This window comes from Lathamus discolor, chromosome 4, assembly GCF_037157495.1.
Source record: "Lathamus discolor isolate bLatDis1 chromosome 4, bLatDis1.hap1, whole genome shotgun sequence".
NCBI lineage: Eukaryota > Metazoa > Chordata > Aves > Psittaciformes > Psittacidae > Lathamus > Lathamus discolor.
In genome coordinates this window covers 113,998,512-114,142,690 of record NC_088887.1, presented here as the reverse complement: position 1 = coordinate 114,142,690, position 144,179 = coordinate 113,998,512, and the positions used below count along the sequence as shown (strand labels likewise).

Sequence of the window (144,179 nt, the reverse complement as noted above, 5' to 3'; positions counted from 1 at the left end):
ATCACAGAATCACAGAATCCCAAGGGTTGGAAGGGACCTAAAAAGATCATCTAGTCCAACCCCCCTGCAAGAGCAGGGTAACCTACAGTACATCACACAGGAACTTGTCCAGGCGGGCCTTGAATATCTCCAGTGTAGGAGACTCCACAACCCCCCTGGGCAACCTGTTCCAGTGCTCTGTCACTCTTACAGTAAAGAAGTTCTTCCTGATGTTAACGTGGAACTTCCTATGTTCCAGTTTACACCCATTGCCCCTTGTCCTATCACTGGATATCACTGAAAAAAGCCTAGCTCCATCATCCTGACACCTACCCTTCACATATTTGTAAACATTGATGAGGTCACCCCTCAGTCTCCTCTTCTCCAAGCTAAAGAGACCCAGCTCCCTCAGCCTCTCCTCATAAGGGAGATGTTCCACTCCCTTAATCATCTTTGTGGCTCTGCGCTGGACTCCTTCAAGCAATTCCCTGTCCTTCTTGAACAGAGGGGCCCAGAACTGGACGCAATATTCCAGATGCGGCCTCACCAAGGCTGAGTAGAGGGGGAGGAGAACCTCTCTTGACCTACTAACCACTCCCTTTCTAATGCACCCTAAGATGCCATTTGCCTTCTTGGCCACAAGAGCACATTGCTGGCTCATGGTCATCCTCCTATCCACCAGGACCCCCAGGTCCCTTTCCCCTTCACTACTTTCCAGCAGGTCACCCCCCAACCTGTACTGGTACATGGGGTTGTTCTTCCCCAGATGCAAGACTCTACACTTGCCCTTGTTAAATTTCATCAAGTTTCTCCCCGCCCAACTCTCCAGCCTGTCCAGGTCTCGCTGAATGGCAGCACAGTCCTCTGGTGTGTCAGCCACTCCTCCCAGTTTTGTGTCATCAGCAAACTTGCTGAGGGTGCACTCAGTTCCCTCATCCAGGTCATTGATGAAAATATTAAACAGCACCGGTCCCAGCACCGACCCCTGAGGAACTCCACTAGTCACAGACCTCCAGCTAGATTCTGCGCCATTGACCACAACTCTCTGTCTTCTTCCTTTCAACCAGTTCTCGATCCACCTCACTACTTGATCATCAAGCCCACACTTCCTTAACTTATCTATGAGGATGCTGTGGGAGACAGTATCAAATGCCTTACTGAAATCAAGAAAAACTACATCTACCGCTCTACCATCATCCCTCCACCTAGTCACTTCCTCATAGAAGGCTATAAGGTTGGTCATACATGACTTCCCCCTCATAAAACCATGTTGGCTGTTCTTAATGACCCCCTCATCCTTGATATGCCTAGTGATGGAGTCAAGAATAAGTTGTTCCATCATCTTTCCAGGGATGGAGGTAAGGCTGACCGGTCTATAATTACCCGGGTCCTCCTTCTTGCCCTTCTTATAGATTGGTGTGACCTTTGCCATCCGCCAATCCTCAGGCACCTCGCCCGTTTCCCACGACTTACCAAAGATGATGGAAAGTGGCCTAGCAATGACCTCCGCCAGCTCCCTCAGCACCCGTGGGTGCATTCCATCCGGACCCATCGATTTACAGATGTCCAGTTTGCATAGCTGATCCCTAACCCAATCCTCATCTACCAAAGCAAACTCCTCCTTTGTCCTGACTCCTTCTGGGGCTATAGAGATCCGGGGCCCTCGGGAAGAGTCTGCAGGAGTAAAGACAGAGGCAAAGAAGGCATTCAGCACCTCTGCCTTCTTTATATCCTCTGTCTCCAGGGTACCCACTTCGTTCAGCAGTGGGCCTATATTGCCTCTTGTTTTAGTTTTATTTGCTATGTATTTGAAGAAGCCCTTTCTATTGTCTTTAACCCGACTAGCAAGATTGAGTTCCAAGGAGGCCTTAGCTGTCCTAATTGCCTCCCTACATCCTCTAACAACTGTCCTATATTCCTCCCAAGCGGCCAGCCCCTCCTTCCATAATCCATAGATTCTCCTTTTCCACTTGAGTTTGCCCAGCAGCTCCTTGTTTAACCACGCCGATCTCCTAGATCCCTTACTTGACTTCCTACTCATTGGGACGCTCCGATCCTGAGCTTGGAAGAAGCGGTCCTTGAATGCTAACCAACTATCTTGAGCCCCTTTACCGCCTAGTACACTTTCCCATGAGACTTCCCTTAGCAGTTGACTGAAGAGGCCAAAGTTGGCCCTTCGGAAATCCAGAACTGTGGCTTTGCTAGGTATTCTATTCCTCCCACACAGGATCCTAAACTCCACCATCTCATGGTCACTGCAGCCAAGGCTGCCATTGACCGTCACCACTTCGACCAAACCCTCCTTGTTGGCGAGTACTAAATCTAGCAGCGCTGCTCCCCTAGTTGGTACGTCCACCATTTGCATTAAGAAATTATCATCAATGCACTCGAGGAACCTCCTAGACTGTGAATGACTGGCTGTGTGAGTCTTCCAGCAAATATCGGGGTAATTAAAGTCCCCCACGACGACTAAGGCATGTAGTCGCGAGGCTACTTCCAGTTGCCTGTAGAAAGCCTCATCAACTCCTTCGTCCTGATCAGGAGGTCTGTAATAGACCCCCACAACTGTATCACCCGTGCCAGTCAGCCCCTTGATTCGTACCCACAGACATTCCACTTGCTCCTCATCCGACCCCGGACAGAACTCAATACATTCTAGTTGCTCTCTCACGTAAAGAGCAACTCCACCACCTCGCTTCGCTGACCTATCTTTCCTAAAAAGGACATAGCCATCCATGACCACATTCCAGTCATGTGAACTGTCCCACCACGTCTCTGTAATCGCCACTAGATCATAACCTTTAGCCCGCACACAGACTTCTAACTCCTCCTGTTTATTCCCCATGCTGCGTGCATTGGTGTACAGGCATTTCAGGGAGCCAGTCCTAGTACCCTTTTTCCCCTGCGGGACAGGGTCTAAAAAGCTATCCTTTCCCACAAGTGAAACAAGAGATTGATCGTCCTCCTTAGCCCGCCATCCTTCAATCCCTAGCATGTTCCTCTTGGGCTTGTCCCCAACAGGCCCAGTTAAATCCCCTCCCCCCTTCATAACTAGTTTAAAGCCCTGTCAATAAGCCCTGCTAACTCCTGCCCCAAAACCCTTTTTCTTCTCTGGGACTGGTGTATCCCGCCTGTCACCAGCAAACCAGGTGTCCCATACAGCAGCCCGTGACTGAAAAACCCAAACCCCTGCCTTTGGCACCAGTCACGTAGCCATGCATTAACCTGCAGAGTCTTCTTATATATCCCTTCACCCTCGCTTGCAACAGGTATGGAGGCAAACACCACTTGCGCTCCAGACCCTTTAACCAGCCGTCCCAGGGCCCTGTAGTCTCTCTTCATTGCCCTTACGTTCCTCGTAATAATTTCGTCACTGCCAACCTGAAAAACCAGCAGTGGGTAGTAGTCAGACGGCTGCACCAGTTCAGAGAGCTTCTTTTTAACATCTCTAATCCGAGCCCCAGGCAGGCAGCAGACCTCCCTGTGTGGTGGATCCGGTCGACAAATGGGCCCTTCTGTTCCCCTCAGAAGGGAGTCACCCACCACAATTACTCTTCTTTTCTTCTTGGTTGGAGAAGTTCTGAGGCATGGGGGTGAGTGACTAGCCCTGGGTGACTCACTAGATAGATTTGCCTCACCATCTCCATTCACCCGGCCCTGAATTTCCAAGACCTCGTACCTGTTATTCAAGGGCAACTGGGAGGGAGGAAGGGATTGTGAGGGTTTTCGCTTACCTCTCCGAGGAGGAACCTCCCTCCATCCATCCTTGTCCATTAAGCTCTCTCCTTCTGTCTGATGGTAGGAGGGAAGGGGATCCATATCTTGTTGAACCACTTCCCTCTGCCCTTGCCTTAGGGTGTGGTTCCACCAATCTATTTCACTTTCACACTCTCTAATGGCTCTCGACCTTTCTACCTCCTCCCTCAGTTCAGCCACCTGCCTGAGCAGGTCATTTATTTGCTCACAGCGAACACAAGCAGTGTCACTGGCTCCCTCCAATACAAGTGCCAGGCTCAGGCATTCGCTGCAGCCAGAGACCTGCACAGCTGCATGTCTGCAGGAAGGCTCAGTCTGGATACCCACATTAGTACTCACTACAGCTTTCGATCGTGTTGTAACCATGATCTATCTGGTCAATCAATCCGTCTACGTCCCTCAGCATTCCTTCCCCCTCCTGTACTCCAGGCGAGTCCTCTCGATGAGGCGGATGGAACGCTTCCCTGCCCGCTCCCCTGCCCGCGCGAACTGCCGCGCAAACTGCCTCGACCCTCTGCCTCGACGCTCTCTGTTTGCCGGCTCTGTTCGCCGCGCTCCCTGGGAAGGTTTTTTAGCCACTCCCAGCTGGTGCCACTCCTCCTGGCTCCGCCCCCTGTGAGTCAGCCCCTCGCGGGAGCTGAGCTTCCAAGTCCTGGGCAAGTCCTGTTGAGGACTTGAGGCTCCCTCCTCAGTGGCTCTTGTCGCTCTGAGGTGAGGCTCCTGGACGCTGATCTCTCCCCTCTCCGCTCCGGTGTTGCAGGCGTCCTCTCTCAAGCTACTCACCTCAGCAACTGATCGAGAATGGCCCTTGATGGCCGGTTTGAATCTGACACCGAGCCTCCTCTGGTGAGTTCAGAAGCCAGCAAGTGTTGAGGCATGAACAGGAGGAAAGAGAATAGCTCCAAATTGTCCTGAAACACAAAGGCCTGAACACTGACAATGATGAAAGTCAGCAAAAAAGCTTATTCACTTATTACGTACATCATCTGACATATTCAAATTACATTGAAGCACAGTCATCTTAAAGTTAGTGTAGCTGTGATGTCAATTCTTGACTATGCCATTTTTACAGTCTGAGATGATAGACCTGGTTTATCTCAGATTATGATGGTGTATCTGTAGTCCTTTTATCTGTGGAGAAGTGACTCAGTGATTTGCAAATTTATGAGACATCAAAATAAATGCATGCATCAGCTACGGGCAGTTATTTCAAAGACCTTTGCTGTGCAGAGTGAATAGGAATAGGATGGTTGTGCTTAAACTCAGTGTTGGGTTAACGTCAAAGATTTTTCAAGCATCTTCAAGAGATGCTGATAAATATCACCAGGGTAAATGATGAATAAATATTTTCTCTTTTGTTGGAGTCTTTCTTTCCTTTAATGTAAATGAAATTGTGGTACTTCTCTGTTCCAACTGAAACTATTCGAGAGACAGGAAAAAAAACTAACCCAAACCCAACCAACCAACCAACCAAACAGAAAAACCCAACAAAGTTTCTCCTTCCAAATCTTTATAAGACTGTTTCATTTGTAAAAATTCTTTAACTACTTAAAAGTTTTAAAAAAATAATTCAGAGGTAAGGTATGTCTCCCAGAACTCAATTCACCATGAATCCTGTGTTATAGATGCAGTTAATTATCTGTGCAGTACCATCTATTTAGCAGTCATTTACAAATTAGGTTTATATCCCCTAAAGGTCATTAGGCTAACAAATCTGATAGCTACATAAAATGCAGTGGAAAGACAAAAGTACCTGTTAGTAGCCAGGAGCTGATGAATCAAGACTGATATTAAGGTTTTACCAAAAAAATATAATGCTGGTGTTCTTTCCAAAAATAAGGGAGCCATTGCCTTTTCATCACCTTTTGAGGTGATAATCAGATAAACAGTGAATTCTTCAGTCTTCTCTTGTGAGAGGTCAGTGACACATCTCTGGAAACCATATTTTGCCAGAAGAAGGGGGAACATGAGGATGGAAGCTGTGTGCAATGTCTCACATAGCAAGACCACTCTGGATGCAGCCTGAGGTGTGTCACCTCAAAGGGCAGAGCTTTTCTGAGCCCAGCAGGCTCACTGTGGTATGACACCAAAAGGAGCATGGTGGCCACACAGATCTGTGAGGCACAGGAGGAAGGCTTGAAAGATCTTGTGAAAGGCCTGTGTAGTAGTGCCATGTCTTGTGTATGAAGAAACCCACAAATTCTTCCTGGGAATCAGTCAGCCAGCCCTTGGGAATGAATTCACAATGCAGTTACAGTTATGGAATTACACAAATGTAATAGCAGTATGTAAGTAATGTACAGTTAAAGGATTGCAGGGCTCAAATGAAAAGACTGCTTTCAAAATTATGTGCTTTCCATTGATAAGGCAGTTGGAGAGGCAGTTGGGAAAGAGATGAGGAATAGGTCTTAGGTTCCTGTGGAAACTGAGGGACTTATGTCAGAATGCCAGGACTGAACTCTGTAATGCACCAAGGTACTCAACTCTCTGGGTACCCTGACTTTGCACTTACAACCATCTTTACTTTCATAATATAGCAGCTTATAGTAATATAATTAAAAATAACATAATAAACTAATGAGTTATAGTGGCAGCTCAGTTTTCTGAGGCCATATAAATTAATTGCTTTCTCATCCTTCTCTGACCTTGCTTGGGTAAGTAGGTGGGATGAATTCATTTGACATTTACTCTTTGCCAACTTTGTTTCCTGAACATCCTCTGCAAAGCAGCAGATTAATTCTTCAGGGTTAAAGTGTGATGTAGACAATACAGTGACACAAGAGACGAAGAGAATAAGAAAACCTTTCACCACACACTTTACTATCTACCAAAAAATTAGCCATAAGACCCAGCAAAACTTCTTCGTGCCAGCCTTGATTTGATGGCAAAGGGGGTGGCAGCTGATTTCAGTTTTGTCCCTGAAGTATCGTGACTTAACAAGTGGGTACATTCAATAGCACATTGCGGCTTTCCTCCCCGTGGCTTACTTTGGGGTGGGGATGGGTGGCAAGGAGAGAAGTGCCTTTGAAAGATTGCGCAGTTATGCACAGATCATTGCTCAGCACTTTCCCTAACTTCTGAACAAACACTGTTCACATGAGCATGACTTGAACACAAATCGAAATAAATAAAAAAAAAATCAGAAAAGAGGATTAATAGAAACCACTGTAACAGAAATAGCAATTTGATGCCATCATTTTCTCTTTCTGATATTGCTTGGGAGAGGAATGGTAAAAGGTAATAAACTATTAACAGTACAGAGGGGAAAAAACAACGCCCACTCTGTCTGATGTTTTGCCATGAGGATCTGCTGGCTACCAGCACAAAGCTTTTCAGGTCACAGTGTTCCATATTTTCCTTGTGAAATGTACTGTGCGCTTCGGTCACTTGAATAAATCTGTGTATGCAGTTTCTTAATAAATTTTTTATTTTATTGCCTAGTAAAAGGGACTTTAAAGACTATGCAGCTCTGTAACTGAAGATTCTAGGCATAAAGAGAGAACAGTTTTATAGGAGCACAAGGGACGTGGTATTTGTTATGAGAGTAGAGCATACCCACATCATAATTTCTGCACAGCAGATGTGGAACAAAGCAATGAAGAGAAATGTTTGGAGACAGTCCTCAACTAGACCTGGCTCAGTGCTGAAGGCGTAGGAACAAAACCACGTAAAAGGACCATTTCCCAAGTCTTTCTGTGTGGGAGGTCAGCCTCCCTCCAGCCCCCTGCTCACACTGTCACCTACATTTAACCACCCCTCTCCTGCAGCATGGATTGTGCTCAGGGCTCTCAGCAGCCTTGCTGGGGCAACACAGGCACCTCCCTGGCCAACAACAGCTCCAAATAGCTCCTCTCAGCCTCCATTTTGGCAAACTGAGCTGAGCAGCAGGGGGCCTATAGGGATGCTGGGGAGGGTCTCTTCGTCAGGGACTGTAGTGACAGGACAAGGGGTAACGGGTTAAAACTTAAACAGGGGAAGTTTAGATTGGATATAAGGAGGAAATTCTTTCCTGTTAGGGTGGTGAGGCACTGAAACGGGTTGCCCAGGGAGGTTGTGAGTGCTCCATCCCTGGCAGTGTTCAAGGCCAGGTTGGATGAAGCCTTGTGTGGGATGGTTTAGTGTGAGGTGTCCCTGCCCATGGCAGGGGGGTTGGAACTAGATGATCTTGAGGTCCTTTCCAACCCTAACTATTCTATGATTCTATGATTCTATGAAAGCTGTGCCCTTTCCCACCCCGCAAGGTACGCAACTTCACACTCTGGCTCCAGCAGGGAGACAATGTGCATCTATGGGAAACCCTCAGTGAGAAAATGATGCCAGGCCTTAAATAATACTATTTCAGAGGTGTAAGGTGCTTGCTCAAGTGACATTAATGCTCTACACCATGCTTTTATAAATAATTCAAACAATACTCCCTCATTGTGTCGCACCAATCTGAAGCCTTCCCACAGAGGGTAGTGGGTTTCTCAACACCTCCCGCCACTGGGCAGGAGCTTCATTCTGGCCTTGGCCTTCCCAAGACAAATGCTTCACAAAGGATATATTTAATCATAGCCTCAGAGTGTGTGAACTACAGAGCTCATGTAATATATTATTTTTAAAAATGGATCAAAGACAGCCCATACTGATTCTCTTCAGTTATAGGCCTTCAGATAAGTATTTTTAAACTTCTGCAGTTTGGTTGAGGCTGGATAACTATGAAGAGTGGTTGATCAGTGAAGTATGCCTCAAGTAATCTTGTGTCACTGGATTTTCGTAAATTAAATTATACTACACAGGCTTGTGTCTACTGTAGAGGAGGAGAATCAGTGCTGTTTCCTTTTCAGAAAATGGTTTGGTATTGATTTTTTTTTTCCCTAATATCACACTGTGCCATCTTGTGTTTAATTAAACAGATATGGACACATGTACTTTGGGAAGGGATAGATTCGTGCCTGTGATCATACATGAACGTATTTCGTATCAAATCACACTTTGTTAGTTTTTGTTTCTCAAAACTTTCCTGATCCAGTCAGCTTTGAGCAACCTGGTCCAGTAGAAGGTGCCCCTGCCCATGGCAGGGGGCTGGAACTAGATGATTTTTAAGGTCCCTTCCAACACAAACCATTCTGTGATTCTATGCTCTGGAGGAATCCTGGCTGATTTACTCTCATGGGCTAAAAGATCACAAGTTATAGTCTCACAGTGAATTAAATAAAATACTTGAAGTAGGAAAATTTCAGCTAGATCTCACTTTGAGGATTTTTATTATGTCAGTCAGCAGTTCAAAGGAAATATTGGAAAGAAGAAGACTGTTATCATCTCCCCTGAATCAAAATCAACTAGTCTGGTAATGTTATCCAATGTCAAGATGATATAGTTCCACAAACACAGCCTCTAATCTGGGTCAGAGCACAGATTAGGAAACTAATGAGAACTAACCGAAGCAGAGACTTTATTGACTAGGGTATCAAACAGAAATGTAAGATTAAGGAGGACTAATGATGAAATTCTTGAAGGAGCTCTTTTAGAATTTTTTTATAAATGTCCTGACTGATCTGTCAAAATATGGGAAGATAAATATATAAAGTAGTATCTTGAGTACAAGAAGAAAGTTTCCCAGCAGAAAAATACATAATTTGACATGGAAAAGTTAACCATGCAAAAATTCACTGGATACTGGAAGCATATTGATTGGAACAGGAAGGACTTAAGAACACTACACAGTCACATTTTACTAATTCATTAATGCGCGTTGATGGCATAGAAAGCAAAGGGTATTCTAGTGCATATTAAAGAGTAGAAATAACAGTTGAAATGTGTGTGCCAGTGTACGAGGCACTGCAGTTATCTGGGATGAAAACTGAATTTTCATCATGACTGGAAAGCATTATGAAGCTGATCTAGGGAACAGAGACTCTCTCATAGATCAAAAACTAGAAGGGATTAATTTTTTAACACAATTAAACAAAGGGAACTTTATTTATTGAGGGAATTGCTTTTACAAGTACAGCTTTGGGAAAACAGAAGCTAAATGACAGCACTGGCACATGAACACACAGGTATAAATTCACCATAAAGAGCTATAGTCTTCAAAATAAAATAATATTTCTGATTATAAGACCAGCGAGGATCTGGAATAATCTGCCACTTGGAGTAGTGGAGACCAGGCACAGCTACAGGTTGGGCAGAGAAGAGATTCAGAGCAGCCCTGCGGAGAAGGACTTGGGGGTGCTGGTCGATGAGAAAATGAACATGAGCCAGCTGCAGTGTGCGCTCGCAGCCCAGAAAGCCAACCGCATCCTGGGCTGCATCAAAAGGAGCATGACCAGCAGGTTGAAGGAGGTGATCCTGCCCCTCTACTCTGCTCTTGTGAGACCTCACCTGGAGTATTGTGTGCAGTTCTGGTGTCCTCAACAGAAAAAGGACATGGAACTGCTGGAACAAGTCCAGAGGAGGGCCACGAGGATGATCAGGGGACTGGAGCACCTCCCGTATGAAGACAGGCTGAGGAAGTTGGGGCTGTTCAGCCTGGAGAAGAGAAGGCTGCGTGGAGACCTCAGAGCAGCCTCCCAGTCAGTATCTGAAGGAGGCCTAGAAGGATGCCGGGGAGGGACTCTTCATCAGGGACTGTAGTGACAGGACATGGGGTAACGGGTTAAAACTTAAACAGGGGAAGTTTAGATTGGATATAAGGAGGAAATTCTTTCCTGTTAGGGTGGTGAGACACTGGAATGGGTTGCCCAGGGAGGTTGTGAGTGCTCCATGCTGGCGGTGTTCAAGGCCAGGTTGGACGAAGCCTTGGGTGAGATGGTTTAGTGTGAGGTGTCCCTGCCCATGCAAGGGAGTTGGAACTAGATGATCTTAAGGTCCTTTCCAACCCTAACTATTCTACGATTCTATGATTCTATGAATATACACACCTAACCATTTTAATGCTATTTTAATAGATACTGCCCACTGTCATTATCAGTAAGTGAAAGTACCTAATCTAGAATGCTATACAACCGCTTCTTCCCAGGATCAGAGTAAGATTAACCACTGAGTGTTTCTACTGTTTGTTTATTTTTTACATTACTCATTATTGCCTTTTTCTGACAAACACTTGCATTAGGACTTCTTCTGTCCCTTGCATATTTGAAAACTGGGCTTAGGTTGTACTCAGCCCTGCCAGCACATTTTTATACGCGATGCCTTGTTCCCCTTATTAATTTCTAATTTAGAACAATCATGACATTTATTGTGTCATTGTATTTTATGGACTGGATTCTCCTTTTACTTCGCACTTGGCTAAATAGAATCCCCAAACATCTGTTTTTGTGATCCAGTTAACTTCCTAATAAAATAGACTAGTAAAAGTCTAAGAGTGGGACAATCTGAGGGTGTGCAGAAGGAGGAACAAGCAGCTAGAGGCTAGAGCTTCTTTTGCTAACTCTTCAGGTGGCATGCTGTAAAGCCATTTGTGGGTATTAGTTGATTTTACCAAGAGTTTTCTCTGCTTCTGTGCCAAGGAGATGAATAAAGATAACAAACTGTCTCACCTTTGCCTGTCACTTCACAGCAAATCATAATGCCTGCCCAAGCACTCAGAAAATTAACATAATGATCCCAAGCCACAATAACTGCTTCCAAACTGTGCTTAGGGTGAAAGTCACTGCTTCTGTTACAGGGCTGACTGAGTACTGGCAGCTTCAACATCTCCTTGGGGTTATGTCTTTAAAAACTCTCAGGTAGTTCAGCCTGAAACCTTTGACTAGTTTAGAGTCCTCTTTTGAAACTGTTCTCCAAAACCCATGAAACTTGAAATACTGAACATGAAATAAAAGAGTCCTTAGGCATTTTTGGTCAAGGAATCAAATATAACAAGATGCTTTGCCCAGGTGCTGTAAAATGACTTGCCCTCAGTGAGACAAGTAATGTGGCGTTGCTTACGTGACTGATTTGCCAGCAAGACCATATTATTGTCCCTGCCTAGTGAGCCATGTGACATTGATATGGTGAAGGCAAATGTGAGGGACCCTGCAAAAATGTAACCCCTTCAAGTGAATAAACTGTGAAACTTTCAACTTTCCATTTGTTCATCTATATCTCTGGCTTAGACTGCAGCTATAACTTACAGTCAACGATCTGTTTGAAGTGTTAAGCTGTACATCCAGGTAACTTGCCATAGGAAAAGCATTATGCCACTGAGGCCGCATTCCCAGAAGTCATCTTGTGTGAAAGAGATACTAATCAAAGCAATTCCAGCAGTTCCTGAAGGGCAGCAGACTATACTTCATCAAATATTGCTCAAACCAATGTGTGCACACTCTCAGCTGTGTACACAAGGGCAGCTCTTGCAATTTCAGCAGGTAAGGAAATGGCCACCTGCACGTAGTGACAAAGCCAAGGTGTTCTGATAACAACTTAGAATCATAGAATCATAGAATGGTTTGGGTTAGAAAGGACATTAAGATCATCGAGTTCCAACCCCCCTGCCATGGGCAGGGACACCTCACACTAGACCATGTCACCCAAGGCTCTGTCCAACCTGGCCTTCAACACTGCCAGGGATGGAGCATTTAACAGTTCCTTGGCAGCCTGTTCCAGTGCCTCACCACCCTAACAGGAAAGACCTTCTTCTTTATATCTAACCTAAACTTCCCTGTTTAAGTTTTAACCCATTACCCCTTGTCCTGTCACTACAGTCCCTGACGAAGAGTCCATGCCCAGCATCCCTATAGGCCCCCTTCAGGTACTGGAAGGCTGCTATGAGGTCCCCACGCAGCCTTCTCTTCTCCAGGCTGAACAGCCCCAACTTCCTCAGCCTGTCTTCATACGGGAGGTGCTCCAGTCCCCTGATCATCCTCGTGGCCCTCCTCTGGACTTGTTCCAGCAGTTCCATGTCCTTTTTATGTTGAGGACACCGGAACTGCACACAATGCTCCAGGTGAGGTCTCACAAGAGCAGAGTAGAGGGGCAGGATCACCTCCTTCGATCTGCTGGTCACACTCCTTTTGATGCAGCCCAGGATACGGTTGGCTTTCTGGGCTGCAAGCGCACACTGCAGCTGGCTCATGTTCATTTTCTCATCGACCAGCACCCCCAAGTCCTTCTCCGCAGGACTGCTGTGAGAATATTTCCAGTGAACTTCAGTTTGTTAGAGGTGCTCTTTTTTACTTCCAGAGGACATATTATTTGAAGGCTAAGAAAAAATGCTTGAAATCATCACATTATATCACATGAAACCTAAGAAGAAGAATATGGAAATCAAACCAGATTTGTAGCTTATTAAATACCATGTTTCCCGCTTTCCTGTTTTGCTGCCTGACTGTGCCTTTGTGCATCACTGTCAGCCAGAGGATGAGCCTTCTGAGGCATCCATAGGGCACCCACTTTGCCCACTTGGCAGTAACTTCAGAGGCTTTTGCCCAGCAAAAATTTATAGTAGCCAAATAAAATAAGCTAAGGAGCAATGAATAATACTTTTACAAGCAAGTTTTACCCTTAAAAATGTTTGTCTCTTCCACCCATAGGAGAACAATATGATAAGATTTGTGGACTCCCAAAAGTCCTGCAAATGAAAGTTGTGAGGTGCCTAAATTATCCTTATATACACTCACCCTCATTCATCTGCAGTAGTGTGATGGAGACGAGCATTGCTCAACAAAAGACAACAAGACATGGTTTATCAGGATTTATCACATTGAGGCACATGTGACTTATTCAGCTGTATGCTCTTTTTTGCCTTTTCCTGATTTTTTTTTCTGCATGGAAATTGTAAAACTATTTATGCTTTTTTACATCCCTTGATTTGATTGTTTCATAAGTGAACCCAGTACAATAAGATATTAGAACATTTAAGTACTTTAACAATTTGATTTAACTTTAGGTCAAGATGTGTTTCTGTCTTAGGTGAGTAAAGATGTGCCTTATTCTTTAGCTTCTCAGCGATCAAGACCTTTGGTGAGATCAAATCACTTTTTTGTACAGTCTTCCTGATAGCCTGAAGTAAATCATAAAGTATCAGGTAGAAGAAGAGCTGAGTTAGCTTGTTCAAGTCTTACTCCCACTGTAGATTTAAGACTTATAATTCAGACCCTCAGCTCTCCACCCACTGGCATTGAGATAAGCAGACAGAAGGCACATTTTCTAGTAGGCAAATCTCCTGATCACAACTGTCTTTGAGGAAATGTTTATAGCTGGGGGTATTATAGTGTCGTACCTGGGCCCAGACCAGTCAACCTGCAGAGCAGATTGCTTGTCTGTATTTCATTCAGGCCTTTGAAGTGCTCCACAAGAGGTGAGGAACAAAACCAGTGTCATACCATTTTCCAGAGATATTTTTTAGATTTTATTTTTCAGGCTTAACCACTGATACAAGAAGGAATACATGGTTATTCTTGCTTGGCTGCCTGTTGTTCTGATGTCAAAAACCTAGTCACTCGATTGGATCTTCATTTTGCAGCTCTGTGACGTACAAGTTACTTCAAGTTTACCTTTACCTAAAGACGTTCTCAATCTGCAGCTTAATTTTTTGAATCCTATATCACTACTCAAAAGAAAAGAGATTGTCTCAGAAGCAAATACATCGTTTCTGAGCCTAATCCATGCAACCCCTCCCCCCTCCTCCAACATTTTTTCTTTCAATTAAGATCAGCAAAACCCAGTAAGTTTTTTTCTTGGCATTATTCTAAGCCTTTCAAATTGCTAACTGAAGTTTGCAGTCAGGAGAAATATAACGCCTTACAGACCACTTTTGAGATTTCAAGTACCCCACTGCTGGTTTTGTCAGTCTAACTTTCTTACGAGAGCTTCCTAAGTATCTTTCAATGTAGCTGATCTTTATATGTTTTTCTCCAATTTCCAGAAACCATGTCAACCTAACCTAATCAAATGTGAAACCAGATTCTTTGAAACAGTTCTCTTTCTCAGGAATGTGTGATAGAATTTTCAACAGGTATGGTTTCAACATTTTTTGCCCTCAAATAAATTAAAGTGCTTTTTAATATGTACACAGTGCCCTGTGCTGTTGGGTAGGTGGCTATATAATATCTGCCTGTCCACTTTTATATCCATTATTACAGTGACTGAGTTCCTCCCAAGAACTGAAGAATGAATTGTTCCTTAGAACAAACTGTGGTTTAGAAGCAGGAACTTTATTATGGATGTGGGTAAAGAATGGACAAGACAGATTAAGGGCTAACCCTTATCTCCAACGCAGAGATGAGCAACATCTAGGGGTCCTGAATATGTGGTATTCTAGTCTGCAGGTCGGTCAGCCTGGGGAGAATTAGGCACTCATGGAATTGATCCTGAGAAACCTCTGAAGCTACGGAAGATTTAATTTCAGAAGGAGGTGGAAATTAATTGCCCTTGTAGATTTGTGCTCTGATATCTACACTGGGTGAAGCAAACGTAATAGAAATGATTCATTAGAAGACCTTAGAGCAGCCTTTCAATACCTAAAGAGGGTCTACAAGAGAGCTGGAGAGGGACTTTCTACAAGGGCATGTAGTGACAGGACAATGGGGAATGAATTTAAACTGAAAGAGGGCAGATTTTTATTAGATGTAAGGGTGAGGGTGGTGAGGCACTGGAACAGGTTGCCCAGTGAAGCTGTGCTTCCACATCCCTGGCAGTGTTCGAGGCCAGGTTGGACAGGGCTTTGAGCAATCTATTCTAGTGGAAGGGGGTTGGAACCGGAATCTTTCCAACCCAAATCATTCTACAGTTCTATGATTTATCCCAATTACCTGAAATTTTAGATTATACCTAAGGTATAGGAGTAGGAAACATGGTTGAAAGCACTCAGACAGAAGAGGAACCTAAACCAGGTTTCCTACATACCACATACAGATTTACCTTAGCTGTAAAAAGAGCCTTGTTCTTTCACAGTGCTTGCCTGGTTGTTTTACTTACTCTGATTTTCGGTTAAGCATTTCTGCTGTCTATAGTAGCTCATTGGCTGTAGGACTGTATCTCTGCTTGTAGCGCAGTAGGTTTGTACAATCTTAGATATGTGGGATGCTCAGAGACCTAAGATGACTGGGGACTAACCAGTGCTTTGTCAGATCATCTGTAACTCCTACCTGGACTTTGGCCTTTGTTACAGAAACAGAGATATCATATGTCCCTTTTCTGCAGGAACTGAACTGAGTCTTCTTAATGTGATCTGCCTTATCCCTGAACACATTTACTTAATTATCTGTGCCAGTAGAGATCGTGAAAAGGAGAATATAGTTTTCCTTGAACTTGTGATTATCTTTCTCAGTATTAATTGGTGTGAAGTGGTAGACCAAGCTGAGAGTTTTTTCCATTAAAATCTAGGGCAGAAAGCTGAGAATAAGTTAATATTAGTACCTCTATATAAGCCACCTGTTTCTATGTGTCCATAGTCTTCAGCCAAAAGTAGGTTCCCCTAATCATGAAACAAGATGATTTGGGAAATTTTTTAAATTTTTTTAATAACCATTTACTTTTACTAATAACTTTGATACTATGAATTATTTTCAAGTTATTCATACTCTTTTGGTGACATGTTTGCTGGCTTTCAGTAGTCATACCATGCTATCAAAATGAAATTATTTTGTATCTATCTGCTCTAATAAAAAATGACTTCCAAAGTTGTCTTTGCCTCAGTAAACACTTCTGAACATGCCATCTTTGCCATGTCACATGCTCAAGCTAATGTTAGCTATAGAAAGCCATTGTCTTTTCACTTTTCTTCTCCTGGTTAAGGTATCTGCAGACTGCTATACTGGAGATAATCTGTCGATGCTAAAAAATCAGATCAAATTTCCTGGATTAGGACTGTGTAGAAACAAGCATTCAACTGGCCAAGAAGTAACAAGAGCTGGAAGGGCTGAGACTGCTGTTGGTGGACGGATTCCCTAATGTCTTGTAAGACTTCTATCCCAGAGAAATCTGGCAGTGTGCTGCAAGATACTGCTAAACCAGGGCTTGAGAATCTTAAGCACCTGGGGCGATGGTACAAGGATCACTTGTTTAGTATTTCTCCCTAAGAGCTATTCTTTTCATATAAATTCTTTTCTTCACAGGTATCTTTGTTACCATTTTCTACCATTTAAAAGATATTGTTATTTAAAGGAAAAATCTCACATTACATTTTCTAGTTGAGTGAATGCAATGGAAGACAGTATGGTTGTGTTGGGGCTCTTAGATTACTTTGTCTGTATCACAGTACCTTTCTTCAATAAGACAGGGACTACACAATTAACTTCAAAAAGTAACATTTTAAATTGATCACTGTATAACAGAGCATAAGCTAATTGGGCAGCTTTTGAATTATCTTCTTCTTCCAGACAGCCAAGTAGTTTTCACTGATGCCAAAAATGTATTGGGGAAAAAACTCCAAATCCAAGACATATAATTTCACAGCATCTTTAAACTTAGACTTAGGAGAACAACCATAGAGAAAGGTGCTTAATTCTGGAATAGTGACCAAAGAGTGGAGTAGAAAACCAGCAAACCGAAAAATTATAACTGGGCATATGGAAGCACAAATTGGATGTTCAAATCGGATGCTATTTTTTGGCATTTCATAATGCACAGACTTAATATAACATGATGTACTTAATATAACATAATAAACCATAATAACATTAACATAATGCACAGGCGTTGCTATTGCTACACCTATAGCAAGGAAAGCTCTTCTTAAAATATCGCACATAAGCACTGGTCTAAAGTCTCAGTGAGTTTGCATTCACTGGTGTTAAAGATCAAGCATAATAAAACCTAATCATCTCCTGTCAGCAAAACACAGTACTCATTCGTGGCAGAATTACATTTTCTTTGGCTGCACGTGTCTAACTGCTTTTTCTAAGCTTTTTTAAGTCAGCCAAGGTACGAATGAGTCAAGAAACATGGACAGATGGTTGCATCAGCTTTCCTCTTCTGTAAATTATACATCTTTTACATGAGAATAGACATTTACATCTGTGTTCATGACATTTCACTCCCTGGTAGTTCTCAGGTATGTTTCTGAGTAGTAAAGCATGACAGTGCAGTCCCTCACATTACCCAGAAAACTCCAATATTGTATTTCTCTGTAGCTTCATCTGGCATCCGCCACAAACATTTCAGCTGCTTGGTTTGTTTCTAAGAAAATTAAATTAACCCTTGACCTAAAAGATCAATATACTGCTTCACTGGAGGAATTGTTAATCAAGCCCCCTAAACAAATAAGTGATTAATAGATATGGCATGTTATAGCTAGAACTTATTACTGGTAATATCTAAGGAGAATTTAGACATAATCTTACAGCTGAATATTTACCAAAGGGTTTGTTGCAAACATGGAGTCAGTTGAAGTTTAATGGCTTGTAAGTCATAAAAATAAGCAGAGAAAAAAAATGTAGAACATGTAGAATTAACACCTAGCTAGCAGGCAACACCACACAAACCCCACGTCAAATATGACACATGGCTTTATTAGTGGCCCTGCCAAGCCCACCAGCTAAAGCAGAGGTCCACAGAAACCAAGGTCAGCCTCCACACTGGTAGAATAGCCACTTCCCATCAGAATAAGATGAAAGTCCTAGAAGACTTTGGAGACAGTGCTCTACATTACAGCTGGAAAAAGGTAACTATTCAAGCAGCGTGAATCTGTTAAAGAACATCTGTGCAACCAGCTAACAGAAACAGTGAACTATAAAACCTATTTCCTATTCACACCCCAGAATATGAGGGGATGTGAGGAAAAGAGTTCCTTACATCATCAAGAAATTTGTGCAGTGACACTCAGAAAAAGACAAAAAGACAATCCTCACATAGATCATAGTCAGCTGCCAAGTAAGACATCCTCAGATTTGGGTCATAGGGGAATAAACACCAGATTTGCTGTAAAGATTTTTCCTCAACAAATATATCAGTGTGCCAGATTTAGCTTTTCTTGAATTATCTCATACCTTAAATTACCCTTTTATTTTCTGTAATAATACTTGTATAGTCTGGCTAGTAAATGGTCTGGATTTGTAAAAAGCTAACCAGGCTAGAGCTGTAACAACTTAATAGGGCTTCTGGTCTAAATTCAGGGTGTACAGAAGGGCAAAGCAATTGAAAACTATTGTTAGAGACAAGTGTCTTGTGCTAGTTCCCTTCAAGACAAGTTGAATGGAGAGCACAGAGGAATAGTTCATAACATGATGGAATAATGGCTCTAAATACAGCTTCAAAGCAAGGCTAGGTTATACTGCAGAAGATTACAAAATGTATTCAAAGGAAAAAAGCTCAGAGAGAGCTCTGCAGAGATGGAGCAATGCACACAACAGGCTCTGCAGCCCACTGTGAAGTGTTAATCACTTTAGATGGGGCCAGACAGTGGTGCCCATCCTGAAAAATACAGCTGTTACCCTGAAGAAAAGCATATGAGATGGGAGGATACTGTACACAAGACAAATATGTGCACAGCTCACATAACCTCTAGGGAGGAAAATGTTATATTGACATTGATACCACCGTCTACTTTTCATCATTACTTTATTAGCAAACTATCTTGTATCCGTTTTCCCCTATGGTGAAAGAGGCGATTGCTTTTTTTTTATCTGCTTGCTGTACAAGATCATCTGTCCCAGAAACTGCAGGAAGACTGGGAAAGACAATGTATGAAATTAGTTAGCAGCAATTGCTAACCCCAGCCTTATAAGGGAAGAGAGGAGTTCCTCAGTCAGACTGGGCAACAGCATTGTGAGACCTCTCACAAAACCTGATTTATATGCAGCAATCTCTGAGGCTGACAATGTGAGGAACAGCAGGCCCCAGCTGAAGTCAATGGTGTTATATCAAAGAATAGCTTTGCTCAGACTCAGGAAGGTCCTTAGGCAACAACTTCTTAAAAAAGCAGAACATTCAATTACAAATTGCCCTTTCCCAGAGTTGTCAGGAACTGCAGAGCCACTGGAAGGTAGGCTAAATGCAAAATCATGTGTACAAGTTAGAGAAACGATGTGGGGAAATACCTCTAATAGAATATAATTCAATTCAAATGTGAGCAGAAATCTACAGATGTCTGCAGATTCATGCTGGGAAGCAACAGGCTAAATAGGAATTCTGCCAAAAAAAGGGATCCAGAGGTTATGCTAGATCAGGAATGAAAGAAAAGTCACCTGTGACATGCTCTCAAGAGAAAGACCAGCATAAGATGAAAGTGAGCTTGTAAGGGAAAGTCATACTACAGCTTGTTTTGCATTGGCAGGACCTCAGCTGGACAGCTGTGTTTAGTGTGGCACATAAAAAATTTCAGAAGTAAAAGTATCAAATGAGAAGAGTTTAAAAACCATGATTTTCAAGGAAAAGAATAGAAAGAACTGTTGTTTAATCTGAAATGACTGAAATGACAATAGTCTTCAAACACATAGAAGTCTGTGGCAAAGAGGAAGACAATCATCTGTTCTAACTGTCTGTGCTGGAACGGTGTGGCCAGAAAATATATCAAGAAAACTTTACATCACCAAAAAAAAAAAAAAAAAAAAGATAAAGAAAAATCTACCTTTAGGGACAGTAAAGCATGTTTATGAGTTATGGTTGCTGTGGAGCCACCAGCATCTGAGGCTTTAGAAGCAGAGTGAGACAAGAGATCTATAAAGCTGATCCCATCTCAGGATGAGGGGTGGACTTCTGAGTCTAAGGGTTTTTTAAAGACCAGGATGCCTCCTGGCTGATTTTGGGAAGAGAATACTTGCAAGTCTTTTTCTGCCAGAATACAGTATTTTAAGGCAAAGCTGATCAGACACATGGTACGTAACAGATGTGTGGGAGCCTGACCCCATGGGAGCAGTTTTTTTAGTAGATTTTGTTGTTTTACCAGTCACATTCTCACTGAACTCTGCAGGAACTTGGGTGTCCTTATAGATTTCACAAAAAAGGTAATGTTTATATTCATCCAGAGTGGAGCAAGAACTGGTAAAAGATCCTAGAGGAGGTCTGGAACACTAGAAAACAATATTTCACTCTAAACACTCACATTCATGTCTCCTCCTGTAAAGACCAAAGGAAACATATGAACAGAAAACAAATTCCAGGCAGAGAAAACAAACCTCCCTCTTTCTGGCTTATGACTTCTTTGACTAGGGCTTGACAGGGCTTGCTGGTGCAGCTGCCAGCGATTCCCTCATCCTAGCCCCATCAAATAGCTGGAAGCATCAAAATAACAAGAACAGAAAAAACACTGAACAAGCCCTCTTGGCCAGATGGTTGACCTGTAACAGTGTTGCACTTCATTATTTATTCCTATTTTTATGGTTGTTGCTTGTGTTATTCCAGCCCTGTAGTCTTCCACATGTGAGAGACATGAGAGAGCACAAAATAAAACTGTCAATGGTGAATTTATAAGAGACAACACAGGAGTGAAAAACAAGCTATTGTGTCTCTTATACCAACAAGAAACAGGCACAGGAACATTAAGCCTCCAGTTTTCCATGTGAAACCCTGATAGTGCTTTCCAGCTAGTAGGCAAACTCTTGCAGCATGCAGGGGGTCCACTGTGGCAACTTCATATTGAGCTAATTGTGGCATCAAGGTATTTGCAGCTGGCGTGAGATGCATCAGTACCTAAACGTGCAGGGGCTCTAAGTTCAGTTTTACACTTTAGTTTGGAGACTACAATTACCATAGCTGTGGTAGCCAGCATGGTCTGGGATAATCAGGGCACTCAACCATGCTGGTGTCTGCAGCAATCAGTGTGCCTTGAGATGCTGAAGAACTGCAATGTCTTTCCTCCTTGGTCTCTTTTCACTGCAAATATTAGCAGGTCAGCCATCCCTGCTTTTTTTTTTTTTTTTTTCTGATTTGAAAACTTTCTGCATTTGAAACTTTCCATGAAAACCACCGCAGGTAGTTCAATCCATAAATACATTTTTAACCCTCTGCTGGGAAGAGTTAACTCCCCATGTTTTTCCCTGAACACTGATTATCTTGAGGGTCATTTACAGAACTTCTTTGGGCATGGCAAAGTGATGCTATGGATGTCACTGGGAGCTGACTGGGGAAAACTTTTTAAGGCGTTTTAAGAAATCGCAGGATTTGAGTTTCAGGCCAGGAGAAACCTGCTTCTACTTGATTTTCGCAGTTGCAATGTGTCTAGCAGTTCTTTTAAAGCTACATCAAAGTGTAACCTATGAAGTACCAAAACCACATTACCTGTGGCTGGTTTTGAGAAGTTAATGGCAATTTTTCTGACAAGTTCCATCATTTCATATTCCATGGGTTTCAGCCAGTTTTAATAACATCTCCAACAAGACAAAAAAAATATTTTGACTGGAGATTAATTTTGCTCTTGGAATCTGGCCCTTCAGTTGTGATTTATAGTGATGGATTGAAAAAAAAACCACCAAACAAACAACTAGAATTATGTTTTTTATTAGTTTTAACCTTTATAATAGCACCTGACCATGTATGAAGTCTGTGCAGAAGCAGCAGCAGCTCATGTTTAGAAGTGCCAGAATCCTGTGAGCCAAATGTCTTCATGACATTTCAGGTCTAGAAGACACAAACAGACAGGGTACACCTGTCTCAAAGGGGAAAAGGATCTTCACACAGGAGTTAGCAGGGGTCATTGAAAGAGCTTTAAACTAGATTTGGAGGGAGAAAGGGATAAAACAAGGCTTGAAATAGGTGAGCCTGGGAGCAGCACATCATTACTGGGGGGAGAGTATGCTAGTGAAGTACTTTGGTCCCAGTGAAGGTAGGGGATGGAGATCCATCGGGCAGCAAAGATGTGAGGGTTATTGATATGTTAGAAACCACAGAATCACCTGAGAATGGTTATGTAGGAATTAGGACTTCATCCCCCCAAAAAGGTGGTGGGATCAACAGCTAAACTGAAGTCCATCAACACCAGTGCCTGTATCATGGGAAACAAACACGAGGAGTTGGAAGTGATTGTACAGCAGGAAAAATTATGACATAATTGCCATCACAGAAACATGGTGGTATGGCTCGCACAGCTGGAGTGCTGCAATGGATGGCTATAAACTATTCAGAAGGGATAGGCAAGGAGATAGGTGGCATAGCCCTGTATGTTAGAGTGGCTTCATTGTCTAGAGCTTATTGTTGGTGATGATTGCATTGAGTGCTTATGGGTAAGAATTAGAGGGAAGGCCAACAAGGTCTTCCTTATATCACAGTGGGAGTCTGTTACAGACTACCCAACCAGGATGAAGAGGCAGATGAAACATTCTATAAGCAGCTGGGAGAAGTCTCACAATCACTAGCCCTTGTTCTCATGGGGGACTTGAAATTACCAGATGTCTCCTGGAAGTGCAACACAGAAGAGAGGAAAGAGTCCAGGAGGTTCCTGGATCATGTGGAAGAGAACTTCCTGACACAGCTGGTGAGGGAACCAACTAAGGAAGGTGCTGGACCTGCTGTTTGTGAACAGAGAAGGACTTGTGGGTGCTGAGATGGTTGGAGTCCATCTTTGGCAAATCTCCTGAAATCATGGTGGGTTGAAACTAGATGATCTTTAAGTTCCCTTCCAACCAATTCTATTATTCTATGAAATGAGAAGTAAGGAGGGTGGTCAGCACAAGTGCTACCTTGGGCTTCTGGAGGGCAGACTTTTGGCCTTTTTAGGAGTCCCTTGGTAGTCAGTTCTAAAGGAGTTCAAGAAGTCTGGACATTCTTCAAGAAGGAAAATCTAAAGGAACAGGAGCAGGCCATCCTGAGTGCCAAAAGATGAGCTGGCAGGTAAGAACAGTGACTTGGCTGAACAGAGAGTTTTGCTGGAACTCAGGAAAAAAAAAAGGAAAGTTTACGACCCTTGGAAGAAGGGGAAGGCAACTCGGGAGGACTACAAGTGTGCTGTGAGGTTATGCAGGAAGAAAATTACAAGGACCAAAGCCCAGCTAGAATGTAATCTGTCTACAGCTGTAAAAGACAGTAAGAAATATTTCCAGAAATAAATTAGCAACAAAGGAAGACTAAAGAGAATTTTTGCCAATATTTGAATAATGTAGTTAAAAATTTGTTTATAAGAAAGTAAAGGTGCTGAACTTTCTTATACAGAAGCAAAAGGAAATGGGGCTGATCAAGAGGAGAAAACAAAAAAATAATAATCTTCTGATGAAAAGGAGAGATAAGAAACTTTCAGTCTCCAATTTCAGCTGACTTTATCTATTTTCAGGGAAAAGCAGACTGAGCGCTTATACAGCACTGGCAGGTTGTTACACCAGTCTCTTGCCTGTCATTTTGATGCTTTCTGAGGTCAGATTCCAGAAACTTTATTTTAAAGTGCAGTAAGTGATAATGCGAATGAAAGCAATACTATTTTTTATATCCAGTAAATAGGTCCAGAACACAGAGGTTTGGTGTGGGCTTCTGGACTGCTTAGGAGCAGTCCATGGAGGGGCAACTGGAGCTCTTGGGCAAACAGTGCTGGGTGGATTCCTACAGGCATAGACTTCTCTCCTACTGCTCCTGTTTGGAGGTAAGGACATGCAGACCCCTTCCCAACACATAAGGTGTCCTTTTTGTTGCTGGAAATCAGGCAGCCATATAAGCACTAATGACAGTAGAAGCTGGTGGTAGCACCATACCAGGGACTAAACCCCAAGTACAGATTACTATTTCCTTTAAAACTAGAATACCTTTTCTGCAATGAAATACTAACAATGAAAGACTTCTAATGAACCTTACTTTTGCTCATCATAAAGTCCTAGCACCAAATACACACAAGTCAGCTGTCTCTGGGTTAGAAGGGCTACAGCCTTGGTGTTTATAGCTGCAGGGGGGTGATTTAGTGTTTCCTTTATGAGCATTGGTGTTGTGCAGAACATACAGTGACAAGATACTCATGCCTTGATCTATCTGATGTAGATTAAAGAGGGTTATTTGTCAAAACTCAATCAAGCAAACTGGTTTGGTCTTTTTTTTCAGTAGGAGGACATGTCCTTCATCATATATTTGTTCCACACAACCACCTTCACTCAGGACTTGGGAAGCAGTTGTGCAGACCTTTCAGACAACATTATTGCCTATCTGTCCTCCACAAGACCCCAGTAAAAACATTTCCCAACCATAAACAAGGAAATGTATTTACTCTGTTCTACCAAGTCCTCCTTAGATCCCAGATAATTTCACAAATCCTATCTTCAGCTAGATACAGAACTCTGAGGAATGATAACTCACAAAGTTTGCCAAAACCATCTGCTTGGTTGAAGAATTATCACTAAAACTCTAAAAAGTCCTTCTGCCTTTTTGAGCTGCAGTGTACAGATTGCAGGCCTGGCTTTATTGAAAATTACCTATGAAAAAAAAAGTGTTAAAATATAATACAGCAGTAAATGGCTGTGTTTTTTCCAGGTAGCTAGCAGCTTCAGCTTAGCTTCTAGGCATAGAAAACTTGTGGTCAATTTAGTCAACTCAGCCTGCCAAGGCTCATGAGCAAAGAAAGGAAGTGAATAGGCACAAGGACAGGTCACCTGATCACTTCTCTGCAGAATAAACCCCAGAGACGCAAGTAGTTCCGCTTCCATGACCCTGCCAGGACTGGAGTCATGACAGCCCCGAAAGAAGAAACCAGACATCAGACTGATAAACGTAGATAGTGGCTTTCTTTGATGCTTCAAGATGGTGGGAGAGGTAGCTGGAATGTTTTATTTTTAAGGGAAAAAACAAGACAGCCTTTAGACCATTCTGAAATGAGAGGCATTTGGGAGACATGGGTCTAACATGGGATAGCCAAAAAAACAGAGCCGAAGGTTATATTCTTATATGTCTCCGCAGGCTCAATCACTATAAGGCCAGAGCAGCTGAGAACTGAGGTAAGGAGCATCAGCAGCCATGTCTGTGCAGAGCTGGAAGGAACGCTGGCCCTGGAGCTCAGGCGTTCTCTCATTTGGGCAGCACAGATTTCTTGCCTGCATGGGGCAGCAGCCAGGGCTGAGTCCTGTCCCTGAGCTGGGTTTGAACTCCAGGGCTGCTGGGTCAAATTCCCTACTCCATTTTCAGAGTATGCCCAAAGAGGCCATTTACTCAGAGGCATCTATGAGAAACCTCTGGCTTCATCCTTTTTTGAGTCAGGAAAATACAGCACAAACCCCTTTCAAGGCTACAGCACTGGATGGCTTCTGGAATTAATGAATATTTGCATTAATGAAGAAATAATGAATGAAAACAGATGTCATTGTAAATAACTTTTTTTTTTTTTTTTATTTTTTTTACACAAATGTGATTGAATGTAGTACAACACCAGGAACAAGGAAAAGAAAGAATCAAAATATATCTCATTTACCTAGGATCTGTTAAACTGATCCATGGCAATTAAAATACGGAAAATATCCAACTCACAGAATCACAGAATCATAGAATAGCTAGAGTTGGAAAGGACTTTAAGATCATCTAGTTCCAACCCCCCCGCCATGGGCAGGGACAGCTCATACCATACCGTGTCACTCAAGGCTCTGCCCAACCTGGCCTTGAACACTGCCAGGGATGGAGCATTCACAGCTTCCCTGGGCAACCCATTCCAGTGCCTCACCACCCTAACAGGAAAGAATTTCCTCCTTATATCCAATCTAAACTTCCCCTGTTTAAGTTTTAACCCGTTACCCCTTGTCCTGTCACTACTGTCCCTGACGAAGAGTCTCTCCCCAGCATCCTTCTAGGCCTCCTTCAGATACTGACTGTAAGGCTGCTACTAGGTCCCCACGCAGCCTTCTCTTCTCCAGGCTGAACAGCCCCAACTTCCTCAGCCTGTCTTCATACGGGAGGTGCTCCAGTCCCCTGATCATCCTCGTGTCCCTCCTCTGGACTTGTTCCAGCAGTTCCATGTCCTTTTTATGTTGAGGACACCAGAACTGCACACAATGCTCCGGGTGAGGTCTCACAAGAGCAGAGTAGAGGGGCAGGATCACCTCCTTCGACCTGTTGGTCATGCTCCTTTTGATGCAGCCCAGGATACGGTTGGCTTTCTGGGTTGCGAGTGCACACTGAAGCTGGCTTTTGTTAAGTTTCTCAGTGACCAACGCCCCCAAGTCCTTCTCCGCAGGGCCACTCTGAATCTCTTCTCTGCCCAACCTGTAGCTGTGCCTGGGATTGCTCTGACCCAGGTGTAGGACCTTGCACTTGTCATGGTTGAACTTCATAAGGTTGGCATCAGCCCACCTCACAAGCGTGTCAAGGTCCCTCTGGATGGCATCCCTTCCCTCCAGCATATCAACCGGACCGCACAGCTTGGTGTCATCGGCAAACTTGCTGAGGGCTCACTCAATCCCACTGTCAATGTCACCAACAAAGATGTTGAACAAGACCGGTCCCAACACCGATCCCTGAGGGACACCACTCGTTACTGGTCTCCAGGGCTATATACTGTGGAACCTTGCTAAGCAGGTTCCCGAAGAGGCCAAAGTCTGTTCTCCTGAAGTCCAGGGCAGTGAGCTTGCTGCACACTCTTCTCACTGTCCTGAGGATCTCAAATTTGACCATCTCATGATTGCTGCAACCACGGCTGCCCTGCAGCGTCACATTTCCAACCAGCCCTTCCCTGTTGGTGAGCACAAGGTCAAGCATGGCACCTCTCCTTGTTGGCTCCTCTTTTACTTGCAGAAGGAAGTTGTCTTCCACACAATCGAGGAACCTCCTGGATTGCTTGTGCGGGGCTGTACCGTCCCTCCAACAGATGTCAGGGTGGTTGAAGTCCCCCATGAAAACAAGGGCCTGTGAGCGTGAGGCTGTTCCTACCTTTCTACAGACTGCTTCATCCACAGAGTCCTCTTGACCAGGCGGTCTGTAACAGATCCCCACAGTAATGTCCCCCATCGCTGTTCTCCCTTTAACCCTGACCCACAAACTCTCTGTTGACTGCTCACCTGCCCCCAGAGTTCCATACTCTCCAGCCTATCCCTAACATAAAGGTCAACTCCCCCTCCCCGCCTGCCAGGCCTGTCCTTTCTAAAGAGCCTGTAACCTTCCATTCCAACACTCCAGTCACAGGAGCCATCCCACCATGTTTCTGTGATGCCTATTATATCACACCCCAGTAGATGAGCACACATCTCTAATTCCTCTTTTTTGTTCCCCATGCTACGGGCGTTTGAATAGAGGCATCTGAGATGAGCTCCAATTGAAGTCGGCTCGTTGGCTGGAGCAGCTGGAGTATCTCTACATTGCTCCAAGCATTCATTATAGGTGTTGGCAACTGAATGGAAGTGTTGGGATGGAATGATGCTCCCCTCCCCCAGCACATCTATTTTATAGCCTCCTTGACCAGCCTGGCAAGCCTCCTGCCAAAACTGTTCTTCCCCTTAGTTGTCAGACAAAGGTCATTTGACCTGCTGCTGTAAATCTTCATCAGGTTCTCTGCTTCCCTCCCTCTTGTCTTTTCTCAACCTGAACAAGCTTTGACAGACTCACAGCTATCCCAAAATTATAGAAGGGTTTGGGTTCGAGGTGACCCTTAAGAACATCTAGTTCCAACCGCCCTGCCACTAGCAGGGACACCTTCAACTAGAACCAGGTTGCTCCAAGCCCTGTCCAACCTGGCCTTGACCATTTTGAAGGATCGGGCAGCCACATCAAAATCAACATCAAACCCTGATAACGAGGAATTTATTGAAAAAAAAATGATGCAAGGTAGGAAACAAGAGGAAAAGAATTTGTAGACATGTTTCTAGAAAGAGAATAATATGACAATAGGTGAAGCAGATTGAGAACAAACCATTGCTTTCTTGGAGTGTTAGATTTAGGAGTGACACCAGATGTATTCTAAGACTTAAGAGTTTCCATGTTCAGGGATTTAAAACATTTATATTGAGTTATCCTTGAGGTGTGACTTCTTTTATAGGGCTTCATTTTGTTCTAACTATAAAGAACTGATATTGTTAAGACAATTTTCTAGGCAATTTTTAACTCTGCTGTGTCAGATTACAAAGATAATTTTTTCAGCTACATAAGAATGTTGCATTCTGCAGCCTCCAGCCTTCCCAAGTAGGACTGGGCCTGTATTTGCCTGTATTGGTTTGTCTACTTGGTGCTTTTGCTTGGCTGCTTGTTCCTTGATTATTTTCCTTGGCTGGGAAAATGAAATAAACAAACTGGAAAACTGTTGTATTTAGATGAGAGGGAAGTAATTAATCAAACATCTAGAAGACGTGCATAAAATTTAATAGATTTCCCAAACTTAACAAGGGAAAAGCAAAATGTTGACATCTCTGCATATTTCTTACATCCCTCCAGTTACTGGAACACAAACCAGAGTCTTCACAAACATGGCTGGTCCAGGATTCCAAAGAGTTGCTTTGGATAAGTACAGAAAACACTTTCAATCACCAAGGCTTGTAAATACATATAGAAGTATCCACAATACAACCAGAGGGTTACAGAATTACGGAATAACTTAGTTTTGAAGCAAGCTCAACAGATCATCTGGACCATCCTTCTGGTCAAAGTAGATCCAAATCCTGTTAAGGTGGCTCAAGGCTTTTTGTCCAGTCAAATTTTTACAAGCTCTGTGAGCAGCTTGGGCCAGTGTTTGAGCATGCCCAGCCAGAAAATACATTTCCTAATATCTAACCTGGATTTACCTTCTTGCTTCTTGTATTCATTGCGCCTTATTCTCCTTGTGTGCTTAACTGTAAGTCTGAATGTTTTCGAGAGCACTTAACTCTAGCTTTTGGGTGGTTTCACTGCAGTCATACTTTCATTTGATGGTCTGCTTTATAGGAAAAGTTGTATGACCTAGGCACCATAAAAATAAAATAAGGCCGATTGGGGTGTGAATGTGTATGTATAATATATACATCTATATAGTATATACATGTGTCTATATGAATCTGTCTGTAACGTGTAAATTTATCTGTACATATGTGTGTCTGTGTCCGTGTGAGCGTGTTTCCCCAGCACTGCTCGGTGAGATGAGGCCCGACAGGGCCGGATTTAAAAGGGCTGCGCAGTCAGTCCATCACTTGCTTTTAAGCAAAACCAGAGAATTACTGCCCCAGCGTGGTGGATTGTGCTCTTGCAGGTGCCTTGAAAATGCAGGTCTTGAATTCACTGAAGTTTTTCCCAGTTCCATACTTAAAGGTTTGTGCTGTTGATATTAGGTTCAAGCAGCATTTTGGTTTACTTTGTAGTTCAGTTTGCCTGAATCTCAAATAATAGGTTTTCTCTTTAGCTAAGCAGCTCCAACAGTACCATGCTTTTTTTTGTTGTTGTTTTTTAAGAAGTCACACACAAGAAAATATACTGTAAACTAATACAAAGAGAACAAAAGTTGTTTAAAACATTTGTAGGAAGTGATGTCTGTGCTTGTGATTTTCTATGGTTTTCTCAGTCAGCTTGTGCCAGAGAGACCTCATGGAAGCACTAACTCTAATCACACTGCATTTTCCCATATTTTTTCACTCCATTGTAGAAAAAGGGTGATATAGGTCCATGTTACCCAAAGGATGAGCACTGATAGCTGTGTAGCACTGCTGCCCTTAGATAGCTGTCATTGTTGCACCTGCATAACTGATATAAGGCCTTATTGTACACGATTTATAGGATTTATGTGGATCTATCTGTCCTGAGTGAGCTATATGAAGTCAAATGAAAGCACTGTGGGCATTACAACAGTGACCTCAGGCCACGCAAACTTCGTATTCCTATGTCAGGTCTGTATACACTTCAGCTAGGAATACTCTCGAACATACTTTGATGGTACACATGGTCTCTGTCTCCATCTGCGGCTTTTTAGTAACAAACACCTTCGTCCAAATAAACTAGGTGGGGTGCAGGTTTTAGCTTGCTTAAGGCTTGTGTTCACACTTGGCAGGCAGGTTACATGCATATTCCCAAGAAAATAAAGCTCGTGGCTGTAGGAATAGAGAGTGAGCCACCAGACCATCAGGGGGTGATGTATTTTATTTATTCTGATGCCCAACCAGGACATCCATTACATTCACCTGTGCCACAGGCTGAGAGTACAGGTAAAATATGAACCAGGTGATAAGGGTTGAATTTTATAGAGGTACAACCTGGTGAAGGTGATTTATCTATATTAAGTTGTTTAGAGCCACTTGTCGTGCTAAGGATAATCTCTCCCAGCAGAAACTGGGCTTTAAGGGCCTGCTTGTAATAATCAAATCTTTTTACACTGTAAACAAGAAGAAATGAGAATGAGGACAGTGGTTCTGATTTACAGAATTGAGTTTGCTCAGACAAGTGGGTTTTTTGTCTTTTCTCCCTTTCTTATAGCAAGATTTCTAGACAGCTGATGTGCTTAATGCAATTAGCCATGACATTGATAAATGTCTACTGCACAAAGATAAGTAAGTTATATTATAATCGTTACTAAATCAATACATCTATTTCCTAACAGTACTTCTTAATTCAAACCTCTGGTCACTGTATAATGAGTTTATGTTGGCAGGGACAAGGCACTGCTGTGGGACATTATTTTTTTAAGCTCATTGTTACTTAGGAAAAGAGTAGATGAGGGAACATGGAAATGCAGTTGGGAAATAAAATTGTTAAAATATTTGATTTACTGGAAAGAGAATGATTCCTTATGTATTAACATACCCAGTTAAGACATTTACAGGGATGGACTCAGAGGAAGATACTGGTTATTGGGACTCACATAAAACAGTGTTAGTGTATCAAGAGGGAATCAAATTCTCATAAACTGGAGAAAATAAGATTCTAGGCAACATCAAATCCTCTTTTTGATCCAGACAGTAATTGTATGCATTTTGGATAGCACTACAAAAAATGTGATTTTGCAACTCAGCTAAGTTAATGGTGAGTTGTTAATGATTTCTCTGCCTGTTGTTCACTTGTGGACACCCACTACCTTATGGTTTTTGACAAAGAAGGAATTATGCATCTAACTATCCTGAGATGTCTGGTGGACCATACGCTTCAGAAGTTGCCAGAAGCTGTCTTTCAGACAGTCACTACTACTAGAGTTATATTGGAACTGCACCTCCACTTGAAGGCAGGATACACCTCTGAAGCACCATTCAGGCAATAGAAGCCTGAGTTGAGTGGATGCCCGGAAGAAGAAGGTGCTGGTCACTGTTGCTTGATTTCACTGACCTTTATGACAAGGGGTTTACGACAATGGGTGGGACTTGCCTGAGCAGTGGAGAGAAAGAGGCATTTTGAAAGCACATTCTGCTGGCATATTTTAGACATCTAAAATTGTGCCTTAGAATTTTCTATGTGTTTTCAAAGACTAGAAGAAGAGCCTAGATGGCTTGCTGAGTTATCTGCGTTGTGGATATCTAACCCTGAAGAGACAAAATCACCAGACATGTGAAACATTCATGGGTGGTTACAGGCAAACTTCAGACAGTAAAAGTACCTTAGGCTCTTTGGGAGTGACTTCATCTTTATTTCCTCCTGCTCTGATACTGAGAAATCTTTCTTGGTCAGTCCAGGGCTTGGCTTTACCACTGTTGATAGTACTACAGTTAAGAGCCTCCTGTAGGGTAGGCACTTCTCTCTCTGTAGCAGAGAGATGTCTCTGATGATAGTACTACAGTTAACAGCCTCCTGTAGGGTAGGTACTTCTGTGTAGCAGAGAGATGTCTCCGATGAACAGATGTGGCTTTATCAGGCAGTTTAGTTTCCCCAAATAAATTGCAAACCAAAGTGTAAGGTCTGCTTCAGAGGGAAGAAACTCTAAGCATTCATAAATTATGCTGGCAAATTCAGCACAAGGTCACTTCTAGGAGAAATATTTCCATTTGAAAAACAGAACTACCACCTCAGAAGAGATCACACATGTTCTAGCATAGCTGCCCAAAGTAGGCTTACATCTTTTACTACCAACATGGTTTGATAGCAGCCTGATATTGTACCTTATTTTCTGTTTGCCGGAAAGGCTTGCTCATGATATACAGGTTTTTAAATAATTTAATGTGTCAGTGACTTTTCTCCATCCAGAAGTACATCATGAGCCTTAATATACCAGGGGGAGATTGGAACTGAGTAATTGGGCTACAAATAGGACAGGCTTAGTAAGTGTTTTAAATTAACTCTTTAGAACTGCAGTTCTCAAGAATAATCCCATAGCAATGCCTTTTGCTATGAAGACACTCAACCCACAAAATCTTGTGTTTTTTCTGTATTGAAGTGTATTACACCACTAGAATTCTTGCGTATCTTATTAAATCTTTTCTGGAAGCAAGGAAATTCTCCCTTTGAGAAATGATGGAAGTTCTGTCTTTTATAAATTCCTCAAATTACTCATTTGACCATTTTTATATCAGTGTCATTCTCCTCTGGCATAAATGAAGAAGCTAAGGAACAGAGAGTTGAACTGGCTTGACAAAGGTCATGGGAAAACAAATTTATTAGCAGAAATCCATTCACTAGCCAAGAGTCAAATCCATTCACTAGCCTGCAGTCAAAAGGTTTTTGGACTACTTGTCATTTTACTTATGCCCTTTATGACAGAATGTGCAAACCTAACGGAATATACTCCTTATTTATAAAGCACAATGAAATATCAAAGTAATATAAGTTTTCATACATAAAAATGCATACAAATATTGCTATTGATAATTTATCTGTTTAACTGTGCTTTGCATAATATATTTTATTATTGGATCTTTTTCAATTACTTTGATTTGAGATCCATCACTGTTGTGGTTTAAGCTCAGTCATAAATCAGCCACGCAGCCCTCGCTCACTCCACCCCCCATTCCTCCCCCCGCTCCTGGAGGGATGAGGAGGAGAATTGAAAGAATGTAACTCCCACTGGTTGAGATAAGAACAGCCCAGTAACTAAGGTATAACACAAATCACTACTGCTGCCACCAATAATAATAATGATAAGGGAAATAACAAGGGAAGAGAATACACCTGCTCACCACCCACCGACTGATACCCAGGCCGACTGAGCAGTGATCTCGCCCTTCCAGGTAACTCTCAGTTTACATCCTGGGCATGATGTGCTCTGGTATGGAATACCCCTTTGGCTAGTTTGGGTCAGGTGTCCTGTCTCTGCCCCCTCCTGGCTTCCCATCCTCTCTGGCAGAGCAGGAGACTCAGAAAGTCCTAAATCAGACTAAACATTTGAGCAGTAACTAAAAACATCGGTGTTATCAACGCTGTTCCCAGGCCAAAAGTCAAAACCACAGCACTGAACCAGCTACTAAGAAGGATCAAAAATAACTGCTACTGCTGAACCCAGGACAATCACTTAAAGGAGCAAAGAGTAAATTTCAAGGAGCTAAACCACTAAATATTGAAAAGGTTAAAACAAAACCAGATGCTAATAAAATACAGTTGATTGGACACAGAAAGCACTAGAAAACTGTGATCCCTGTGATCCCTACTACACTGTCACATGAAGGATAGTGTCAAGAATATAAAGAGGAACAGGATACTTGTGTTTTGCAACAATGGAAACAAGAGAACAAATGAAATATTTTGAGGTACTCAAGGTCATACACACCAGGGAAGAGCAGTGTATCATGGGATTCCCTGGCCTTCTAAGTGCGCGGAGTTTAATGCACTCTCTTCAGCCTCACCTAACTTCTCTTTTGATATGAGCTCCTGAAGTACAAGTATTTTTCCAAACACAAACTTTTATATTTGAGTTCTATTTTCCACAGGCTGAATTAAAATTTAAGCAGGAACATAAATGCTTGGAAATATTATACACCAGTCATTTTCTAATGAATTAAAAGAAGTGTTAAATACTTACATGAAAAATGAGCAATTTTCAACATAAAGACAATTCTCACTGTTCTGTAAACGAGCACAGTTGCACATTATGTGGCATATTAATTATAATGTTCAGCTACAAATATCAGGCTTGAGGGAAATCTCTGAGTGGCAAATAGAAGATTTCATTGGTCAAAACTGCATTTTGGGACTCAGCAGTTATGAGAACATGTTCTTAGTAAATTACATGATACAGCTGCTTGAAGTACTGCCAAGATCAAACTGTACTTTGTAAATTTTAAAGACATATATATATATGCTCACCAAGATACTAAGACATTGGATATGAACTTCATAAAGCTTCTGGTTTTACAAACAAGAATTTAGTTGCCATGTGCACAGTAAGTACAGTTTTTCTTATGTCTGGGGTAGATGTAGTAAATAGGTATTTTCATTTATATCTACAAATAACTAGACTTAATGAAGAAGGACAAAATGTAATAATGTCCTAGAGTAAAGAAAAGTTGCACTCATCCACAGTTCCTAGGGGATGGTCTGGATTCTTCTTGAGGCAGATTAGATCCTGCATCTCCCAACAACTGGCCTCATTGGTTCGAGCACTTCCAAGTAAATAAGCATTTGGGGTGGGTCATGGCTCCGAAGTGTACTGCAGTGCTCATTCCTGCCAAACTGGGATTTCTCACACTTCATTATATTTTATATAATTGCAACAGCAACAGTTGAAAAGGCTCCTTCAGAGTAATTGGAATGAAATGTTCTCTTCTACTATATACCTTACCTGGGATACTTGCCTACCATGACATGAAACAAAACCATGCCTTTGACCATTTCGATCCACTGAATACAAAGGAAGTCTAGATGACCTCTGATGCAGCAGTCCTTATGGCTAAAACCAGATGAACCTGTAAATCCCACCTCTAAAACTAGGAAGATTCATTGGCTTGGCCTGGAAGTGCTCTAAAATATGGTGAAATACGGAAGATTTTAATCTGGAATATCCAGATCTATATGTGAAGCCCTGTAGCTCTTACTCAGAACCTGCTACTGTAAACCTTGAGTACCTTAAACTTGCACTGCAGTATTCATTTCTAATATCTGCTCTCCTTCATGATGTATGAACTTTTCCCAATAGTTAGGGATACTCAGAAATTATAAAGAAGTTATAAAGGCAATACTTTTTCATACTAGGTCTGGTTTTGATGTGTAAGCTGCTGCTGCAGAAACTGTGAATCGCTGAGCTCAAAAAATAACTATTTAAAGAAACCACTGACTAGGTAGCAAGACTACCTTGCTAATAGCTCACAAAAAAACCGAAAACCAAAACAAAACCAACACTGGAAACACTTCCTCATCAAAGTTATGTCAATCTTGTCTTCCTAGAAACTAGGAGAACTACACAGGATGCAAAATGTCTGTTACCTATTCCAGATGTTCTGAAACATCTAGCATCAGTCACCACTAGTCACAGTGGACAAAATATTTGACCTCAAGTCTAATCACGTATGAAGAAACTTTCGTTCCTTGTATGAAACCTTTTTTTGTACTAGTGTTGCTAGCAAATTATTTCACCATATTTATCTCCCTGCTGTCTTCCAAGCAAGAGCAGATAAAGGTTCCCAATGAAGGACCAACGTGTTCATACAATGCATCACAAAGGTGTTTTGAGTCTGGTACCTTTAATTTTTTTATCAGAATAATATATTTTATATTGTGCTCATTTTAAATACTACATTGCTTGTCACACTACATTTGGCAATAGACCTTTTCAAATATATTTAACAAATTTTTCCATGAGTAATAGCTACATATAAAATATCTTCATTGAATTAAAAAATCCATATGTATTTTCTTCATGAAATACAATATATACATTATGATCTTGTAGCTTTAAGGTAAGTCAAAATGTGGGCTTAAACAAATTCACAGTGTATATTTTACCTCTGTAGTAAAAATTTTCACTTTAAAAGTGCTTGGATCTTAAACTGTGTTTATGTGTTTCCTTATATTGGGTTTATGAGGGTTTTACCATCATCTAACACAGGACCACAGATCCAAATTGTACATTGCAAAGACAAAAAATAAAGATTTTTTAATTGCCCAAAGTGAACTTTAGACTGTCCTTGTTACCTGAAGTTCTGACCAACAGATCTTCCGAAGAGCTTGCCAAAGGTGGGAGATCTGCTTTGAGCAGTATGGCCTCTAACGTGCTCATTCAGTAGAGCCAGAGTAAGTTCTCACGGCTTCAGAAAACCAGGCCCAAAATACTCAACCCGGATCTCAAAGTCAGCGGCCAGTCTTGGCCAAAGGAGATGGGCAGGAACCATGCAGAAGACGAACGGCAGTAAAGTTAGGGTCACGCTGTCTTCCAGCCCAAGATGACCCAGCTGCCTTCATTTTCACACAACATCTGACACAGAACCCAGAGTGCTTCTGCCAAAGACCAGCCAGTTGGGTCATCTCAGAGTCTGCAGTACTGCCTGTAGATTACTGCAGGAAATGCTGCAGGGTATGAGGTAATGCTTTCTCATGATCAAAGGCATTATGACATTGGCTCTTCGGTAGCTCGTAGCTTTTCAGGTCAGCACACTGTGGTTTTTAGTACAAACTGCTCTACTACCTTTGAAAATCTCACTTCCCTTCTCCCTCAGAGGAAGAAGCTTTACAAGTTTCTAAACCCTGAGTTCATAACTCAGCCCATAGGACATGGATTGTTCCACATGCTCCACTTGTGGCTAAACTAATGGGCCAAGCAAAAGGCTGAGCAGTTCCTCCATGACACACCCTCAGGGCAGGCTGAACTCCTCAGCAGCTTCCACTGCTCCCCAGGCAGGACACAGCCCCCCACCTCCACTTGTCTCCACGTGATTTCAAAACCTGTTCTAATGCACTCTTTTTTTTTTTTTTTTCCCCCTGAAAATGCACAGTGATTTCACCAACAATTTTTTAAAAACAGACTATCAGTAAATTTATCTAGAAACTAATCTAAATCCATTAAAAAATAACCTTCAGCCTCAAAGAGAGAAGTGGAAACATTCTGTTACATTCCACAATAAGTAAGTTTCACAAAGCTGATTTAAAAGCAATTACTGACAAGCCATTTTCAGCCTTGCTTCCTAAACATACAAGGCTTTTACGGGAGCATTATAAATCTTAAAGTTCTTGTTACAATTTCTCACAGCCCTTTCACTAATTTTAACCAAGCTTGAAGAGGAACACAGATCCCCAGTGTAATATATGCTTCTAACAGCAACAGCATTGCTGACTGTCAGAAGAGAGAAACCAAATTACTCTATTAACTGAGGAGGAAAAATAGATGAAACTTAGCCAGATCTATCTGGAATGACAGAAACTAGCTGACTGTTCTGCACGGACGTATTCGGTGGCTAGTCACACACCTCTACCAGCCAGGCATGGCATGGGCTACCTCTTCATCAGTTTAACAGAGAGAGATAGAAGAAGTAGTGCAGTGGGTAGGGTGGAAGCATTGGAGGCTTCTGTTGATGACATGGAGGGAAGATTCTTCAGTGAATGATTCTTAGGGAATACAGCAGAAGAGTTAAGCTTTCTTAAAGGAAAAAAGGACAAGGGATGCAAACTCAAAGATATTATTTCATGAACTTTTGCAATAACATGGTTTTGTTTGCTAAAGATAGATCTGAACAAACTTCAAGGATTTAAACAAGTTTAACTGTGGGAAAACATGGTCTCCAATGTATGACATTCCCAGAATTCAGAGAGAGGGCTTGCATCTAATATTTTAGTATCTCCTACCTTAAATAAAACTCTTACTGGCTTTACATCCAAACCCTACCCTGCAGTCTGTGAGTTTTAGTTCAACACATAAAAGCTGAAGAACTTGGAAATTCTGGAGCAGATGAGAACATCAAGGATTAATTATTTTTGATTAAATAATTTTTCTTTAGGCTTCAGCAATAGCTTTTCATAAACTTGGTGTAAAATATTTCTTTCCTAATGTGCTAACTCCCATTGGAACCTAGGTATCTTTCAGGATACTCCAGTGGTGACAAGAATAAGTAGGGAAAAGTGTTAACACAGTGTGTGAGTATTCTGCTATCTACCTCTTGAAGAAAAAGTCCAAATAAATTACTACATTTGTAAGAAAGGCAGATAGCTTTTTTTTTTTTTTTGCTAGTTGGGAATGCGTGAAAAATTAAATAGCTTATTCTGATACAAATATGTAAAAGCCTGGAATTTTCCTCTTTTGCTTCACTAAAATATATGTAAGAACATCTGTAAAAGGAAATTTGCAAAAATAATCAGTTAATGTAGGAAAAGTTAAGATTTATGCTTCTAATCTTTCATGACTGGGCTTATCAAGATTCCACTGGAATTCTAAAGAGGTAAACGGAATATTAAAATTATCTCAAATTGATTATTCCTCAGCAGGTAAAGAATAACAATCTTCACTCAAGTGGTATCTCCTCCCTGCTGTAGACCCAGGGGATTTGCCACTCTTGTTTTTTCAATAAAGAATTGGAATGATTTAATTTCTGAATCTGTTGTAGAAATGTGAGCTAGACTTGAGCAAAACAGAAATATGGCTTTAAGTGAATTGTTAATGTTTTGTCGCATTTCTTCAACATTTAGGTTATCTCTTGCTTTCTTCTTCCTTAGAGTCAATTGACAGTTTTTCCCCAAGTTTCCTTATCAGTTCTGCCAGATCTTCAGAATTTTGAGATTTTTCCTCAAGGAGTTCATACCGAAGACTTGAGATGTCCTGTTTAATTTCCTTCAGTTCACCTGTAACAGACATTAGAAGAGCACACTATTAAGAAACACAGGAAAAAATGAGCATATTCAAATATCTCACAGTTAACAAGAGCCTTCTCTGGATTTCTTTGCTGAAACACGAAAAGCAGATTTCTGCTTCTCATTGGTGAATGGTGACTTAGGCATAGGAATATGAAAATGCAGTTCAGGAATCAAATCTGAAAGCAGAAGTGTGAGAGATCACAAGTTCACAAAACTCAAATGATAAGTTAAATGGAATCTGCTGTTCTGCTGCAGGAGAGATCATAGAATCACGGAATCATTTAGGTTGGAAAAGACTAAAGATCACTTAGTCCAGCTGTTAACTTAGCAGTACAAAGTCCACCACTAAAGCATGTCCCTAAGAGCCACATCTACACATCTTTTAGTATGTCCGGGGTGGTGACTTTACCACATCTCTGGGCAGCCTGTTCCAATGCTTGACAACCCTTTCAGAGAAGAAGTTTTTCCTAACCTACAATATAAACCTCCCCTGGTGCAACTTGGGGCCATTTCCTCTTGTCTATTGCTTGTTACTTGGGAGAAGAGGCTGACACTCACCTCACTACAACCTCCCGTCAGGTAGTTGTAGAGAGCGATAAGAATCAGTAATAAGAACACACAACGGGGAATATGTACAGGAGTGCCATAAATCAACTGCTGCACTAAATGCAGCTTCACCATGCGAAATGCATGGCCGTTATTAGAAATAGCAACACTTTCCACAAGAAGTGGTAAGATCAGTAGTAGTTTTTGATGTGAGAGCAGAGACAGAAAGCTGCATCTCTTCCTTAACTTCATGTTAATTTTACATCTTGAACTTGTCAGGCAGACAGGCAGATTAAGTATTTTGGTAACATTTTTTGAAGTGGCATATGTAACCACTTTAGTTTGCTTTGATTCTCTGGCTAAGGATAAACATACAACTAATCAACTTACCTTCATTGACTTCATCACTTTCCTTATCTATCTGAGCTTTCAGTACATATCTTTTAATGAGACGCTTCATTATTTTCTGCAGAGAAGAAAGTTTTCTTAGTTGGACTTTCTAGTGACATTTCAAAATATGAGCTCCGTTACCTTGTGTTGCATTCAGACATTTCAGCATAGGATTTGCCAGGTTAAAAGGAATATAATGTAAAAATCTCTGATTTCATCTATGGTATATATTTAAACTTTATGAATCTGCACATATATTTACACAAAAGTTAGAAAACTAAACACATCTTACAAATGTTATCATTCACGAAGCTTAACCTAATACTGAAGCCTATCAGAATGATTATCAAAGACCGCTGCAGCTTTGATCTCCATGTAGGTGAAACCATCTAGCCTTTATTGCTACCACAAGATGATAAGCAGTGTTAATTAACTGCTAAGTTAACTTTTCCTAACCTTAGGCTTGGAGAAAATGGGCCCCACAATCCTAAGTGTCATTTAAGCATCTCAGCTGGGAATCATTTAACCAAATACAGTTACTTTCTACTGTAAATATACGTATCTTTAATTCCCTCTGTGGACAGAAAAAGCAAACCTGGGAGCACAGTTCATCTCAGACAACTAAAATGAATCAAACAAATCACACTATTACAATGACTACCCTCTCTGCTAATAACAAGTGGAACCTAGGCCAGAAAATTCCAATGTAAACTTCACCATTCAGGAAAAATGGATTCCGCCCTTGATTCTCCCATTACCTCAAATTACTTGAGTAAGAACAAGGTGTCTAATTACCTCTGAGGATCTGTCTTTCCTGTATTTCTGTAGAATACTTTGGGTTTAGTATTTTCACATGATGCAACCCATGACAACACAATACTTTTTGGTTTTCATTACAAGACACAAAATACACACAGGTTTATATGTCTGGTTTTGTCTCCACAGTAACAGACCTGACCAGAGGTGGTTGTGAGGTGAATCATCTGTGGTTAGTGATTCCAGACCATCACTACAGTCATGCTTGCAGGGTCAGCAGCTGTACTGTTTATTCTAATAATACAAGAATGTTTCAAATACAAAGCTGCACATTCTCACATTTAGGGGTACATTTGTAATCTTAATATCTATCACTGCATAATGAAATTGGCTGTGAAAAAGTCAGGGAGTTTTTAGAAAAGACTTGCGCAGAAACTGCACAATGTAAGAGTGGAGCCGAGCTACCCTGCCCAAAGGGAAAAACCTTTTTATGTCAAAGAACTTATTTTCTACACCCTTTTGCATTCAAATAGTCTTGGCCCAGGCAGGTCTTGCTTCTTCCTTTCCACCAGCTTTGCATTATTACAGGAAGGAAAGGAGAAGCCTCTGCACCAGAATAGCTGAACTTTATGTGGACTGTGCTGGGTCTCTTCATATTTGATTACACTACAGTTATTTGGGAGACAAAGAATAAACAGACTGTACCGACAGCATAAAGGCTGAAAGGTATTTGCAGTGCATGAAGTATTGGTGCATAAAGGTGTGACACAATAACCTAAGCAGCTTCAGCAGATGGAGCAGGAAGATTCTGTGATTCATTTTGTTTTTTTAATTCACACTGTGCAGTCGAGGACTCAACCTGTCTGTAAAATTAAAAACATTTTTCAAGAGCTTTAAGATATTGCACATTAAAGGCAGCATTTAATAAGCTACAAGGGAAGAAAAATATCCTGATTGTACTGCAAATGCCTAAGTAATTGCATTTATTTATTATATATACAAGGCCTGTGGATTTATTTTTGATTCATGTTATTTAACATAAATTCAACACTGTCCTCATGCTGTCGGTCTGCCAGTTCTATACTTGATCTCATTTTAAAATAAACTGTTTTTTTACCTGGTATTGCCTTGGAGGATTGTTTAAACTGTTTAAGTGGATTTCATCTGAGCTTCTTATACTTGATTGTTTCCTTTGACCAAGCTGAAATGGAAACATAATTTACAGTTCAAAATAAATAGAAGCACAATATGGTTAAACTACCGCATGCATATATCATATGACAGAACACTAACTGTCAACTCAATTTGGGAAGTATTCGATTACTGTGGTAAAGTCCTTATGAAAGAAACCCTTTCAGACTTTGATGCAGGAAAGTGAGAACTGGAAGTTTTCTCCCTTTATTCTGCCTCTCACCTACTCCTAAACATGTTCAATGGATCAAAGCAGAGCAGACACCTCCTCACAGCCTTTCCCTCTGTATAGGAGGTGGACCCACTTCAGGAGGAGGGCAACACTGGCGCACCACAGCTTCATAGGCAATGGATGAAGGAGTCAGGCCATAGTGTGAGAGAAGTCAAGGAAAAAGAAGAGGTAGCTGCATTATCCTTTTCCTTTCTTTCATACTTGCCCACGTCTAATGCCACCTACATGACCACAAAATACACAAGGCGTTTGCTTTTCCACTCACTTGCACTAATGACTGAATGTAATCTGTTATTCAGGTCATGCCAGGGACCACAAAATTATCAGCTGACATTTCTGAGTAGCATCTTCTTTACTAAAGATACTGAAAGGGTATCACTCCCTGATGAGACACCAAGGATGCAAATTGCAGGCTTCATTACCGATTTACACCTTTGAGGACTAAAGCATCACAAAATGGTGAACTGAGGCTCCAGCTGAATGACCAGGCTGCAGTAAGAGTGAAAAGCTGTCAAAATGAAATTAATATTACTTTAGATTGATAATGGGTCCAGTTCCATGTGTAGTAGTTTGAAGAATTAAAAAGAAAGTGAAATATAAAACGTGATTGATCTGGATGAGGAATAAGCAGGACTTAGTCTGCAGCTGTGATACTATTCATGATCCTGTTACTTACCAGTTTACATTTAATGTACAAATGCATTTAATTTTATTATTTTTATTATTTATTAATTTTAGGTGTGGTTTTTCATTATGTATTTTAAATGTAATCTGTCATGCCGGTCACTGGTTTCAAATTTATGCTACATTGGCTCACTTCAAAAGTTAATCCAGTGTTTAACTAAAACCTGATTTTCACCAGAAATAGCAAAATCAGTAATACATGGTGAAATCAGTTGTGACAAAGAGCAAGCCTATAAAACTAGACACACTGTAATATTTTTATTTTAATTTATACCCTTCAATATTCTGTATTTTTTGAACAAAATAATTTACTTTTACTTAGCTACCGCACCTTGGAAGTTGGCACATAAATTAGAAGTGAATCACTCCACTAAACCTGCTTATGTGTAGCAGTACCACAGAACATCTGTTGTACTTTGCTGAATGACCACTTGGTGGCAGAGACTGCCAAGATTTCATTATAACCTCATTTTTACACAAAATGTTTACAATGTCTTTAAGCTTCATGCCTATGGCTTTTTCCTCGCCTCAAAATTACTACTAAACTCGGTCTGTCACATTGATGACTGAACTAGAACTCGTTTTTTTAAGTTACTATCTATTGAACATTTTCACATGAATAACAGGAGGGGAAAAAATGCAATTCAAATAAAACTAGGATATAAACCCTAACAAAAATAACTCTCCTCCAGGAGTTGTGTGAAAGAAGCAATGTAGCACACATTGCTCTTAGAAAACACCTTCTTCTTTGAACTTGCTTTCTCTACCATTATTTAAAAATCAGTGCAATCTAAGAGTAATACAAGTGCCGAGAACTTTTTTTTAAATCCCAGTTTTCAGAAGCAGCTGGCAACTTGCAATGCCAGGAAGAAGGGCAGAAGGAAGGGACTCAGAATTTGCTCTCCCATAACCATAGAATCATAGAATCATAGAATAGTTAGGGTTGGAAAGGACCTCAAGATCATCTAGTTCCAACCCCCCTGCCATGGGCAGGGATACCTCACACTAAACCATCCCACACAAGGCTTCATCCAACCTGGCCTTGAACACTGCATTCACAACCTCCCTGGGCAACCCGTTTCAGTGCCTCACCACCCTAACAGGAAAGAATTTCCTCCCTATATCCAATCTAAACTTCCCCTGTTTAAGTTTTAACCCGTTAGAGGTCACTTGTGAAAATTTCAGAAACTTTTATACCAGGTAAGTAAAAGTTAACATTTTTTATTGTTTGAGTGAGGGTTTAAAGTTCTTTCAATAACCAGTTCTTCCTTATTTCTATTCTGAGGTGCTGTGCTTTAAGAAAATGGATTAAATGCATCATCTATCAGCTTTTAGATTAGGAAGATGAACAAGTTCTGCAACACTTAAACCATAAACTTTCTAATTCACAAGGCTGGCTTATCAATCTAGAATAAAACTCCAAGTTTCTTTAAAACACTCCTTTTTCTTCATTTATTTCTCCCCTCTTTTGGTCTGAGTTTCTTGTTCACTTGATTTTTGAAACATCAATTCTAGCCTGAAACAGAAGAGCTCTGCGAGTTTTAACCAACAGCCTGAAAGAAAACATCTTCACAGCCTTTGCTATTGCATGTAGATATGTCTCAAGACATTAGTTTCTGGTGTTCTACACTTTGAACACAGCTATGTAAATCACCTGCTGTCTAGAACTGATGGCATCTGGCTTCATTTTCTGCCAAAGGTAATGAGGGCAGAGCTGGCTTTAGAGGCAGAACTTCTGCCTTTCACATCCGAACTCTTGTCTTTACACTCACCCTGGTGCTCTGCTGCTTTTGCGCTGAGAAGATGCAGGCTCTGTAGGAGAAAGACCCACAGGCTGGGGGTGAATCAGTAAACTCAAGTGTGTTAACATTTCTGGATATTGCAATCCAGCGTCTTCTATCAGTAAACTTTTAGTGTCCTCACAAGTAGGATTTGCACCAGAGCAACTGTCTCCCTCTTTATGCACAGTTTGGCAAATGGAGTGGTCTGGGGACAATAGCTTGAAGCAACCCTACTTTGGGAGGAAAACTACTTGAATAGGGGCAAGCCATTCCAGAATTTGCCTTAGTGCCCAGATAAGCTCCCTGTCACATTTAATTTACTAGCACAGACACAGCCAACAAATCTTGGGTCTGGTATTGCCAGATCTCTTCTTATCTTTGCACAGCTCATTGAGTTTATAGCAGCTCCTTGCAGAAGTAGCTCCTTACTCAGCACTCACAGCAGCATCGACCTGCTCAGCTCACCACAGGATGAGTCCAAAGTCAAAACCCAAAAAGCCTGAGAATGCCTTTGAGAAGATGCCATAAAACAGACTCAACAATAGCAAATCATCAACAGTGGGTCAAAATGTGACTAAAATACACTTTAGTTACTTTTCAGAAATGTGAAAGATGGCAGCATCTGATAGATTCAGATAAAATCGGCCCCACAGCATGTGGTGGTCCAAAACGCAAGCAAAAGTGTAATCCTCAGGTAGTATTAAGTCATCGAATCATAGGGAAAGGCTGAGGAATGAATAGGTGTGGTTCAGCTGCTTTATTTATGGTTTTCAATGTAAAAGCTTTTTTTCTGGGATTTTTTGTTTTTCTTTTTAATTTGATTTACACTTTTATAGCTTCCTTGGCTAGAGAGTAAGCACATTTCACTTAGCATCAGCTATACCGCAATCTGCAGCAACCAGAAAGCATTAATATATGAATTGTTAGGCTTGAATATCATTTTGGAAGGTAATGAAAAAATACAGCTTCTTTCCTTAGGGTGTAAGAATGGGATTTTAAAGAGTATCTGTTTTACAGCCACATAAATTTCATATTAAAAAGTCATTAAAAATAAGCTTCTAACTTACTCAGTGTTTTCAAAGCCACAAATTAAGTGAATTAGGAAAAATTAAAAAGCCCCTTTGATTTGTTGTTTCTTGCCAACACTCAATTTGGAGTTTATATGCAGCTCCTTAAAGTCATGATTTTTCAGTGATGTCTTTATCACTCATGGAAGCTGCGAAATGGATGTGCATCAAGTGGCTTGATGAAAAGTTTTGCAAATGTCAGAGTCATCAAAAACTTCAGCAAATGCAATCTCACATCCATTGAGTGTTAAATACACGAGGACTAAACTTCCCCCCAAAAATTAAGTGAGACCTGTGAAATGCTAGAAAAATAACTAGTAGCACACATGAGACATCTGAGGTTAATCAGAATCTTGACTTCGGCGACAGTGCTTGTAGTATCTGTGTTTGTTTTTATAGATGATTATGAACTTAACCAGAGGCAAAGGCTTGTTATAGGCACAGCATTTTTCCCCCGGATTGCAACCAGTTTCTTATCTTTGCTCTTCAACTGATAACTGTGATGGTAAAAGCACTTGTCACATTGGTGACAGAGCACTAACAGATGCATGTAAATTCTGTACTGGTCCCCAGTCTAATAGTGAATGATTATTGACTACAGACCCAAGAACTCCCTACCTTGAGAAGACCTCTGCTTAGACTACTGCCTATTTTAACAAAGATCCTTCCATATTAAGATTTCCATAAATTACACATTTGTTCTGCCACCATGACGAATCTGTGATTTCTTTTCTGTGTGAATGTCACTATATGTTCAACTTCCTATTCACTGTCAGCTGTCTTGCAAAGCTCTTCTTCCTTAAAGTGTTACAACAGTGCTAGTCTTTACACTTTGAATACCACCTAACAGCATGTGTTATGTCTCATATTCTCCTAAAGAAATTAATTTGACTCATGCCAAGACACTGCAGGAAAACCAGACTGACTACAAACTCTTTAAAAAAGCCCATGAGATACAGCAATCAATCAATTAAAGTCCTTTTACTGCACTTGTGTAAGTAAAACATAACAGAACACTTCACAATAAAAAGCAGCTGCATTCTCAGAGGAAGCAGCAACCAGCTTGTATTGGGTTTGCATGGTTAGGTTTTGGTAGTGGCGGCAGCTATAGGTGCAGCTTCTTTGAGAAGCTGCTAGAAGCTTCCCCATATCACACAGAGCCAACATGAGCTGGTTCCAAGGCAGACTCACCACTGGCCAAGAGTAACATACTTAAGAAGGGGAAAAAGTTCCTGTGCAACAGCAGCCAGCGACAGGAGGGCCGGACTCACACTGGAGAAGTTCATGGAGGACTGCCTCCTGCGGGAGGGACCACACCCTGGAGCAGGGAAAGAGCGTGGGGAGATCTCCCGAGAAGGAAGAAGCTGCAGAGATCATGTGTGATGAACTGACCACAGCTCCCACTGCCCCGTCCCGCTGAGCTGCCCGGGGAGGGAGGAGATAGAGAATTCATCAGTGAGGTTGAGCCCAGGAAGAAGGGAGGGCTGAGGGAAAGTGTTTGTAAGATTTGGTTTTATTTCCCATTACCCAGCTCTGATTTGATGAGTAACACATTAAACTAATTTTCCTAAGTCGATTCTGTTCTGGCCATGATGGTAATTGGTGAGTGATCTCTCCCTGTCCTCATCTCGACCTATGAGTCTTTTGTTACATTCTCTCTCCCCTGTCCAGCTGAGGATGGCAGTCACAGATCAGCTTTGGTGGGTGCCAGACATTCAGCCAGGGTCAACCCATGACAAAGGAGGAATTTATAAACCCTGCCCAGGCATGTGAGGGTAGTGTGAGGAACGACAAAGCTCATCTTAAGCTGACATTTGCAAGGACAGTACAAAGAGCTTATACTGCTAGAATAGCAGAACTAGGCTGAACAAGGAAAAAGTGGGCCGGTTGCTCAGTGAGGCAGGGGATTTACTGACAGTGGATTCAGCAAGCGCTCAGGGACTTGACGCGTTCTTTGCCTCAGGCTTCACGAACAGTTTATCAGGTCTCTGCGCTTAGTGAAGGTATTTGAGGAGAAGGAGACCAAGCAGCTGTGGAAGAGGGTCAAGTCAGGTGTAACTTGAGAGAACTTGACCCAGGCAAGTCCATTAGACCCAATGGGCCGCATCCATGGATGCTGAGAGAGCAGGTGAAGTCTCTGCAAATACACTATTGGCTTTGAAAGACAATACTGGGAGAGGTCCCCAAGAGGCTGGAGAAAGACAAACATCAAACCCATCTTTAAAAAAGGTCAAAATGATGACCTTTGCAAACACAGTTCACTCAACGTCCCTTCAGTAACTGGCAAAAGAATGTATTAGTCCTCTTGGAGCACATTTCAGGATACACGGAAAAGCAGATGATGATAATGAAAAGTAAATGTGGATTTATGAAAAGTCAAACCTGTCTAATCGTCTGTACGGCCTTTTGAGATTAAATGACTGCATTTGCAGATGAGGGAAGAGCTAGGGATGTCATCTACCTTGATTTTAGCCGGAGTTTCAACACTGTATCCTAGAATATTCTTGTACCCACATTAGGATGTTACTGCCTGGATGGGTTGACAACAAGATGGGCAAAATCCTGGCTGTGTGGTTGTACTTAGAGGGTAATATAGGGGTCTTGTCCCAGGACCTACCCTTTGAAACAACTTTATCAAAACCCAAGTGTTAGAGGAGGTGTTGGAGCACATTCCTGTCAAGTTTGCAAAGCCAGACTGGGAGGAAGGAGTGTGGAGCTGATAGTCTTGAGGGCAGGGATGTCATCCAAGAGGATAGGGCTGGCAGGAACCCTATGAATTTCAGTAAGGACAAACGGGAAGGAATAACTCCTTCAATAACAAAGGCTGGAGAATGGCTGGGGAGCAGCTTGGCAGAAAAGGACCAGAGAAGGGGAGCTGAGGGACAGATCGAAAGGTATTAAAAAACAGCAGCAAGTTCAGCAGAGGGTCACAAAACTGTTTGGGGCTGGAACACTTTTCCTGTGAAGAGACACTGAGAAATCTGGGCTTGTTCAGGAGCAGAGATGGATTCTGACATACCTAACAGCATGTAGCAGTGTGTATGGGAAGGTCACTGAGGAGATGGAGTTGGGGTCTTCACAGTGCTGCAGGACAGAAGAGCAAAGACAGTGGACATGCTCAACTGAGAAGTAAAAGCAGCAACTTATTCTCCATAAGGGACATTCACATGCTGCTCAGAGAGAATGTGAAGTCTCCATCCTTGGAGGTTTTCAAGATCTGACTGGATGAGGCCCTGAGCAACCTGGCCTGACCTCAGAGTTGACCCTGCTGTGAGCAAAAGGTGGGACCAGAGACCTCCTCAAGTCCCTCCTGGCCTGAATTATTCTCAGATTCCGTGACAAGAAGCAGGACGAACTGCAAATTTACAATGGTATTTCTAAACTTTGAACTGATTGCAGATGTAGACAAGTACTTATGTAAAAACAAAGTAAGAATTTAAGCCTGTACATAGTGACTGACTTCAGTATGGACTATGTTGGGAAAATCACGAGAAGAACAGGTCAACAACAAAAATGAACTTAATACTTGTTTTATCTTTTAAAATTAGCAGCGAGTATACACATTAGAAGATTACCTTGTTCATCTCTGCATCTTCCTGAAAGCTCTTCTTTTGGCACAGAAATGGTTTAGAAATACATTTTTTGATTCTGAGTAGGAGATAAAGCAAAGATTTGGGGCTTGGCACTAAGTTGAAGGGTACTGGAAGAGTTCTTCCTTCTTCAAAGTAAGAAAACCAAAGTTTAGCCCTTGCAAATTTCCATTCTACATCAGCATCATCCTGTAAAACAGAAACATGGCTGTTAATAAACTGTTAATACCACCTTGACTATTGAAGATGCTCTAGCTAAACTTTATCTTGTGTTTTGAATGTAATTGGCTGAAATTAATCTCAAACAGATCAAGAACTTCTTTATAATCTGTGAAAACTGAATTTCAATGAATGGAACTGTTCTTATTAACCCATTTAAAATAACACAATTACAGAAGAACAAAGTGGATTTGATTTAATCACTGATTACTGCAGAGTGAGTGCTAACAGTCAGACAGAACTCTTTGAAAACACACTGATAAGAACAAAAGCTCTGACTTAAAAGCACACAGTACAATGCCCAAGTTAAAGCTTCATGGCAACGCTCAAACTGCTTGGAACACTGGCACCTCTGTAAATGGAAAAATCCTATGTTAACATAACAAAAATGTAAACCTCTCAATAAGACTCTGATTTCCTATCTTACTGGTCTCTTCTGTAGCAATTAGTCTATGATCTTGTTTGTGAAGAAGACATAGTATTGGAACTTTAAATTAAAAATTTACTCTGCTAATTAAAACATGATAAAAAATAGGTGATTCTCATCTAATTCCTTCTACTTGCTGGAATATATAACTAAATCAAATATGCTATCATCACTGTGGTTTATGTTTAACGTTAATGACAGCCAAAACACTCACTTTATTCCTACCTGTAAAGTTCAAGATGGTTTCCCACAGAAAGGACTGATGTCATGTTCAAGTACATGATTCAATACTGATGTAGCTTTTTTTATAAGCTGTTTGTACCCAGTCACCACACTTTTGGATAATAGCCTATTTTTTATTGCTCTGAACCTGATAGCTTGTTCTGTGGCCTCCTGAGTCAGAAGAATCTGACTCAGATGCATGTTGTTCTTGCTCAAGCTGGGCAACACCACTGCCACAAACCAGAGAGCAGAACCTGGGACCAGAGTGGTGTCAAATCCGAGTCTGCTGCTTTGTGTCAAAGGCGTCACCTGGGCACGGCTGGGATGGCCTAACTTCTGGAGATCTGCTTCCTTTTTTTCTAAACAGTGATAACGATTTAGCCCTTTGTTTTCCATGGCATGCAAAGTTCATACTGATTTTCAGTAGCCCTGCTGGTTACTCTGTGAAGTTTTGCTCATAGCAGAGGAGTAGAGCAACAGTTGTTTAAATAAAAGAAGAATACAATGTATTATAGACCTGCTTGCAAAGTCAAGGCATAGGAACAAGAACACCCCTGCAGCACAGGGGCACTACTCCCTCTCATTGTTATTACTTAGAAATTGTATTTATGTAATAACCACAACTGAGGCAAATGAAAGATTCACAGTCACACAATGCAACCCTTCCTCTTCAGGAACATAACACAGTACAACAGCAGTTTCTTAGTCCAGTCTAGTTCTTAGTATTGCAAGCACATGCAGCTGGGTAATTTCCAGGTATTTTATAACACAACTATACTGAGGAATGGGTATTTTCTCCTATTATATAGGAGAAATAATATGTGTTATTTTTCTTAAATAAAATGTCAACGAGAAAATTTTCAGGTCTAGACAATTAGCTGTAACAGTAAATGTGGCGATAGTTCATAATAAATGGAATTTTTACCTCAATTTCCTGGAATGAACTGTTGATCATTGCAATAAGCATGTTGAGTAAGACAATGACCATGGTAACATTATAGACTCCATAAAGGACATAACCAGTATTTTCAATAAATTTGTGTTTATAGTTGATAACAACTGATTTAACTTCTGAGAGTCCAAATATAGCCCAGAACAATGTCTTGAAACTTTCTTCAACACTGAAAGGAGAAATTGAACACACGCATATGTTACTGAAGAAAAGCTGTATATTCTTACCATTCAAATTGCCAGTTACCATTTTTACACAGTGTACAAATTGTTCCATTGTAATGTAGAGCTCTACCATAGTGATATTATACAGAACAAGTAGAATATCTAATTTCATAGGTACAGGCTGTTTCATAATGTAAGATTCCTAATATTTAGGACTGACAATAAAACCATCTCATTCCATTTAGGAATTACATACACATTCTCAAAAGAATATTAAAACGATTCACTTGTTAACTACTTTAATCTATATGCTATGCTCTTGCTGGTAATGTGAATCTAAATAAAAATAATCAACCTGCAAATATTTTAATTGCACCATTAGTTCACTTAGAATGAATTATTTCACCATTAATAGGACTGACATTCTGAAACCGTGAAGAAGACAGGATCTGACTGAAAATCAGCATTTTCAAAAAAATGGGTCTCACAGACCTTAAACCTCCAGCTGAGTTTTCACTGTATCACCAATCCAGGGTTAAGGCAATAAGCCATGGTGTGGGGATACTGATTTTTTTCAGGTTAGTTCATTTAGATACATGTATTTCCTCTTAATCAGCTTATATATGTATATATATAAACACACATAAAGATAAACCCAAACCTCTGAGGTACTTTTTCCTATCTATCATCTCCACCTGTTTGAAGACATACTTTCTCTTGCTTTGATGACGAGATCTCAGATCCCCACGTCTAAAAATGCAGATGTAGCATTACAAAGCAAATTTTGGATTTTATCATGTTATTGTTAAGAAAAAAAAGTTAACCCCCCCCCCCCTAATTTTTAGTTGTGAATTTACTGTTTCATAGTCTTAGGTACTTTATCTACTGCGTGAACTAATAAAACTGAAAAAAGAAACACTATTTTCCCTCTTAGCCAAGTTTGCTTCCTGGCTGAGTATACTTCGTAACAGCAATAGCTTGAAGATCATGACAGCCAGACATGAAGCAGGAAAGAGCTGCAGAGCACACAGAAAAATGAGTTTCCATTGAAGTGATTTATCTTAAAATCACAGCTAGAAAGGAGAGGCATGACGAATGCATGCCAAATAACCCCTGAAAGACAGTAAATTCAGAATTCCTATTTTTAAGGTGGAGAGGGAAAAAAAGAGCAGCTACGAAAGTAGTAAAAAAAAAAAAAGGAATATATTTTCTCCTCCCAAGATGGACTTGGTTATTGCCATTGGAAACTATCGAGAGACAGTCCTTAAAAAAATAATTAGATACTTTTATTCTTTTTTTTTTAACCTGTAAGTATATACAGAATTGTCTGAACCAAATTACAGACGTTTTCTCATGTGTATCACACTGCAGTAATTAGTCTGCATCAACTACAGATGACAGCAGCACATGATGGAGGAACCAGCCTTGCTCCCATGTGCTGCAGGGAGCTGCTATGCTGCACTCTGAGGTACCGGTGCCAAACTCCCTCACAGGCAGGATGCTGTCCCGCAAGCTCCCCAGCCTTTGTCCTGAAACCCTTGAACAACCCTGGGAACAAGCCCTGTGTGAGTGCTATTACAGATTGCACTGCCAGATCATCTGACACATGCTCATCTGTGAAGGCGCCTGAGGTACTTCTGCTTTTTTATGAGCATCCTGACCCTAGTGCAGCTCAGGAGGCTTTGCCACAGGGGCATGTCTCTGCCTCACTGTCCATTGGGACCCCCGGCTCCTTTTCTGCCGAACTGCTTTTCAGCAAGTCAGCCCCAGCCTGTCTGATGCATGGGTTTCTTCTTTCCAAGGAGCAGGATGTGGCATTTCCCCATGTTGAACTTCCCAATGTTCCTGCAGCTCACTTCTCAAGCCTTTCAAGGTCCTTCTGATTGGCATCACAACCAGCTGGGTCTATCACAACCAACCTATAACTCTTGCTCATCCATACAGGCCTCCTGACAGCTCTGCTTGATTTTCTGCCCATTGAGATGGACCAATCTTGAGCACTGAAAAGACATTCTTGAAAATCAGTCATCTTTGCTGGACTGACCTTCTCTTCAGGGCCTTACGCCATGAGATTCTTCCCTGAAGAATCCCCAAGTCTGCTCTCCTCAAGGCTGGGGCCGTGGTCCTGCTATTTGCCTTGTTGTCTCTTCTCAGGAACCTGAACTCCGCAATCTCAGGATTAGCCACGGCTGCTCCCGACCTCCACATACCCAACCCGTTCTTCCTTGTTTGTAAAAGTCAGGTGTCGCAAAGCTCCTCTCCACATTAGCTCCTTGATCATGTGTCAGGAAGTTACTGTCAATGCCCTCCAGAGACCTCCTGAATTGCTTGTGCCCTTCTGTGCTTTCCTTCCAGCAGGTATCAGGGTGGTTAAAAAATCCCATGAAGACCAGATCCTGCGAGTGTGAGTGTTCTTCCAGTTGTCTGAAGAAGGCCTCATCTGCTTTGTCTTTCTGATCATGCATTCTGTAGCAAACATCCACTACAACATTACCCATGCTGTTCTGCCTTCTAGTCCTGACCTGTAAGCTCACGCTGGCTCTTCATCTATCCCTAGGCAGACATACAGGCATTCTGGCTGCTCTCTCACATAAAGGGCAACTATATCTCAGCTTCCCAGCCTGTCTTTCCCAATCTATTATGGTATTGTTAGGAACAGAAGCTCAAGCTCTGATTTCAAATATTTTAAGCACTAGAACAAGAGAGAAAATGACTACTTAATCCAAGACAAATGTTTAAGAGACACAAATGTTATAAAACAATTACTAAACTTAGTACATACAATGCAAGCAACTGTTTTTCCATAAAACCAGCCCACAATCATCATAGTTTAATCAGTTGTACTTACGTTGTGAATGCTTCATTTTGTTTTGCCCCCAGATAATAGGAATAGAGATTAAACATGCCTATCATGAAAGCCACAAACACCATGATAAATATCACCATGAACTTGAAGATGTCTTTCACAGTTCTGCCAAGTGATATCTGCAGTGGTCCAAAGCTTTCATTAGCTGGCAAGATGTAGGCTATTCTGGAGAAACTTAACACTACTGCAATTGCATACAGGCCTTCAGATATGATCTGAGGATCAGATGGATCCCAGTTTATTCTGGCTAGAAACAAAAGATGAGAATTTCTGTTAGCATTTCAAGATATCTGTACAGATCTATGGGAGGTCTTTTTGGAACAGCAACTGGACAAAACTGGAAGAAACCCTGGGTGATTCAAACAGTGCTAATCACTCATGTTTAACCAACTGAATTGAGCCAGGTAGCACTAGCAACATTTCACAGCTCCACTGACTGTATTGATTAGATCTCCATTGATTATAAATGTGGGCTGTAAGATCACTGAGGTAACTTTCTGGGAGCTGAATCCCAGCCTGCTAGAGAATTTAAGTAAAATTCACCTTACAGTGTCAATTGAATAAATTAAATTAGAAATATGATTTGTTTTAGCTACCCAAACCAAATTGTTTTGATGTGGGGATCTGGAATCATTAAATGCCTTCCATAACTCTAAACCTGTGGGAAGAATAACTTTTCTCTACTTTTTCTATTTATTTCATCTTTTTACTCATAGTGAAACAGTTATGGCCCTTTCCTGGCACACTGAACACCCATTCTATCACCTTTTCTATCGTCATCTCTATCAATCTCTTCTGTTGAAGCTAATCCACTTGTGCGAATTACGTGAACACCCTTTAGATCGATCAGGGAATGTGACACTGGTCTTTGACAGGGAACACACCAGATGCAGAGGACAGAATTCAGGTTCAAACCCGTACTTAAAAAAATATTTACAGAAAAGTGTCAGAGGAAGAAATCTAAAGCAATATCCTCCAGAATACTTCCTTGCAGGAGATCAAGGCACTGCCGGATGATGTGGGACACTTAAATTCAATTCATTATTGTGCTCCAGGCAACGAGAAGAGGTTAACCTGGGATGGGTTCTCTACTCCCAGAATGTTGTTATCCATGTTTACGCTACTGTAAAGCCAGGAAAATAAATGAATATACTATGACTGCCATTTGGAAAAAATAGTAATTTGAGCTGCTAATTAACACATAACCATTTAATAAAAAGTCAGTTATTTGTACAGCTTTATAATACATTCATACCCAGTGATGCTGAGCATTAGTCAAAACGACCTTACATACATCAGAAAATTATACTCTTCAAGGAACTTACTGCAATGCCAATATTCATGTACGCTGACAAAGTAATAAACTATTCTCGTTTTAGGCACAACAAAGCTCAGTTGGTGGATTTTCATTGCCTTGTTAGCTGCTGTGTGTTTCTTGCAGGTATATGCATGTTTTGTTTATTGAGCTCCTCACTGCAAAGCCTATTACACATATTCAAATGAGAAAATGTCTGGATGGCAAAAGACTGCACATTTTCACATAAGCAAGCGTACCTGTGTTAGCTTTACCTCAGATTTCATGGGTAACTAAGATAAAAGATGTCAGTAAACAGAACTTAATTTTTCCTCATTTGGGCAAAATAGCTTCTAGACAATTCTCATATATTCTAAGCAAGTTTATTAACATTTTTATTTCTTATTGGTAAAGACAGTGGATTGAGAACTATTAAAATAATATATAAGTCACTGAGCAAAGGCAAGTATTGGTTATGTTGGCAAAACAGGTTTAAGAAGTTCTTGCATCTCATTGCTTTGTTCTGCCCCTGCATTATAGTACATCATATTTACAGTTGTACCAACACAAGTGTTTGCAGGATAGCATTGTGTAACTGAACAGAACAAATGACCTGGGTTATAATGATATTTAAAACGGGGGATGACAATGGGGTTATTTCAGTCTTAGATCACTTCAGCACCTGATGTCTAGAACAGTCCTCAAAGAAATGTATGAGCTGTGAGAACTGTGATCAAATAATAGGGATGAGAAAGAGAAGAAGGAATGGGAATTACGAAGCCGTCTATTGTAGAACTAAATTATTGGCAGAAAATCAATTCATCTTCACCAGTTTACCTAAGTAAAACTTAATCATGTAAAATTAACTCACCCAAGGTGTAGTATTTTATGTTGGGCTCCAGTGTTGGACTTGTCAGATCTTTCATATTTGCATCAACGAAGTTCTGGGCTCTGGATGCATGCCAAAATGCCATAAACCTTGCTATGAATGATGCTGCAAAAATTGCTAACATACCAAAGTCAAGCATATTCCATAACTCAAAAAGGTATTCCTTTGGACCCTGAGACCATATCTCTTTGCATTCAGACCATATCATGCCTGTATAAGACAGAACAGAGAAAACAGTGTGTTTTTTTATCTTCACATTTATTTGATATTTTATTTTCTGTAAGATATGCTCCAAGTTGCAGTTAAATGCAAACCAATTTTGGTCAGTGGGAGTCTGAACACAAACTAAAATCCTTGACCCCGCCAATTCGTATACATCCCAACCCTTCTTTCTCATGTGAGTAATAAAAACAATCTTTCATATTGCTTTTTTCCCGTACAACTACAAAAGCTCTCAAAAAGAATAATGGGATATGGGTATTACCATCTGTTACAGAGACAGGAGGAGAGGAGAAGAGCAGAAATGCTCTGCTATGATCATATAGCAGTGCTAGAACTAATAGCAGAACTCACATTTCCTTATTTGCAGAATACCTTGAGTACAGTCTCTTTTACTGCAATTACAAATATATGTGAAAAACCAGCATGAAAGTATGAATCAGGCATAATGCTTCTTCAACAGGGAACAGGTATCTGATTCCTAATAATTTTCCTTTAATAATAGAATATAAGAGTACAGTATTTGTTCATGGCATCTTTTTTATTAAGCAAATCCTTGTCCTTTTCAAGATAAAATTATTTAGTCATGAACTACATCTATAGCATTCTAAAGTGAGACAATAAAAAATGAAACAATGTCACTATTTTTTGCACTTATCAAATTGTCTGAAGGAACTTTTCATCATTTTCAGATAAGAACAGCAATAATGCTAATTGCAGTAACTAAATTCAATGCTACATCTGCATGCATTGAACCATTTTTTTCATAAACCATCTTATGCACAACAGAGAAATAAAAAGATTAAATTAGAAAACTAGAACTTCAAATTGGGAAATTTTTATTTACTCTGTTATTATCAGAAGAAAATATTGATATTTATAGACTATTTGGAAATCTAAGTGCCATGTTATTCCTATAATACACAATGATATTATTTTATAGATAGCTTTATGATGAAATAAATAAAGTTTGTCAGTCTTTCAAAGCTCTAAGAATCAGTTAGCGTACAAATGGCTCCCATTTCAATCACAGAGAGCTCATAAAAGCAAAATATTTTAAATTCATGAGCTTTTGAATAGAAACAGATTTTACTTAGCTTGAATTTAACTCTTCTGTATTACTGTCTTAACTAACAAGCAGATCCTAGATCCTTCAAATATGTGGTACATTGGTATAAATGGTACTGGACTTGTAAATAAGAATGAGACAGGTAATATATTTTTGAGGGTACACAGGGTCAAGTTCTGATGCTGAATAGTACTACACTACCAAATTGAACAGATCAGCTCAGAGTACTATTCATAATATTAATTTCATCCCTATTTTGGGAAAAAAATCTACCACTGAATGTTCAGGGGCTATATTCTTCTTCCCTTTTTGTCGGTAACACATCCAGCTACACACTATCTATTTTGCTGGCATACTTGCAAAATAAGAGAAAAAGAAAGAGACAAATGGACTCAAAAAGTTGGCCCATGATGTGGAAATCCTTCCCCTTGGGGGCTGACACAGCCTGGTTAAAAACAAAACAGAAAACTTGTAGACACTTTCCTTTGATAGTCATAAAACTGAATATATTCATATTGAGACAATGTAGATTTCACCTAAGTCTCTAACTTGAATGGTTGTGATTAACTAGGCACATGTGAATCCCACTGACATCCAGTAAAAGATACAAGGCCTGTGTGGGAATGCAGCCAGGTGAATAAACTCCATTTGTTGCAATTTTTACTCATAAAATTAATAGCAAAGGATTAAGTTGGATCCAGCTTCATTGAAATCATAGCAAGAAAAATTTAAGTGAAAATTACTTTTTACCTATTACCCAAGAAATAATGAGCATCTCCATCCATGAGAAACACGAAGTTTTCATCCTAAATAGCTGTTTTACATTGCCTGTCGTTTCATTAGGTCGAAGTTTGGTGCCGTCAAATCTGTCAGCTGCATTCATGACAAGCAGACCAAGAAAAATGGTGAAAGAGGCTGCATGGGCTACAAACTTCATAAATGGTCCACGCATTATCCTCCCGAGCTGCAACAGAGGTTACGAAACACAAGGATATTGCATTGCCTTCTTCAAGAATGTATAGAAAAGAACAGTAACACAGATAAATATGTATTTCAATAACATACAGGAACAAATATTTGGAAAAAGTTGTTTACTATGATGCCATACTGACAGTCACCTTTAAAAGTTTCTACTTATTTACTATTTTCAGAGGGAAAATCTACCAGTTTCATCATACATGTATTTTTAACTCATTGTTTTGAAATAAATCTGTAATTATTTGGGGGCATCTATGTCTGTTATAGGTAATCAAGAGAAAAATGTATTAGAGTTGTTGAATTTCTTATGTGCTAGTCATCTTTATATGTCAACAAAGACAATGAGATTTTTTATACTAAAAACATTAAATCATCGCAAGAAGTGAATGACTAAAGAATTCTGTTTCCTGACTGACATGATACTCAGCTTAGCACAATTGTGCAGTTTTCCCAACTTATTTTCCCTTTAAAAAAAAAATCATGAGGGCTCAAAAAGTCATATCTATAGTTCTGCATAGGGTCTTCATCTCCTTCCTGACTTCTTTAATAGATACGTCCTCAAATTTGTCATGATGTCATGGATAAGAACAACTTTAAAATGGTTTAGAGCAACACTTAAAAAACTGAAGTTCTATACAAGCTCACACAAGGCTGAACTTCCAGCAATTATTTATTTTGAGAGTGCCTGTATTAATAGTAAAAGTCTCAGTTTGCTCACTTGGTTAGCAGCTGCAGAAAAATACTTTTCAATATTAGATTAAGACAGTATCTCTGCCAAAATTCCCTGGAAAGAATTGAAAGCGAGTGTCATGGATCTCAGCTGAAATATATAACAATCTGTGGTCTGGAAAAGGGAGGGGAAAGCAGAAAGATAGGTTATTTGTATTCATATTTTTGCTACACTTGTTTCAATATCAAAGTCAGATTTTTTCTGACCTTACAGTCAGCTTTTACAGAAACACAGTATAAGAGGGTGCAGCCAAGAATGCGATTCTAAGGTCTCAAATACAGGTAACAGTAAGAGAAGTAGACAAATGTAAAAAGAAGATACTGTTAAAGGAGCACTGTCAAGGTTAGCAGGCACAAAGTTTGATCTTCTTTCTGTATTATATTGTTTTGCAAACCCATGTCATTCATTACTTTTCTCACTCGATAAAACTAATTAATCTTTTATAAGATAAAATATTCCATCAGCCTCATAAGATTAACTTCAACAACCAATTATTTTGCTTAATCCGCAAAAAGAATAGGTAACCATTGTGGGGAAAGATTTTATTTCAAGCTGGGAAGGAACAGTCATAAACAACACACAATAAAGCAGAGCTGAAAAATGATAAAGTACCTTGACAGTGTCCTTTTAAAAACATTATTCTTGTGTTCACAAATGAAGATGGGTTAGGAGACAAGATGCCAGAAAGAGACATACCCAGAAAAGAAGAAAAGATACTGAAGAAGGTAATGTTAATATATGCTTTGATCAAAAAATAGAAAATTTAAAAGACTGAACTACTAGTGCTCTCCCTTCCACCCCTCAAAAGAGACAAAAGTAATTTTTTATGTGCACGTACTAAAATCTCCCTGGAAGTAGGATTGACTATGGTTGAACGGATAACACAAATGCTGGAAGCTATTATGACATTGCTATGTAACAGTGATCCAATAAAATCTTTAAATGACACATAAAATTCCCAGTCTCTTTACAGAGAAGGGATAGGTCAGAAAGTGTGAATCAGGGAAATTAAAAACAACATGTAAAGACAAGACCATAACCTTGCAAGTTTGGACTCTTCTGTAAGCTAGAGTCCCTCCTTAATACACTTTCACTGTGCATTTTGACATAATAAATTTTCTCCCATTTCACAGACCAAGTCATGCAGATCAAGACATGGTCTTCTAAATGTTCAGAATCTCATTCTCTAATTTAAGTGGGTTTGGATTTTGTTTTGTTTGTTTCTTTTCTGGTTTCTGATCCTTCGTGCTATAGTCTTTGGCTTGCTATAGAGTTTTGGAGAGCGTTTTGTAGGTTAGTTTGGTTTAGGACAAGATATACACTAGTTATACTGTGAATACTTCAACATGCATCTGTCTGTAGTTAGGGTCACCTGAAATCACTGAGGACTGGGTCAGTGATTCACATTATTTCCCCTTGTGACTCTGCAGAAACAATCAGTATCATAATGTGATGGGGTATGGTATTGATACAGAAATGATACAGTAGGACTTTATGTAGCACACTTGTCACAAAGGAGAAAAGGCCTGATAACAAGTAAGAGATAATACTTATACTTTCTTAGGAAAAGCATTTCCTAGCTCCTCATGTACTGGACATAACGTTCAATTTCTTTTCCTCTACCACAGTGTGAAAGAGGAATACGTATAACCCTCAGAACATGCTTCTAGAAAGCATATAGGAATGTACCAAGTTATTTTTTCAGAAATGCCAACCGAGGTGGCTGGGAACAGTGAAAGAAGACTCAATTTCAAATCAGATCCTTCACCTTGGCCAGGGGCTGCGTGAATTACTTATGAAATCCTAAAACTAAAATCCTAAATTCTATTATTAATTACAGCTGAACATCATAGACATACTGCAAGCTGTTATTTTCCCCACAAATACTGTGAGTATTTTCACTCTTCTGACACTGTGCCCTATGGTGCCAAACCTGGAAAAAACAATGGGTACTTTATTTCAGTAGGAGAGCAGATTTATAAAATTCCATCTATTCATACACAGAATAGACTCTCCTGATACAGAGCATGTTCCATATTGGAACCATCCTATCCTGAAATCAAAGAGTGAATATTTTTGTCATCAAAAAAAGCAAAATTTGAGGTGAAAAAAGGTGGATTAGGTTTTATATTTGCAGAATGTAATGAAACAAAAAGCATTCAACATATATATCACACAATGAGACAATTAAATAGTGACAAGAAGTGGAACCTTAAAGGATGTTGTCCTTTGAACATTGACTTTAGAAAGGTACTCTGAAATAGCTTTCTTCAGAATGCACAATGGTTCAAAACTACTTTAAGATACAATAAATCATTGGAAAAAGGAAAATGACAAATAGAAAGTCACTGCTAGAGCTGAAAAGCAATTACTGAAGTACGTTCAATCTCAAGGCGTGTTGTAAGATGAAAGCATTCATAAAAATCCTAGTCACTATACACAGAAGTGAAAATTATGTAACCGATCTTTAACGTCCAGACTGAAATAAATGAAAAGCATGTCAAAACAAAGAAGGCCCACCTTTCCCCTCTCAGAGAACAATAAAAAACAAACAAAACCAAAACAACACAAAGGCCTCAGTCCTCCCTTTCAACCTTCCTCTTCCCTTGGAATCACCACATGTGTTCAGGATTCAACCTGCTAAATCATGGGTGCCATACTGTAACCCATTGAATAAACCCTACACGATCCCTTTTGTTCTCTCTAATATATTCTCAAGGGAATTTTCCATCAGTGTCCATTTAAAATGGATTGTGACCAAATAAAACAGAAATTCAACACAAAGTTCAGAGAGGTCAGAGACTGTAATCCATCTTCAGTGGAAAGGTTTTCCATACTTTATATACCATTCGAAACAGACAGAGTGGCAGCATCCAAATCCAGCCTGTGCACTCATTATAAATGGAGGCAAGGGAGGCTGTGTTACTGCTTTAAAAACCTCCTGATAATAAGTGTTAGCACAGTCTTGACAAGTCAACAGTTAAAACTGATGATGATTGTTCTAACTTCTGGCATTCACATTTCGGTGACTTCTATTAATTTTTAATAATAAAAAATAAAATTGCCTTTGAGGTAACTGGAATCAACCCACAGCCTGAGCTTAGCCTACCTCTGAATCAATGGGAAATGATCCTTTGCATCTGCCTACTACAGCAACAGTGAAATAAAGAATGGTTTCGCTCTGTTTCTGAAGTACAATTTCTACAACGCAACTCTTGCTCAGCCATTGTAATTTCATTTAATATACACAGCCTTTAACATAATACATTTACCTGTCTTAATTACGATTGTCTTAACATGCAATCCTGAAGCCATTCCATTAAAATAACATGTTTCTACAGTATTATTTAAGAAATTTATCTTTGCCAGACTGGAATGTACATACAGATGATACAGGAGTTAATAAAAGGCCATTACAAGATTTCACAGACTGACCTTACTGCAAGGAGCAATCCAGTAAGCCATGGAAAGGAAGGGCAGTCCTACCGCAACAGCAAGAACAACCAGGAACTTCACTGCCATGGTCTGCTGCCGTAAACCTGACAAATTCTCATACCAGATTGAAAGAAGCTGTTGTTGGCAGTTTGGATGTGCTACAAACTGTAACAAAGAAAAGGAGCACAAAAAAAATACTGCTTTCAGAAAATAACACCTATATGAAGTATATTAAGAATGCTGGAATAGCAATAACTCAAGCTCATAGTAAGAGGAGCACTAACAAGGTATAAGAAAAAGTTTTTTGATGAGCATAATCCCAGCATGCAGGCATGTGCTATCAGCAACAGTAAATCCTTTAATTAAATATCTATTATCTTAATGACCCTGTGTTCCAGCACAAACTATTACTTTCCATCTAAGGATAATTAAACATAAACTCTATCTGGGCAAAATCTAGTGTTATAGGCTACCAAAACACAAACATTTAATAATAACATAATTTAATACCACTATCATGATATGTATGCTTGGTCAACAAAATTGCTTACTTTTTTAACTTCATACTTAATGGCGAGTTTTAATCGGCTAAGGCTTGGGCGACCATGTTCTCCATTATTATGGCTCATCTCTACATCACCATTCAAAATAGCTTCCACTTCTTCTGTATTTCTGCACAAATCAAGGAGTCCAACTACAAAATCCTTGCATTGCATAGACAATTTCTTGTAATCATTCTAGAAAAGAAAAGAAAAAAAATAACTTCTTGTTTTGACCTAACATGAGAGAAATAGTTCTACATCCCAGCTACGCATCTGTAAGCATCAATAGTTTGTTTGCATCTGGTTATGTTTTTGGTTTTTTTTGTCTGGTAGATTAACAGCACTTTGGTATTAGACATCTGCTTCCCCCGAACGTTCAAAGAGTAGGATTTGTCTCACCTTGGTTACCTTGGACATCTACATTATCACCTTTTACAGACAACTTACTTCTCTAGACTTGCTTTAGAGCCAATTGCAAGTTGAAAAAAAACCCAAACAAACACTTTCAGAAATACAGTAGGGCATCGTTTAATGACTATTTCGAGTTTTGAGTCACTGTTTTCCAAAAGGCATAAATCAACCAGAAAAAGATAATTTTGATCACTGTTATCCACAGATCATTAACCACCCCTTACTTGCAGCTGTGTTTGGGTTATAAAAGATTAACATAGCTAGACAGACAGCAAGTCAGGTGGCTATAGATATAGATGAAGATCTAAAGCTAAAACCTTTGCACAAGCACACTGCCCCTGGCCTAGACCTTACAGGAGATTTACTCGTATGTGTGTCAACAACCTCTTAAAAAGATGAAACTGCTGTAGAATTTTTCCCAAAGAATAAAAATAAACCCCTCCAAACCACCCCACACCATACAGGACTGCTCATGTAGTCTCTGTTTTATGTTCAAAGTATCTTTCTAGGAATCCTTTTATTGTAGTGCCACATTTTCCCCTCTTCCGGTCTGTTCTTCATAGCATTCCCTCTTCTCCCACTCTTAGTCTCTATTTAGTCCCTTCTCTTTAATTACGTCCTAATGCAGGAATGGAAGATGCACACCCTGGAAGATAAACCATTATTTTGAGTATACAGAATACCCTAATTTATTTGCTGAAGCTACACTTCATGCATGTTCCTGCTTTATTACCCACAAGACAAAAATACCACAATACCAGTTCATGACTTTACTATATTAAAGGATTGCATCCGAGTTTTACATTTCACTTTAGATGTAAACATTCACAGACAAATATAGACACTACTGTATGTCTACATGAAAGTGCTAGTGATTTATTTTTTTAATACTGTAATGTAAGCAAGATAGCTCAGATCTGCTATACAAGAGAAAGGAACTTTAATTTCTCCACAAAGGCAAGAGAAGTTAAATACTACAACTAACTATTTCACGACATGCTACATATTTTCAATGTACTATTTATTTTCCACCTCTTCAGAAGAGTAATAAGAAAGATTAACCAAAATCTGAACTTCCTGGCACTACAGAAAGACATTTTTTGAGAGTAATACATCATCTTCTGTTTAGCTTTCATCTTTATAGCAGCAGGTAAGATATGATTCAGTATTCAATCATCTTGATACATAAATGTCCTCTTTAAAATGAAAGGAAAAGCAGCTATTTGAGGTTCACAGACAAAAGGAAAAACTGTGCATAAGAGTCAACTTATGCACCCTTGTAGGATTAGGTACCATGAACTGCTCCAAACTGATATCTGACCCTTGAACCTCAAATGAAAATTGGAGTATTTTTCAATAAATTTAGAAACAAAATAATTTGGCCTTCAGAAATAACTCCTAAAAATAGTGTAATATATTTGTAATGTACTGGTGTTTGCATATTTTCTAATAGGACGCATTTGTACATGCACACTCACATACACTCTTCATCAGTATTTTCCAGTTCAGGTGAATCCCAGTGCAGTCCAATGCCTTTGGGTAGTCTCAAAAGATAAATCATATACAACTTATTTTAATGATGAATGTGGTTTTTGTCTGAGTGTAGTCCTGTTTACTGGAATGAACACTGAACAGGCACTTTTAGAAATGCCAGATATCCCCACTCACACTTAGCAGAATTACCCCTTCTGAATTTAGGTTTGTACATGGCATCATATATATATTAGCAGCCAGTAAATTCATTCCTAAACTCCACTCGTTTATTTTCTCATTTGCAAATGCACTAAAACAGCTTCCCTTCCTGCGAAATACTGCCACAGCCAAGACGAGTGGTGGTAGCTGAGCTGAAATGTCCTCACTGGTCAGATTACAGCAGATGAGCTTTGGGGAGCTGAGGGCTGCCCAGCACCACACCTCCACCACAGCCACAGCACAGCACCTCTGTCACCAGCAGAGTCAGCTGAAGGCAGCGCGCGGCCCGACTCCAGTTCACAGGTCACTGTCTTCAGACATATTCCTTATGAAGAATTTATCCTTCCAGGGAAGGTTATAGAGGACAGATGGGATGATAATAACTTAAACTGCTACAGGAGGATTTGACAGGGTCTGAACATTAGTCAGGGAGCTCTATCTGGGCAACTTTGGTTCTAAGAAATCAAGTGTGTTAATTTGCAGAGACTACTGCACCGGCTGCCTTTTGCCCTTGTCTCCTTGGTCCACTTCAATACGTAGTGACAGCAAAAATTATTAATACACTCTGTCACACATGCACAGAAAGTTCCCCTTCTCCCACAGTCTTCCATGTCTCTCACCATTAATGTGAGTCAAGGGAACATGGGAATTTTTTTGGCTTAACTTAGTTTTGAAAATGGCCAAAGACACACAACTAATTCCACACGTTTTTCTTCACTGCAAATTGAAACTTCATGAATTAACAAAGCAGTCCTGGGAGACTTGGAAAGAAAGTTTGCAACTGAAGGAGGACAGCCTTCAATTTGGCAATACAGCACACGTGTGATGACGTGCATGTGGCAACACTGGTTCAGGGCTCTTCAGCAGTTTAGTTAAAAAACGGTTTTGCCAAATTTTGCCACACCAAAGATGAAGGGGCAGCACTGGCTGCTCCCACCCTGCAGAACAAAGTTGGTGTTTTGGGGTTAGCACTGTGGGAGATGAGGAACCAAGGGAAGTAGGCGCTGGTGGCAGAGGAATGACAGGAGTGGTGGGGGTGACAGTGGCTGCTGCCGAGTGGGGTCACCTGCCCTTTGGGGTAGGAGCAGCCACAGACTCTCTTGGTGTCCCAGGTAAGGGAACAAGCGGGCCGTGGTCGCTCAGCTGGCCACAATTTGTCTCACCTCTGACCATATGTGAGCAGGAGAGCATGCCCAGGAGAGCAGGAGAGCATCAGCATGGCTGTTTCTCCCAAAAGAAAGAGGCCTTCTCTATGTAGCCTCCTGTGACCTGCCACAAGCTCCTGCTGTCCCCCAGACTGCCCGGGATGAAAAGGCTCTCAGGACAGAAGCTGACACTGAACCCCACAGATGAGATGAAGCATGCTCCAGACCATGCCCTGGCCCTGCTTAGTGAACTGCAGGGGCCAAGACCAGAAACATGGGTACTGCTATGCAAGGATTTAGGATTTCAAACTGCATTTTAAGTGGGACCTGAATGTTGGATTTAGGCATCTTAGCAGGTAGATAAACACATTATTTCCCTTACAGAGGTGGCCCTTACTCCTGCAGTGCCCCAGTTCTTCTCTAACAGATGATGTTACCTTTTCTTTAAGAGAGCTGTCAATACCCTTAAGGAAGGGATCTGAGTTTTGTAGTGGGAGTTGTACAAATGAAAACGAACAGGAAATCAGCTTTGAGATGATAAATTGGAATTTTGCTTCTCATCAGAAAAGCAAACTCAGACAACCTTATTAGGGGCATTAATTTGCAGCAAACAGTAACATGTCTATGCTTAATTTAAAAATACATTTTCCATTCCACCCCATTAAACAATAAAAGAGTCTGCTGCCATTATAGCTGCAGAGGACTTTGTACTAAACGCAAATCTTTTATCCATTTTGAACAGCACTGGGCCACAGCTCTGCAGGACAACATTTGTCAGATGTCATCTGCATCCTTATGGACATAGTAGAGATATCAGCCCTAGGGTGGGCAAACAGTTTGGATGACAAAAAATATGAGCACAATCACCCAAAATAAAAATATTCTGTATAATATCAAACCTGTAAAGCTGCACATCGAGTCCTGTCAAACAGATAAAATCCTGAAGATCTCAGAATTACTCAGGAAGCCTGAATTAGCTATTTGCTTGGTACAGAATTCTTACACTCTGCTTGGCACATCTGTCCAGTTAGTTTTCCTGCAGAAGTCATCTTCTACTTTTTTGTTCTTACTCCTAATAAAAAATGCTCTTCCACCATACTTTTAAAAGCTGTATCTGAAACCAAATGCAACAGGTGTGTAACGCTAAATGACACCATTACAGAGGGTTGAGGCAAAGAAAGGAGTTTATTCCAGAGAATAGTGGTTTCTACTGATTATGGCGTCTCTTATTTTGCATAAATCACAGTTTCATGGTCAGTGTTATCTCTAACATTAAGTGATGGTGTAATACAGGAGAGAGGAGTAATTTATAAGATAGCCAGGAAACAACCAGCATCACAGTTGAACATTAACCCTTTCCATTCCCTCTGAGGAAGACCTGGGATTTACGTGTTCCACTGGCTGCAGGCACCCACTAGGAAGCTCTGCTGCACACAAATACCCCATCAACACTATATAATAGGTGACTTAAATGGTGTATTACCACAAAGTTCAATTTTCATTTAAGTAAGGTTTGAAATACTTTAAATGGCTGAGGCCAACCCTAGGTGGAGCTAAAGTTTGCAAGTCCAGCTAATCTAAGCACTAAAAATATACTTGATTACACTAACACGTGTAACATATTTTTATGAAAACCACAGTTTCCTGCAGGGACCACACTATCCAGATGACTGCAGGAAGCTCATGAAATAAAGTAAGAGTACTGATTTTCAGATAAATTGCTGCAAGCAGGGATCTGAGCCTGCAGGAGCACAGACAAGCCCAGACTCAGTAAACATGATAGTATCCATATTCTGCAACTTGCTTGCACAGTCTTTGTACTGTCTACACTGAACCTGAGACAGGTATTTCCCAGTCAAGCCCCCAGCCTGTCTAAATATTGTCAAAGTTATCACTTATCGATAGTGTAAATGTCAACTCTCATCAATGCACGTAGAAACATACTCCATGGTCCTTAATATTTATCCAGAACCATCACATTATTTTGCTACCTACAAAAACATTCCCAAAAGACCTTATGTTGCCAGTCACCTGCTCCTGGTGAAACCTCAAATTAAGGTAAAGTCAAATTTTCATGTTGCCTTGTGCTCCTGCTCCCGATTGTTCCTATTTACCTTCACTCCATTTATTTCTACATGCTGAGTATGTACATCCCCAGGAGAGCTTGGCTGATTTATGTCCAGCAATATGGAGCTGCTCTGTCTCTTGTCTAGCCTCCTGTTTCTGTTGAGGGACAGTACCTCAAAATGTCTGTTGTAATTCATTATACAATGCTAAGAAGTACAGCTCTAATTTGAAAGAAGGCAACTGAGACAGGAGAGGAACTAAAAAACCAAAAGTCACTCAGGAAGCACCTCTTCATGACTCTGAAAGGCAGGCTACGTAAGTTTGCTCTCTGAATGAGCCCACCTCTTCTCACCTGTGTGCTCTATTCCTGCGCTGGTAGGACCAGGGACAAATACTGCACTCCCAGCTCATCTCACCATTTGTATGCTGCAGCATACATTTGAAGGACACTTCTCGCTGACTGTTCCAGATGATTTTAGCTTGTGTTGCTTCAACTGTGGTAAACGGAGCTACAGAGTCCCTACAAATCAGACATGCTATTTATCTCACCATAGCTGTGAACTTAAAAGGCCGCATTTTTGGTATATGAAAAATCTTTTTCTCATTTGTTCTAAATTTACTTTCCTTTAAGTTAATCAAGTCCTTTTGTTCACATCTTCAGCAGCTGCTAAAGAGAAAAAAACCAAGAATATGAGGTTTAAATAGTCTTCTCTGAACTGTACATGCAAGCAATGGATGAAATCTCAGTCCACTTAAGTCCTAAGGATTTCTGCTGGGAACTTCATGGGCAGACATTAATCTGCTGTACTAATGAAATGCTCTTCCCAGCATTTTATCTTACTGACAAAAATTGTCCTCTGCTCCTATTCTGGCTGTTCAGTTGCTGGCTTTAAGATCCCCTTGCACATTCCGCCTCCTTCTTTTCCCTCTCCAAGAAATATTTCAGCTTTGTATAACAGATTGGTGCCACAACAAAGGTACACCTATGAGCATGAGACAGGAATAATTAATCCTGAATTGCAGCATCTGAGCTTAGGTTTGTCTGTCAGAGTAGTTCATGGCCTTGTGAACTGTACCACTGCTAAGAATATTAGCATTAAATATTGACACAACGACTTCAAACTCTTCCTAACTCAATTCGGAAATTATTCTGTCACTGCTTTGGAGGGGGTATGATCTCCTCCTGGTGAAGTCAAGATATCTTGCTCTGTTACAGGAGTACCATATACTAGCATCATCTTTCAACAGTGTCCCATAAGGAAAACCCAGTCCAATGGATTTTAGCTAACTTAAGTCAGTTTAAGCACTGCCAATGTTTGCACAAGGCCTGGCTTTACATTTTATGAGAGTAAAAAGCTTACATTCTTACTGTCTTAACAGAAATAAACTGTGGTAAGCACTTTTGTAGGCTGTGCACCATTGTATCTACATAATAATAAAGCAGCCACAAAGAACACTCATTCCAAAGAACATTAATGCTTCAAGGAACTAAGGGGCCTTGAATCTCCGGGTCTCAACTATTAATTTTTTTTTTTTTTTAATTATGCACATGTGAAACATTAAACATTCCATATAATCCTGAAGAAGTCTTCAACTTCATCAAGTTCACAAACAACTAAGTACAAATAAGTAAAATCAGCACATTAAAGAAGGAACAGAAGGACATTATTTACAGTCAATTTCGTGAATAAATGAAAAGATTGCAAAGAGAAAACTTTCAGTCTAACTATGAGAAAATAATGAGAATGCATAATAGTTGAACGGAACTGTGCAATTTGCCTTGCACCGGTAACTAAACTGTACCACTTCAGTCTCCTCTTTTCCCTGTCCTAAGCCACCTTCACCCATGCGTTTGAAGGGCTTCCTTTACTATTCTGCCTGATGGGAAGTGGAAAATGAGTTCAGTCGTACATTCTACATAAGCAGCACGAATTATAATACGCACAGAGGAATAAGACATTCCCAAAGGTTGAAATTTTCCATTCATTGAACAATTATATATTTTACAATGTTATACTCTGATTTATGAAGATGATGCTGATCTCTTTCTGCTCAAGGAATGGGAGAAAGAGCTTTGATTGAATTTTCCAATTCTGTTTCTGTCACAATCAGTATCCTTCTACGTACCTTAAACTCTTTCTCAATGTTGGCAAGCACGGCCAGCTCATTGCTGAGCTCTAAGGCAGTCATTACAGGGTCTTCACTGGATAAAGAAAGATAAGCAGGGCTGGCCAGACCTTTGTAGGCATTGATTCTAGATCTTGAATGGCTGAAAGAGTCATGTTTTTGTTTCTGATTGCATTCACTGCACTTGCAGAAATAGTCATGTGGCCTATCGATCCGAGCTCCTTTTCTCAGCAGAGTGTGGACAATCTCATACTCATGGCAATGAGCGGCCAGAATGATTGGTGTAACATCATGGGAAAACCGTGTCCCATCTTCATCATATGCATAAAAGTCATCATGCTGGAGCTCTGACTGGCTAGGACTCAATGTAAGCCTCTTGCCTTCAGCAAATGCGGGATGGTTTAGGATGGCTTCCACTATCCGGACATAACCTTTGCTAATAGCCAAAAGCAAGGCATCTCCAACACGAGACAGGTTCTCCTTCTTCAGCAGAAGCTCTGTGATTTCCAGGTGCTCATTGGCAACTGCCAGCTGCAAGGCGTTCTGCCCCATGTAGTCCACACAATTCACATTGAGCGAGGGACATTCTTCCAGCATTTTGCGAATCACGGGGATATTTCCATATTCTGCTGCATCCAAAAAGCGCTCTTCCTCCAGAGAAAGACTTGTTGAGTGGTCATTAAACATATAGGCTGGCCCTCGACTGGCCTGCCTCCTCCCCTTCTCCCGGAGAATGGTCTGTCTTCGTAGCGCTAGTCTGTTCTCGTTGCCTCGCCTGTGTAGAAATAGAGAAATGATTCGTTTTGTTTTATGCAAGGGCATATCCATTTTAAATAATAATTAAGACAAATATTTTAATCATTTATCTGCTCTAAATTTTTAATGCTGCAAAGAGACCAGAAACCCTGACTTTGATGCATTTTGTAACCACTGTCACTGCACAGCCCTGGAATGAGCAGCCAGCTACATTTTATTTCAACAAGAAGAAAAAGACTCAGTCAACTGTCATTTAATATTACACTTAAATCTCCCTCTTTTGTCCTCCACAGCTTTTGCATAATTTTTACTGCTTATTCTACATAGGTAGAATAACATTTTTTAAAGTAAGGTTCTTAGGTTTACACAGAAACCCCTCTCTGCTTTTCCAGCACTCCTCTATTCAAAATTGTCATCATCATCTGGTATCCCACACATCGCTCTGATATATATGGTCACTTCACAGAAAAATGGCTTCTTATTTTAATCTGGAAAAGAAGTAAGAAAAACGTTACAGTGTTTTTAAGTGCCAATATTTCACTTTCTGGTTACAAGAATATTTCCAACAGAAAACATGCAACTAAGTTTGAGAATGGCTTCAAGAGTGAAATTAAGTTTTTTCTGGATGAACGTACTACTTCCTGACACCTTTGGTAGATTTGGCAGGTATTTTGCAGGACTTCACTGGAACAAGTGGGTATTAAAAAAAAAAAAAAAAAAACAAACCAAAAACCAATATAAAATCTCAAGTTCATTGTTTAAATACATAATTTAAATACAAAGATGACCTGGAGAATAGTGATGATGTGCAATGACTGCCTCAGTCCTGAGACAGCCAGTATCAACAGCACAGTGCAGTGAGAACAGCCCACACCTGCTCAGCTGGCAGGAGGAGTCCCAGTGACCCAGCATGAGCCCACTGGCCCTCAGTAGGCCTTTCTGAAAGCGACCATCCCCTCAGAATGCCATTCATGCAACGCTCTTTGCTTGCTCTGCGCTGGCGCTAAGTCACAGCTCAGAGTGAAGAGAAGTCACAGTGTGACAGGAGTCAGCAGTGGTGGGATGAGGGATGAGGTATTGCACAGAGCACACAAATATGGAAGCTCTCTAAACTACCTTTTGCCTCAGGAAAGCAGGCAGCCTGACTTCACTTGCTCTTAGTATTCTTACCCCCATCACTAATTCAGCATCTATCTAACTTATGTTTTCTATCTGGTTTCTCCTCTTAGCCCTGCTGATGATTTTATGACATCTATGATTGAATTCTCAGTCATAACTGAATCTGTACAAGATAAAAGCATGTTGAATACATTATATGGCAGCTGCTAGTCCTTATCTCCATCGTCCTTTTCATTTTTACAGTTCATAGCCTTGATAGCCTATTTATTCCTCCACTCAGCTGCTTGCCAACAAATCCTGCCAATTCTTGCTTCAAGATAGCTCTGAAATGTTGTCCATTATTCTACTTCTACTATTTAAACCCTCAGCCATTCCTCATCTCTTATAATAATTAATTATTTAAAAATTATTTATTAAAACATTAAGTGAACCGTATTGAAGCTGTTTGCTGAGCAATGCTACATTCTCTTTAACAAGAAGAAAACCTAATTCATTACTTTCTTAATTCAGTCAACTAAGATCCCAATCCTCAACAGAAATTCAACTGCAATTTTATCTCCTAGAATTACTCTAATAAACTACATAATATTCACTCCAACTTCATCTTTTTTCTTATTTTGAATGGTAGCTTAATGATTCTTTACGCACATATGCTCGAATACACTTCAGTATTTTTAGTATTTCCCACAAAATAATAACCACAAGCAATAGTTTATTCATTTACTTACTAATGAATATGAATTTGAGTATTTAAATGACAGTAAAAAAAATAGTCCTTTGTGACTCAAAACGTCTTCACAAAAAGTAGCAGTACAAGATATTTCTGCTAGATTGTTTCTATTTAACTTCAGTATAAATTTCCTTTTTGCCTTCTCAGTTTCAGAGACATAGTTTTCTGCAGCATGGGAAATGCTTCAAATTGCTAATGTCTTCAACCTAAAGGGAAAACTTTTGTTGCAGGATGATCACAGGTATGGAATGTGGAATATGTCGAAATTGACAACTGTCACATCGTTCAGTGTGCAGACAGTACTAATACCATGCTACAATGGCAGCTTCACAGCATTAGTGTAGACTATGTCTATCATTTCACAATATGGAATAAAGTTACATCCCACTCTCTTTTACTCCTCAAGATCTTCACAAAGGCTGTCTCAGCTGCTGTGGGTTCAAAACAGAGGGTGCAGATATATGCTAATGTCTCACAGGTGAATACACTATATGGCGGGCTGAAATTTTTCAATGCATTATTTCCAGATACTTACATTTGATGAAAAGACATCCTTTGGAGACATCTCACAGAAAACATGAAAACTGAACGAATGAAAATGACACTTTGCTGACAACATTGGTATCAAAATCTAAAATTCACTAAATTGAGGCCAGTCTTCTGATACATCTACAAACATTTTACTGGAAATGAATGCACAAAATTAGAACAGGAATGAAATGGTAAAAAGACAGGGCAGCAGAGAATCCAGGTGCCACTCCTCAGTTTTTAAAGTTATAACTTAAAGGAGAGTAACGTGCTTCTGAAAGGTTTTTTCAAACATGGAATATGAGATTGCATTGGTAAGGTGAGTATCAACTGGCAGATAGGGAAGAGAAGGAAGGTGAAGACAGAAAGCTCAGGGCAGGGAAGGAGGGGGAATGAGAAAGAAAAAATTGTAAGGGTAACTTTTAAAACCTGATGGGTTTTAAGATTCATGCACTGAATAACTCTCAAGAGATGATGTCCTGGTTTTGGCTGGGATAGAGTAATTTTTTTTCCTAGTAGCTGATGCAGTGCTGTGTTTTGGCTTTAGTCTGAGATCAATGTTTTAGTTGTTGCGCAGTATCATTTACCCTGACCAAGGAATTTCAGTCTTTCATGCTCTGCCACTGAGGAGGGGCACAAGAAGCCAGGAGGAAGCAGAGACAGGACACCTGACCCAAACTAGCCAAAGGGGTATTCCATACCACAACACATCATGCACAGTATATAAACAGGGGGGGGGAGTTATCTGCAAGGGACCAACCAAAGCTTGGGTCAGGCTGTGTATTGTTCAGCAGGTGGTGAGCAATTTTATCATGCATCACTATGTGATGACCATTTCCAGCAAAAGACACTGCAGTATCATCTCTCACCTTAGAAATCTCCAGAGCATAGAATCATAGAATTGTAGGATCATAGAATAGCTAGGGTTGGAAAGGACCTTAAGATCATCTAGTTCCAACCCGCCTGCCATGGGCAGGGACACCTCACACTAAACTATGCCACCCAAGGCTCTGTCCAACCTGGCCTTCAACACTGCCAGGGATGGAGCATTCACAACTTCCCTGGGCAACCCATTCCAGTGCCTCACCACCCTCACAGTAAAGAACTTCTTCCTTTTCATAGAATCATAGAATGGTTAGGATTGGAAAGGACCTCAAGATCATCTAGTTCCAACCCCCCTGCCATGGACAGGGACACCTCTCACTAAACCATGCAACACAAGGCTTCATCCAACCTGGCCTTGAACAGATAGCAGTTGAACAGATAGCACCTTGAGCAGCTCCACCAGCCCCCAGTAGACCTGGCCTACTAACTTCAGTCTTATGTTCAAGACACCCAAACCCCTGACTATGACACCACCCTTTTAACCATCTATTGACCTGGCCAATCCTCCTAGCTTTTTCTTGGTCCTCCCCTGTGTCCTGGAGAATTGACGAAAAGACTATCTGAGCTCCAGAGTCCCTAACCACCTCTCCCAGGGCTCTGTAGTCTTTCTTTATGGTCCCCAGTCTACTACTACCTATATCCCTAGCACCCATATGGATCACCAGGAGCGGGTAATAGTCCGTGGAACTTACCAGAGCAGGTAGCCTCTCTGTAACATCCCTGATCCGTGCCCCTGGTAGGCAGCACACCTCCCTCGAGACGGGGTCAGGCTGACAGACGAGTGCTTCTGTCCCTTTCAAAGTAGAGTCCCCTATTACTATGACCAGCCGCTTTTTCTTGGTAGCGCCAGTAGAGATCTTAACCCGTGCATAATCCGGCTGTTTGTGGTGCAAATTTGTTTCCTCATTAGTCTCCTGCAGGACAGCAAAGCGGTTCTGCGTGGGGACAACAGATTTAGGAGGAAGCCCCTTGCTTTTAATTGTCCTTTTCCTCCTTCTTTTGTTATTTTTCTTTGTCACCAATTCCCAATTTCCCGGGTTGGTGGCCTCCTTCTTTTCTTCATGAGTTGGAGGGGAAGCTTGAGGCCCCCGCACAGTATGGGGCTGGAGCAAGCAGCCCCGCTTCCTCTCAGCTACCCTGACATCTTGAAGCCTGCTAATAGCATTCTGCAGCTCAGCCACCTGCTGCAGGAGAGCCTCCATCAGGCTCCATCCAATCTAAACTTCCCCTGTTTAAGTGTCAACCCATTGCCCCTTGTCCTATCACTAGTCCCTACACTCACTACTTCAAGCAGCTAGTCAAAATCAATTACATCTGCTTAAACATTATCTACAATTGAAACTGGAGAATAGGAACTGCCTTTACAAGTGAGTTTAGTATCCAGTGTGCCCCTTGTCAACAGAGTTGTATTCTCCTGAGGAAAATGTGGGTTTGTAAGTGGGAAAGGAAACTGATAAACAGTGTTCTCTCCCCAGATTAGTTATTTATGGCATGCTGCCTCACCTGTATATTTAATAAATGCATAGATTACCATTAAATACTTCAGTTACACATGAGTTCAAATAATTTTTACATACTTGATATTTCTGCTGTGACACAGACTTTATGAATCATAGAATCATGGAACAGCTAGGGTTGAAAAGGACCTTAAGATCATCCATGTTCCCTCTACCTTATTTCACCCCAATTCATTCTGAAGATCCAAACCATCCTGTTTTAAGAAAAATTTTTGCTTTTCTTCAACTGGTATCATGGGTCTTCATCCCTCAATCCTTATTCCATCAGTTTCTCTCCCATTACTTCTGTATGCATTGCGATTGTGTACATGAAAGCTACTCCTGCGAATATCTGCTATCTAAAAAGCCATGTTGCATCCCTTATATGGCATGGTGAGTGCTCACAAAGACTAAGGTTGTTTTAATGAGGTTAATCTCTCCACTCCTACAGTCAGTAAATCAAACAGACACCACGATACAAGGATTCAGAGCAGGAACTCCATCTCCTTGTAGATTATGTACCGCACATAAAATGGTTAGCATCATTAACCTAACATTAGCTAAGTTATGTTTATATTAGCCTAAGATAAATAGCCTAAATTCCCCACATCTTCTCAATTCATAATAACACATCTCTACTGCTTGTCCTACTGGTTCTCACTTTTGGCAGAAACATTGAGACAATACGAGTGCATGCAGAGAGTTAGGAAAGCTTAAAAGTTCAGCTGGAGTTAAAGTAGCAAAGGATGTGAAGACCAGCAAAAAGTGTCTTCTGAAAGGAAGTATGTAAAAGTAAGACTAAGGAAATTCATGTGAACCAACTGTTCAGCAGACTGGTGGACTCAGAGGCCAAGGACACAGCTGAAACTGAGGTACTCAATGCTTTCTGTGCCTCAGATTTCACCAGTGAGGTCCCCAGGCCTCAAAGGTCCTCAGCAGAGTGAAGCACTACCCACAGTGAAGCAAGACTAACCTGGACTATGATTAAGCCAGACAGACACACAGTCCTGAAACTGTGCATCCAATGGTACAAAGGGAGCTGGTATATATCACTGCAAAGATGCTTTCTATCACCTTTTAAAGTGCATAGTGACTGGGGAAATTGGAAGCAGGTTTTCCAACCTTCTTAGCTCCCCATTGGCTTCTCAATTTTGAATAAACTAATAGTTGAAACACAGTAGCACAATTATCTGAGCTTCAGAAACCATCCTATTGAGCAGCATGCTGGCAAATTCCATATCTAGCTTCAACTGCTTCCTTCCTGATCTGTACATCAGTCATTTAATACTAAACATCATTTAAATAATTTATACTGAAGTCACTTGAACAGACAACAAATTCAGTCCAAAAAAAAAAAAATCATAATAATTTTTAAAACAGCTTCGAAAAATATAAAGATGCATTCAGTGTAGATTCAGATCTTATTTAAACTGATAATAACAGCATCACTGATTTAAAATACATATCTTTATGCACCCTGCAAAACTAATCCAGTATAAAATTATTCTGCTAGTACAAGGAAATAAACCTTTCAACAGGATCATGGTCATTATTTTTTCCTGAGATGTTAACAACCAGATAACCAGCCAAAACCTGCAGTTCATTAAACACTTTCTTTTTCATTTTTCAAATAATAGAAACCAATTATATTCCTATTGCAGGAATACATTCGGTATGATTTATCACAACAAAGAGCAATCACTGCTAGTGAAGAATACTTAGAATTGGCTTTTTGGTGCAGTAGCATTTACTCTTTTCTTGCCTGTATTTAGAAGAGGGACATTGCTTAAATGGGAGATTAAGTACATACATTCCCTAGACAGTAGCTCATCTTCTGGAATAGAATTTATTACAGAATGAAACAGAAGATTCCTGCATTGTTTGTTGGACTGTAGCGTGTCTGATGCAGTGGAATCTCAGTGTAATCCATTTTCCCTTCATCAATATACTTTATATGTATGAAATAAATTTCCTGTTTCGCCCATTTGCAATTACAGTAAAAGTTACTGAGTCTGTAATTAAACTGGTTCTTGCAGCACAAGACTATAAATACGTTTAGCTGTAACAGAGAATGCAAATCGTTCTGCCTTATTATTTCTGCTTAATTAGGTATACACAATAAATATTAATCCAGGAGTTTGTTAAGAAGAGTATTTGACTGCCTCCAAGAGCAAGGAAAGGAATTTGATGATCTACAAAAGTATGTTCAGTCCAGCTTTGTCCTGATGTTCTTACATTTATTCCACCATCATTAAGGTGTTTTCAGTCCATCTTTCAATAAAAAAAAATACCCATGTTCGTGTCTGTTGTCACAGATTCTGGACACATAAATCTTACAGCCACTTGAAACCTCAGCCTTCCCAGTCTACAGAATAACTGTTGATTACAAGAGAATATTAATGCACTTTGGGGAAACACGCTCTAAATGTCCATACTTATTAGTAATTACTCAAAAGCCAACATGGCCAAGCTTGGAATACTGTCATCATTTTGGATACCATATTACAGGACAGAGTTCTAAAAACAAGAAACTAAAAGCCAGGGAGCACCAGGGGTCACACAGTGTCTACTGTATTTTCTGCTTCGTAGTAAGTTTGATTTTGTGAACTATATAGGGTGTTAGTGCACTCATCTCATTTCCCCTAGAGGAACAGTAGGAGTCTAGTACAAATTAGACATCTTGATCTACTTTGTAGATAAGGAGAGACAATTCTCCCATCTACATTTAATATTTATTTTAGAATAGCATAAATTTTCATGCAGAGCATCCACATTTTTCCATTGCTTAAAAAAGAATCCTAGCTGATTAGGTGAGTTTAAGGCATCCTTTAATGTCTATAATTTAGTAGGAATATAGACCAGAGAAGGCTAAGAAGTCAAGTCCCTTACAAGAACAGAAACCATCTCAAACAATTCCCATTAAAATATCAGACTGCCTCCAAGGAAATTGCTGTCTTGCTGGAATTCTATTTTCTCTCATAATCCCACTGAAAGACTAATCCAGAATTTGATTTTTCTAGAAATATTCATCAAATTTTCAGCCTAAATCGAATAACAGCCAATTTATATCTGTTTGTTTTTGTTTAGGAATCAGAATTGTATTTCAAATTAAGTAGCACCTTCTCCTGACAATGGTTACCTGCAACACATAAACACATAGCAATCATATCCTCTCTCAGCCTTCATTTCGCTGAGCTAAATAAAGCTCCTCTCATTTCCTGCTATGTCCATGCAGTTAAATCTGCCACAGAACAAAAAAAATGCTCAAGTACACTTTCCTAAACTATACAGTAATCCCAAGTGTCAGTGTTCGCAGTAAAATGATTAGTAACCATTCGGTGTTAAAACGTACACATTTGGCTATCTCTGTGGTGCATTTACATCCAAGAAATCATTTAGGCATTATGGAGTCCTCTGTGAGCCAGAGATAGTATCTACTGCTTGTTAAAACTCAAGCAAGTAGCTGAAACAGTGCTGAAACCATTAGTAATCACCTCTGAATCACCTCTATGGTTCTCATGCTGTTGGTAAACTTCAATGATGATCAGTTAGCTAGATCAGATAAGCAGTAACACCAAATAAGGCCATCAACACCAAACACCCAAGAATAAATTCTCTTGAAACAATCTAACAGTCTCCTGGGACAGAATAAGAAGCTATGTGAACCAGGCAGGACCCATGTATATGTTAGAGGTCTTCAGCAAGGCTTTTGCTGCTGTCAAACATTATATTCTAAAAACCAAACTGGAGAAAGAGGCTGAATGAAATCATGAAGAGGTAGCTAAGCTGGTTGGAAAACTAGTTATCAATCTAAGGTTATAAAACCTATTTGGTCAGAAAACCTTACTTAGATCTGGTATTATTTAATATATTCATTAAATGAGATGCATGATGGAATCTAGGCTCTGTGGTTTACATCTGCATGGGAACTTAGTCTGAGAGGAACTAAAAACAGGTGGAAAGCAAGGCTGGCACTTTGACTGGACCTGACGAGAAGTGATGTGAAATGAATGTTATGCAATTTGAAAACAAGAAATAAAGGGGCTTGCACCTAAGTAAGAATATGCAAACATACATTAAAAGCTGGAAATGGCCTAGATTGGTTTGGAGGGGTAGGTGTGAAATAATGCTGGTCTTATGCAACCTTGTGACAACACAGGCCCCACACTTCAAGAACAATACAGAACAACTGCAATTAGTCCAGTGAATTACTACAGAGCTGATCAAAGGTCTAGAAGACATGAAATAAAGTACAAGTAGGCTTTGTTTCATCTATATAAGTCTGAAGGAATATCAACAGTGGTGTAATACAGCAATGGTGTAAAAGGAAGGGAAAAATTTGTCTCTATTTGGGTCTAGTATTAGTAGGCATCCTGTAGCTCCGAAGTTCCTAAAACCTGATGGTAAGAAAGAATTTCAGATAAAAGAGGATTATTTGGACATTCTATTCTTCTACTCTTCTTTATCATATACGTACATAAAAATATAACAATATATTTAGTATGCAACATAATATAATTTGAAAGATATTTTATAAAAATATATATTGTTATACTTAAAATATATAGTAACATATATAAAAAACCCCAATATATACTTAGTCCAATCAGAGATTAGACAGACACATGGTCTGAACCTCTATGCCATGCTAAGGGACAGAAAGTTATAGGCTGTAGAAAAAATTACCTTAAAATTCTAAATCTGATGACAGTGAACATCTGGAAACAAACTTCTGAAAAACAACTTGGGTTTTCCATCACCAGAGATCTTGAAGAACAGCTGAGATAAACAAGTGGTAGGAATGATTTGGGGACAGCTGGCTTTGCCTGGTGGAGAGGAACTGACTAAGATGTCCATGTCTCCTAGACAGGTTGCCTATAATTTGATGGCACAAATTATTAACAGGGACGTATCTGTCTCATGAGAGAAGACAAACCGCTCAGACCATGTGATTCAGTACTCATGCTTCTTCTGCAGTTCTCCATTACCACTCAGTCACTAAAGCCGATGACAGTCCCATGTCATAGAATCATAGTATAGTTAGGGTTGGAAAGGACCTCAAGATCATCTAGTTCCAACCCCCCTGCCATGGGCAGGGACACCTCACACTAAACCATCCCAAACGAGGCTTCATCCAACCTGGCCTTGAACACTGTCAGGGATGGAGCACTCACAACCTCCCTGGGCAACCCATTCCAGTGTCTCACCACCCTAACAGGAAAGAATTTCCTCCTTATATCCAATCTAAACTTCCCCTGTTTAAGTTTTAACCCGTTACCCCTTGTGCTGTCACTACAGTCCCTGACGAAGAGTCCCTCCCCAGCATCCCTATAGGCCCCCTTCAGATATTGGAAGGCTGCTATCAGGTCTCCACGCAGCCTTCTCTTCTCCAGGCTGAACAGCCCCAACTTCCTCAGCCTGTCTTCATATGGGAGGTGCTCCAGTTCCCCTGATCATCCTCGTGGCCCTCCTCTGGACTTGTTCCAGCAGTTCCATGTCCTTTTTATGTTGAGGACACCAGAACTGCACACAATACTCCAGGTGAGGTCCCACAAGAGCAGAGCAGAGGGCCAAGATCACCTCCTTCGACCTGCTGGTCATGCTCCTTTTGATGCAGCCCAGGATACGGTTGGCTTTCTGGGCTGCGAGCGCACACTGAAGCTGGCTCATGTTCAGTTTCTCATCGACCAGCACCCCCAAGTCCTTCTCTGCAGGGCCACTCTGAATCTCTTCTCTGCCCAGCCTGTAGCTGTGCCTGGGACTGCTCCGACCCAGCTGTAGGACCTTGCACTTGTCCTGGTTGAACTTCATGAGGTTGGCATCAGCCCACCTCACAAGCGTGTCAAGGTCCCTCTGGATGGCATCCCTTCCCTCCAGCGTATCAACCAGACCACACAGCTTGGTGTCATCGGCAAACTTGCTGAGGGCGCACTCAATCCCACTGTCCATGTCAGCGACAAAGATGTTAAACAAGAGCAGTCCCAACACCGATCCCTGAGGGACACCACTCGTTACCGGTCTCCAGCTGGACATTGAGCCATTGACCACAACTCCTTGTGTGCAGCCATCCAGCCAGTTCTTTATCCACCGAGTGGTCCATCCATCAAACTGATATCTCTCCAATTTAGAGAGAAGGATGTCATGGGGCACCGTGTTGAACACTTTGCACAAGTCCAGGTAGATGACATCAACTGCTTTACCCTTATCCATCAATTCTGTAGCCCCATCATAGAAGGCCACCAAATTGGTCAGACAGGATTTCCCCTTAGTGAAGCCATGCTGGCTGTCACCAAGCACCTTGTTGTTTTTCATGTGCCTTAGCATGCTGTCCAGGAGAATCTGCTCCAAGATTTTGCCAGGCACAGAGGTGAGACTGACTTGTCTGTAATTCCCCGGGTCTTCCATTTTCCCCTTCTTGAAAATGGGGGTTATATTTCCCTTTTTCCAGTCGTCGGGAACTTCACCTGACTGCCATGATTTTTCAAATACGATGGCCAGTGGCTTAGCAACTTCATTCGCCAGCTCCTTCAGGACCCGCGGATGGATTCCATCAGGTCCCACGGACTTGTGCGCGATCAGATTTTGAAGATGGTCTCGAACCAGATCCTCTCCTACAGTGGGCCCAAGGTCTTCATTCTCACAGTCCCTGCGTCTGCCTTCTAAGACCTGGGTGGTGCAGTCAGAGCCTTTGCCAGTGAAGACCGAGGCGAAGAAGGCATTCAGAACCTCAGCCTTCTCCAAATCCTGTGTAGCCAGTTCTCCTGAAAGCTTCCTCAGGGGGCCTATGTCCTTTTACTACTACAAAGCACACACAGCAGTCACAAGATACGCCTCCCTCAGCAAACTAGTAAGAGCCTACGGACCATGACTACTCCCTGCCTTGAATCTGATGGTTTAAGTTAGAGCCTGTACAAACTGAAAGTATGCAGAGTGTGGAGGGTTGATAATGACCCATTTCACAGGCCTGGACACTGAATCAAGGAGCTGGTTACTACTACCTTCATGTCTGAAGTTAGCGCAGCTGATTCGGAGCTTGCAGGCCCACCACCCATACAGCATCAAAGAGATGTTTGTCTTTTACAGATTGCAATACGATTTCTTTGGCTGGGGTTTTATAACTGAGGTGATTTTTGATCATTCCTTGGTCTACTTAATGACAGTAGGAAAGGCCTCTTAATAACATCCACTTTGGTGTGGGATCTATGGTTCCCCCATAACCCTTAGAAGCTGATGCTAAAATTAAAAGAGGGCTAGAGCTGAAGCTTGCAGCTCTGTAACAAGCCAAAACCAGCTGTACACATTACAACATTTCCAAATAATCAATGACACTTACTGCATTAGAAGTGTGAAAAGCCCATAATGAAAATCCCTTAAGTATTTCATTTTGCAGCACTTGAACGGTACAAATAAGAGTATTTCTACTCATGTGGGGCTTTTTATCAGAACATGCACATCTAACACCAAGTATGAAATAAGTCATCTTTAAGACTGTTAACTGACATTATGGTTGAAACTGATGTGTCTTCTGGGACTGCCCTGGCGGCACTTCGGAGACCTGGACTGTCATAGCTTTTTATTTATGTACTGCTGAGAAGTATTTTCTCCAAGATCATTGACTATATTGTGCAAATGCTTTCATACAGAAGCAGTTAAAACCAGTTTCATTTTAGAGAGTATTCCTTTGCCCACATCCTGGTAAAAAGTTCATGTCTGTTGGTGTGAACCTGGAAGGATAATGATCTGACAAACACTTTCTTCAGGAAATAGTAAAAGATTTTTCTCTCTCCCACTGCAAGTAGTTCAGTGGCTGTTTAATGGTTGATGGAGAGAAAGCACACAACACAGGGCAAACAGCCATTTTCAGCTGAAGTAAGTCATTCTGCAATTCCAGAGGTACCTATATATCTTTGGAGTTGGGGATTAAACAATTTGTGTAGGTCTATCTGAGCTTGCACTCTGCAAATCTGAATGTTATGTGCCTTGTTCACTTCTCACTTACCAGACAGTACCTAAGTTTGTCACTGCAGTTGATGAGGGTTTTTCTGAGGTTCCTTCTGTTGGAAAGTCATTTCCTCTTTCAGAAAATGAGTCTTCTGGTCAAGTGCTGGCTGTCCAGTTCAAGCAATGTCTTTTCCAGAGCTATTAATGCCATACAGTATAAGTACTAAGCAAGCAGCCTGCTGTTACTGGCTCCTGTTACTCACATCATTATGAAATGCCTACCAGTTGTTGCTGCTATCATGAAGACTACTACAGATAACAATTGCTCGGTAAGTGGCTGCCTGAAGCAAGCTTCTCCTTTCCATTAGTTATCACTGGGGTTTCTGTGTTACTAAGCTATGCAGTTAGCAATATAAAAACTCAAGGTCTGACTTTATCCATGATGGCGATTTAGAATCCATTTGTTTACCTACATATGAGCACAATGAAAAGGTCTATCTAGTTCATATTAGATCCACCACTGAAATTTCCATAACTTTCTTAATGTCACTTCTTTCTACTACTATTCTTTTGCTATTACTCTTATAAAACTATTCTCAATGAGTTGTAGACTGAATCACTAAAGCTAACAGGTCATGGGTTTTAAAATGAAGCTAAAACACTGTCCAGTTAGAAGGATCACAATCAATATAACCGCTGCAACACAAACACAGCTGTCTGTAACAAACATGCTACTATAAACAGAACATTACTACATTAGTAATGAAGTAGCAGACATCAACAAGATAACACTTGTTATTTTCTCAGAGTTCCTTAGGAACAAAGTGACGAGAAGTTCAAATAAAAGCAAACCCCACTTCTCATATAGATCTCTGGAATGTTATGCTACCATGTAGTATGTGCTTTAGTGCTGTGTCCCACTGGTTATAAATAAAACCATTTAAAATAGAGCCTGGATACATGTACCAATGCTAAAACTGGATACAAACAAAGCAAACTTCTATTATATACAAGCAACTTGAACTTGGTGCTCCCCTGTTGAAAACACTTCTTAAGGAGAAACTGTCTTTCAAAGTATAAATTACAGACAAGGTTCAGTGTTTCATCTCTCCAAATCAAATCTGGTGGCACAAAATGTTGAGCCTGTAGAGATGGAGGGACAAACACATTTTTTTCCTAGCCTCAAAAGGATTAAAATTGGTTTCTACTCAACTAAACAGGTTAATTCCTATACTTTTGTAATTTATCTGGTGCAGCAGTTTTGCTAACTGCTTAGTAAATTAGGTCAGGATGTTGTTTCATGCGCATTCTTACAGTAGCAATCCCAACCTTCTGTCCACTGCTACTCTCACACCATGCTGTTTGTTACCCTGGCATAAGTACAGGGGCATCTCCAGGTTGACCCCAATCAAGGAGCTTATCTAAACGAAAAATAACATTTCAGAAGAAAAAATGCCATGCAATGCTGAAAGTGCTAAATATTAACAATAGATTCAAGGGGTACCTGGACAAATTCAGCAAACAGAAATCCCCTGCTGGTAGTAAATACCAAGTTTCTGAAGTCTACTTTCCTAGAAAAGCATGGCTTCTTCTCTTCACTAGCCTCATAGTCCTTTTTAGACATTGTTTTTGGCCCCTGATGGAAACAGGATACCCTGAGGTCTGTATTTCAGCCCTTTTATAAATTTTTTTTAATATATAAAACCATGTACATACCTAACATGAGATGAACAGACCATAACCCCCATTCCCTGCCACCTCTGACACGGGGGGAAGGGTGTTTTAAGATTTAGGTTTTATTTCTCATTATTCTACTGAAATTTGATTGATAATAAACTGATTTCCCCATGTCAAGCTTGTTCTGCTCATGATGGCAATTGATGAATGATCTCTTCCTGTCCTTATCTTGACCCACGAGCCTTTTGTTACATTTTTTCTCCCCTGTCAAGCTGAGGAGGGCAGTATCAGGGTGGCTTTGGTCAGCACCTGTGCCCAGCCAGGGTCAACCTACCATGAAGACATCACAGTGGCATGTTCTCTAGGGTTTTGAGCCTAACATGAGAGGTGAGTAGGTTTCTTTTAGGTGCCTTATAAACAAGAAAAGCACAGGAACCTCTTCAAAGGGCTGTTTCTTTTCTCATTCTCTGACCAGGATTTAGAATAGGTTTGGATTTAGGCCAATAATTTTAATACTTGGACGTATCACATACCTGTGCATGCTGTAACAAGGTAGCTTAATAAAAATTCTTTTCTGTATGAGCATTTATTACATAAACTTGAGGAGGGATAAAGATTATTAAATTAGGCAACAGGAAAGTATGTCTATATACTAGAGATGAGATTACATTTGCATTGCTCCTCTGAGTAAAGCCACAATATATCAGAGACATGGAATGTGATCTAGTACAGTGGTAATTTACAGTTAATGGATTCATGTTTATAAAATCACTTCACACCCAAGAGAAAAATATACTAAAGAGATTAGTGCAAACAAGTGTAAGGATTAGAAACTAGCCTGAGTTACATATTTTCTTTAGAATGTGAAGAAGTCAAGTGTTCAGACAGCTGATCTTGATTTAGGTTCCTTTCTAATAAATATCAACATCTGATACTAAAAACCAGCTTTAAAAGACAATAACATCTGAGTACAATGTATCAGAAAGCCAGGGAGATCAACCATTGCAATGTAGCAGTCCATTCTTCATCAGCAAATTCCAGAGCTGAAATGTCAAAGTTCAATGGAATGAGCTCTTGATGATGTAGCAGCAGCCCATAAACTCTGCAGCAACTCTGATTTACTGCACTGTCATCTATCATCCTCTACACCCAACGTTTCTTGCCTCTGCAAAACCTTATACAACTATGGCACTCACCTAGAATCATAGAATCATAGAATAGTTAGGGTTAGAAAGGACCTCAAGATCATCTAGTTCCAACCCCCCTGCCATGGACAGGGACACCTCACACTAAGTCATCCCACACAAGGCTTCATCCAACCTGGCCTTGAACACTGCCAGGGATGGAGCACTCACAACCTCCCTGGGCAACCCATTCCAGTGCCTCACCACCCTAACAGGAAAGAACTTCTTCCTTATATCCAATCTAAACTTCCCCTGTTTAAGTTTTAACCCGTTACCCCTTGTGCTGTCACTACAGTCCCTGACGAAGAGTCCCTCCCCAGCATCCCTATAGGCCCCCTTCAGGTACTGGAAGGCTGCTATGAGGTCCCCACGCAGCCTTCTCTTCTCCAGGCTGAACAGCCCCAACTTCCTCAACCTATCTTCATACGGGAGGTGCTCCAGTCCCCTGATCATCCTCGTGGCCCTCCTCTGGACTTGTTCCAGCAGTTCCATGTCCTTTTTATGTTGACACCAGAACTGCACACAATACTCGAGGTGAAGATGTAAGCCTCATGATTCTGATGATGAACTTCTACCTACAAGAGTAGTCACCCGTAAAAAGCTGAGAAAAATTTTCCCCTGTGCTCTCCAACCCTAGTTTGAAATTCAAGTCCTTTAAAGTATCTGACAGCTCAGAACCTTTTTCTAAAAGTAGTTACCCTCTTCTGAATAGCACACACAATAATGTACAAAACATACTTTGCATAGCATAGCTTGACCTTTAGAAGAAAAAAGCCGCAAGATGCAACTACAAGGGATTTTCAGTGAGGTACATTTAATCCCTTTAATAGCGCTTTACTACATGTAAGGCTTAACACTGCTGGGAGCGGGCGACCTTGAAAAGAGGCAGAAAACCTCAGATATATAATTTGGAATAACTGAGCAGTTCATACTTGTGGAGCTACAATTTCAGGCTGTTTATGGCCAGAGAAGTGACACCATCAGTATTCACCGCAGCTGAACACTCTAGGTAGGTGCAGCAGGTAAAAGACTGCCTAAATCTGTGAAATCACGGGTAAACCTAACTTGGCAGCCTTAAGTAACAGCATGGAGTATTCTGTTTTGCTTGCTGGAATAGGTCAATCTGTGGAATACTGCACTAAGAGACAAGAAAAAGTCCTGGTTGAATATTGTTGACCAAAAAATAAAAAGGAAAGGAGAAAGAAAACTCAAGCAGTGCTGGACGAGGATATATTTAAGTTATGCCTCAGATATGAAAAGATGTCCTATTATGGTCTTGAGGCATTAGCCTTCCGATAACAGTGGAATTGCATGTTTAAAGATTAATTTCACTTCAGCTTGTAAAGCTGCCACATTCAGGAAGACATTTTAAAAGCAGAGACACTCTTGCTAGTATTGCACCTCTTTGGTTTATTTTAATTGTACCTTACTCCCTTTACTACAGCCCTTGTTCATTCTGCTAGGTTTTATTTTCTTAAACTGAGCCCTGCTTACTCTCATATGTGATAATTAACCTCAGCTGTGAAATGCTTCTCCCCAAGCATTTTCTTACCTTCATTTATTTTTAAACCAACACTCACTAGAGACAATCTTGTCACCTTTATCCACATTCAAAACCTGCCAGCAGATAGTAATAAATTGCCTGGAAAGAATAATACACAATAAAACTAAAATACTACAGCAAAAATTGAAAAACACAGCGCCCTTCTTCCCAGACCTGTGGGCTCCCTGGTTTTAGGTGTAAAATGAAAGCTATCCAGGGCAGCAGTAGGCTGCACTTTACACAGTTTATGCCAAGAAGATGACTGTTAATAGTCATCAAGTCAACTGAACCAGAACATGCTGAAAAGGCACCCTACTTTGAAATTCTCTAGGGAATACAGGGGAATTTCCCCTGTGTGACAGGGGAAAAGCTGCACAAACTTTGCATAGAGACACACCAGACTCCAGTAGACAGATAGCTGTCTACCCAGGAAATCAGTGCTCAAAATCTCTCTTTTGCCTTGCGGATGTAACAAATAAGCGTAGAGGTCTTACCCTACAATCCAACAATCCCAACCAAATTATATTTTCAGAAAAAACCCCACCTCAACTGCCATTTCCATTTCTGGTTCTCTGAAATACAAAGGGCATGTTTACATTCCCAGAGCACATGGTCCAGTTTTTTCAGGATGTAGGACAGTGTTTGTCTCTCTTCTCTGTGCTATCACCACTCTTCAGCTGTCTGTCACCTCTGAGTCAAGCCCAGCAGTGTAATAAAATTCCCCTTCTGACAGGAATATACTGCTGGATTACTCCATGCTTAGCTCCTTTCCATTATGAAAAGATCCATCTATGGCTGTTCCTTGGTTCCTGGGAATAAGCCAATATCCTATTTCATCTTTCACTCAACACCATTTTACCACAGCTCATAATCTCCAGCAAGGAATCTTGTCAAAGGATTTTAGAAAACATAAAGAAGTATCACTTATCTGCTGCAACATTTTTAATGTACTTTAAAAGGACTTCAGAAAATTACAAGGCATGCTCTCTCATTTTCAAACTCTCCTGACCTTTGATAGATATATCACCTATTTCCAGGGATTCTCCGATTCCTCAAACCACAGAAACTTCAGTGTTCATATAACAAACATTTACCAAATTAAAATACTATAATTGTATACACCATATATAGCTGTTTTTCCAAATTCTTTCCATTTGAACAGTCCGGCAACCAAATGAAAGATGGCCATAGAAACTGGAAATAACACAGGAGGAACACAAGCTGCATGCCTAGATGGACTGGCCACACAAAGCTTGGATTCACATTCTATTTCCAAAAGTGAAAAATTTCCATTCACACATCCCATAGCAAGCAAACCTGTACAAAGAGCAGGTTATCTTCTAGCACTGCTGACTATTTTTAAAGTAATAACATAGATGTTAAATTGAGGCCAGACAATCACTATCTTCTCCTCAGAGTAAAAGGGGGAGAAAAAAGGAACAAAAATCTTTCTTCTTCTAGCCACCTAAGAAATTCTTTCTGAAGATTGTTTAATTAAGCTAATAAAAAATACATCCGCTCTCTATGCCTTTTAAAGCATTCAGTTTTCTTTCCTCCTTTTTCTTTTTCTTTGACTGAGGTTTCACAATTACTGGCAATACAGAGAAATCAGAACATGACAGGTAACAGACTGGTCTTCCTGATGCAGATTCCTGATTTCACCTACTACCACCATGAACATATAGAAATGAAGTAGATACAAGGAGACTGAAAAGAATCCATTCGACATCACCTCTGCAAGTAAAAGGTGCTCTGAAGTACTTCAGGCTGCGCAAGTTTAAACTGAATTTGAGAACTAAACCACTGCTACCTGTCTCCAGCTTTGTTCTGCTTAGTAGATTTCTCTTTGCGTTACACTAAAAATCTTTCTCACAACACAAATACAACAAAATCTACCTAAAATCCATGTGAGTGTTGATCTTCCAAAAAAAGTCAACTTATGCTTTGGCCAGTTTTGGTGAAATAAAAATCCACACCTTACTTTAAAAAAAAAAAAAAAAAAAACAGGCTGGGATGAAGTAAGGTAATTTATGTTGACACAAGGTGTCATCAAACCGGGTTTCAAATATTTGGAAACCCTCTGTTAAGGAGCAGAGCAACACAGGTCAAGGCCACTCCACTCAGAGGACTGCTGGAGAAGAAGGCAGAGGCTTGAGTGCTCCTTGCTGAGTGCTGAGCTTTGACTTTCACTGGTTCATTGTACATCAGTTTCTGTACACAGCAAAAAATCAGTGGATGCAAGATAATCTCACATGCACATAATAAAGTGGAACATCAGCTAGGAGAAAATGAGAGAAAAAAAATAAGTCCTGTCATTTAATCTAGGAGTTTGTGCAATGCTTCAATACCACACTGATAAAAGAATATTAAGCAAACGTATTGGACAGTTTTAGAAAGCATCTAATCAACCCATTCAACTGCTTGTTCAACATTAGTCCAACTGTTCAAGACTCCAGAGGTCACCCTGAATAGCTTTTTACTGCAGTAAGCAGAGGAAGTGAACCATCCCAAAGTCTAAACTTTAGTTTATTATGCCAAAAAACAAAATCTCCTCACGCTGCCCAAAGAAAAACTTTCTACAGAGATGCCTGATAACTCCACATACAAGAAAAGTAACAGAAAATGATCTCCACTCAGAAAACCCAAGTGAAAGCATTCTGCATTCCAGTCTTTAATACTAAAAGGAAAAAAGTATGAGATGAATTCATTTGTGGAAGCAGAAAAAGTAATTCAGAGCACCCAGAGCTTTGCTGAATTCAGCTGAAAGAAGCCAGTGGTTGGTATAACTTTACTCTCTCCTCACCTTCCTACAAATATCATTGGAGCTTCAGTCTAGTGCTGTATCTCTAGAAACACAGCAAGAACTACATTTCCTTATTCATATTTCATGTATATTGCATAAAATTTCCCACTCCCTTCTTTTTACATGACCTAAATAAAAAACTCTTGTAAGCAAAAAATAGGCTTTTTTTTTTTTTTTTTTTCCTAAAAATACATTACATTTTACCTATAAATAAGTAATAATGACGGGAAGCATCTGAGCCAAGTTCACTGAACAAAAACTAGTTCAGCTATCATTAAAAAAAAAAGTGAATTGATTCATTTAAGTCTACCTTTAATTTCAGAATGGATGAATTTCTTACTGAAGCACATTTTGTGTCCCCTTAAAGCGGTGCGATCCCTGGCACTACAAGAAGTGAGTTAAAAAATGTGGTCAAAGAAGTCACTCTTTTTGAGTTCGGCAATCTTTTGGTTATTGTGTTTTCTATTTCTCAAATCATAAGTCAATAATGGAAAGGGTTGTAGAGAAAAAAGACAAGCATTACAAGAGAGTCTGAGAAGAAACATGCAGAAGAAAATAGAACCATAGAATCGTAGAATCATAGAATCATAGAATAGTTGGGGTTAGAAAGGACCTTAAGATCATCTAGTTCCAACCCCCCTGCCATGGGCAGGGACACCTCACACTAAACCATCCCACACAAGGCTTCATCCAACCTGGCCTTGAACACCGCCAGGGATGGAGCATTCACAGCTTCCTTGGGCAACTGATTCCAGTGGCTCATCACCCTCACAATAAAGAACTTTCTCCTTATATCCAATCTAAACTTCCCCTGTTCAAGTTTTAAACTGGTCCCCCTTGTTCTATCACTACAGTCCCTAATGAAGAGTCCCTCCCCAGCATCCCTATAGGCCCCTTTCAGATACTGGAAGGCTGCTATGAGGTCTCCACGCAGCCTTCTCCTCTCCAGGCGGAACAGCCCCAACTTCCTCAGCCTGTCTTCATACGGGAGGTGCTCCAGTCCCCTGATCATCCTCGTGGCCCTCCTCTGGACTTGTTCCAGCAGTTCCATGTCCTTTTTATGTTGAGGACACCAGAACTGCACACAATACTCCAGGTGAGGTCTCACAAGAGCAGAGCAGAGGGCCAAGATCACCTCCTTCGACCTTTAGAACAAATTAAAAATAACTGAATAAAATGAAAAGATGAAATACAGTAGAAACAGCAGAAGAGACAGATACAAAGAGATTACTATGTTTCTTAGAAAAACTCATTATATTTTACCTTTCTCCTGATCAAAATATTCTGTATGGAATTGGCCAGAATTATGTACAGACATAAAATGCAGGGACTTTGTTCTCATGCCTTCGTATACAAGTTGTACTATTTCTTCCTGTTCTCTATTCATCTGTTTATACAGTGGTCATTAACCACACGCCATACAAACCTTTCCAAAATCAGGCCAGAGATTTTAAATGAATTTACTCTATTTCCTCACAGTTTATACCATTTTTATAGATAGGTCAATAATAGCAAAAGTATGCTTATGTGCTGTGTCAGCCCCATCTTTTCTAAGAAAATCAATGTCTTTCATTGCCATAGCAGGGAGAAAGCAAGTCTCATACGTTACATTCCATTCGTCTGCATGATCAAACATAACAGCCTATTTATCATGGCCTAACTCTTCAGTGTTCCTTTGCATAACTTTTCATGTATACTGTGCCTCTGCTGAAATTGTTGCTTACTGCAATTGCTGGAACAATCATGACAGCTTTAGAGTAGTAATAATGAACTTGCTGAAAGGATGCTAAACTTACTGGAAACTGATTAGACAAAAAAAGCTATCCCAAGGCAGAGACCACATTATTTTCTTTCATTCCTGCTGCCTCCAAGGTATGATTTTTCAAGTTTTTAACTCATTTCAACTCACAAAAAATGAGAAACACACACTAAAATAAAGCAGGAAAGGAAAAAATATTTTAAAAATTAATTAAAATAGGAAATAAGTAATCAAAATAAATAATACCAAATATCAAACAATATACTTGAAAAATCATCGACAGTATCAGTCTTCACTGAAGATTTTTTTCTTAGAGAAAAACATCAAAACTGAATGAAGGCTTAGCCTTCTGAGGAGGACTTGCTGGACCGGCCCACGAAAAACTGGTTGAATGACCTAAAAGGGTTGTGTTATCATTCCACAGTTGCATCAGGAAGCCATGCTGACAAGAAGGAAAATAATGTAAGAAATCTGACTCATAAACATACTTCTTGTGCTGGCACCTGAATTATTTAAGGCACGTAAAAAATGACAAGATGGCAGTCAGATGATCCAAAGGGGAAAAATGTTCTTTAAATAGGGGAGAGCATGAGAAAATTTAAGAAAAAGTTAGCAACCAGGACCTCAGGTCAGGAAATTACTCAGGAATACAGATTCAGTTTCCTGAAGCACTGTATGATCTTGGATGTTTCTCTGCAAAATGAAAATCCATGGGTGTCAGAGATGCCCTGACTTGGATCATACACACTCAAAGGTTGTGCACTATCAGTCAGGCCTTTTCTGGCTGTATGTCCCCCATCTTCTTTTGTGTCATTAAATCAAGTTTTCCTCAGTGAAAGAAAAAACAAACTTTATGTTCTTTATGAACTCTGTGTTCCTTGTTTTACTTGAAGAATTCTTGTGGCCTACAAAATATTGAATTGGATTTCAATGTCAGTGAAAGTACCCAGTCCAAACTCATCACCTCTGCATATTCAGAGAGTAGGGAGTCCATACGCTGTACCACCAAACAGCTACAGAGATATAGAGAAAAATAAACTCATCTTTTGTATTCTCCATTCCCATAAGTACAGTAACTAGTGAGGTGCTCTAAATGTGTTTCTCCAGAACAGTGAAAGATTCATGGATCTGATGACACACATCTCTGAAATGCCACTCCCCAATAGACATGCTGCACAAGCTTGTATATAGGAACTACTGTGGATAAATGGACTGCAAGAAATGGAACGAATATACAGCTCCACGTCGAAGCTTCAGTGCCTCTCTGGCGTAACAGGATTAAACCAGTTGTACTCAGCTGTACTACTACCAGCCTGGCTCCCTGGGTGCAGGGCAAAAAAAGTCAATGAAGTAGCAGGTGGTGAAGCCTTCTGGTTATTATTTTTGCATGAAATCACAGGCACCATCAGTAACGTGTAAGGAGGCAGTCTGAACACGTTATTTCCTTAGTTTGCCAAAATTCATGCAACTTTGTACCCAGGAAAGGCTTCTTACACCTATTATTACTTCCACAAAACCACTGTAAACCTACAAGCTGAGCTCCCAGCTGAGTAAGTGTTTCAAGGGAGAAAAGAAGTCAATAGCAGATGTCACTGCCTGGAACTTGAAACTGACATGGACATCCAGCATCTACTTGGCTTTATATCTATTAGCTGATTCTGTTTCACTCAAAAAAGTAACAATTTAAGCTATATTTCTTCCCTCAAAACAGCAACTCAAATCCAAAACCAGACAACAAAGGAAAAACTTCCCACTGATTTGGGATAGGACCAAAGGAACTTAATGGATGAAGCAGCTTGCTTTCTAGGGGAACTTCTTTTTCTGTCCTGAAGTTCACTAGCAAGGAAATGAAAGGTTCCAGTGACTGCAGGCATGGAGCAAAACCTGAATATTAACGTGGGATTCTCTGCAGGCCCACATGTACAAAGCTGATGGTGTCTTAAGTACTTTGCTCAGCATCAAAAGGACACATTTTAATCCTAATCTTCATCATCACAAGCTAGCTGCCAAATGGCCATTTTTGTGCCTCAAAAAGAAAAATAAACCTTGTCTTAGCATCTCAGACTTGGTGTTAGCAGCCCTGAAATGTAACAACCAATTTCTGTCTGCTTTTGCTTCTGGAAACAATATCATTGTGTTACCAGATCCCTAAGCAACAGTATGATTTTCCTCAGGGTTTAAAAAAGCAAAAATATAAGAAACTGAATAATAAATATAGTAAAATAAATCTGGAGTAAAATGAAACCTCTTACATTTATGTGGCAGTAGGCATTGCTATGTCTAGGGTGGTTTTATGTTGAACACTATCAGAAGCTAAATAATGTTCCCAAATCACCTGTTTTGCTAGGATTAAAGTATGCCCTAAATGCTTGGTAAAGAACTAATAAATGCCCTGTGCTTTGTGAAATATCACTGTTTATGTTCTATTTCCTGAGCTTCTGAAATTGCTTTTGTGATGGGCAGGCACAGCGCTCTGCATATCCCATATCTTGTCATGACTGCGTACACTGAAACCCCTTTTGACACCGAATAAAAATGCACATCCATTTCAGATGCACTAAATTCAATGCCATGACAGAATTTCTTTGAAATTACTATGTATAAGAAAATAAATTTCACTCATTCTATGACAAAGGGTCTGCCATTATTTTCTGATGTAGCATCTAAAGCCTGCGAATTCTTATTTTGCTGGCTGCCCCACCCAGGAAGGCTTAGAAGAACTTAGAGGGATCTTGATCTATACCTCTAGGAGCACCATCTGTCACAAAAGCATTCTTTGAAAGATGACAAACTGGCAATCAAAACAGTCATCAACTATCACAGCTGTCACTGAGTCCTCTATATATGCCCCGTTACTTTGATCCATTTTATGGCAAGCATGCATGAAAATATAGGTCTCCTATGATTGTGACCGTAGGCTTCATTTTGAGAGGTTTCACAGAATGTTCTCTCATGATAATGTTTTATCATCTCAGTTTCCAAAGCAAGCAGTTCAGTTTGTGGCTCAGCTCATAAAGGGACAAAATTCATACGACCTGCCCTACACATGACATCTCCTGCTGGGACAACTTGCCTGGCCACGAACTCCTGCAGTGGCCTTTTGCTCAGGGCCTGCAATGCGACAGGATGAGTAGAGCAGGGGAGACATAATCGCCTTTCCAGACCTGAAATTCCTTTAATTACATACTTCTTTTCTTATTATTTTGCAGGTTTCCTTAGCATTGTCTAACTTCAGAGACTAAAAACTGGTTGTGCAGGTGCATTCATGTGTGAGCACCTGCCAACACAATACAAGGGCAACCCCAAAAGTATGTCTCCGCTTCAGCTCCTCTGATGTTCTCTTGTCAAGCTATTTATTAGAGGGCATCAGAGGATCCTTGCTAAAACTACCATACACGCATTTTTTAGGCCGTAGGAAATCTCTGTTCAACACACCTGAGCAGAATGTCCTGGGCACTTCCAAATACTCCCTAAAAGAACTCAGGACTATGATTCATTCACATTTCTACCACTAATGAGATCTGGAGGGAGCTCTTCTGTTAAGCATGCTCTCTCCTGTTGTGCATAGTCTACATTACTACACTAGATCTTTCTGACTTAAGCTCCAGAAGAAACCCACTAGTAGGAAACATAATGTATGTCAGTATGGTGTATTTTTCTTCAAAAAATTTAAACATTAGTCATTCAGCACTGTAGAAAACAATCTGATGGTTTGTAAAGGAGTATACTCATGTTGACACCAGAACTGACTTGGAAAATGAGATAATGGCTAATCATATCCATTATGTGTGACACAATAAGATGGGATTGATCTGACTAAATATAGATGCACACAATGCAGACATCTGCAACTGAGCTCGGCACCCCAAACCTCCAGCACTGCTGATGGACAGAAATAAGCCCTTCCACATTAGAAATGCCTGTTTATCACCACTGATTATAAAATGAGCTAAGCATGCCTGGTTGAAATGTAGATACCTACATATACTTCCCTACTTATCAGAGAAGAATTAGAGTTTTTCATAATCTGACTCAGGTCTGCACTACTTGGTCCAAGAAACGTATCACATCTATACACAAAATTTACCTTGCCAACATCTTTAAATCATTCTGACTATAAGAACATTGCCTCTGGAACCTGAAACATACTATCTTTTCAAACTGAGCCCCTCTATGTATAAAGCAGAATGCAGAGACTTATGCTTGAAGTCATACCAAAAATTAGATTTAAAGCACGGATCCCAGAGGTTTACACAAGAACCAATGCCCTCTCAAACACCCCGTTTTCTGATATCCACTCTAAAAGCTCTTGCAAAAGGTCAAATAATGCTGTGAAAATTCCCCAGGCATTTGTACTATGTCAGCATAAGCTAGACAAAGCTAAACATCTCTTTGGATCTGATCCAAGTATTACTGACTTGTGTGGGAACTGGCGTGGACCTTTAATGGTCAAAAAGGGTCTGAAAAGTCCTGTGATGAGATGAAGTAATACTATCTGTTTGGAAGAGATGAATCACTGCTAAAATAAGCAGCCATCTTTAGTTACCACACTGTATGGGAACATCGATGTTAACAAAAACCCAAAACACCCGCCCCAGAAAAACCAAAATCCAACAGGAATAAAACTCTTACTCCATCAAAGACAACAGAAGCTTTGCTGCCCGCTTTAATGAGGCTGGGATTTCACTGTTTGACTTGGCAATGTCAAGAATTACAACTCTTCAAAGACAAATGTATTCTGCTTTGCTGCTCTATGCAAAACATAAGTCAATCTGTGTAAACTTGGAAAAATTGTGCATATCACATTTTTGGTAGAGGTGTGCAGCTGACTTTAGCCCTGTAATTAAGATATAAATATTCACAGATGGGATCCCAGATAGAGAGGAAGAAACTCATTCATTTCTCCTGCGTTCAACTTGCCACAGTTTGGTTCATTCACACTTCCTGCTCTCATATGCCAGGTGCAGTGAGTTGTTGGATCACAGGCAAGGCTAATGAGTACACTGGGTCCTGAAGAGAATGACAGGCTTCCTGCAACACAAGTGATTTCCCAATAAGATACAGACTCCTCCATTTTAATACAGGAAACAAGAATTGAAATAATTGTTTTATGCTCAGAATGGGACATGTTATGTAAGGTTACAGAGTTACGGAATGGCAGGTGCTTTCTGCTGCGCGCTCCTTCATCCAAGCCCTGGCCCTGACCAGACCATGGACCTGTCTGGTGCATGCTATGGTCACTTTCCAGCCAGCAGACTTGTTTTCATTCTTCGGAAACCTCAAGACATGGCCGGAAAATCTGAAGAAAATATTGAGTGCTTGGGTCTTGCTCTGACGTAAAGCTAGAGTATCAGTGGGACACACATCTGGGAATTGGGAAAAGCTCTAAGACTGTATCTGCAGTAAAATGTGAAGTGTGCTGGGGCCACTGAAGTGAATTGGCACTGAACAGCCCATGACCCTTTGTTAAGCTCAGTTAGTTACCAAAACAGGGTGGCAGCATTCAGACTATCTAATGGGAATTTGCAATGACCTGGGTTAACTCCTGAGCAGTGCGTGGGAATATTTGGGAGCGCTAGCTGACTTAGCCCAAAAACATATTAAGGACCATGCTAACAATTTAGCTGTACAGACAACTGAGTTCTGCTGCCTAGGAACGTTCCCTGGCATTTATTCATTTACTAGCACAGACATAGCCTAAGGACTCCAGTCACTGAGCAGAACCCCATTGTGTGAGATGCTGTTCAGAGACATATGAAAAAAACAGTACCTTTGTGACCAAAAAGTTTATGAGGAAGACAAAAATGTAAATTTCATTTCAATTCCTAGTACCTACTGATTCTGTTTGCAGGTGCTCTGTGAAAATCCTGGGTACTCATAGAAGGTTGAAAAAGGCACATTTGGTCCTAAAAGAAAAATGTGGAGAGAGCATGATGCCCAAGAATAACCCTAATAAAGCTCCTGTGTTTCCAAAACAAACAATAAACCTTGCATATCCCAGGAAACATTGGTAGCTGAATGACAAGATTCCCCCTCCCTCATATATTTCCAAGGACAAGCAATGAAACAAAACAGAGAGAAGGAAAGAATGCCATGCAGCTATTGGTGGATTTGAGAAGAATGGATGATTTTCCTAAAACCAGAAAGTCCTTTCACCAGGAAAATACACCGGCTTTTGTTCCCCAGTCTTCTGTAATTCCTTTCTAATCAATTCAGATTTACACCTACTAGGAGAAAAAATAAAAGTCATCTGGGTTTTCTTCTGGACATATTGTTTGCAATGTAAAAATTTAAATATTATTTTAAAATTAAAAGTTAGCTGTAACCTAATAAAAGAAGGGAGGGATCTGCTCCAATGACTATGTGAAACTCGTAGATTCTTTAAATGGAGGGTTTGAAGAATTAAAAATTAAAACAGTCTATAGAATCTTAAGCTTCAACCAACCATGATCACTCTAAGACTACAATTGTTAAATGGTATGTTAAGATATTTTCTAGAAAATGAAACAAAGTGAAGAAAATCCACCCAAAAATGATAGCACAGCAATTTCACCCTAACTGTTGGGATCCTCTGGGTCTTTTAAATCCTCCTGTGTAGGTAATTTGTAATCTTTCACCTGTTCATGAAGGTAAGCACTGAACTGAGTGGAAAATAGAGCAGTAAGAAGAAACAAAGGCTTTGAAAATGTTATTAAATGTAAAATCAAAACAAAATTGTTAGGAAACTAATGTTTTGGTGGGAGAAAAAGATTGTAATCAATGTTATTGATATGGGACAGTTCAGTGGCTTAATTATAGTTAAGATAATGTAGAAAAATAGATCACATGCTAGTAGTCACTGGAGATTCTCTTTTTATCTCACTTAGTAGAAACAGCCGCACTGAAGTTCCTGGACACAAACATTAATGGACATCAAAAATGACACTCTGGCATCTGTATAATCTTCGCCTGCAGGCAAGCATTCATTCTCCTGACTTTCTAAGCTGGCCTGATGCGAACCTCCACTAACTGCAAAGCTGAGTAACCACAGCTAACCGCAAAGTTCAATCTGAGCCACTCGCCTTCAGGCAGAGCTCGTAACCCAGAAGCTGCACCATGCCAATGGCATTTACAAGCTAAGAGCAAGTTCAGGCCAAGCTGGCACCCGCGTTGCACATGTATCCATGCAGAGGATCTCTGTGGGAACTGGAGCCATCTATACCATGCATATGAAATATTTTCTGGACAGCCAAAAGCATTATGCTCATAGTACCTGTGGGTTAAAACTTAAACAGGGGAAGTTTAAATTGCATATAAGGAGAAATTCTTTCCTGTTAGGGTGGTGAGGCACTGGAATGGGTTGCCCAGGGAGGTTGTGAGTGCTCCATCACTGGCGGTGTTCAAGGCCAGGTTGGATGAAGCCTTGTGTGGGATGGTTTAGTGTGAGGTGTCCCTGCCCATGGCAGGGGGGTTGGAACTGGATGATCTTGAGGTCCTTTCCAACCCTAACTATTCTACCATTCTATGATTCTATGATTCTATGAAACTAAAATGAGAATGGCAAGTAATTTCTAATGAATACAGAGCAAGAGGCTACTAATAATTCAGAAGTTAGATGCTTGAAGTTCCATGAAGTATCATAGTTTTAGTTAGGCAAGCATCTTTTCCACATTGTTGATAGCAGAATGGATTTGAATTGATTATACAGAAGTGTAAGTCCTTGTATCCTAACACCACAAAATCTCAGTGATGTTAAGTATTCCTCAGGGAACAGTTTGGAGACAGGTTCAAGAAACCTGCCTTCACTTTTCAGATGTGAATCCATTCAAGGAGGAAAAGATTCTTAACTTTATCATTACCACATTCTGACACCTTACTGCAGTGCTGCTTGTTCTTATGTTACCATGAAACACTGCACATGCTCATATAAAAGAGGTTGTTTATTTGAAAACATGAATCTTGAACAACTTTCTGACTGAAATTCTTTATGCATATATATATATGTTTTCACAGGACAAAAATATGTGATCTTTTCATTGGCACAGCAAATTTCACAATTTTAGTCAACTGCTTGTATGGCAGGTTGTGGGGACTAACCCTCAGCTATGTCTGCACTAGTAAAAACTGAGTGTTTCAGGTCACTAATACCATTTAGTAGCCCACAACTACGACCACTGTGCTCAGTTACAATAAACTATCTCACTGTTGAAAACAGAGTGGCTGCATGAAAACCAACAACTGGGAACAGTTCCAACACTCTTAATTCCTAAACTGCGAAGGAAATTGTTTGGAAGACTAGACAGCTTAGGCAAAAAGCACACCAGGGAACTTTTGAACTTGTCTCTCACAAATAAAGAACTGGTTAAAGATACGAAAGTCAATAACAGCCTTGTCTGCAGGGACTGTGAGGTTGTACAGTTCAAACCCTGAAAGAAGGCAGCAAGACAAAGTGTAGAACCAGAGCCTTGGACTTCAGGAGAGCAAACAAGCTCATTCAGGGATATGCTTGACAGCATTCTGTAGGAAGGCAAGTAAGTCAAGGAGAACTTGTTGATCTCCAGGTCACCTTCCTCAAAGTATGAAGACAGTCCTTGGTGCTGTTCCAAACAAATGTCAAACAAGCATGGTAGAAGGCCAGCACGAATGAACAAAGTCTTGGCTGACCACAGATGCAGAGAGGAAGCATAGGGATAGTGGAAGAAGGAGCAAGCTATTTGAGTGCAATACAAAGATATTGCCTAACCACACAGGGATGGAGTTAGGTAAACCTAAGTTCAGGTAAAAAATTAGGAAAGGATGTGAGAAACAACTAGAAATCTTTTACAGATACAATGGTGAAAAAGGAAGGCTAAAGAGAACATGGGTCAATTCATCAATGGGACAGTGAACCTAGTGGCGTAAGTTTCAGGTACTCGGTGTTTTCTTTATCTCAGTCACTAACCCTCAATCCAACTATCCCAATCCAAGATCCCCAAGCCGACTACCAGAGTCCAGGGACTGAAGCATTGTCTACCTTAAGATGAAGTTGGGCCAGTTGGACATACATAACTGCAATAGATCTCATCAGCCACATTCAAAGTTGTTGAGGAAGCTTGTTAATACCATTGCAAGGTTGCCCTCTACTATGTTTGGAAGGTTTTTTCTATCAGAAAGGCTCCTGATTCTTGATGAGCAGAAAAAGGGAACAGACATCATCAATTTACTAAAGGCTAAATCATACCTGACCAATTTGACTGCCTTCTGTGCCTGCACTGTACTGCCATAGACCAAGGGCTGCCACTTACCTTGGTTTTAGCAAGGCCTTCAACATGATCCCATGGTGGGATAGACAAATAGGCAGGATATGGTTTGGAGAGGGAATTGATAATGTGAGCAGAAAATTGCCAGCATGTTTGGGCCCAAAAGGTAGTGATAAACACTACAGAGTCCAGCTGCAGCTGCTTAACACTGCATTGTCCAGGAATGATTCTAGTGCAAACAGTGTTTAATGTATGACATGGATGATGAGACAGTGCTCACCTTTAGCAAGATGGTGGGCGTTTTTGATACACTGGAATGTAGGTCTGCTATTCAGAGGTTAGCCTAGAGAAATGGGCCAAATGGAACACCATAGCCTTCAACATCATAGCCTTAATTTTTCAGCATTCTATCTGTAAAAGCAACAAAAGCAATTGTAAATCTTATGCCTGGGGTGGATTAACCCAACACAACAAGCTGGAGAACAACTGGAGAGAAAGCAGTTTTCCAGGAGAGATCTGAATCTGAGAGATATGCAAATGATTGAATAAGGATCCAATCATCACCAGCAAACATGTGGCAATAAATTGTTAGAAGTCAAGGAAAAAGCTCTTCAGAAAAGTCTGAAGGAACTGGGTTGTTTATTCTCAATCTTGGAAGACTTCCACTATATAAAAAGTTTTCAGGCAGGTAATGCTTCGAAGAGGAAAGGAATAACTATTCCCTTGGACTAAGCAAGGTGTTACATCAAGAAAAAACTGTAAAAGCTAAAGATTTGGAAATCAGAACTCAACACTATTGCCTTCCAATAAACCAATTTCTTCAATTACAACCATCTTTTTCAACTTAACAAATTATTTCCTACATGACATTATATTAAATGCTTTACTGAGTTCTGGTAAATTAACTCTTCTCCTTTCTAGTCATATAAAATTAGCCTTGCACTAGCCTACGATGCATTTTATTTCATTTTGTCTAATTATTCTTTCCTTCTTTTTTTTTTTTTTTTCCTAGAACTTGGTGTTCTGTTCTTAAAACAGGGTTAGTACATCTACCATTCACCAGTCATGAAATATCACCCCTATTTGATAGGTCTATTAAAAACTGAAATGGCAAAGGAAAGATTACCTTTAGAAATTGAAAACTTCTGTTAGCCTTGGAAAAAATGATTGTAATATTTCCCTATTCCTTTTATAGCATGTTTTTAATCAACTCCACCAACATGAACTTTCATTTTCAGAGACTTATAATTCTTCTTTTGAGCTTCTGATTGAAATGTAGACTATTTTTTATTGATCATATTTCATAAATTCATTTCAATCACCTATCTGTTTTTTGTTTACAAAACAGTTGAAGAGCAACAGGAAGATAATTTTATGCATTTCAGATCAAATTGCTTGAGTCAGGAAAATAAGAACCTTGTAAATAAATGGAAAGGGAAATGGTTTTAATACAAGATGGAAGTATAATGGCAAATGAAAATAATAGCAGATTAAGCAGGATGTATCTCAAGAAACAGTAAATAAATGTTAGAAAAATCTCTGAAAGGGAAATGCATGTTTTTCTGTAGTGAAAGAAGAAAAGGTTAACAGATGATCTTGACCAAACCATGGGCCTTTTTGGATACATGAGGAAAGCACTGGAAATTAAGGTGACAGTTTCCTAAGAAATAATAAAACCACAGAAAGAGAATATAGAGCAGAAAGCATAGGGGCAGCAAATGAAATTCAAACAGCTTGAAGGTGCCTGAAGAATAGTCAGAGATTATTCCAAAAACACATTAATAGGAAGCAGGGAACCAGGACAAGTCTAGGTCCAGTACTTCACCACAAGGGAGAGCTACAGTCGATGCATTTAAGAATCCCAAAGCAGTTAATGTACTGCTGGCATCAGTCTTCACTGACCTTTTGTTTTAAAAAAAGATCATAAAGGGATAAAGGGATCATTTCACAGTTAATAGTATATAGAAAGAGAAAAGGCTCAATCAGTCAGCAAAGATTCACAATCAAAAAGCAAAAATATAATCAAAAAAAAAGGCTATGAAGAGTTCATTTTGGAACAGACATTGCTCAATATATCTCCTCCTGACTGACACAATAGAGTAAAAGATGGCAGAGCTGTGCCTCTCACAGGTCATGTTCTACTTGTTTCAAGATGAAAAAGCTTCTCATTTTAATGGCTTGTAGTTGGATGGCCTACATGACCCTTTGACATTTCAATAACCATATGAAAACAGCCTTTCTATTTTGAAGCAGAAAGAAATCTACGAAAATTCAGATATTCCATTTAATTTGCCTGAAAGATTAATTTAAACACAACTTATGTACACATTTGAGTGTTACACCATCATGGAGATATGCTGTGCTCTGCATTTCTATGCAGCTGTCTAAATAACATACACATAGGAACACAACACGGAAAGGGACACATGGGCTTGGCCACATGTTCACACTATAACTGGCAGAACCAGAAACCCCTGGGGTACACCTCACCTATTTTGCACTGCTGTAGACATCTTAAGAGTTTTACATTCAGGTTGATGTAAACAGTGCACTAAAGATAACTATTTCTCTCTATTGATTATGAATAGACCTTCGGGTAACTTGAGTAATCTAATTAATCACATTATCAATGATCAAGTATATTATGTACAACACAGTGCAAATCATTTTTTTTTTTTTTTTAAGGAAAGTGATGTCCATGATGCTGAAAGTTCAAATCAGAGAACTGCTCTTTCAAGACACCCATGACTGGTTTTATAACAATTTAGCTGTGCTAATTATTACTGTATTACCATTTAAACCACTATAGCTCTCTTGATATTTTCAGCCTGAATATGTGTCACTCTTCTAAGAATTTTTGGGACTCCTCAATGTAGAACTTCAGCACCTTTGAGTAGTTCACCAAAGGATGTAATTAACATTACCAGATACACTTTGCTCTCTTTCACCTTTGTTCAGTCGAGTTATTTGACAACTGTTGCGCATTTGTCAAGTTTCACACACTGCGCATGACATTCATGCCTTGACTGCACTCTCAGGCTTCCCACAGGCACTGGCCAAAGAGGCCACTGACCTCTGTGGGGTCTTTGCCTCTTCCAAACCCAAAGTCCTTGAAAAATCAATTGTATTTCTGGTGCTTTCCAAGAAGCTTATTTAGAAATCCTCTACCTGACATCTTAAGAAGGGAACAAACAAACCATTTCCCAAGTATTACTCTGGGCATATGTTGGGTCTGGGTCTCTCCAACATAAGTAAAAGGATCAGAATCGCCTTATGAATGAGAAATAGGACCTATTATAATTGAAAGTTGCACCAGTTTCTGTGCAATGTGCAGTAAATATAGTAAACTTTAAACAAATGCCAAATGTGGAAAAGTACTTTCACACAGCATATAATTATTATTCCATTTAATTATTTTTCCATTTCTAATTATTGTCTCAAGTGAGGTGATCCCTTCCTGCCCTAAACAAGAATCTTGGTCATACTGAAATTTTTTTTTTAGGAAAAAAAAAATCATAGATAATAACTGTCTCACTAAACTTGCCCTAGCACAAGAATGTCAAGAGTATCCACTTGCCCTGAGCTGACACCCCCGAAATCAAAATTAGATCAACCCACAGTATAGAAATAATTAATGAAAACTCACAGCTTGCAAGTGCGCTATATATCTTGAGATATAACTTCAAAATAGAGAATGTTTCAGCGTTGTTCACACTTGAAGGTCACCATTAGCTTTCCTTGAAGTTATTACATTTGTAACTGAAGAAATATAGCCAAGTACTGAACTCCTGACATACTAGTACTTACCATTTTCAGATTTAGGATAAAATCTGACAGAATGCACATAAAAATTTCCTCTTATAATCATACACAGACAACTTTATCAAACCTTGAAGCTCCCTTTAGCAAATTCATGCGTAAGCCTCAAAATCAAAAATCTCATAAATCCAGTATCAGATATCCTGGGCTGCATCAAAAGCAGCGTGACCAGCAGGTCGAAAGAGGTGATCCTGCCCCTCTACTCTGCTCTTGTGAGACCTCACCTGGAGCATTGTGTGCAGTTCTGGTGTCCTCAACATAAAAAGGACATGGAACTGCTGGAACAAGTCCAGAGGAGGGCCACGAGGATGATCAGGGGACTGGAGCACCTCCCGTATGAAGACAGGCTGAGGAAGTTGGGGCTGTTCAGCCTGGAGAAGAGAAGGCTGCGTGGAGACCTCATAGCAGCCTTCCAGTCAGTATCTGAAGGGGGCCTAGAAGGATGCCGGGGAAGGACTCTTCGTCAGGGACTGTAGTGACAGGACAAGGGGTAATGGGTTAAAACTTAAACAGGGGAAGTTTAAATTGGATATAAGGAGGAAATTCTTTCCTGTTAGGGTGGTGAGGCACTGGAATGGGTTGCCCAGGGAGGTTGTGAGTGCTCCATCCCTGGCAGTGTTCAAGGCCAGGTTGGATGAAGCCTTGTTTGGGATGGTTTAGTGTGAGGTGTCCCTGTCCATGGCAGGGGCGCTGGAACTAGATGCTAGGTGGCTAAATCAAGCTGAAACTTGCTTCTCTGTAACATAAGCCACAAATTTCAGGGCTACTTCAGGAGAGCTATAACACTGCAGCACTGGTGTTCTCACGTTCACTGTGCGTCACCTGTAAGAACAGCTGAAGTTCTGAGAGTAGATAGTTCAACAGCTCGACCGTAGCCAAGATACACTATGTTTTTTAAGGCTTCCTCAGACATACTTAGGTTCTCAGTGCTTAAGTACTCTCATTTGCTCTTTAAATTAAATGAGTGACTGATTCTTTTTCCTGTTGTGAGCAGTCCACATTTTCAAATTCTTGTTCTTCAACTAGGCATGAAATACTGTGATTCTCTCCTGTCAGTTAACACCACCACTCAGTGCTGATGTGTTTCAATTGTCTCAGGTACCAAAATGAAAGCATTAGTGTTAAACTAATTCGCATTCTTACATCTTACAGTTGATAGAACCTCTTAGGCGGTAAAGTCCTATTGCTCGTCTGTGCCAAATCATCTTTCAATCTCTATTTATGCATATTAATTTGTGCTTTTATCCCCTTCTAAATTTGCAAAACTGACAACTGCTTTAAAGCCTTACAACAAGCTTTATAAAATCCACATACAGAAATGGATTAGGTCAATATATGTATAACAAATACCTCTCTGCCTACCCATCTTTCTAACATATAAATGAATACTGTTCACTAATGCTAAATACTGGAACATAAATTTTTATGCCTTACAAAATTTTTAACTCATATTATTATCAGCTCAATTAAATGACTCGTTATTATTCAAACGAACACTACAGAAAAGTTGATTTATTGCTTCCCAATGAAACAAACCATAAAAGAAATATAAAATGAACCATAATTTAAATTATTTAAAAGCACATAAGGAGCATAAGAATAGTAAAACACCAGAATGGGTTCTTTCCATTTCCTCTTCTGTAAACTAAAAGTTTCACTTAAGGAAGCTCTGTGGTTTTCATTTAAGGATGCACTTTAGTTCCATTAAAACCATGTAGACTTAATCACAAGCCCAAGTGCTTTCTGAATTGGAGGGGTCTTACACATGTGTTCAACCTTATGGGTAGACATAGATAATTTACATTTTCATACCACTTCCACTGCTCCCTACTCCAGTTGTGTACAGATGAATTCAAAAGCAAAAGAGAGTCTAACAGAGCTGCCATTTAAGCTCATATAGTCACATTTGTGAAAACAAACTAACAGTTGCCAGGTGCCTGGTAGCCCTCTGATTTTAAACTACTAATAACAAACCTCTCATGCTTTCCTGGTCAGAAATTGATGACTATTCTGTTTGAAGGGAGTCCCCATATGCAGAGACAACCATAGAAGATGTAGCAGTTTCTGTAACACTGCCTGGCCCTTTCCAGGCCTGGGGTTATGCCTCCGCAGACACAAGTATCTCCCTGGCTGGCATCTCTGATTAAGCAGAACACAGAAACTGGAAAAGCCAGATGGACAGCTGTGGCACCCTTCACTTTAACATCTGCATTATAAAGCTACTGTTGCTTTTGTCAAACTAGATTTTGTGGCATTTGGCTGGATTTGGATTGCTTCAGTGCAAGTCCCACATTTAGTACGGTTCTCTTTAAGAAGTTCTCAAGCTATATCTCTTATGCTTCAGTTGTCAACCTCTTCAACATACATTTATTTTCCAATATTTAAACAGTATTTAACTGCTTTCCTCATTAATGTAATGATCTATAAGCAGCAGGTGAGCTCTATAGAGCACTTTCTTTTTCTAGCCATAATAACCTGGAGAGTTGCACAGACAGCATCTTCTGTTTGGCAGCTGCTACAAAGTATGAAAATATTAGCCAGGCTATGCTGAGACAGAGGAAGTAAAACTCATTTCAGGCTGGCAAACAAGACCTATCCGTGACAGTGCTCACTAGGACTCTACCTTTTGCCTTCCCAACTGTATGCCTAGTCAACATAAAAACCCAAGAATCTTCTTTCCAGGCAACAGATTTGAGCTCAAGCAGTAAATATTTGTGTCTTTAGATCTGTGGAGCCTTGCTTGAAAATGCCATAGTCTGACTCAACTGCTTTGCTTATGTTTGCATTCACTTGTCAAATGCTAGAACACATGTTTAACCATATTATTGCAATAACAAGTGGGTGCTCGGGCACTGAGATTTTCTGCTTCAGAGCTTCTGTAGCCTTGTATTTAAAAGGTGTGATGCTAGGACATGACAGCTCTCCCTAAAACTCATGCTCAAACTGGCCAAGTCTTTAGACGATGTCAATTGGCATTTAAGAGAGATGAATTGGCACGCAGCAGTTCACATTGCATTGCAAAAACTAACCCTGAGAAAACAGTTCTGCATGTACAAGGTAGATGCAAAATAACTCTTGCTCAGCATCCCACAGGACTGGCTACGTTGGCCACCCCTTCTGTGTACCTTTGATAGAATCATAGAATAGTTAGGGTTGGAAAGGACCTCAAGATCATCTAGTGCCAACCCCCCTGCCATAGGCAGGGACACCTCACACTAAACCATCCAACACAAGGCTTCATCCAACCTGGCCTTGAACACTGCCAGGGATGGAGCACTCACAACTTCCCTGGGCAACCCATTCCAGTGTCTCACCACCCTAACAGGAAAGAATTTCCTCCTTATATCCAATCTAAACTTCCCCTGTTTAAGTTTTAACCCGTTACCCCTTGTCCTGTCACTACAGTCCCTGACGAAGAGTCCCTCCCCAGCATCCCTATAGGCCCTCTTCAGGTACTGTTTTTTGGCTACCCTGCCATATGGTATTCTGGCAGCAGTGATATACGTTTACTTAGCTCAGAAGCTGCAATGCCCCTCAAGGGTGATGGGGAGGGAGAAGCAGCTCTGACTGCCTTCACACAATTCATACCCATGTAAGGTCCAGCCACCATCTAAGCACAGGACTCCAGCTGATAAGGAGCAACATGACACTATTCTGAGAGGCTAACACAAGCCAGTGTTGGGGTTGCCAAGAGCTCTGCTGAGCTCTCATTGCCTTTGTCCTTTAACAGGGAGTAATTTCCTTTAATTCAATCTAATGCCACCTATTTTCAAAAAGGGAACACATGAGTGCATGCATGTATTATAGGTAGGTTTATAAAAGGAGGGAAAACAAACATGTATCACAAAGCACAGTTTAATGAGCTCATCCCAGCCACTGAATGTATCTAAATCCAACAGCAATCCAGGAAATGCACAGGGAGATTCAAGCATGGAGTGAAACACTAGCACAGCATTCAGACCAGACTCACAAGGTTGCCTTTTCTTCCTTTTCCCTGGTCTCGTAGTGGTATGAATTACTTCTCCTGGCATGAGTCAGACACAATTTCCACCATTACCTTTAGCACAACTTATTATACAGAGCTGTAGTTCCAGGCAATAGGCTACAACATCAGCAAAAAGGTCAAAGAAACACAAAAAGTATCTCCAATAGAAGAGCTGGAAAGGATTTAAAAAAGGATGATAGAAGCAATGAAAATGCCTTAACAAGACAGCATTTCAGCTAGATGCTTCCTCTGCTACCTGGTCAGATAAATGCTGCCGAAGGTAATAAGTCTAAATATGACTAAATATGAAACAATCACTTTGGTGTTTTAAACCTTTATTCATTTCAGCTATTCACATTTTTTTTGCTTGTCCTAAACACAGACTACTGGGCATCTTTTAAGAAAAGGATGCATAAAAATTAAGATCCTCAGTAGTATAATTCTTATTCTCTATAGCAGAGTTGGCAATAAACCCCAATCAAGTTGCAAAGTATGAATTCTAGATGGGAAATGATGCAGCAAGTAAAATCACCTCAATATTTCCACATGCAATGCCAGTAAAGATAGAAGAGAGTGGAAGAAATAAAAACAATAGTTTATTGAATTAGGGGAAATACACCTTCATGGTTTATCTGTAAAACCTACTGGTACAACAGAGACCAGCAGGCCTGCAACAGGGATATGACAGATCAGCAAGCCCTTCAGTCAGAACTGAACTAACACTCCAACATAGGAATGAGCTGTGCTTTAACCATATTTGTCAACTTCATGGGTGAGGGCTCTGAATGGAAGAAAATTGCCAATAACATAAGGAATAAAACATGGATTTTAACATCATAGATTCTCCATGCTGAACACAAATGTCTCGTGATTGAAGGAGGGGAAGTTTAGGTTGGATACAAGGAGGAAGTTCTCCACTGTTAGGGTGGTGAGGCACTGGAATGGGTTGCCCAGCGAAGTTGTGAATGTTCCATCCCTGGGGGTGCTCAAGGCCAGGCTGGACAGAGCCTTGGGTGACATGATTTAGTGTGAGGTGTCCCTGCCTGTGGCAGGGGGGTTGGACCTAGATGATCTTAAGGTCCTTTCCAACCCTAACTATTCTATGATGCTATGATTCTAACCAGACTAATATGGTAAGTAATAAGAAGATGCAATTGTGGATAAAAGGGACTGATATGAAATGCAAGCCATGTAAACAACTGATTAGGAAAATGACAACTTGCTACCTCAGAACTACTCAGAGCATGGGAAAAAACACTAAAGGTCTTTTAAATGTCTGAAAAGGAAAGAGCAATAGGAGAACCTGCTACAATTAGGCAAGTGACTAGGGTTTGGTGACAAGAGAACTACCTTCTGCAGAAGCGGCACATACCCATTCTGCTCAGCACTCAAGAAAGAACAGACAAGAAGTTGTCTCTGCATCACAAAAAAAAGCAGAGGAGGTTATAACTATATTAAAGACAGCAATTAACCTGGAGATACTTGTTTCCCATAAAAGAGATAAGCAATAATATACACACACAATTCCAAATAGGTAATGGGTATGATTATTCTAGTAGTCACATTTGACTGATTAAAGACCTTATTTATCTATTTGTTCATTCATCATATTCTGTAACACGGCAAAATGCATCCATCAGCAATATGAATGTTGGTCTAACCAAGCACTTCTACAAACTGAAAATTACCCAGAATAGTTTCAGTTGTAACTCAACCAACGATGAAATGCTGATGGTAACTAGCAACTCTGGTTTTTAACAGGTGCACAGAAAACAGTAAATCTAAAGCAGCTTTTCCTTCGTCGGTAAAATAAGGATTTTCACAGTAATTCTAGTCTCTGTACCGGAGTCTTTTTTTTTTTTTTTTTTTTTTTTTTTTTTACCCTTATCTGCTTGTGGGAAAATAATGCAGTGTTCCTGCCTATATTCTTCATGCATCTATGTTCAAAAGCAGCAACTCTCATTATGCAAACATGACGAATTACTAGTTAAATGGAAGAACCAAGGCAATACGATAAAATTCACCTTAAAAGCGCTTAAAAACCAAAGTGGTATTCAACAAAATGAATAGCTGAGTGCTGCTACCCAGAAAAAAACTAAAACCAACTTAAAAGCATTAAACTGAATCCCATGAAAACAAGGAGAACAGAGTTAGTTCTACAGATGTTACCCACTATCTGCTGCAAAGCAGACTGAAGAAATATGTATTCAGCATCAAAAAAAACCCTCAAAAAGACAAAAAAAAACCAAAACCCAAGAAAATCCCAAAGGAAAACGATGTATAGTAAAAAAAAAGGAATTACTTTGGTTTATTTTTAATAATCGTAATTACTGTTATTAAAAAGTAATTACTCTGTAAGAATCATAGAATAGTTAGGGTTGGAAAGGACCTCAAGATCACCTAGTTCCAACCCCTCTTGCCATGGGCAGGGACCCCTCACACTAAATCATGTCACCCAAGGCTCTGTCAAGCCTGGCCTTGAGCACGCCCAGGGATGGAGCATTCTCTACCTCCTTGGGCAACCCATTCCAGTGCCTCAAGACCCTCACAGTAAAGAACTTCTTCCTTATAAAGAAACAATGATGATGTTGATTGTTCTCTGCTATGCACAAATGAAGTATTTGATATCCTGACTTCAGGGACATGTCTAATGAAAACTGGTGGCTAGTTGTACACTCAATTCCTGCACAAATTGCCTTTCTCAGACCTAAGGTGTAGAAACAATTCCAATAAACAGCACAATGTAAAAGGGAGACCTAAGTTGACAGGTCAAAAACATACAGTGAGACCTTTAACAGTTACTGCTACTGCGGAATTGCAGAAAATTTTTCTGTGACAACAGTAAAATTTCAAGAACCTTCTGCCCCCTCACTCAAAAGAAAGGAAAAAGCCCTGGCATCCACTGAATACCGCGTTGCCTTTGATCCCACTGAAAAAAAGAAATCCATGGGCTAGTATATTTGGAAAAAAAAAAAACATTAGTTATTGATGCTGTCCAGTTAGGTAGTAATAATAGGACAACATAGGGAAGCTTTTACAACTACTTGACAAAGACTGTTATTATATCTAAATGGAAATCAAGAGGTTCACTTTCACAACAGAAAATAAAAGTTTCAAAATACACTGAGGAAACCTCAAGATCTTAATCTTCAAGAAGAAACTACAAGGAAGAGCCAGAACAATGGCTCTGACTTGCTGACATTTTTCTGGGAGGTAGCAACTGTGGACTGAGATTTCTGCTGTGCCAAAGTTGAGACACGTCTTGCAACTCGGTCTTTGACACCACACAAACATACCTTATCACTCAGTAATTCACCACGGTGAAAGAAAGAAAAAAGAACTCTTCCTAAGGGGCATTTACTCAAACTGACATATGAAAGCAGATTTTGGAGCATTTGACATCATGGTGCAATCGTAAACATCACCTGAAAATAGTTCCTACTTAATTCTACTCAGTATCAAATTATACTGGGTTTGCAACATGCTCAAGACGAACTACCATTTAATTAAAACTTTTGTTACATAGAAACATCATCCTTTATAACTTAACACTAATACCCAGAGAATTCAGTGAATCAAAACAAAAAGCAATGTAGGCATTTGTTAGTGTTACACAGGACAAAGAAAAACTACATTTTCCTAATGAAGGGAGACTGAATTGTAGTTTTGATCACAAGTGCCTTGCCTGGGCTGAGCCTGAGAGAACACCATTGTCTGAACACAAACACACAGATACACTTTGAATGCTGCTGCCTGCCAAGGCAGTCATGTCACACATATTATGGAAAAGAGTTCAGCAGAGAGCTGAAACTGTCCTCCACACAGTCAGATTCGGGGGAAAACAAAAGCAGTTAATATCAAATTGACTCACAGGTAATTGAGGGTGGCTTCAACAAGCCAAGTTAAACATTCTTATTTCAGACATATTGAAACACTTTGGATCAAAACGTAAATAGTCAGTATTTCTGAGAACAGTGTTGACAAGACTTGTTTGGCAAAATAAACCAACTGAAACTGTAATTCTTTTTACCATGATTACAGATGCAAAACAGTACCATTACATACGAAGAGAAATTCCACATTTACTCAGCTTTCACTTTTACATAGGACTTGAGAAAGTGGGAACACAGTGTTCCCTACTGGAAAAATGAAATTGTTCTGTTTTGCCAAGTGTACAAGGCAACACTCTAGAATGATGGGGGAGAGGAGGGGGAGATAAAACACTCACTTGCAGAGATTCACTTACAGTTTCATTTACTTAGAAGTTGGGCTTTTTCCCCCATGATCCTCTTGTAAGTGTTATACTCTGTAGTCTCTGGAGCAGCAGTAAATGTACAAGTGTGAGGAAGGAAGAGTCACACCCTCATGCAGAAATAATCTCTGGGATATAAAGTAAACCTAGACAATTTATCTTTTCCCTGGATGCTGCATATGAAAAGTGTAATAAAATAGTTTCTCAGTCCCTCTCCCCCATGATGGAGGACTCTCTGCAGTATCCGGGTCCAGGGCACAAGAATGTACAGCAGCTTCAACTGGCTTTGCTGTTTTCTGGAAATTACCTTGAATTTTTAGGAAGGTGTTTATTGATGATTGGAAACAGGTAGCAAAAGAAGGCATTCTTATTTTGTACATCCCTAACTTTCTACGTTCCTTTCAAACAGTCTTTCCAGTTACAACATTTTCAGCATCTTGGGTTTTTTGGTGGTTTTGTTTGGTGGTTTTGTTTTGTTTGGGGTTTTGTTTGTTTGTTTTTTATTTGGTATTTACTGCACCTTACCTTCTCAGGATGGATACTTTCAGATGTACATAATAGCAGCATTAGATACTTTCTTGTTATCTTCCACCATGTGTCTCAGTCCTGAGCTCAGGGGTTATTAAGCAGAGCAAGAGGCAAGGTGATCCTATTGATCACTGAGTCTTTAGCAAATTCAGTGATACCAGTGGGTATACCTGAACACGTTCCCCTAACAATTCACTGCCTATGTTCAGGACAAATGCTGTAAGTCCAGCAACATGCAAACATGCCCAATGAGTGTCACAGAAAAGTATGCTTTCCTCATACAAACAGGTGGGAAATTGTGCTGATAAAGTTGCAACAATCTTGACTGTTTGCTATCACCACATAGAAGAACAACACAACCCCAACAGGCAGAGAGGCAGAATCCCAGCACCAAAAGAACCAACTCGCACCCCACACAAGCCAAGAAGCAGCACCCTGCTGCTGGGTCCAGCTGTGAGCCTGCACGCAAGGATGAACTCGAATTTTCAGGTAGCATTCAGCACTTCAAATCTTGTTACTTATATCTTACAATAAGAAGCAGCCAGCTGTACTGTGCCAGTGCCAGGGGATGCCTGTCTGGTAATTTGTATCTGGGGTAACATTCTCCCTCTCCCAATATAACACTGATACATTAAAAAGAACTATTCCAGATAAAGAAATTACCTCTCACTCAGAAAAGGCAATGTGCTGCTGCATCTCTCATGCAATTCAGATTCACCAAAACTGTCCTCATGTCTCCAAATGAGACTGATCTATGGGGGTCTTTCAGCCTTGAGGAGAAAACTGCATGCCGTGATTAGCATGGGTAGGATCCTTCCTTAAACTCCAGGAAGAGTTTCTAGCCACCTGAGACAAAAACCCGTATAAGTGTAAATACTTTGTGAATGGAGAAAAATCATTCTGCATGAACATTCAGGTGACCTAGATACTGAAAATTAAGGATTTAATTAACTCCTGAACAGAAAATGTTCCTGTTTTGTATGTAAACTTTATGCCAGTTTTATGGAATTAATGTTTTAAAATTTAAAATAATTGCAGAGCAACATCCCGGTTATAACTAAGGTATGGTCTCACCTTCAGTTTGAACTAGCCTGCATGCAGACTGCAGAAGCATGAAATTAATTAAAGGTGATATAGCCACGAATGTAACTCTAGAGGGAAGAACGTGATCTGATATCACACAATGGTACTAAACAGCCTTAACTGTAGGAAATCCTATTTTGAGACAAAGTTACACGACCACTAACAATGCTACTTTACCCACCACAACCAACTGGAAAACAAGGAAAGAGGAACTGAAGTTCTGCAAAATCTTTTGTGATGCTTATGGAATCTATCTTTAGGGTTTACTTAAAAAAAAGTCAGATTTAATACATTTGCAAATTGCAAGTAAAGATTCTAATGAAAATGAAAGATTACACTCTAGTTGCTTAGCTCAAATCTGAATTTAAGATTAGAAACAAGATTACTTCTGGTAAAAGACAAAACCATTTGGGTCTACATATACATCCTGTTCTTCTTGCTTCTGTTCACTAATGCAGTGAAGATGATTAACATGCAGAGTATCCCTCTTAATTCTCCCCCAAAAAGTCAATCTAAATGTTGTATAATTCAGTAGCCAAAGGTCAGAAAATTCATCTATATAAATATACATATGCCAGGTTTTAGCTTTCATCAGACATACATGCTGATTTTCACTATCACAGATTTCACATTTCTGTAGTCTGTTCACAAACACAAAGAATGAAACACAGCACAAAATATACATTATGGGATATTGAAGACTGATGATAATATTCTTCACAAACACATGAACACAAATCCCACTGAAGTCAGCGCCAATGCATCTGCATGTTGTACAATATAGATTTGCCATTTGTCAACAATCTTCTGCATTTTAGCCACCAGCATGATTTACACAGTCCTGAAACAGACCTGATGAGCCAGCCCCTGAAGGTGCCTGTCTCTTTCACGCATTACAGAAAGAGCCCAGATCACAAGGTCAGGCTAAATGCTTCATTTCAGACAAACCTCTCAGCCTCTTCTGTATTTGCTGCCACTCCTGTCACAAAAGCAGCAGTTGAGGATGTAGCAACTAAAAGCCTGAAGACCACCAGAGAGATGAAAGCAGGTACCAGCAAGACTTTTACCTTACAACCCCAAATCCCATGTCTAAATCAAAAGAAGGTGAGAAAGTTCCTGACATTTTACTAAAGTATACAGATTTTGAAAAGAAACCATGGATGGATGTGGAGTTTCTAGCAGCCTTACTATGTTTTATCCACAATATGCAATATCTGTAACCTAATCTAGAAGCTCAAGACTCATGAAACCAGGAATTTAGGAACATGAAGTATCAGAAGCATACATCACTACCACTAGGAGTGCTCCCGAGTTCCTGCACCTTCCTGTAGGCATGCATACATGCTGTCTTTGGGGTGATACCTGGACAAGCACCATTCCTCCCACCCCGTACTCCAGTTCCAATGAGAAGGAAACCCAGACAGGATCTGCACCATATCCCCCACAGCACAGTGAGTCCCCCTGTTTCCCCTCCTCCTCACTGTGTCCCTCCATGCCTTTTCTGACCCTCTGGGGATATGAAGACCTGCATGCACAGCCAGAGGTCAGAAAAGGCACACCGATCCCCCGCCACGCTGCTACCTCTGCCTCTCACTGAGTCAGGGAGACATGCACGAACTGAACCTGGGTAATCCACCAAGGATATCCTTTACCTTTAAGGCATTACCAATGTTCTCACTGACTGACTGGGGAAATTTCGGCTGGTTTTCAGATTTGCTGTAAGAATCAATAACATAGAAACCTCAGGTCATTAAAGATCCTCCAATGGCCTAGTAAGACTAGAGAAATTAGCCTTGCTGTCTGTAAGTCTTAGATTCTTTTTTTCAAGTTTCCCTTGACTGGAAGTGGCTGTGGGGTAAGAAATCCCAGTGTATATTTTATATATCAACTTGTTAGATAAGATCATTATTATTTTATCATACAAAGCAGTACTGAAATTTCACTACCACATCAGTCACTATTTACCTACCACTGTGCTCACATCAGATGTTACTAAATGATTAAATGTATTTCTGACTTAATCCTCTAAGTTTTGGGGCTTTTTTCTGGAGAAAAGTGAAGAACATTAACTGCTACTGGTTCATACCGCAGGCAGTGTTCATTCTGCAGACCTCCTGGAGATACTGCTATTGCTAACTTTTGTTCCAGTGCTCTAGGAAATGTTTTAGATTATATAAACTGTTATCTTCAGAAACTTACGTTCCTCTCTCACTCTAATTTTTGCTTGTTTTATCTGTTGCTTAGATGTCAAGATACTGCTATTCTTCCTTCACCACGTCTGCCATGTTGCTCCTTATTCTTTTCTGGCCAGCAAGAGGCTGTTACAGACTCTCAACCCCACTGATGCTCCTGGGACTTCAGCAGTAACGTGAATTGCTGCCCAACCTTTCCAGACATTTAGATGTTGTATGGCTTAGTTTTGAAGATCCTGAAATAAGACTGCCATACATAAGGTCATACAAAATAACTCATATCCTTGGAAAGTTTCATCCCAGTCCTACTACCTGAAAATCAAATTATATTAACTAACTTCTGTTATCACTACAGCACTTCAATCCAATTGTTGTCAATTGTTGCATTTTTTTAGTTTGGATTTCTACACTTGCAGAGAGACAAACAAATTCAGGTATTGTAAGGGTAGAAGTAAGATTTTAAGATTCATTTAAGCAAGCCACGAGAGCAGCATTCTACAAAAACTCTCTTGAGAAATTAATAGGATAATAGACTAGAAATGTGATATCTCATTAATAAATTTAAAAAAAAAACACTTGAGAATTGAAATTTTAAATTAGTTTAAGGAAATAATGCATAAACCCAAAGATTAGCAGAGCAGAACTAAACTAATATAGAAAAATCAATTGCTGCATTGCAAAATAGAAGAGAAAATTGGTTTATAGTCTTCAATCCTAAAAAAAACTCAGTTGATTGGGAACAATTCTCAAAGAAGCTCACAGTTTTTTCTGAAAGAACTAAAAAAAAAAAAAAAATCAAACACAAAAAAAACCCCAAAACCTCAATATGGTGGTTCTGGTCTCACATTAGCACATACTGCAAATGCTTAGAGAAAAAAACAAAACACACATAATCCCCTATTTTAACTATTATCTGGGATCTTCCACAGCACTAAGCTCCCTGTGTGGTGGGTCTTCCAACTCAACACACATCTCAAGCTCATCTGTTTCATGGGGGAGGGATGCAGGAGCCCACTACTACGTGATCAGGCACGTCAGACACTGTCCCCATCACACGCTCCCACTCGTAAGCGTGCTTCTGCCACGTGTGATTCATATGCACATCAGTATGTGGGGAAGGGAGGGCACTTTCCTGCAGAGAAATGGTATTTATGATGTTCACGGCTCAAGTCTTAATTGCGCAGTTGTTCTGAGCTTGGCAATGCCAGCTTCCAAAGCACCCTCCCACAACCTGCACCTCAATTACAAGTATTTCCTGGTGGCACCGCCCTTACATTCCCCTGCAATGTGCCACGTGCTGTAGAGGTGATTTAAAACACTGCTGGTGAAAGAGCTGCTCTCTCTGCTGCCAAACACCCAGCAGCTGGAAGGCTGACAGCTAGACTGCATGCAATGGGTCTGTTTGCAATGCACTTCAAGAGACTTACAAAAAGCACCAAGTGTTGGGCTAATACCACTTGGCAGGCCAAAGACATGCACACACAGTAGTTCTAACGAAGTTCAGCAGTCTGACCTGGTCACCTGTCTTAAAAAAGGGGCCAAAAGTCATGTCTGGAAGAGCTGAAACACATACACCACAGTCAAAAAACTGACAGAAGAGAGAGAAAATGCAAATTACTCCTTAAAGATGAGGGAATCTTCCCTTTTGAAAGGCTTCTAAACAATCAGTCATCACTCCTAAATTCAGACAATGTGCACAACAGGAGAAACCCAGACTGGGCCAAGAGGAAAATCAGCACTGCCAAGTGTCCATCTGAGTTAACACCAGTGCAACTAGCACTGTAGTCTATCCGCCAGCCTGCTGGGCAAATACCTATTTGCTAGTTAAGCTGATGAAGATGAATAAAAATAACATTTCAGAAAGAACCAGGAGAGCTGTAGCTGCCACGTCTCTTCAATAGCTCCTCAGTTTCAGGCTAGTTACTGTCCACCTCTGAGTTAGACACTGCCTGCTTGCACGTAGTGGGTCCCTATGTGTCATGGTGAAACCCAGGTCCTCTTTTCGAAGCAACAATTCACCTGGCCCCACAGTAATTTGCCCTTATTAGCAGCAATTAACCAGCATCTGATTAGAAATGTGTGAGGCCTGTGCAGCTCAAGGATTACAATCTGCAACATGCACAACTACTGGCATACACCAAGAGTAAATCTGTTGAAACAGCTATTTTTGCAGATGGTCAGAAGCGGCTGTGGCGGTTGCTGCTGCTGCAGGTCATTTACAACTGAGTCAGTTTCTAATATAAACCTGATAAACACCTGAGTTACCACCAAAACTCACACTATGTTCAACAGACCAGGATTTAACTCAAAAGAATATGAGGTGCCATTTGTGAGAATTGACCCGCTTCATCCAAGATTTAGTAACAAGCAGCAAAGTTTCATGGAAATTCGCCAGTCTGAGTATTCTGTAAAATTGCTGGTGCTGCAGCACTAGACATTGTGATCCATGATCTGTTTTCTGGGGTATTTTTAAATCCAATTTGCTTCAACCGTGATCTTTTGGTTCCTGATCCTTCTTTCCACCTGCATGAGAAGACCTCATAGATACTAAATAATTTTTTTAAACCTCTCCATTCTTTAACCTCTTCACTAAGGTAAATACTGACATCAAAACCTGTATTTAATTAATGTCTAAGGGCAAAAAGCAACTCAGCCACGTTCTCCTGAGCTGGCAGTGGCCAAGGTTGGTTTTGGTTTTAATTACTGACGTACAAGGTAGAACTTTAACAGTGGTATGACTAAGTGCACTACTGAAGGAACGTCTGAGCAAAGAGGCAGGCATCCCATCTACTTATTTACAATTACTATTATTATTATTATTTGTCATTTTTATTTCATCACTATTACTCCACATTAAAAGAAATTGGCCCACCCACGACAAAGCTTTCACCCACACCACTGCCATTTGTTCAAATCAGTAACATTTTTTAAACAAACTATTCAGCTCCGGCAGAAAACAAGCTATCCACACTTCCCATGCAGCTTAGAGAATACACCTAAAATGACAATCCTTGACACGGAGTTCCTTTGTTACTCCACTTACTTGAGGTTCTTCAACCCTTCTTCTCACATTTCATTCCTAGTGCCAATGCTTGCCTTTTTCTCTTTCTTCTTTTTGATCTTGACATTTATTTAAATATATTAGGTTGGGGGGACAACAGAGCTTTGCCATCGATTGTACTAAAGGTATGAAACAGTGTAGTTGTATAGAAACAGATACAGAAAATAAATCCAGGCTTTAATTAGTCATTTTCACATTATATTCCATAACTTGCATTTTGCTAAAAATAGTATACTTCATTATGTATTTAAATTGTCACTATTAAACCAGTAATAACCATTCTACTGCAAGATAAAAATGATAATCCTTTCCAGAGAAAACTGCATGTAATTTAATTACCACTAACCTTTTTGTACACATTTAATTACCAAAACTTACATTTAAATACTGCTTATCAACACAAATCCTTTAAGCCTCTAGTTTGAGTAGACCCTATGTGTGTCTATACTCACAAATACGTGTGCAAACACAAATGTAAGACTTCTTTTATGCACTTTAAGATCGAAGGCCTTTGCTAAGTCATTGCCTTGCACTGCATCACAGTTTGAGGAATGAAACCAAGTTATAAAGAATTTGATGAATACAGATTAACTGCCAAAATTCTCTATTGCTCACGTTTGCAGAGCTGGAAAGTCTAAACACAGCTTGAGGAGGTAGACCCACCATGCCAAGTCACCTTCATCTGGGGACACTGAGAGGTGGCAGGAATTCTTCAAGTAGCCAGTTATTACAACCTTCGGCTTCTGTGGTGGCAAATACTGCTGTGCGGGTGTTCGACAAAGAACACACTTGTTATTAACATTTACAGTGAAAAGTATGCCTTACATACCCCACGTTTCTTAATCACTACTCCACCTTCCTCATGCGAATTTTAACAAATTACTTTCATGGAAAGCTTCCAGTTTCATAAGATTAGGCCCCACAGGGAGATGACTTTCTTTTGTTCAGTAGCTATGTAAGGGTTAAGGTATAAATAAATCTACAGAAATACCGCAATAGGCAAAACAAAATCAATTATGAAGTATTAGCATAGGAAACCGTTCAGGTAATGTAGCCCACAAAAGGAAGCTCACAGCTAAATGGGTGAGAGCAACAAGTGAATACAAAAGTGCCTAACAACTAAACACAACAAATCCCACAAATCTGCACCACAATGGAGCTTATGTAGGGGGAAAAAAGTAGAACTGAACTAAGATACACTTAATGTTGAAAGTGACGCATTCCCTTATAGATGCTGGTAGGAAATGCAGAGGGAACTAAAAGCTGGAATTTCTTCTGGTGCTTGGTAATGATGGTGATGTTCTTTAACCCAAGACTTTGGGGATTAAATTCAGTCACCCAGAATATGAGTGTTCTAGACATGACTTTTTTTTCCTGAGCCCAGCAGGAAGTAGATCCGTTAGTCCTAATTCATAGGAAAGTGTTCCATCCACTAGGCTATAAAAGGAAATAATCCCCTTCCCCCATGCTAACTCTTCTACCTTTTACAGAACCCTTGCAACATATTTTCAGAGGACACAGCATCTCAGCAAAGAGACGAGCAATCTGAAACACAGCTGCCACGCTGCGCAGTACTCCCTGAAGAGATTATGTCTAATGAAGAGTCTGGAAGATAATTTTACAGGTCATTTCAAGCAAGATAGTTGAGGCTGAAGAAAAAACTGATGTTATGCCAATAGCAGAAACTATAATATTGCAGGCTGGAAAGAAATTATTAAAGATATTATTTAACAAAGAAGTGGTTTAAAAGTCTGCATTGGGTTCGATGGTGCCAAAAAACACTTGATCTGAAAACCACAAAAGCTGAGGAATAATCTGTGCCTGAAGGCAGTTATGCATATCAGAACCCTTTTCCCCCTCTGTTTTCATCTGATAATTTGTGTGCCTCATTTACTTTACAGCTAACATTTTAACGCATAATTACCCTTCCTCACATGTACAAGAAAACATATTTATTTTTCACAGTGCAAAAAACTTCAAATTTAACCAATTTCAATATAACCAGATGTCTGACTGAATTAGCGTATTCTCACTAGCTTAGTAAGCTGACAAGCTGTTCGTCAATAACATTTTTTCAGTAACGAAGTTTATGTACAAGTGCTATCACTTTCAAATCCCACCACACATCAGCACTCAGATTTGGGGTTAGGCTTGAAAATGCACTTTCTATCCAGTTTTAAAAGGATAGAAGCTGGGCCTTTTGCCAATGAAATACTTGCACAAGAGAAAGTAAAATGTATCCACGTTTTTGTACTTCAGGAGGCAATCTTCTGACATGCATGTTGCAATGTATGTTTTGATACATCAGGGGCAAGACTTGCTGACTAGGTGGAAAAGGACTACCAGAGAGAAAGTGTTTACTTGTACATAATTTCTAACACACAATTATTCAGTTCTTAAAAAGTAGCCTTATCTCTCGGAAACCATTAAGTTACAAATTCTGCAGATATCTTGAAGTGCGTTTTTCCTACCAAAGGTTCAAAATTGAGAAGAAAAACAAGATTTTTCAGCACAAGCTCACATTAAAATCTCATTTTGTACCATACCGGAAATAAAGGTAAGAGTATTCTATTCACTTACTGCCAAAAGACTTGGCATAGCTGATGAGTCCAAGGTACCTTGCTGAAGTCTTGTTTGCAACAGTTAGCAGCTACCTCAGACACAATGAAGCTGTTCTTCAGGAAGAGTGGTACTGAATTCATACTTATTCAATATAGAATCATTTAGTTTAGAAAGGACCTTTAAGGTGTTCGGATCCAGCAACTAACCCGACACTGCCAAGTCCACCACTAAATCAAGTGCCACATCTACACGCCTTTTAAATACCTCCAGGGATTGTGACTCAACCACTTCTCTGGGCAGCCTGTTGAGCACCAGTACTGAAACTGAAAGCCTCAACAGTATCTGTAAGTCTGTCGGGTCTCTTGCTGCATACTCACAGAGTCAGTTAGCATTGACAGCTCAGTATTTCAAATGTTTTTCCAGTTTACAGGTAACTTAATATTTAAGCACACCATAATGTCTCAGCCTGAACATAACAGAATAACCCAGTCAGCACTGCTGAACTCACTGACACAACATTGAGCCAGCTGGGTTGAACACTGACAATTACTCTGATCTTTAATGTGACCCTGCTATTTTGCAATTAGTGAATCATCTGAAAAATCATTTGGAGGAAAAAAAAAAAAGCAAATTCAATGTCTTTTATTAAACAGACAAATTTTTGCTGTTATAAAGGGGCTGTATATCAAGGCTCAGGAGTAATAACACTGAACTAGTTTGATGGATTAGGACTTTAGCTACAAATACAAGAAATAGGTCTCTTTAAATGTATTTTATTATTGTTGTTATTATCCAGGCACTAAACCACTTAAAGGCAATCACAAAACAACATATGAAAAACATGTTCTATAAACAACAAAAGCAATAATGTCAGCATTAGCAGTGAATCACCACTAGAGGAAAACTATTGCTCAGTATCAGACTACTTTTCAAGTGACAGTCACATGACATATTACACCAGTAACTGTGATACCCTCACAATAATGTTCAAAAGGAGGCACACTTCAGGTTTTTTTGGATGCCAGCTGTACCCTGCATTACTGTTCTGCATTTATCACCATCAAAAAGATGCTCCTGGGGCATTTTTGCCCATGCAAATGATGTCTATAATTTTCCACTTAGTTTTTTTAAAAAAAACACCCTAGCAATTAGATATACCAAAAAATACTCCAAGTGAAATGCAAGTAACTTTAGTTAAAACATTTTAATACATCGACTAATGTAATCTGGAGGGTTATTTTCTTGTGTTTGCATTTAAGCACAGACATTCCATTTAACCTCAAGGAACACATAGCTCCCTCTTAATGAACAGACCCACAGAACCTGTACTTTAGACTCGTAATTGAATGGCCACTGGAGATACATACAAAGACTTTAAAGGAAAAATACAACACCTAACAGCATGACCAGCTTCCTGAGCTGCCATATTTCTGGAGAAGTAGCTAAAGAATAAACACTGATCAGCCATGTATGGGCAGACTTGATAAGGCATGTATGCTGAGTCCAAGTACATTCACAGCACATAAAATACTGGTTTTACATAATTTATCTGTTGGGGTCATACAGACCATCCATCAGCAGTATACTCAGAATATCCAAAGACCTTACAATTCTGAAGATACAAGGTAATATTCATATAGCACTCTGTACCATCATAACATCAGGAAATACTCGTCATTCAAGGATTTTCAGATAGAGAAAAGTATTCTTGCTGCATGTAGATGACAAAGATTATAAACAGTATAACCTAAACATGAGCTATCTGATTCTGTTCTTGGCCATACAAAGGCCACTGGCTAAACTAACAACTTCTGGCTGAAAAGACAAATCTGCAAAATGTACCTAAAAACATGATGTGGGTGGAATTTAGGCAGGAAAATTCAAAACCGGTACTTAGTAATCAGCACACCCAGGAGAAGCCTATACTCCCTGCATTCACCCCTGCCAGCCAAGGAAGTCCTTGCATAAGTTGTGTATAGGCATTGTCTATGGGCACCTATGAGGTGGCTTCTTTCCACACTCAGAGAAGCCCCAAAGGACAGCTTCCCCATGCTTAACGTACTTGTAAAAAACAAACACTGCCCACTAAAGTACACTTTTTAGTAAAGATTATATACATTTGAGAAGGAGCACATTCCTCAAATGTATACCCACCATGTGTATCAGGTAGCTTCTGTTTATTCTCTCAGACTGATGGAAGCATCTTCCATCAGGGACGGACTCTAGAGTCCGGACCTACCTGTACACAGAATCAGTCATCTAGGAGCTTGACATGACATAACTGAAGATAAATTCCTGCACTTAGTGCTACCCTTAGTTCTACAACGTCACTTGATTAGGATGTATACTGTCCTTATAGCCACTGTAAAATGATGAGAGGCAATCTCCACACTTGTGTACTGGACCAAGACCTGCTTATACTGCTGAAGGGAAAATATCAGCACCCCACAGACCTTGACAATTTTGTTTGAAGAAATGCTCTGAAATCACTTCTGCAAGATATATCCTCTCACAGCTGCACAACCATTCTGAATAAATACACAGCAAAGGAACTTCAGAATTGCCATATTAGTGCAAAGTTGAAGTCCACTAGTCAGAACCAGTCTCTGAACTAACCATCACGAGGTTTTTTCTCAGAAAGCATTCATTAAACAGGTGCATTCATGTATTTTGATATGGAGTTTAAGTCCAGTGTGCAATTATGCGTGCTCTTACATGAGCACACTGAACTAGTACTCTCAAAAACACTTAGAAGAGCAATACAGCAGTAAATTCTGAAAACTGATTGTTCATACCTGAGTTTATAAATAATCAAACACTGCGAGTGTTGCCAGTTCTGTTGCTATTATTCCTTTCCTATACCCAGGTAGTTGTCAAGTGGCTTTTAACTTGCTCATAGATAAACCAGCAAAAATTAGGAGAGATTGACAACTGGAACTTAACCAGTTAAGCAATAAAACACAATTCGTACAAATGAAGCATACATCTTCTGGTAATCACCTGAGATTTTAGGGCTCAACTTGCACTGCTTAATACTCATTTCCCCCTCTGTGGGATAGCTTCTCAGAAGCATTAACAAGCGGTAATTACGTAAGTCCTGCTGACAACAGGTAACCAGAGGGACACTGTCAACACAGAATGTCAACTGGCCTGGATGTTAAAAATTGCCGTTCCTGGAACCCTTGCAATTTCTATTTCATGTAGATTTTGTTGCATATGCTCTTACACCCTACTTTAAATCGCAGCTATCCAACCAAACTTAATGAAAACACACAAGGCTATAAGATTTTGACAAAACAAAGTAATGAAAGGATTATGGATTTATGAACACTCCTGCACAGTGCACCCTCTCCTTCGGAGCGACTGATGTACCCAACTGATGTCGCCCGCGCAGGGAGGGAGGCAGGGAAGGAGGGAGGCCGGTCCCGGCCAGAGGGACTCACACTGGGTAGAAAGCGTAGGGCGGCAGGGCGCTCTCCTCGCAGGGCTCCGCGTCGAGCAGCAGGTAGTCCTGGCTGTCGTTGCGCCGGGCGCCGCCCGCCGGGGAGCTGCTCTTCCGTGGGGCGTAGGGCTGCGCCTGGCTCATGGTGCCCCGCGGCTGGGGCGCGCAGCGGCTGCTCAGCGCGGAGCCGGTCTGCGCTCGGTGTCCTCAGAGCCCGTGTCCCGCGGCGGAGCAGCGCAGCGCGGCAGCGGCTCGCACCGTGCCCCGCCGGGCGGTGCCTGTACGGCGCGGGGCCGCCTCCCCGAGAGCTGCCGCCCGCCGAGGCCAGGCGCAGCGCGACCGGCCGCAGGAAAGTTTGCGGCGAGTCAGGCGGCGCGGCGCGCCCCGGCCGGCGGCGGGGGGCGGGCGCTGCGGGCGGCGGGGCCCTCTCGCTTCCCCGAGGGGCTGCGGTGCCCCCTCCGCGCCGCCGTCACCGCCCCCTCCCGGTCCCGCCCCGGCTCCTGCCACCTGAACGATCGTGGCGCTCGGCGGCCGCCCGCCCGCTGCAGCGGCACCGTCTCACCTGCACCTCCGCGGTGCAGCCTGCCGGGCCGAGGTGGGCATTGCCGGTGTTCGAGCGGGGGCGTTCTACAGACAGCCCCGGCAGGGCGAGCGCTTCCCTTCCAACGCTTCTTGTACAGCCTGGCCCGAGGAGCTGAGCTGTGCTTGGGAGCAAGGCAGGGCGGAGAGTGTGCGGCTGGCTCCGCTGCTGCGGGGCAGGAGCAGGTGGGGTCATCTGGCTTTGTTTTAGGCGGGCAATACACCGTGTGCTGCGCTTGTGTCCTTCTACAAACGCTTCACACAACTTGGGTTTATCACCTTTAATAACTTCAGAGGAGATGAGGGGCAAAATGCCGCCCTTAACAGCAAGACCCCCGCCAATAGTTCTGCAGTCCACTTGTATTTCTCAGTTCTGCTTCACTGGTAGCACTTTGATGATATTCTCATTTTACTTACTTAGCCTGTAATAGCTTAAATATGCTAAAATAATTGCAAGCCTTTCTAGGACAAAATATGAGGCACTGAAGAAATAACATAAGACCTGCAGGCATCTTTCACATTAAACAGACTTACTACTTCGTAAGGGAACTAAATTTTGTAAATGTTAAAAGTGTGTGCAGTTAAAAATGCACACATCCAGATAAAATCTCTCTCACATCCTCAGCCATGTTCATGTACTGAAACTACTGTCAGTGTCTGTGTTTAACTGTATCCTGGGCTGCACCAAAAAGAACATGTACAGCAGGGCAAGAGAGGTGATTCTGCCCCTCTACTCTGCTCTTGTGAGACTCCACCTGCAGGATTGTGTCCAGGTCTGGGCCCCCACTGTAAGAAGGACGTGGACCTGCTTGGGCAAGGCCAGAGGAGAACGTGAAGATCATCAGAGGGCTGTAGCACCTCTGCTATGGAGAGAGGCTGAGAGAGTTGGGCTTGTTCAGCCTGGAGAAGAAAAGGCTCCAGGGGAGACCTTAGGGGAGCTTCCAGTACGTAAAGGAGAGGGACTTTTTACAAGGGCATGTAAGTGACAGGACAAGGGGTGGATGGCTTTAAGCTGACAGAAGGTAAGTTCAGATTAGATATTGGGAAGGAATTCTTTACTATGAGAGTGATGAGACACTGGCACAGGTTGCCCAGAGAAGCTGCGTCTGCCCCATCCCTGGCAGGTTCAAGGCTAAGCTGAAGGGGGGTTTGAGCAACCTGGTCTAGTGAAAGGTGTCCCTGCCTGTGGTGGGTGGGTTGGAACTGGATGATCTTTAAGGTCCTTTCCAAAACAAATCATTCTATGTTTCTATGATTATTGATATTTATACAGTGTTTTATTAGACATGTAAATTGCAAATCAAATTACAATGAAATAGCTGTATTTGCTCTAGAAAGTTATTAGATCTTCACTGCCATCTTTCCCATCCAGGTATTGTTTTAAGTCAGTGTGCATACAAAGCTAGACAAAAGAACTATTTTGTCTGAGCCTGTATTGGGTTTACATGGGAAAGTTTTGGTAACAGGAGGTTATAGGGATGGCTTCTGTGAGAAGCTGCTAGAAGCTTCCCCCATATCCCACAGAGCCAGTTCCAGCTTGCTCCAAGACAGACCCACCACTGGCCAAAGGTTAGACCATCAGTGATGGTGCTAGTGTCTCTAGGATAACAGAGCTAAGAAGGGGAAAAGTTACTGCACAGGAGTAATTGCAGCCAGAGAGAGGAGTGAATATGTGAGAGTAACTGTCCGGCAGACACCAAGATCAGTGCAGAAGGAGAAGAAGAGGTGTTCCAGGCAGCCAAGCAGAGATTCCACTGCAGCCCATGGTGAAGCCCATGGTGAGGCAGTCTGTGCCCCTGCAGCCAATGGAGGTCCATGGTGGAGCAGGTATCTACCTGCAGCCCAGGGAGGACTCCACACCAGAGCAGGGGGATGCCCAAAGGAGACTGACCGCATGGGAAGCCCCCACTGGAGCAGGGTCCTGGCAGGACCTGTGGCCTCATGGAGAGAGGAGTCTGCACTGGAGCAGGTTTGCTGCAGGACTTGTGACCCCATGGAAGGGACCCACACTGGAGCAGCCTGTTCCTGAAGGGCTGCACCCATAGAAGGGACCCACGCTGGAGCAGCTCATGAAGAACTGCCCCCCATGGGAAGGACTCGCGTTGCAGAAGTTCATGGAGGGCTGTCTCCCGGGGGGGAAAGAGTGTGAGGAGTCCTCCCCCTGAGGAGGGAGTGGCAGGGACAGCTCCCATTCTCTGTACCTCCACACCACTGTGGGGAAGATGTTTTGAGATTTGGTTTTCATTTCTCATTACCCTACTTACTCTGATTGTACGTAATAAACTAAACTATTTTTCCCCAAGTTGTGTCTGTTTTGCCCATGACGGCAATTGGTGAGTGATCTCTCCCTGTCCTCATCTCAATGCATGAACCTTCTGTTACAATTTTCCTTCCCTGTCCAGCTGAGGAGGGGAGTCATAGATCAACTTTGGTGGGCATCTGGTGCCCAGCCAGTGTCAACCCACCACAGATTCTTTATCTGGCTTGTACACGTATTAACCTTTTGTTCTTTGAAATAAAAAATCTATAACCCTATCTGGTGATATAAAATCTGCAAAGATTGCCTGCTTAATATTTCCCTTTTGTGCACCCTTTTTATTACAGAATCTGAAAATACGTCTGTCTTCTTGGATAAAAAGGATTGATGTATTTAGTGTGAAATGGAGCTTAGCGTTTGCTTTCATTTACTTTAGAGCTTGCTTAATTAGTTGTGTTACAGACAGCAAGTTACAAACTATTCCATCATCATTCACTCAATCAAGTATGGTGACTGAGATATTTCACTCAGAAAGATGAAAAAGAGAAACGGAAAGCTCCTGTTCCCTGTACAGGGGAAAGGATGAGAAACAGTGAACTTGCGTGACAAGTGACAGGCGCATTGCTTAATGCACTGCTAGAAGTCACTTGGGTACCATGGCAATGAAAGCTGCAAAGGAAGCCGTGCAGAACAGCACAGTACCATGATTCAGCCTCACTGAATAACTCGCATAAAGGTTATCACTGTACAGCAGAACATAGGCACAATTGTATTGCTTACTTGCAGACTAATCTAAACCCATTTAGGAACAAAGAAAGTGGCAACCTCTACCTGTCATTTCCAGGAAACTTTCAATGTTTCATAGAAGGATGTTCAGTTGCTTGTTGTCAACCAATTTCTTGTTATGTGAGCTGGTTAGAAGGCACTAACAAAGGTGCTCTAGCACACACCACAGCCATAGTTTCCTGGCTCCGTTCTGCACTGAAATACTGTCAAAGACACACTTGAGTAAGCCAGGAAAAGGGCAAGTCAGTGTAATTGTGCCACGGCTAAGCAGTGTCACTGCTGTTAGTGTGAACATCACTTGGAAACCAAAGAAGTATGCTGTACAGTGAAGGAATGCTGGTTTCTTGGAAGTGTGAAAGATGCCTCCTAGAATTCCTTCCTACTGCATAGTACAGGACGCAGAACTCGCTTTTAAAAAGCCAGCAAATCAAACCATTGCAACTCAGTGGCTTTGTTACCTTGTGAGGTGGGCTGATGCCAACCTTATGAAGTTCAACCACGACAAGTGCAAGGTCCTACAGCTGGGTCGGAGCAATCCCAGGCACAGCTACAGACTGGGCAAAGAAGAGATTCAGAGAGGCCCTGCACAGAAGGACTTGGGGGTGCTGGTCGATGAGAAAATGAACATGAGCCGGCTTCAGTGTGTGCTCGCAGCCCAGAAAGCCAACCGTATCCTGGGCTGCATCAAAAGGAGCGTCACCAGCAGGTCGAAGGAGGTGATCTTGCCCCTCTACTCTGCTCTTGTGAGACCTCACCTGGAGTATTGTGTGCAGTTCTGGTGTCCTCAACATAAAAAGGACATGGAACTGCTGGAACAAGTCCAGACGAGAGCCACGAGGATGATCAGGGACTGGAGCACCTCCCGTATGAAGACAGGCTGAGGAAGTTGGGGCTGTTCAGCCTGGAGAAGAGAAGGCTGCGTGGGGACCTCATAGCAGCGTTCCAGTACCTGAAGGGGGCCTATAGGGATGCTGGGGAGGGACTCTTCGTCAGGGACTGTAGTGACAGGACAAGGGGTAATGGGTTAAAACTTAAACAGGGGAAGTTTAGATTGGATATAAGGAGGAAATTCTTTCCTGTTAGGGTGGTGAGACACTGGAATGGGTTGCCCAGGGAGGTTGTGAGTGCTCCATCCCTGGCGGTGTTCAAGGCCAGGTTGGATGAAGCCTTGTGTTGGGTGGTTTAGTGAGAGGTGTCCCTGCCCATGGCAGGGGGGTTGGAACTAGATGATCTTGAGGTCCTTTCCAACCCTAACTATTCTATGATTCCTTAAGAAAAATGGAATAACTATTGTCAGTTACTAATTATAATCACAGGTAATTTCTGCCTTTGTCTAAATGTGAATGAGGTCAGAAACATGTTGTGCCACCGGAAAACTTTCCCTGTTTCTAAAATTATTACTTTGTATAGTCTTTTCTGGCCATGATTCAGCCTACTGCTCCACATCCAAGCTTTCATAACTGTACTCCTTTTCTTCCCACAGAATGCTGCCTGGATACATTTATGAAACTGAAGTGCTAATTTTAATCGCTGTCAAAAATTACAACTGAGCCTTTTTTCTGCAAAGGAGAGCTCGATCAAGAGGTGTGCTCAGATGGCTACTGGGTGTGAACACCCAGGTGAGAGCACTAGGACTGGATCGAAGAAACACAAGAAATGTGTTTCAGAAACTGTCTCAAATGTCTTGGCTTATAAGAGTCTGGGGTTTTCAGGGACTGGAGATGCTGAAGGACTTTTGCACTCTAAGAGAGAAGGGAGAGAAGTAGGGTCTGTGATGGGAAGGAATGAATTTAAGGATGTGTTCCTACCTGGATATTTATACTCAGGATTCTAGTTTGTGCAGAAACAGAGATTTCTATGATCATCATTATTGCTGCCCTGTCAGGGATGTTCCTACCACCGTCACTTAGCCATGTGCACACACGTATAACTTAAAGGATCCCACTCAGCCATTATACTATTTTTTGCTGTCAGAAGCATTTGATTCTTCTCTGTGCACTTTCACACAAGGTCTGTCATGCTACATTTGCCTTGGTTTACATGGTATAATTAATTATTGTCAGTTAGTTTTAAAAATCTGAGTGGAGTAACACCCACTTGTACTGTGTCTGCACTGCAAAAGTGAGTACAACTGAAATACTGTCATTAAATCCATTGCAGTTTCATTAGTGTCACAGTTTATCCCCAACCACCAACTAAACACCAAGCAGCCACTCACTCGCTCCCCCAACTCCTCACCAGTGGAATGGGGAGGAGAACTGGAAAAAGAAAAAAACTGTGGGTTGAGATAAAAACATTTTTAAAATTGAAATAAAATATTATACTAGTAGTAATGAAAAGGGAGGGACCAGAGAGAAAGAGGAATAAACCTTTGCTGACCAATACCCAGCCTGTCAACAGCGATTGGCCCCTTCCAGCCAACTCCTCCCAGTTTATATAATAGGAATGATGTGCTGTGGTATGGAATACCCCTTTGGCTAGTTTGGGTCAACTGTATTGGCTGTGCTCCCCTTCCCCCCACCCCTGGCTTCCTGTTCCTCTCCTCACTGGCAGAGCATGAGAGACTGAGAAGTCCTTGACTTAGTATAAACAGAACTTAGCAACAACTAAAACATCAGTATGTTATCAACATTATTCTTGTCCTAAATCCAAAACACAGCACACTACTGGCTAGTAAGGAAAAAAGAGATGATAACTCAATCCCAGACAAAACCAGGATACATAGCTTTGTGGGTTTGGGATAAATACTGTGTTTCCAACCCACTAGTCTGAGGCAAACTGCTCAAAGATAAAAACATTACTAGTGATCAAGCCCCTATTCCCATTACAGATAATAAGATACTCGTTCTGGTTTCTAGGTGAGTAGAAGGGTATTTGACTCAAACGTATATAGAATTAAGTAGAAAGTATCTTGCTAGTTTCCAAGAAAGTGGAAAAGTATGAGAGCGTATATGCTGTAGAAAGCAGGAGTAATCTGACAATAATTAATAGAATTACAGTGTTATTATATCAGTGTGAGATCAAAGTTAGGTTTTTTCCTTTGTCTACCTTCTGTCATTACATAAAGTGACAAATATTGTCAATAGCCCTTTGTCCTTTTCATGACTTACATAAGAGCTTTTCAATTTGCCTTCCATGTTCACTCAAGATACCATATTAACTTCTGCATCCTGCCCAAGTGGTTTGAAGCATCTTCACTTATTGCCTAATTTTATCACAGGAGTAAAGAATGTGATGCACTGAAGCCTTTAACAGACATATTTTACAGAATCTGTGTGTGGTGCTTATACTGGAGGTCTGATTTTTAGACATACTATTGGATAAACGATAAATAAGTACCATAAATAGTGACAAATAAACTAAAGCAAAGATATAGTCGTAAATATCAAATAATTATTAATGACACTTAGCCTTTACTGGCAAAGTGTATTTGCACAAATTAGTTATTTAGCTTGACATGATCACATACAGCCATGAGAATTATGTGTTGCAACATTTTCTATTTCCTTTTCATTTTAAGTGATATATATAAATTTAAGGAGTGAAGCTTCCAATAATTTATAAGTTTAAAGTGTGAAGGTTTTTTTTCTGGTGGGTACTAGAAATCTTGAGTTAGCCCTTTTGGTTTAACATTCAGATTTGCTTCTGTCATATTAAAAGATGATACTATAGTTCTTAAACCAAGTATCATGCATACAGACATTATTATATGATTTGGTAAGGGATGGTGCCCATGCTTATGGATGATATTTTGTAACAGTTATCAGTTATTTGCCCGGCATAACACTAGCATTTTTCTGCCCCCTTTGAGAAACAGATAAAAACATAACGTGAAAAATATGTTGGTTGGAGACCAACAGATTTGTTGCATTTAAAAGGAGACTAACTGTAGTGAGTACCTCCTGAACATGTCTCACTTGTCTGTCGACTTTATCATAGAGATTCTGACATGATGGATACTAGTCTTGTAATGCTGCCTTCAAGCCGGAATTCATAATCATTGATATCTCACTTATTTCATCCTGCTGTGTTAAAAGCAGTAACTCAGAACACTTCATCTGCTGAAGATGTGTTTTGTAAGTTATCCACATGATCACTTATTTATGTTTTCTCTGATTTCAAGAGAGCAGACTTTGTCCTCTTCAGGAACCTGCTTAGTAAGGTTCCATGGATATAGCCCTAGAGGGCAAGGGGGCCCAAGACTCTTGGTTGATATTCAAGGATCACCTACTGCAAGCTCAGGAGTGCTGCATCCCAACTAGAAGGAAGTGCAGCAGGAGGGCCAGGAGACCTCCTTGGATGGATAAGGAGCTGCTGAGGAAAATTCAAAGGAAAAAAGAGGATTATAAAAGGTGGAAGCAAGGACAGGTGGCCTGGGTAGAGTACAGGGATGTTGTCCGGGAAGCTAGGGACCAGGTGAGGAAAGTTAAGGCGCAGTTAGAATTAAACTTGGCTAGGGATGTTAAGGATAACAGGAAGGGATTCTATAGGTATGTAGCAAATAAAAAACAGACTAGGGACAACGTAGGCCCCCTCCAGAAGCTCTTGGGAGAACTGGCTACACAGGATTTGGAGAAGGCTGAGGTTCTCAATGACTTCTTTGCCTCAGTCTTCACTGGCAAAGGCTCTGACAGCACCACCCAGGTCTTGGAAGGCAGACTCAGGGACTGTGAGAATGAAGACCTTGGGCCCACTGTAGGAGAGGATCTGGTTCGAGACTATCTTCAAAATCTGAACGCACACAAGTCTGTGGGACCTGATGAAATCCATCCACGGGTCCTGAAGGAGCTGGCGAATGAAGTTGCTAAGCCACTGGCCATCGTATTTGAAAAATCACGGCAGTCAGGTGAAGTTCCCGACGACTGGAAAAAGGGAAATATAACCCCCATTTTCAAGAAGGGGAAAATGGAAGACCCGGGGAATTACAGACCAGTCAGTCTCACCTCTGTGCCTGGCAAAATCTTGGAGCACATTCTGCTGGATGGCATGCTAAGGCACATGAAAAACAACAAGGTGCTTGGTGACAGCCAGCATGGCTTCACTAAGGGGAAATCCTGCCTGACCAATTTGGTGGCCTTCTATGATGGGCTGCGGAACTGATGGACAGGGGTAAAGCAGTTGATGTCATCTACCTGGACTTCTGCAAAGCGTTTGACACTGTCCCACACGACATCTTTCTCTCTAAATTGGAGAGACATCAATTTGATGGATGGACCACTCGGTGGATAAAGAACTGGCTGGATGGCCGCACACAAACAGTTGTGGTCAATGGCTTAGTGTCCGGCTGGAGACCTTTAATGAGTGGTTTCCCTCAGGGATCAGTGTTGGGACCGGTCTTGTTTAACATCTTCGTCACTGACATGGACAGTGGGATTGAGTGCGCCCTCAGCAAGTTTGCCGATGACACCAAGCTGTGTGGTCCGGTTGATATGCTGGAGGGAAGGGATGCCATCCAGAGGGACCTTGACACACTTGTGAGGTGGGCTGATGCCAACCTCATGAAGTTCAACCATGGCAAGTGCAAGGTCCTACACCTGGGTTGGAGAAATCCCAGGCACAGCTACAGACAGGGTAAAGAAGAGATTCAGAGAGGCCCTGCAGCAAAGGACTTGGGGGTGCTGGTCAATGACAAAATGAACATGAGCCGGCAGTGTGTGCTCGCAGCCCAGAAAGCCAACCGTATCCTGGGCTGCATCAAAAGGAGCGTGACCAGCAGGTCGAAGGAGGTGATCCTGCCCCTCTACTCTGCTCTTGTGAGACCTCACCTGGAGCATTGTGTGCAGTTCTGGTGTCCTCAACATAAAAAGGACATGGAACTGCTGGAACAAGTCCAGAGGAGGGACACGAGGATGATCAGGGGACTGGAGCACCTCCCGTATGAAGACAGGCTGAGAAAGTTGGGGCTGTTCAGCCTGGAGAAGAGAAGGCTGCGTGGAGACCTCATAGCAGCCTTCCAGTATCTGAAGGAGGCCTATAAGGTTGCTGGGGAGGGCCCCTTTGTTAGGGACTATAGTGATAGGACAAGGGGGTAATGGGTTAAAACTTAAACAGGGGAAGTTTAGATTGGATATAAGGAGGAAATTCTTTCCTGTTAGGGTGGTGAGGCACTGGAATGGGTTGCCCAGGGAGGTTGTGAGTGCTCCATTCCTGGCAGTGTTCAAGCCCAGATTGGACGAGGCCTTGTGTGGAATGGTTTAGTGTGAGGTGTCCCTGCCCATGGCAGGGGGGTTGGAACTAGATGATCTTGAGGTCCTTTCCAACCATAACTATTCTATGATTCTATAGCAGGTTCTTTTACAGTAAATCAGTTTCTACCCCAAGTTTCTTGTTAGCAATGCTCTAAAATTTAAAATAATCCAGTCTGGAATCATGTTCTATTTTGCATTTATGTTTCTTTTGCTACAAGTAGATGCTGCACCATCTTATTCAGTGACTTCAGTAGTAGATGGCATTAATACTTCCCAGCATTACTCTTTGTGGGGATTCCATCTTCTAAAACTGGTTGTTTGGGGTTTTTTATTTCTAATTCCAAGTTGTGAGAGCATCAGTGTTTCAGAGAAAACATCATGCTATATTGATTGACATCATGCTGAGATTATCTTTGCTAAGACACATGTTTTTATTTGTTCGCTGATGCAATGCATCCGCCAGCTATCAGAGACATTCCCCTCTGGCTCCTGCAGGCAGGCGTGTACTTTACATATTTTTGCTGTCGTTCTATCACTGTATCTTCTATGTGTTCTTGCTGCAGATGATTTGCCTGATCTATTTTGTTTGGAAATTGAGTAAAAGTGAGTTAGGAAAGGGATGTTGTGTTGCATGAAAGGATGTGGCACCTAAGGACCATGGGCTTTCCTCTGTTATGTTGTTCACCACCAGCCTTCCCATCTGCATGTCTCTGGTTCCTCTACATTCATGGCTTCTATTATTTGGCGTGCTGGATTATTAGTAAGGGTTTTTTTGCATAACTCTTGTGAGAGAAAATTCATGTCTGTAATCACACATCAGTGATTACATGTGGCCGAGATTGTTCATGAAAAGACAGTTACTATCATTTACTTGCTGTTATTTCATAACTTCAGGAAAAAAAAACACAAAACAGATTTCCGGGGTTAAGTTTGTTTACATACTTTTTTTCCTAATTGTATGAAATAAATTATAAAATATTAAATACAGTGTGTATAGCATAGTCATACTTATTTCTTGAGGAAGAAAACAGGCTGATCTAGAAAACACAAAACAACTATGCTACATAGTGGGTTTGTCACAAACAATTTGACAAGCTCTACCCGACGTTCTGGATAAGATAAAGTCTTGTATAAATATATTCTGCATATATAAGTCCTCCATCCAACAGTCTGAGTTGTGGTGGCATCTGGCAGGGCGTGCTCTGACACAAAGTTCTACCAATCATTCCTTCTACCTCAACAAGCAGTCACTCCATGTCCTGCCACCGGATGGTAGAGTCTGGTGGTTATTTGTATTTTACCTGTATTTTATGAAACTTAAATTGCATGTGGCATCAGTGAGTGAACTAGCAGCTGTGATACATAGCAGATCATTTTCATGTCATTCCTTCTCTTCAGTTTTACGTTGTAACTTTTCTGATTGTAGTCACTTTGGGGAAATTGGGTGGTTGCTGTAGTAATTAGCAAAAAAAGTCAGGGTCTCATTCACTTCAATTATTCCTAAAGTGCTAAGCCTACTTTCTAAAACCCTGATATATATAAACTCTAGGATATGAGATGTTAAAACTTATTAGATGCTACCAGTCTTTATACAAGTGTTGGACTGTTACAATATTGATTGGGGTGGGGGGAATGACATGTCTTAAGGATAGAAAATGTGTAGTGTTTCTGTAGATTTTGTTTGCTTGGAGTCATCATGGCTGTTTGGAATATTTCTCTGCTCCTTGGATGACACATCTAGCAATCAGTGCACCTATGGGAGGGAAACACCCTTATTCCATGAATGCCAGCCTCACTGTTTGGTGGAAGCTCAGTCTGTAGGATCAGCAAGCACTGATATCCTAACAGCTGAGATTTTAGTTGAATGCATTAATACCAGTTTTCACTAAGCAGAAGTGTATTAATGGACTCAAAAAATGCTTCTGAAATACAATACCCTGGACCTTTAAGAAAAAAGAAAAAGGGAGATTTCATTTTATATTTGCCTTATTTGCACTGTATTAGGCATCTATTGCTGTCTGATGCAGAACACAAGGTCTGACAGATTGCTTGGTCTTCTTAAACAGATTCATTCTGGGAACATTAAATTATTATCCCCTTCAGAGGTTACATCGCTGACACACTTATGCAAGATTCATTGTGTCTGGCTGTGCCCACAATGTCGCAATGTTATAAGCATTGTTAAAGTCAAATGGTTTCTTCCACAGTATTTCCAAGAAGTAAAGGCACAGCCCATAAAACAGACTGTGGTTTAACACAGACTTCATTTCCACTTCAGGATACAAAACATGTATTTTCCACTGGATTGCTACTGGTTTGTAGTCAGGAAGTTTGCTTTGAGAAACTTGCTGTTATTTATTCTGTGGAAATTCTGAAATCAGTGACATGTTTTAGGGGTGGACTTGGCAGTCCTGGGGTAACAGTTGGACCTGGTGATCTTAAAGTTCTTTTCCAACCTAGCTGATTCTATGACCGTATGATAGTATGGAAGGGACTAGATAACACAATAACATAGAACAAAGAAATTTAAGGCACATACAGAATTGTTGCAGTTCGTGAAAAGCTACAAGAAATACATTCATTAAACACGTTGTCATGTAAGTAAAATCAGTTTCAAACTAGAAAACTATAAAACAGATCATGGCACATCTGCAGTTTTTCTAAAGAAAACTTCCCATCTGGAAGCAGTAATTAATAAAATGGCAATATGAAAATCTGGTTGGATACTTTTTTGTTCGAGCTTTGCAAAATGTCTGCGTGGTTGGTGCATTTGTAAATAATGCTAGCAAAGAAATATGATGTGAAAATGAATGCATTGAATTGTTATGCTCATTTCCTTTTCGATAAATATTCAGGGTCTCCTTTTATCCCCTGAGTCCAGATGCACCACATGTAATGCAATTCTGGAAAGTATCAATGTGCACAAACACCACAAAAGGAATCTGGGGTATTCAGTTTGTTCCTGACAAGTAGGATTAACGAGGAATGGATAAATATGTATGTAAAAAGCAAAAGCGGATTGAAAGTTAAGAAACTTATGGACATGATCAGTGTTTAAAATAGTAATGATGTTCAACACATTAAAGAAATTACCCAGAGAAACGTTATCATCGGGGAAAAAAGATATTTAGAAAAATTTATTTATAAACCAGGACCATCAAGAGACAAGCTAAATTCACCCACTCAACATTTCCAGGTAAGCTTTAGCAGCTTTTTATTGTTCAGTCAGCATGTCTCTGTGTTTTCCTCACCAAGCTGAAGCTGCAAGACAAGTTGCAGTTGCAAAACATCTTGTCCCAGACTTCACAGTTCTCAGATTCTGCCAGTCTGCTGGTTCCTCAGTGCTTAAGAAAACAGGCTGCGAAAAGTAGATGAGCTGTATGCAAACTACGTCAGTGATCTGCTGCACACAGCTACACACACATCAGTTAGCTGTGTGGAACACCATTTTTCTGCACAGGCTCTGAGAGGTTTTTTACTAAATTAGATTTTACGAGATACAAAAGAAATATATTTGCAGTAAAAAGTATGTAACCATCCTATACTGATTGTTAAATTCCAAGCCAACTATATGGAACCACAGTCATAGGATACATTTTTAATCTGTCTGGGTCTTCCAAACTACATCATGGATTAATCTCCTCTTTTGGGCTGGAAGAAAACTGTTCATTGATATAAATAGGTGAACCCCTGTATTTTTAACTCTACAACGTGTCTATGAAAATATGACTAGCAGAATATTCTCCTGGTCTCCACAGGATCACTTTGGTAGGTCTCTCTTAACTGTCCAAAAAATGTAAAACAAAGACAAGCCAAAAACAACTGAAAAAAATAGCACCACAAAACTATCTGCATTGTGTCAAATAGCGACACTCTCAGTTTTACTTCATAATACCAATTAGTAACAACAATAAACATACAGAAAGGTATTCATGTATTCTGTTAAAGCAATTTGTGTCCCTAGCAAACAATTCTAAGAAAAAATCAGGAAGAAAGGATATTGAAGGATTAAAAAATACATAAAGGCTGAATCTGATCCAAGATACACAAGCTGACCTTCATCATGTTAATTATATCCTGACTATAGCTGTTGAAATTTTTCACGCAAAACTCTTCTCCGACAATGTTCAGCAGATCCAGCGTCTCCAAAATGTCCAATTATTACTTCACAGGTTTTTTTGTCTTTGAAAGCAATTAAATCCCCAAATGAAAAATGGCCATTCTTGTGTATCTCCTTAAGGGTTTTTTGTGTTTTTATTTCTATTTTATTAATTACATTTCAAAATTTGAAATCAGAATGAAGTACTTTAAATTCTCTCAGAGTGAAATACTTCAAGGACCCAAATAAACGGCTTTTTTATTTTATTGATTAAGCACTGGAACATTTTTATCTTTTCAGACAGTAACAGTTTGAGCTGTTTCAATTGCTGATAAAGAAACAAATTTATGCTGTCACCCTCTGTAGATAGCCCACCATAAAACTAACTTGCTATGAAATTCTGATCCCACTGGAATTCATGGAAATCATGCCATCCAGAGACTACAACAGAACCAAAAGTTTATCCTGAGTATTAGCAGGGCTGGGACAAAAGCCTTACATGAATCTCAGCTGTATGGATGAGATAGATTAGCATCTTTGTGTTATTAATAGTTCATAATAATACCAAAACCTTTCCCACAACCATGAGCTAACCCAGTGGGATTCCGTTTTATTTTTTGGCCTTGATTACTGGGAATTGTTGACAATTACTTTGAAACTGATCATAGTATGAATAAAGTTATTTGTGGTTATGGTATTATATTCTGTAATATCATCAGTGTTTAATATATACCTTGAGAATCATCAGTTATATATCCAGAAAAAAAAAAAATCCAGAGAACACTTTACACCTAGCAGTACCTGAAATCATGGAGGGTTTTTTAGGTCTATGTAGGTGTCCTGGGTTCAACAGTAGCAGTCATTTTTCTCCTTCTTAGTAGCCGGTGCAGTGCTGCGGTTTTGACTTTAGTCTGGGAACAGCACTGATAACACCGATGTTTCTAGTTGCAGCTCAGTAATGTTTACTCTGATCAAGGACTTCCTCAGTCTCATGCTGTGCCAGAGAGGAAGGGAAGCCGGGAGGAAGCAGAGACAGGACACCTGACCCAAACTGACCAAAGGGGTATTCCATACCACAGCCCGTCATGCCCAGTATATGAACTGTGGGGAGTTACCTGGAAGGCCCAGATCGCTGATCGGTTTGGGCACTATGTCCTTTTCTGCCAAGCAGCTTCCCAGCTACTCTTTCGCAAGCCTGTAGCACTGCATGGGGTTGTTGTGGCCCAAATGCAGGAGCTGGCACTTTGCCTTGTTGAACCTCATACCACTGGCCACAGCACATGGATGCAGCCTGTCCAGATCCCTCTGCAGAGCCCTCCTATCCTCCAGCAGATCAACACTTGTGCCCAACTTGGTGTCGTCTGTATATTTACTCAGGGTGCACTCAATCCGCTCATCCAATTTGTCAGTGAAGATGTTAAACAACACTTGCCGTAACAACCCCACTAGTGACCAGTCAGCAGCTAGATGTGATATCATTTACCACCACTCTTTGGGCTCTGCCATCCAGCCAGTTTCCAACCCAGTCCAAATGCACAGTGTCCACAGCCTTTCCCTCAGCAACCAGGCAGGTCACCTTATTGTAGAAGGAGATCAGGTTAGTAAAGCAAGACCTGCCCTTCATGACCCTATGCTGACAGGGCCTGATCCCTTAATTTCCAGAATGTGCTTTATGATCTCACTTAGGATCATCTGCTCCGTGACCTTCCATGGCGCTGAGGTCGGGCTGACAGGCCTGGAGTTTCCAGGGTCTTGCTTCCTGCCTTTTTGAAAATTTTACCTGGAATGAAATAGTCTGCATTTCACATTTGGAATTGAAACTTGAACCTGGAAAAATCTCATGTAGCAGTTCTTCCTAAGCAAAGGGGTGAGCTGAACAGGCGTATGGCATGTCTACAAGCTATTTTGTTGGTAACGTTGGTTTTCATATGATTCATTGAGCACCAGCACCTTCCTGCCTTGTGACTAAATAATGCGTTCATCTGGGGAATGACAAATCATGACAAGGCTAGTGACAGGTTGAATCAAAAGAGAAAAAGGTCATCACTACATTAAGATTCAGTTGCAAGTATTGTTATTGCCTCAGTTCAAAAGGATCTCTTATTACCTTACTTACCCTTCTTTTTCATGGGTAAAATTAAGAAATTTTTCTTTTTCTCATTCACCACCATAGCAACAGAGGGATTAGAAAGCCTTCATTCAGGAGACTTATGGAAAGGATTCCTGTTCCCATCCTCAGTCCCTCTGAAGCTATTTATTTGGACTTCACAAAGGAGCTCAGTAACAGGAGAAACACAATCTACTGGGTTGAACACTGGCTTGGGACCTATTGACACCGAACCTGGGAACTGTTCCTAATTCTGCCATTAACTGGTGTACAATATTTAATTGTTTTGTTTCTCCATCTGTATGACACAGATAACACTCTCGGGCGTGCTAAAAACAAATGCTGAAAAAGAACTAATTTCTTTTTTTTTCATCTTATTCAAGGGAAAAAAGAGAAAAAAGGAGGCATCAAAGTTCACCTGAATAAGAACCATTAATTTAAAACACTGCTTGCTATTTCATAGCTATCATGCAGGCAGAAACCACTGACAGTTCTGAGGCTGTGACAAAAGCCTAGAAATTCTGGTGGCATTTTGTAGTGCCAACCCAAGCTGACTGACTAGTTTTTATTGACTAGTTTACTAAGCTGTTGGATGCTACTTCTTGTATACAGTAGAAAGTGAACCCATTCTACAATCCTAATCGAATTCATGATATACGGTATTTAAATAAGGCAATCTAAGTTCCTGATTAATCATCCATTAGCAGTAAGTCATCATTATGCAGCCTGCTTCTGGAGATATAGAAACACAGTAATAAGTAGTTATTATGCAGCCCTTCCTCAATGTTTTATGAGTCTGTTCCAGTG

General features: G+C 40.7%; 1 protein-coding gene and 1 long non-coding RNA gene across 2 annotated transcripts; one reads left to right on the top strand and one right to left on the bottom strand.

Annotated features, from left to right (window-relative positions):
* Positions 1-32,977: 32,977 nt before the first annotated feature.
* On the bottom strand, positions 32,978-127,683 carry TRPC6 (transient receptor potential cation channel subfamily C member 6). Its single transcript, XM_065678706.1, has 12 exons — positions 127,358-127,683; positions 70,794-71,568; positions 63,361-63,546; positions 62,810-62,974; positions 58,417-58,630; positions 56,361-56,588; positions 54,178-54,442; positions 51,139-51,334; positions 49,331-49,534; positions 41,918-42,001; positions 40,045-40,120; positions 32,978-39,096 (listed from the first exon to the last, which is right to left on the bottom strand). Exons 1-12 carry the CDS (start codon positions 127,498-127,500, stop codon positions 38,945-38,947), a joined length of 2,688 nt encoding a protein of 895 aa, XP_065534778.1. The 5' UTR covers positions 127,501-127,683; the 3' UTR covers positions 32,978-38,944.
* LOC136012830 (uncharacterized) lies at positions 116,905-118,866 on the top strand. Its single transcript, XR_010611984.1, has 3 exons — positions 116,905-117,147; positions 117,330-117,550; positions 118,344-118,866. It is a non-coding gene; the product is annotated as an uncharacterized LOC136012830 (long non-coding RNA).
* Positions 127,684-144,179: the final 16,496 nt, after the last annotated feature.

What these genes read in the sequence shown, in the direction of transcription:
- TRPC6 (XM_065678706.1), bottom strand. Translation starts at nt 127,500, where the DNA reads ATGAGCCAGGCGCAGCCCTACGCCCCACGGAAGAGCAGCTCCCCGGCG. An exon ending in CATAAAATACTACACCTTGG is followed by an intron (nt 54,443 to 56,360) that starts GTGAGTTAATTT and finishes TTTTGTTTCTAG; the next exon opens with CCAGAATAAACTGGGATCCA. An exon ending in ATCCTCCAAGGCAATACCAG is followed by an intron (nt 40,121 to 41,917) that starts GTAAAAAAACAG and finishes TCTTCTCTGCAG; the next exon opens with AAAATAATGAAGCGTCTCAT.